This window comes from Nelumbo nucifera, chromosome 1 (genome assembly GCF_055504915.1).
Source record: "Nelumbo nucifera cultivar China Antique chromosome 1, China Antique-T2T, whole genome shotgun sequence".
Lineage (NCBI taxonomy): Eukaryota > Viridiplantae > Streptophyta > Magnoliopsida > Proteales > Nelumbonaceae > Nelumbo > Nelumbo nucifera.
The window spans coordinates 48,715,968-48,860,146 of NC_142649.1; the positions used below are offsets into that span (position 1 = coordinate 48,715,968).

The following is a 144,179-nucleotide window of genomic DNA, read 5'->3' on the forward strand; positions in this document are numbered from 1 at the left end:
CAACATATTGCTGAGTTCCTGGATGCTGACATCAGCTTATTCATATTGTAGTTCATTGTGAACGCATTGAAGGAAGAGGGCAAAGAATTTAGGATAGCATCCACTTGCGTGCCAAGATCTAGCCCGGATCCAAGAGCTTCAAGTTCGTTAATGTATCCCATCATCCAAAGACAATGGTCATGAACTTTCTGCCCTTTGGTCATCTGTGCAGTCATGAACAATTTCAGGACCTTCTGTCGAGTAGAACGGTTCTGCTCTTCATACAATGTTCTTAGACTGTCCAATATGTCCTTGGCTAGTTCGATCTGATCGAACTGCCTCTGTATTGAGTTGTCTAATGAGGCAATGACAAAACAACGGGCTAGGGAGTTCTTATCCTCCCAATCTTGGTAGTCCCTCCTACGGGCCACAGAAGCCCTATCACCCGGACGTTCCGGGGCAGGATTTTTTACCACCTTGTCTAACTTTTCGGAAGTTAGGACCAACATAAGATTTTTGTACCAGTCGGCATAGTTTGGGCCCTTAAGCTTGTTATCGTCTAGAAGCTTTGCAAATTGATCGTTTGCCATTTTCCGATAAAATAGCAAAACCATTAGTCCACAACCTTAGTTTGATTCATGTTACCTACATAGTTATGGCTTTTAATCTATCTTCCATTCCCATTTGTTCATCTCTGAGATTTCCCTCCTTTCTTAGTGACGGAGACGACGAAAATGTCTCTGGAAATGTGAGAAATCACATGGGGTGCGTGAAGCCAACTGTTTCAGCTGCATAACCCCACCACCTTTCTGTGACGGATCATATCCACTCATCAAATGAGTTTCCCTTTGGCCTCTGTCAGACAAGGTTCAGAGCCGTTTTCTGGTAAACCTTTCTGTCCAGTGAGTGCACACCCATCATATTCAGGTTACGCCAAGGTACCATGAGAGAGTTCCCATTTTCTGGTGAAGCCCCTCCCACATCGGTCTATGACGCCCCTATCATCTTATGAAACACTCTAATAGATCCAACAGCAAATAGATAGCCCGATTTTATGGTGCGTTTCCTCATTACTGAATGACCCATCATTGTGCTAATGACGGAAGGCATTTAGAGAGTCCATCATATGGATCTCCTTATCACATGCATTCATATTTGCTGGAGGGAACAAAATTACGCCCTAGTTCTAATTTAGGTCAAACCAGAGTGGCTCCCACTGACTTTCATAAAGTCAGATTTCTGGTGGGCCTTAATCGGCTAGGGGTTTCGTACGCATCCCTTTTCTGGGTTGTGGGGCCCACCAAGCAAAGAGGGGTCATCCAATGACCTTGAGGGACACCATGGCAATGATGTGCATTCAGCCATGGTGTGCGCAAGAGCCACTAACGAGTCTTCATGGGCCAAGTAGTACTTATGGCCCATGGTCGCAGCATATCAAACATCCAAACATCACATGTAAAGGAGGAATTGATCCAATCAATTAACTACTGTAAAGCCCATCGAATGGCCCATTTAAAATCTAAGTCATCAACAATTAATGTCTATTAGGTGTATGGGCTGAATCACAGCTAGCAGTTTGGCCCATACAGCTTATCTCCCAGTAATGGGTTTTTGTAGTTTTAACCCTTTAAAATTGGGCTTTACAGGTGGGCCAAATTAATCCCTGTAATTGAACATCAGATTTGGAATAGCAAGTGTGAGTAATATGGACTGAAAAACAGTCCCTTTCGTACCCCAGATTCGGTCCAAACAGTTTTGGTCCAATCTAGTCCGAAAAGGTCCAAAACTGATTTTCAATTCAAGAATTAATTCATGAAAGATCTGAAATTAATAATTTTGATTTCAAACAATCACAAATCAATCTATGGACTATTCACACCACCTGAAAAACAGAGGTTAATCACTAGGGTTGCAGTTTCACAAACTACAAATCACAGAAAGCGATTTCTCCATCTACAAATCTCCAGCGCCTCCTTCTTCTTCCTTCTTCTTTAATCAAGAAAAAATAAAAAACAGAAATCCCATTTCTATTAATAAAAAAAATATTTACAGACAGAATTAAATAAAATAAAGAAAAAAAAATGGTGCATAGACCATCTGCGCCAAATCTGCACTGCGATCTCCAGGTTTGAACAGTCCATTAAATCAAAATAAATAAAGAACAATTCTAAATAAATTTTGGATTTAACAAAAATTAATTTCAGATCAATCACCCTTAACAAGAAACAGTTTCTTGAAAAAAAGAAAACAATCTGCGCAAATTTTGAAAGAACAACTTCTATCCATCTGCGCAGGGTCAGATCTGATTTTCTTTTGGTTCAAGATTCGAACCTGGGGCTCTGATACCACTGAAAGAATGGTAGGATCCATCTAATGGACACCATAAAGGTTGCGGAATGGGTGGGCGAATTTCAAAAATTTTCCTACCTTCTCCCAACTGGGAATCATATTCCCTAAATTTAGAATACAATATTCAAGGATCCTACTTGAACCATAATCAAACCAGATCTGAACCAAAAGATAAAAGGGAGGAATATACCTGATCCGGAGAAACAGTATCTCCCAAAGTTGGTGTTCACGCCCAAAGAATGCACCAAGATCCGTACCTGCTGAAGATGACACAGCTGTGGATGGAACAGAACCAGCAGGGTGTGCCCTACACACTGGATCCTTCGCAAGAACCCTCTGGAAACACTAAACACTGAGTCTTTTCAGTCTTTCTTGCAAGACTGATGTCAAGAACTGATTTCTTGACATCCTTTTGCTGCAAAGATCGAATCTTGCAACAGTTAATGGCGGCGGCTGGAGAAGGACTCCTGGGATGAAGATGGCTGAAAAAAAAACTTCTCTTCTCTCTGGAGTCTGTATAACATCTGATCACAATTCGCAGGAAGCTTTCTTGCCTTTCCTCCCCTGGTTCGAAATCTGATATATTTCTCTCTTAGGGTTTCTCCTCCTTTCTTCTTGATTAAGAAAACCTCCTAATGAGGAGTTATCCCAATCCAAATCAGTATTTGGATTGGGGATTATCTTAATCCTATCTGCAGATAAAGTTAGCTTACTCTTGATCTTATCAGGAGGTTACCAGATTCAAGTCTAATTTGAATTTGGTCTCCAAGAGTGGATAAGGTTAAAGGCCCAATCCTTTTACTAACATTAATCTCAGATTCGCCCCATAGATGGGTGATCATATCAGCCCACCTCGAAATGGGCTTTTGGCCCATTAAGTGTTCAGTGTCTAATTACTTTCCAATCTGCTGCCCAGTTGGGATTCTTTGTATGGCATGGGACCCAAGCATTGATAGACACACCTGCCACATGGGTTCGGCCCAGCCTTTAATACAAGGCCTAGCCGAATTCACTGAAAAACTCAGTAAACCCCTGAGTCCATCATATGGACCCTATGGGCCCAACACTTACATTAAGTGGTCCCTGGGCCAAGCCATCTTATAAAAACCCAGGGACTGTGGGCAGGTGCAAAATTAGCCCATCAGGTATTATCCTAAATGGTCTTACACTTAACCTCTCAGCCCTTAATGATCAAGCACTGCCCGACAAGAGAGGACCTCTCCCTCAGCTGTAAGGAACAATGCTGCACTCTCCTCTCACATGGATCCCGGGAATTAAAACCATTTGCAAACATTTTGAAACCGTACATATACATATATATAAATATATTAATTTTGCAAAAACAAAATTCCAACGATTGAAATAAACTGCCGGCAGTTTGGTTTCCATCAGAGAGAGTGCATTCCCGATCATTACCCTTGTCCGACAAAGGGGCTGATCCTGTCACTATGATTACCCACTCAGATGAATTCTCAGACTGTCCCAACATACCCAGGTTTTGATCCCCGCTAAGGATCTCATTGATTGGCATATCAAAGACAGCCTGATCCGACACCTAGTGAAGTGTCATAATCGAGTCTAGGGGTCAGGTGTAACTTTCCAGTTTTGCCCATCTGTCTCCAAGGTCCAGGGCAATACTGGAAATCTGGTCCGGTTCAAGGATTCAAGTAATCCCATACTGCATGCGCCTCGGGTCTTACCCTGGTGGCTGAGACAGGCCATCCCAACACTTGGTGGCACACCAGTATCAGCCTTGGCAGGATAAATCTCCCCAGACTTATCTAATGGCTGTGAACATTTAAAACTAACATGAATCTCTATAAATGTCCAATTTTAGGGTTTTACACAGAATTAAACCAAACAACATGAATCAAACATGCACTTTATTTATTTCCACTAAATAACAAAAGTACATCAAATCAAATCCTTGGAATTCATACTAAGTGGTGGAGATGTGATGCATAGCAAGCTTATGGCAATAACACACCTTGTTTTGACCTAAGAAACAAGAAAGATAATTGAATCTGGCTGAATTGGTTTGTTAAAGCAATGGGTACTTGTTCAGTCCAAGAAGGTTCAGCCAGTGGAAGGCTTGTTTCCTTGACTATCGATTTAACCTAGGACCATGAGGAATGGTGATTTGCGATCACTCTTGGACGAGAAAAAGGGGAGAAAGAGATGAAAGGGGGAAGGTTACCAAGACTGGACTGAAGCATGCAATGGACCAGGCCTCGTATAGAGAAGAAGAAGAGAAATTCAATAGTTAGTTTCTCTTGTTTTGCTTGAGTTTTGCCTTGCCCGAGGACAGGCAAAGTTTAAGTGTGGGGGGATTTGATGAGACTAAAAAGAAACCTATTTTTATCTCCTAATTTTCATATTTTTACATTACTTTAGCACTTAAATGGACTAATTACTCTTGTATTTCGACTCAGGGCAATAAAGAAGGCAATTGGAAGAAAACAGGGCAAATCGGGTGATTTTTCACAGTTTCGGCGACAGTCAGTAATCTGCACATAACTCTCAATTTTAGACTCCGAATTAGACAATTCAAGAAGATTTAGAAAGATGAAAGAAAGGCCCACAACTTTTATGTTTTGGATTTTGGCAGATTCGGTCTGCATCGAGTATGAAACTGGGCCTGAAATCAGAGCAAGTTTGTAGCCAGACCCATTTCACAACTGAAGCCCAACTCGCAGAAGAACCTGGAAGTAGCCCAAGTTATCAGAGAAGCCCAACTTGGATGCAAGAGCCTAGAGTCCTAATTCGAATGTAACCTCCAAGGAGGGAGAGAGTCTTATTAGATCTGAATTTTAATTGTAATCCTATAAAGATAAGAAGGTTGGGGATTAGATAAGAGATAGGATAGGTTTAGTTCAAAGAAGATCAGGACTCCCTGAAGATAAGATGATCTCCTAGAAGGAGTTGAAAAACAGCCCTCTCCTTTGGCTATATAAAGAGGGGGCCAGACCAGCTCTAGCATCAGTCACCCCAAGATCCAAGAGATCACCAAGCAACTCAAGCTACCAAGAGAGCAGTTCAGTCATAGAGAAGAAACACATGGAGGGTTCGAAGATCATGAGCAGCTAAACTTCCCTTTTCTGGTTCAAGGGGGGAGGTCCGATTGAGTGATTGTGAGGTTCTGTATTTAATTTCAGTTCTTGTTTTCTAATTCAAGTATTCATTGATTCTGGTGCATATTTTCATTGGATGTTAATGTTAATTAGACTAACAAACTGAATTAATGTTGATTTTCCTATTGCTATCCATGATTTTGGTGATCCGTAATTGTCACGAATAGTGGTACAAGTAGCAATTAGGTTAATATCTTTTTGGGTCAATTGTTCGTGACAGCCTTTGACCAATGTATTGACATGGTTTAACCTAAAAGGAATCGATGGAACAAGATGCAATAATTGCAGCTATCTCAATTATTGTTGTTTTGGTTTAACTGTTTTCACAAATCTTAATGCCATTACTGGTTAATATGGAACACTATCGCACCCAGTTGAGTAGTGAAGTATTGATCGAATGTTGGGTTTGATCAGCTGTATTAGGAAAACACAAGGTTTATTCTGGCTATCCTAATAAATCTAAGGTTAAATGCTTGAATTGCAAGATTTCCTGGGATACCTATGATCGATGGCCAATTGGCAAAACCGAACCCCTGAACCAGAATTCGGTAAGGCTGATTTCTCTTGTTTGCTTGCTATTTCTTCTTTTAATTTCAGTATTTAATTTTCCCACTCAGTAATATTATCCATTCGGCTAAGAGACTACTGTTATCTCCCTGTGGGATTTAACCTAATACCACTTTTACTGCAAATATCTTATTGTGGTACTAGCATTAATTTTGAGGGCTTCGACAAACCCGTCAGTAATCTTTGGCCGAATTATTCTTGTTTCTTGGATTGCTTGAATTGCTTGAGAAAGGGTTTAGGTAATCAAATCAACTAATCAAGAAAATAGATTGAATGCATTTTAGAGATAACATGCATGATTCGTTTGGCATTCATTCAACAAGAATGGGTTTCCTACGAATTCTTTGTTCTTAATGCATCTATGGCAATTAAATTTCTGATAGAGATATAGGAATTGTTGCTCATAGATAGAGTGGGTTGTGCCCAAGAGAGGCTGCTCATACAATTAGGGTTTAGCCAACCCAAGACTAAATTCACTTTTATGTTTATTAAATTTCAAATTATTTAGTAAATTGTTATTGATTCGTAATTTATGTATGATATTATGCTAAGTTTATTATTGTTTAAAATTTTTAATCTTGTTATAATTTGTTATTATAAATTAAGTATAATATTATTGTAATTAAATTTTACAATTATTATGAATTTTTTATTAATTTGATCATTTTTAAATTAAAATTATTATAATTAATTATTAAATTTTCAATGACAACATGAAAAATATTACATGTAATTGTAATAAGTTTTCTAATTGTTAAATTTTATTACATTTATTATTTTACTTATTATATTATTTATTTTATTCTTATTAGTCTTTTAGATATATTTTACTCATCTTAATATTATTTGAGATAGAGAAGGAGAGATAGGGGGTTTGGAAAGAGGCATTAGAATTAGGTCGTTTATTGTGAGATAGGTTAGGAGATGTTTTAGGAGGAAGTTTTAGCTGGGGAGATATTTTAGGAGAATTTTCAGGAGAAGAGAGGATTTAGTTGATTGGGAATGTGTGTGTATGTGTGTATGTGTGTGTGTGTGAGAGAGAGAGAGAGAGAGATTTTAGGGATAAGTAAGGGGATTATTGCCCTATATATGTTGTTTCCTTGTTGACTACCATGCTATATATATATACGATTAGTTGTGTACATCAAGCTGCTCCTGACTGTTTTTGTAATGGTTTTTGAATAATTGTTGATCTGGATGGTCGTATTTTCCACCTAGAAAATCATCTGGGCAACTGCTTCCATTTCATTCCCGAATAAGAATTTTAACCAAAACCATTGACCTAGGCGGTTGAACCATTGACCCATTCAACCCGGATGGCTAAAGTAATTTTGGCTCCGGGTCTTTTTCAAAACATTTTTGTTTTGACCCATAACCTTCCGAATAGACCAATAAATGCAGGCAGAATTGATCGCAAAGTCTCCACCATAACCAGCAAGAGACTTCATCAACCAACCAGTTGGCACTCTGCAGCGGCTAAAACAAAAAAAAAAAAAAAGAAAAAAAAACAAAAGTCATAGCCTTTGATTTATTGTTGTGGCCTCACCAAGACGTCAGTTCAAGGTGGGGTCACATCTATATATCAAAGGCTTTGATATTGTTGTTTCAGCACAGCACTAGGACAGTGTGGTAGTAAATCTCGTTTGGTTTCTCCATTCAACAATGCTGCTTCCTTCAATCTTGGAACTATGCAAAGAATGAATAGAAAAATTTAGAGTTGGACTATGATACAAAAGGGACATGATATTTATCAAAATTCATCATGCCTCTACAACTGCATAGATTTTCCCATAAATTTAATATGAACTTAAATTAATTATAATATCAATTTTATATTAGCCCTTTTTGGTTTGACAGAGAATAAGAGATAGAAAGTTGAACAAATTTTGTATAATTCTTTAAGAACTTTCCCTCACTTTCTATTTCTCTTATTTTTCTTTCAAACTAAACACAACCTTAATGTCAACGACATGCAAATTATATGATTCTTGAGTGCTACGCTATGTGTTGTTTAGTTAATTTGATTGAGTTGAGTAATTACTTGACTACATATCGTAGATCCAGCATGCATTGGAAACATCTCTCATACTTGTCATTGGGACATGTCCACAATACACGGTTGGGATGTGCTGTGTAGCGTTTGTGGGGCACACAATGTGGAGTACAGATGTAAATTCCGGGATCAAACCCATGGAACCGCAGGCTATTCCTTATATGGCTAGTGGGTCTCATTTGCACCCTGCTCTATCTTCACACCTCTTGGTAATCACTAATCCGTCCTATGTAATACTAAGGGGGTGCACTCCAGGCACGGTGGACAGGTTTATGGTAAACCCAAGCCCAACCCAACCACTTAAAACATAGGACCTAGTCCGAGGTGAAGCCCAAACTTCCAAACCCTATTTAGGGTTTGAGATTTAAAGTAAAATATGAATCACCTTAATAAAAGATGCACAGTAACCTAATTACCTATACACCTTTACAGTAACATATAATTGATTTAGGCACCAGTTAGTGTGCTTACATAAGAATCGGTCCGGGCTAGGATTCTTCAAGGGTTAAACCCAAGCCAAACCTAAATATTGGAAAAGCCTGAATTTCTTGGCCCAAGCCCAGCCTGGGAACTGAAAATGCATGCCCATCCCCTGTAATATTTTAGTCTCGGGTTGGGCTATCCCAAGTTGCAGGCTTGCAGCCATAAAAAATTAATAAAAAAGATACAGAAGAGGATAGAAGGCCATCTTATTTAACTTCTATAGGTAAATCACCCAAGTTGCTCTAATTTGTTTGGTACCTACATCAGTAAACTGTTTCGTATGATATATGCCCATTTTCAGGGCCACCAAAACACTACATACAGAATTACAGAGGGCCCCAAGGATGTAAACGTCAAAAACTCTCCGAATATAACTATCCTTGAATTATTGAACTGAAACAGAAATAAAAAAAGAAAAAGAAAAACGAGTATCGATGGTTTTAGTTTAGACGCCCATACAGAAAATTGAACATACCAGTACTTTAAGTTTAAACCATGGTACAGATCTCATCCCCAGCAATAATATTTCCGGACAAAACAAACCCCTGTTCTTATATCTGACAGAACAAGATCTTATTGCCATCCGAAGCGGCGGCCTATAATCATGTACTAAGATGAGTCCTTTTTCTCTTCACATAAATATACGCACAATATATAACTAATACACAATGGGCAGAATACTAATGAAAATATGTACAGTGAAAATACAGGTTTAGAAATACAAAATATTTATATTTGCAACTCTTTCCAAACTAAGACTCAGTTTGGAAGGAGTACAAATACAAATATGTACAGTGCCAATACATACAAAATACAAGGTTTTGCACTCCACATATTTGCATTATACTCTTTCCAAACTGAGCTTTGAAGGGTGCCCACTTTAACCTCTTTGAATAACTTATCTAGAGCACTTCAAAACAGCTGAATCTTCAGCTCAGCCTTCCTGAACGGACCATTAGATGTGTTAGCTGTGAATGTTCAAAAGCTTAGACGTTTGAAATCTTGATGATGCATATCCAATAGTCCGTATCCTCAGTTTGAAGATATACACATTACAATTCACAAAGAACCACCTAATCAAAGGCTACAGCTCGTAAGTAGTCACCTAAAACACAATAAGTCCCTAGTTTAACCTTGAAGGTCAATCACCTAGCTTTGGAAAATTGTCGCTAGGTACCTTTGCAAACATTGAGCACAACCATGAACTATCTGATTGATATTTGAGCCAATCACATTTGGGGGCTCTTGCTTTCTATATACCTTTGATCAACTTGCAAGATACAAATTTCAACAAAAGAGAAAAGATAGGAATCAAAAATTTAGATGGGTTTTCACCAATATGCATGATTTTGTTTTTTCAAGACAAGAACAAGTTCCATGCCAGCATTTTTGTCATATTTTATATACTTAACTAGCAAACAACCCCTAGGTCCACTTAGATTTACAAAATAGAACAATGACAATGGCATGTGAATAAAAAATTGGATATGAAACAATTACAGAACAAAAATCTACCTGAATAAATTACTGGGAACCTAAACCCACGCTAGTAATCATCATCATCAAAATGGTCATCATTGTCACCACTATCTTGCTCGTATATCTGATATTCACCATCACTAATATCAGCATCTTGCCCCTTGCTTCTACCTGCTTCAGCTGATGGAAAACTGCCAAAGAGCTCTTGTAGGTAGTTCTTGGAAATGTTTTCTCCATTGGTATCTAATATAAATATAGGAAAAACAAATTCTTCTGACATGAATAAATCAAAGGGAAGTTTCAAGAACTTTGGTGGTATTTTAACCTAATCCCACATGACATAAGTCATCAAAATGAAAAGAACTGATCATGTTATGGAAGCCACTACTAAAAGGGCAGCGCAGTGCACAAGGCTCCAGCCAATGCAGGGTCTGGGGAGGGAGAGATGTACACAGCCTTGCCCCTGCACATACACAGCCATTGTGCCAAAGCCCGCCCTCTTATGGAAGCAACTACTGTAAAATATAAAATCAGATTCTAATGAACTCAAAGACAAAAACACAAAATGATGCTAAGTTTACCAAGTAAACTGGATCCTCTTACACCTGCAGGTCATTCTCAAAGATGTATTCCATTTTATCTGCTGCATGACTAAGTGAGCCTAATGGAGTCCAAACACCACCACTATAATCATGTTGATCAAAATTATTCCAAACACTTCCATGTCTCCAATTAATATTTATTAAACCCACTGAACTATTAAACTGTTTAAGCCTATTTTGCTTAACTTTTAAGCTTGAAAGATGTGAACACCAAGAAACATACAGGGAGGTAATGTTGGCAGAATCAATGATGGATGCCCCATAAGAAACCTAGGGTCCTCAGGTATTGCTGAGGCACACAAAGACCACAAGGTACAAGTTATCAGTCTACTCCGGGCCTATTGGTCATGGGTATGTTCAACTTATTCCTTAAAGATTGGACTGGTAGAAGAGACTTTGGGAGACCCCCCATAATAATGCAAAACTGCCCCAACAGTCCATGGCCATTGTGTTGTCAAATCTTGGAGGGCAAGCATCAGCTTCCAGTGGTGAATATAGTTTGGTCATGTGGATTCCATGATCAACTAATCTTCTGGCTGATGGTCTTGCGAATAGAGGGAGTTGAGAGATGGACTTACTGTGGCACTTACCTCCCTGGCAACCACATGATTGGTGTAATGATAAAGCTGATAAGTTTGAGAACCTAGGTTCAAGTATGAGAGCACCACTTTGTGAAAAAAAATGCCAAGGTTAGGTCCATATCGAGTCCACCACTCCACAAGCGCGCGCGCACACACACACACATCATTAGCATGTTTAGAAAGATACAACAAGATTGCAGAGAGAAATCACCATCCTCACCAGCCTACAAGAAAAGAGGATATAATTAAAATTAAATAAGAAAAAGGTCAATGCAGGGACCTAAAGTTGAAAATAATTACCATGTGAAGCAATTCATAATCCTCTAATTCCTCATCATCTTCTTCATCTTCAATTTCATCATCCTCATCTTCATCATCACCATCATCATCATCATCTGGTTCATCTTTGCCATCATTGCTTACAAGTTCTGAATGATTACATTTTGTAGGTGACACTCCTGGAAGATTAATGTGTAAAGTTTGATTTAGACACTAATAGTAACATAACTAGTTGCATTATGCACAAAAGACAGACTTGAAACCCAAACTGCAGTGCTAAAAAAGTTATAATACTTTTTTACAAAATGCAAAGTTAACCTGCATTTTGTTGATTCTCTTCCTTTTCTTCCTCACCAGATCTTGAGTCTTTTCTTAGGACTTGCATCCATTTGGATTTTTCAAAACGCTCAGACACAGATTTCAACAAGTCTTTTGCACCCAGTTTAGGATATACAGATAGGAACCTGGTTGCAACACGTAGTCTCAAGCTATCAAGCAAATGTGAAGAGAACCATCCTGTTGAAGACTACCAATATACAATATCAAATATGGAAATGATAACTGATTATCAATTTTTTTAATGAAAAACAGCACTTTAAATATCAGAAACATAGGAACTATAAGGTAAAACTCATTCCAAAGGGAATACAAGCACACCTACAAAATGGCAACAGAAAAGTCATGTAAAGGCCAAAAAATCCTTGTAATATCACCTGTAGTTCTGTAAGGAGAATGGGCCGAATGGGCCTTAGTATTCTTTATTTCTTTTAAGTAGTATTTAAAAGTTATGTTTCTTAGTTATGGGCCTTATGGACCTTTTATTTTCTTTAATTATTTCTTTAGTGCTGGCCGCCCCATTAAGGGCATCCAAGTAATTGTACTCAGATTTAGAATTATTAATAAAAGTGATGAAAGGAGGCTAGAGAGAGGTTCGAATTCCTTTCTTGAGTTGCTAAGATGACTTTGGTGAGAGTTCTTTTATCCTTAGCAGTGAGTTATGATTGGCCTCTGTATCAATTTGATGTTAAGAATGCATTCCTAAATGGTGATCTCACTGAAGAGGTATATATGTCCCTTCTTCCTGGTATATATGGCAAGGAAATGCAGGGTAAGGTGTTGAAGAAATCACTTTATGGCTTGAAACAACTTCCACGTGCTTGGTTTGATAGACTCCATCAAATCATACCCTCTTTGTTAAGAGAAAAGGCACACTGGTGACATTTCTTATAGTTTATGTAGATGATATTGTGGTTATTGGTAGTGATACAGAAGAAGTTAGTGCTCTCAATAAATTTCTCAGTTCTGAATTTGAAATTAAAGATTTAGGGGAGTTACAGTATTTTTTGGGCATTGAGGTTGCTAGGTCCAAGGAAGGTATCTTTATTTCTCAACAAAAGTATGTGCTAGACCTTCTTACTGAGATGGGAAAACTTGGTGCTAAACTTGCCTCTACCCCTATTGATGTGAATCATACTCTCAGCTAATGATGGAGAACTTTTAGCTAACAGGGGAGTGTTTCAAAGGTTACTGGGGAAACTTCTTTATCTATGTATGACTCGTCCAGACATTTCATATATTGTGAGTGTCATCATCCAATTCATGCATGCTCCGAGAGACACACATATGGCTGCTAGAAGAAAGGTGTTATGCTACCTTAAGGGAACCCCCAGGAAGGGTATATTATTTGCTAAACATGGACACATGAAGGTAGAAGCATATACAAATGTTGATTGGGCAGGAAATGTAGATGACAAAAGATCCACATCAGGATATTGTGCTATGGTAGCCAAAAATATTGTTTCCTAGAGAAGCAAAAAACAATCAATGGTTGCTAGATCTTCAGCTGAAGCAAAGTATAGAGCTATAGCCCATGGTGTTTCTGAGTTGTTATTGGCTTAGATCTCTCCTTAATGAGATGGGTATTTCATGTGACGAGCCATTAATGTTGTATTGTGATAACCAATCTGCTATTAACATTGCTCAAAATGCAGTTCAACATGATAGAGCTAAGCACATTGAGCTAAGCACATTAAGTAGTATTTAAAAGTTATATTTCTTAGTTATGGCCCTTATGGGCCTTCTTTTATTTTCTTTAATTATTTCTTTAGTGTAGGCTGCCCCATTAAGGGCATCCAAGTAATTGTGCTCAGACTTAGAATTATTAATAAAAGTGATGAAAGGAGGCTAGAGAGAGAACGAAACCCCACAAATCTGTACAAACTTGGCCTCTATAATGATAGAACGAAACCCCACAAATTAAGCCTGAAGTACATGTTTGAGTCCATAAAGAGATATCTTGAGGTGACAAACCATAGTTGGATCATCACAATATCCAAGAAGAGGCTTCATAAAAATTATTTCCTTTTAAGTGACCGTGAAGAAAAGCATTCTTTACATCCATTTGATGAATGTCCCACTATTTCCTTTAAGTGGACTATAGTCATCATTGCAACAAGTGCAAATGTCTCCTCATAATCAATCCCATACTCCTATTAGTCCTTGTAAAACCATCCAAGCCTTGTATCTATCAAAGCTACCATCTGACTTCAGCTTGATAGAATGAACCCATTTGCTAACTAATGATTGAGGCATCTGGCGATGTTAAAACAAGACCCTAAGTATCTGGAATATTTGAAGACAGCAAGACAACAAATTTCAGCATCCATAGCTTCTTTCCAATGTGGGACTACCATACCTTGCTGACGAGTCTTTGGAATATTTGAAGACAACAAGACAACAAAGAAGCAACTATGGTTGAAGAGAAACTATAGAGGTCAGGGGGTCTAGAGATACGAGAAGAACAATAAAGAGAGGATAATAAAAGAGCGAAAGAAGATGGTTATGGAGTAGTACTTAAAAGCAATGTTTTAAAAACTGACCCAAAGGCTATATGTATATATATATATATATGTGGGTGTGTGTACAAATACATATTTTATCAATAAAATATGTTAAATGTATTATTTTATATGTATAATTATGTTTTAGATATGTTAAATGTATTATTTTATATTTAATATATATTTTTTAATTCAGTTTTTAATTTTTTTATATATAAAAATATTAAAAATTGCAATTTGAGGCCAAAAAAGGTTTTCTTTTCGCAAAAATAGCGGGACAAGGCACCTACAGCACCTTGGGACGCATAAATCTTGAAAAGTTACCTAAAATAAAAAAAAAAGATCACCCAAATCGGACATCAGAGTGCAAATTTATGGCCTCCGAAAGTTTGCATGCATTGAGTCTACAACCTGCAACCGGTGACCAGGTCAAACGGGTAAACGGTTGAACTAGCCGGGTTGAATGGTTTTTTACCAAGCCAACAGTTTTGACTGACTAATAGGTTTTCACAGAACCAGACCCAAAATCCTAGTCGGGTGACGGTTCGAACAGTTAAACCAGTCGGGTCAACGATGGGTTGAAAACATTGCTTAAAAGTATCAATAGAAGGAAGAACAATAAGCTAGTGGAGAAGGGGGTAAAGGAGCAAGTTCTGAAGCAGCCATTTGCTTCCTTACATACTAGCAAATAGACTCCAAGAGGGTAGAGGTGGAGTTCATAGTACCTGTAGAATCAAATGAATGCAAAACAGAGACAAAGGAGTGTACAATTTAACAATGTGAACAAAGAAAAAGACATTCTCAAGAAAGACAACATTTCTAGAAATCCTAATCCACTAAGCTTGAGGGTCATTGTAGAGGAACTCCTTATGATCCACGCTATATCCAGAGAAAGCACACAAAGCTAATGAAGGAGTGAAATTCATGCTTTCACAAGGAGGAAGATGAATGAAGCAAGCACTGCCAAAATATGAAGGAAAGAGAAATTCGGAGACCGATGAAACAAACATTGAAAAGGAGAGATACCATGGAGAATGAAAGAGGGAAGGAAGATAATGAAGTATGCAACAGTTTTGGCCGCCTCTGCCCAAAAAGAAGTAGGTGAATGGGAATCTTGCAACAAAGTTCTTACAACAATCAATGTGTTCATTTTTCCATTCCGCCACCCCATTTTGTTGTGGAGTCCCATGACATGATCTTTGTGATTGAATTCCTATTCCTTCAAGTGGATCTAAAAGTCTCAGTCGAGGTATTCCTGCTGAATCTGAACGTGAAGTGCCAATAGTAGCATCAAATTGATTTTTAACAAGGGCCTAAAACGGTTTAAAGGTAGAGAAAACTTTTAAGTTTTGTATCTAAAAGTGTATTCAGGTATAACATGTAAAGTCATCAAAAAAAATAACTAAGTATTGGTATCCCAACTTTGAGGGTACAAGAGACAACCAAACATCACTGTGAATCAAATTAAAAGGAAAAGAAGAATTCACAGCGGTAGATGGAAAAGGTAAATGTGAACTTTACTCAAACCCCATGAAATGCAAGATTTATTAATATGAGCAAAAGAAGTAGTAGTAGAAGATAAACAACCAAAACGAGCAACAATAATTAAATTAGTAGTAAATTTCTGCAGACAAGGCACTTGTGCCAAAGATTCCATCCATTATTTCTGCAGACAAGTTCAGTACTAGTAGCAGAAAGTAAACATGAAGACGTAGGTCAAGTCTGAGATTGCCACAATCTATGTTATCATCCTCTACCAACTGACCAACAAGAATGGTTTTAGGGAGATGAAACTGTGAAGAGAAGGTAATACAAAGTCAATATATGCATGAACCAAGGACACCACACCTGAATGGGTTACTAATTACTATACCCTAGTAGGAGGAAACTTATTACATGAAGGAGCAATAAACAACTGGTTGTTTCTAGATCTAGTGTTGAGGACCTTGAGGCAGAGTACAGAATTAGGACATATAGTGAGACTAAACTAATCTAGGTCAAACGTGTTATTGCTGATTTGGGGATCATGGTTAACTAGCCTATGAGACTATATTGTGATAATAAGGCTGCCAACAAAACTATTCACAATCTTATTCAACATGATCAGACAAAAGACATAGAAGTTGATAATCATTTCATCAAGGAGAGTTGAAGTTTATGAGATTTATTTACCCTTAGGGAAATAATTGTAAAAATTGCCTATTAAAAAAAAAATCGTGGCATAAATTGGTAACAAACATGCATGGCATAAAGGACAACGATTGGGATGTTTGCTCATCTTAGGGCTACCCTGGCTTCTCCTTGAATGGCTTTCTATGACATTCTTCTGGTCTTTCTCAATCATATCATATATGATGTCTATTCTAGTAGTATTATTCTTTCTTTCAAGAGGGAGCTTTTATCAAAATTTGTTGCAACTTTTGGAATTGGTATATTTGAATTCTTATAAGCCTAATAGTCCCTTCTTATGGAAGAAGGGACTTAGTTTGCAAGCTTGATTTGGACTTTGGAGAAGGCTTATAAGCCTAATATTATGATACTATTCTCTTTTGTGAAGGAGATGATGTCAATTCAGTTAGGAATTTGAAATTCGTGGTTCAATTCTTTGAGAAAATGTCAAGTCTGAAAGTTACTTCTGATAAGAGTTGTGTGGTGGGGTTTAATATGGATGAGGAGGCATCAGAAAGTGCAGATATTTTGGAATGTATGGTTTCTCAATGGCCAGTGAATTATTTGGGGCTACCTTTAGGAGATAATATGAGAAATAGCAATTTTTTGGATCCCCATAGTCGACAGAGTCACCAAGAGATTAGCTTCATAGAAGAAAAATGATCTCTCTTTGGGTGGTAAGATTATGTTGATAAAGTCTACATTGGCCAATTTAGTAGATAAGAGTGTTGGTGGTTAAGGCATAGGAAATACTCAAAAGAGTGGACAAGGATCAGTTGTGGGCTAAGGTGATTCTAAGCATTCATGAGCTAGCAGATGATGGCTGGGACAAAAGAGTTTTGGTTAGGGACAAGGTGATTCTAAGCATTCATGATTCTAAGAAAGGATGCTACTAGCTCTTGTACCACTAAATATTTCCTATGAAGAAGTCTCACTTCCTTCTGTACTTTCTTTCTTCTCTACCAATGGCAGTGTCTCCATTCCAAAGAATGTTATAAAGGGATTATTAATTCTTGAGTTAACAAGGTAATGAAGAAATTAGTGATCTTCACAAAAATAATGCTTCAGATCTGGTTGATCTTCCTATAGGATAGGGCCTACTATGGTGCAAATGAATGTTCTTGGTGAAGCATAAGGAAAATGGGACAGTGGCCAAGGGTTATACACAGGTGTACGGATTGATTATAAAGTGAACTCTATTCAGGTTCTACTATCGTTGGTTACTAACTTAGACGGGAAGTTTCACCAATTAGATATCAAGAATGCTTTCTTGAATGGTAACTTGGAAGAGGAAGCCTATATGATTCAGCTTCTTGGGTTTTAGGTTGAGAGTAATGACCATAAGGTGTGCCAGCTGGTAAATTCCCTATATGGGTTGAAACAATCACATAGAACATGTTTCAACAGGTTTTGTATGGTTGTTCAGCAAATGCAGATGGGGTTCAAGTAGTGCTAGTCAAATCATACCCTATTTGAACAGACTGAGAATCATCAGTATGATGGCCAAACCAGCTAAGGTTTATGTCCGAATTTCAAAATAAAAATTCAATCCAAACTCAAGAACTGGATTCTTTGAATTTGGAGAATCGGATTCTCCTAGGATCGATCTAACATTGGGTCAAACCATATTCGAATTCCAAAATTAAACTGAGCATACCTGATGCAAAGTCCACAAATTACAACTCCAAGATTGGTGGTTCACACCCACAACTTAAACCCAAATCAACCTCCCAACTAAAGATGGCATAGTTGATGTCAGAGGTCGATCTTAAAATTAGTCTTTAGCCAAACTGCTCCTCCAAGAAGCTTGGATTTTCTCAGTCGTAAAACCACTTCACATCTGATGTGTTGCAGTAGGACCTCATTCTCAATGTAATTAGGACTTACCCAAATCTGATTTGGGTAAGTCTCTAATTACATTAGATAATATGGATATATCCATACAGTTTTCATGTGACTAGTCTAACTAGTTTAGTTAATGGGCTAAGGCCCATTTCCTTTTTAAGTGGTTCATTAAAATAACCATTGTAAACCTTATTGGGCTTGGCTTGGATAATGTATGGCATGAGACCCACAAAGGTCTTATATCAATCCACATGGGTTTAGCCCATGTCAAGACAAAGCGTGGGCCAAATTCACTAAACAAAGTCAGTTAGCCCCTGAGCCAATCGAATTGGACTCAATCTAGGGCCAACACTTAAGAATAAGTGACCCTTGGTTTCAGCCACCCTATGAAACTCAAGGGCAATGGATTGACATAAGATGAAGACCATCAGGTTTCAGCCCTATAATGGTCTTCTGCTCTCGATCTCTTAGCCATAAATGACCAAACACTACTCAAAGGGAAGGACCTCTTCCCCAACTGCTAAATGTAGTGTCACACCCTCTTCTTAGATTGATCCCAAGATTAAAACCTTTTGCAAACATTTTTCATAAAATAATATCATAAATATAAACCCTGATCTTCTCTTTGTCTAACAAAGGGGCTGATCACATCACAATGATCACCCACTCACTGATTGGCATATCAAAAGTAGTTCAGTCCAAGACCTAGTGCAGTATCATTATCAAGTCTAGGGTTAAGTGCAACTTTCCAATTTTGCTCATCTATCTCCAAGGTCCAGGGTATAACTAGAAATTGGTCCATATTCAATATTTCATACTGTTTTGACAACTCTGTTTAAGTAGTTCGAACCAGTAGAGAGTAAGGGAGAAAGAAGAAGAACTGTCAAATCTGATAGCATAAACCCTATCAGTCGACCTCTAATATGGATTAGCCTCTAATTAGTTGTACAAAGACTAAACTGCCCCTCACTTAAGTATGGGACAGGAAGTCTCTATTAAAACAGCCACATAAGCACATAACAGAAATAAAATGACTAATCTTGTTAGACAGTATATGCCCTTAGCTCCAATCAGAACGATGTACCTTATGACATTTAATGTAAATGAATAAAGTACATATTTGATTCATGTTATTGTGGTGTGCTTCTGTAAAATACCCTTAAACTCGACACATATGAGACTCGTGTTAGTTTAGAATCTTCACAGCCGTTTGATAGATCTGGGGAGATTTATCCTGCCAAGGCTGACACTGATATGCCGCCAAGTTGGTTGGGGTGGCTTGTCTCAGCTGCCAGGGTGAGACCTGAGGTACATGCAGTGTGGGTTTTCTTGAAACCCTGAACCGGACCAGAATTCCAGTATTGCCCTGGACCTTGGAGACTGGTGGCCCACCAGTAGTGGGCAAAACTGGAATGTTACACCTGACCCCTAGACTCGATTATGATACTGCACTAGGTGTCGGATTCAACTGTCTTTGATATGCCAATCAGTGAGATCCTTAGAGGGGGTCAAAACCTGGGTATGTTGGGACGGTCCAAGAATTCATCTGAGTGGGTGATCATAGTGACAGGATCAGCCCCTTTGTCGGACAAAGGTAATGATCAGGGATGCACTCTCTCTGATGGAAACCAAAGCTGTCGGCAGCCGATTTCAATCGTTGAAATTTGTCTTTTGCAAAATATATTTATATAGAGATATACATATATATATTACGGTTTCAAAATGTTTGCAAAATGTTTTAATTCCTAGGATCCATGTGAGTAGAGAGTGCAGCACTGTTCCTTGCAGCCGAGGGAAAGGTCCTTTCTTGTCGGGTAGTGTTTAATCATTATGGGCTGAGAGGTGAAGTGTAAGACCATTGAGGGTAATACCTAATGGGCTAATCTTGCATCTGCCCATAGTCCCTGGGTTTTTATAAGGTGGCTTGGCCCAGGGACCACTTAGTGTAAGTGTTGGGCCCATTAAGAGCCCATGGTGATGGGCTCAGGGGTTCACTGCCCATAACAGTGAATTCGGCCAGGCCTTGTAACAGAGGCTAGGCTAAACCCATGTGGCTGATGTGTAGATCAATGTTTGGGTCCCACACCATACAAGGAAACCCAACTAGGCAGCAGTTTGTAGTTTGGAAGGTTAGTGAGCACATGGACTTAAAGGGACTAAAGCCCAAATCGAACTGGTCTAATTTGATTAGTTAAAGAAGGGGGTGGATCTGGGATTTGGATCAGCATATAGGATAGGGAGGTATCCCTATCCACTCAAAGAGTCTAGATCCAAATACAGATTTGGATTTGGAAATTCCTAATAAGATTAGGAGGGCTGACCTAATCTACAGATAAAATAAGGGCTTATCCTTATCTCTTAAAGAGAAGTCTTGATCCAAATACAGATTTGGATTAGGAAACTCTTAATGAGATTAGGAGCTCTCTTTAAGGCTATAAAAGGAGGTGGAGGGCTAACCTCCATTCATCTGAACACAACTGATCTTAGATCACAGAAAGAGAGAAGACAGCTACAGTAAGACTACGCCATCTTCTGCTCTTGCGCCCTCCTCCTGCTGCCGCCATTGCCAGTTTGATCTCCACTATAGGAGCGATCAAGAAGTGTTCTTGATATCAGTTTTTGGAGAAAAACTGATCTGAAGTCGTGCTCACATTCCCTCTATCGAAATCTTGTTGAAGGATTCGGTTCTTGTGAAGAACCTGCTGATTCTGCTCCACCCTACGCTGTGTTATCTTCAGTGGGAGCAGTCTTTGGAGTTTTCCTTGGGTGTGAACACCTTCATTGGGAGATATTGTTTCTTCGAATCAGGTACCTCCCTCTCCTACCTTTTGGTTTCAGATCTGGTTCGGTTCTTGGTTCAAGATTGATCCTTGAAAACGTTCCTTTCAGGCAAAAAACGTTCCTTGAAAACGTTCCCATAAATAGTCAAAAGATACAGCATGGAGAACTCCACGAAAAAAAACGTTCCTTTCAGGCACAGAGTCACTCTCTCCAAGAAGATGTCTCCAAAGACTCTTGAGGAGATTGAGGGCATGAGAGATGTTCCCTATGCCTCAGCCGTAGGGAGCATCATGTATGCCATGTTGTGCACTCGCCCGGACATTGCTCAGGCGAGTGTGGTAAGCAGATTCCAGGCCAACCCAGGGTAGGAGCATTGGACTGCTGTGAAGAACATACTCAAATACCTTCGAAGGACAAAAGAGTTTTGTCTGGTATTCGATGGTAGTTCACTACAAGTTCTAGGGTATACTGATGCCAATTTCCAATCGGATCCAGATGATAGAAAGTCTACATTTGGGGATGTTTTCACGATAGGATCGTGTGCTATTTGCTGGAAAAGCAGCAAACAGGGGTCCACTACAGATTCCACAACCGAGGCAGAGTACATAGACTTAATGGGCCTAAAGCCCAATTCGAACTGGCTTAATAAGATTAATTAAATAAGGGTGGTTCTGGGATTTGGATCAACTAATAGGATAAGGGATTATCCCTATCAAATCAAAGAGTCCAGATCCAAATAAAGATTTGGATCACGAAACTCCTAATTTGATTAGGAAGGCTGATCTTTATCTACAGATAAGATAAGGGATTATCCTTATCTCTTAAAGAGAGTCCAGATCCAAATAAAAGATTTGGATTAGGAAATTCCCAATGGGATTAGAAGAACCTCTCTTTAAGGCTATAAATAGGAGAGCAGGCCTAACCTACAGATACAATAACAAAAGGAGAAACAATAGATAGTTTGCTGATTTAAGAGAAAAGACAATATATAGTTCAATTGCTTCTATCTTCTGCTCTTGTTCCTGCTCTTTCCGCCCTACCTAGTTTGATCTCCACTAGTAGGAGTGATCAAGAACGGTTCTTGATATTGCCTTTTGCTAGAAAAGGGAATCTGAAGTCATGCTCACCAGCCCTCCATCATATTCTTGTTGAAGAATTCGGTTCTTGTCGAAAAACCATCCTACTGATTCTACTTCACCTCGCACCGTGTCATCTTCGGTGGAAGCAGTCTTTGGTCTTCTCCTTGGGTGTGAACACCTTCATTGGGGGTTTACTATTACTCCGTATCAAGTATATCCCTCTACTCCCTTTTGGTTTCAGATATGGTAATGGTTTGGTTTCAAGATTGATCCTTCAAAATGTAGTTTTTTAAAATAAGGAATGTGATTCTCACATGGAAGAGAGAAATTTTTTAAATTTCACCCAACCTTCCTGCAAGGTCTAGCCATCCATATGATGGATCTCTCATCCCTTCACCACTAGCTTATGCGACCCGGCCGCGCGAATGCGCGCATCGGTCAGACCGGAAAACTGTCTCATGCACAGGTCCTCGGGCTTCATAAGCCTTCAGCCTAAAATAGCCTTCGACTTCATAGGTCTTCGGCCTAAAACAGCCTTCGACTTCACAGGTCTTCGGCCTAAACAGCCTTCGGCTCCACAGGTCTTCGGCCTAAACAGCCTTCGGCTCCACAGGTCTTCGGCCTAAACAGACATCAACCCCCTATGCTCTCAACCCAAATGACGGCACCAAAACATCAGCACTGAGCGCACCTGCCGAATCACTTGTCCGAAGCAGAAATGTCGTAAACCATTCGCAGCCTCGGCCCAACTCATAAAGACAAACCAGGTAGAGACACAAAAGAGGACGCCACCACAGGGTACACCTTAGCTGTCGGGCCCACTGGCGCTCACCATTATTACTCCCATCAGCCGAAGCCAAATTTTCCTCTTCAGCCTCGGGAGTGGGGGGCAAATGATGTGGGGTGACCCAACCCAGCCCATTTGAGGCTAGGAGGCCCAGCCCACGAGCGCTAGATCAGGGAACGAGATCCTCTACAACAGGTATTACCCTGCCCCCATCGTATGGAGCCAACCGCGATGCGCTCACATGACCCTGCCAAACCCACTGCAAGCCCTCGTACGGCTCCCATCTCAGGTGTTCATCTCCACCTACCTCCAAGCAGCTCAAGTATAAATAGGGGTACCCCCCTCCAGGTAAAGGGGGTTACAAAAACTCAAGACCTACAGCTATTGTCATAATAGCTATTGCAATAACTGCTATTGTGACTTTAGTCTAGAACTATCTACCAGGATCCTGTCCTGGTACTCACCCTTCATACCCTGTACTAACTTGACCATCGGAGACTCTACCTCGGGTTCTCACCCGGGGCCTCTGATGAGTTTCTTCCTTGCAACACTTCGGCCATCTACCCTCGACTTCTACCGTACTCGGATTCCACCCCACCTCAGCCTACACACCTTAGCCTCAGTAGCGACCTCTCCGAGTCCTCAAAGCCTTCGGCCAACCTTTAGAGTCTAGGGGCGGAATTTGTTAGACAGTTTTGTATGCCCTTAGCTCCAATCCGATTTGATGTACTTTTGATATTTAGTTTTAAATATCAAAACTGGACACTTAATGAGACACGCGTTAGTTTTTAATGTTCACAGCCATTGGATAAGTCTGGGGAGATTTATCCTACCAAGGCTGATACTGGTGTGCCGCCAAGTGTTGGGATGGCCTGTATCGGCCACCAGGGTAAGACCCAAGGCACATGCAGAATGGGATTACTCGAATCCTTGAACCGGACCAGATTTCCAGTATTGCCCTGGACCTTGGAGACAGATGGGCAAAACTGGAAAGTTACACCAGACCCCTAGACTCAATTATAATACTTCACTAGGTGTCGGATCGGGCTGTCTTTGATATGCCAATCAGTGAGATCCTTAGCAGGGGTCAAAACCTGGGCATGTTGGGGCAGTCTGAGAATTCATCTGAGTGGGTGATCATAGTGACAGGATCAGCCCCTTTGTCGGACAAAGGTAATGATCGGGAATGCACTCTCTATGATGGAAACCAAACTGCCGGCAGTTGATTTCAATCGTTGGAATTTTGTTTTTGCAAAATTTATATTATATTATATATATATATATATATATGTATATATATATACGGTTTCAAAATGTTTGCAAATGGTTTTAATTCCCGGGATCCATGTGAGTGGAGAGTGCAGCATTGTTCCTTGCAGCCGAGGGAGAGGTCCTCTCTTGTCGGGATGTGCTTGATCATTATGGGCTGAGAGGTTAAGTGTAAGACCATTTAGGATAGTACCTGATGAGCTAATCTTGCACCTGCCCACAGTCCCTGGGTTTTTATAAGATGGCTTGGCCCAGGGACCACTTAATGTAAGTGTTGGGCCCATAGGGTCCATGTGATGGGCTCAGGGGTTCACTGAGCTTTTCAATGAATTCGGCTGGGCCTTGTGATAAAGGCTGAGCCGAACCCATGTGGCTAGTGTGTAGATCAATGCTTGAGTCCCACGCCATACAAAGAAGCCCAACTGGGCAGCAGATTGGAAACTAGTTAAGCACTGAACACTTAATGGGCCAAAAGCCCATTTCGAGCTGGGCTGATATGATCACCCATCTATGGGGCGAATCTGGGATTAAAGTTGGCAAAAGGATTGGGCCTTTATCCTTATGCACTCTGGGAGACCAAATTCAAATCAGATTTGAATCTGGTAACCTCCTGATAATTTCAGGAGTAAGTTGACTTAATCTGCAGATAGGATTAAGATCATCCCCTATCCAAATACTGATTATGATTAGGGTAACTCCTAATTAGGAGGTTTCCTAATCAAGAAGAAAAGAGGAGAAACCCTAAGAGATCATAATCAGATTTCGAACCTAGGGTTGTGTGCAAGAAATCATCCTGCGAATTGAGATTGGATCTCATACACACTCCAGAAAGAAGAGAAGAAAATTCAACAATCTTCACTTCAGGAGTTCTCCTCCAGCCGCCGCCATTCTTTCTTTCAAGATTCGATCTTTGAAGTAGAAAGAAATCAAGAAATTGGTTCTTGACATCAATTTTACAGAAAATACTGAAAAGATTTGGTGCTCAGAATTTCCAGTGAATTCTTGCAAAGGATTCAGTGTGTGGGACACACTCTGCTGGTTCCGTTCCATTCATTGCTGTGTCATCTTCAGCAGGAGCAGTTCTTGGTGTCCTCTTTGGGCGTGAACACCAACTTTGGGAGATACTGCTTCTCTGGATCAGGTATAATTCCCTCATTGTTTTTTTGGTTCAGATCTGGTTCGATTATGGTTCAAGTAGGATCCTTGAATATTGTATTCTAAATTTAGGGAATACGATTCCCAGTTGGAAGAAGGTAGGAAAATTTTTGAAATTCGCCCACCCATTCTGCAACCTTTTTGGCGTCCATGCGATGGATCCTACCATTCTTTCACCAGGATCATCAAATATTTCCCATGTATCACTACTCAACTTAGCATTTGGCTCCATGAGAGTTTCAGCCGGTTTTGCACCTAATAGTCATGTTTCATCTAGCAGATCAAGAATATATTTTCTTTGGCACAAGTTTACACCTTGTTTTGATCTAGCAACTTCTATACCCAAGAAATACTTCAATGTCCCAAGGTCTTTTGTTTGAAAATGGTTTTGCAGAAAGACCTTTAGTTTATCAATCCCCAATTTGTCACTACCAGTTATGACAATATCATCCACATAGACCACTAGTAAAATCTTTCCGGCTTTTGAATCATAGCTGAACACCGAGTGGTCAACCTGACATTGTTTCATTCTAAAATTCTTCACCACTTCACTAAACTTCCCAAACCAAGCACAAGGCGATTGTTTCAGGCCATAAATTGCCTTTTTCAATCTGCACACCTTACCATCCTCCCCCTGAGCAACAAACCCAAGTGGTTGCTCCATATATACCTCCTCCATAAGGTCACCATGAAGGAAGGCATTTTTAATGTCATGTTGAAACAAGGGCCAATCATACATAACTACCAGGGAAATTAAGACATGGACAGAGCCAATCTTAGCCACTGGAGAGAAGGTCTCTATTGACAGTTGTTTGTGTACTCAGGTTTAGTACTACAAGGGTACTGTTGTAATTTCTCTCTTGTTTATATTGTATGACTGAGCTAGTATAAATAATAATTCTTTCACTCGCCCCCTGTATTCTGGAGGGCTTTCAGACCAGTCGACTCTCCTCTCCTCTCCTATCTTCTCTTGCTCTTGCTCAACATGGTATCAGAGCAAGTCGTCCAGGCCTGAAGGGTGGTGTCAAGCAAACTGTTGTTGCATCCAGTTCGACCCAGAAGTTATAGTGACCTTTCATCTCCCATAGCTGTCTCCATCGAACTCCTAATCTAGTGTAATCAGTTCGATCCAGAAGTTACAGAATCTTTTCATCTTCCAGCCCAGAAGTTGCACCTCTTGTCTGCTCGACTGTAGAGAGGCTATTGTTTGAGGTTCGTAGAGGGAGTTCTGGTTTACAGAGAGACTATCATCTGAAACTAAAAGAGGTATTGGTCATCTTCTGTTCGACTGCCTATTGTTTGAGGTTCGTTGAGGGAGTTCTGGTTTACAGGGAGACTATCATCTGAAACTAAAAGAGGTACTGGTCATCTTCTATTCGGCTGCCCTACTGATTGTCTGTTCAGCCGATTGATGAACTGTTGAGTGGCTGTATTCCTTAACAAAGTAACTGTACTCAACTCTTTTTTTTTCTTGGTATTATGGACTGTTGATTGTCTGTTCAGCCGATTGAATGTCTGTTCAATATTAATCTTATTGATTGACTGTTCGACTACCCTGTTGATCTCCTCGACTGGTTGGCTATCAGGCCTACTGATTTAGGTCATTCAGACCTAGTGATGTACTGCAACTGCAGTGTTTTTTGTTTTGATTACTAAAAAAATCGTAGGTCATACAGACTTGTTCTTGTACTGCAACAGCAGTGTTCAGACTTGTTCTCAGTGAAACCGTAGGTCAGAAGGACCTGTTTCAGTACTGCAACAGCAGTGTTCACTTTTTTTGTTTGTTCTCAGTGAAACTGTAGGTCAGAAGGACCTGTTCTTGTACTGCAACAACAGTGTTCTGTTTTTTGCTCTCAGTGAAACCAGAGGTCAGGACCTATTTCTGCAATAGCCTTGTACGGCTGTACACAGTTGGTTGCTGTTTCGTTTTTATTCTGATATCATGGGCAGTGAAGATTCAGCCACATCTGGAGTTTCCTCAATGCTGAATGGAATGGGTGGGGGTGACCTATCCTTTCCTATGGCTGTTGTCCCTCTTGATGGTTTAAATTACCTGGAGTGGTCAAGAGGGATCAAATTATACATCACTGCAAGGGGGAAGATAGGCTATATTAATGGGAGGATAAAAGAACCATCCTCTGGGAGTGCTGAATATGATAGATGGAATCAGGAGAACAGTATTGTTATGTCTTAGCTCTTGGTTTCCATGCAACCTCAAATAAGGAAGAATTTCATGTGGGCTGAAACTGCAAATGAAATCTGGGAACAAGCAAAGTCTACATATTCAGAATTGCGACACTATGCCAAAATTTATCAACTACAAGCAGCATCTTCTACTTGTAGACAGGGGGAGAGGTGTTTATCGGTTTATTACTCTGACTTAACATATGTCTGGAAGGAGTTGGATCACTACCAGAGTGTGGATTGGAAGTGTGATGAGGATGCTAAGAAGTACAAGCAGCTTGTCTCCCAGCAAAGGGTGTTTGCATTCTTACATGGTCTGAATCCTATGTATGAATCTATCAGGGTTCAGATTCTCAGCTCTAAGGATCTCCCATCTGTTTAGGAAGCCTATGCTCTTGTACAGTCTGAAGAAAGCAGGAGAAATTTGATGAACAGCCCTGGTGAGGATGCTGTTGTGTTGGTAGCAAAAGGGGGTGTCTCTACTGGTGTGGGATCTTCCTCCCGAAAAGGAGATCTCCAGAAAAAAACAGAAGATAAGGACAAATTGTGGTGCACTCATTGCCAGAAACCCCGACATACCAAAGATACCTGTTGGGATCTTCATGGGAAACCAAAATGGACTCAAGATTTGACTAAGAAGCAAGGTTCAGAGGTGAATAAGAAGTCCAGACAACAAGGTACAAAGAAACATCACATGGCCAACATGGCTACTCGGGAGAATCAGCCCCCCATTTCTACTGTGACTCAGACACATCTCACTGGACTGACCCGAGGGAGGACATTATGAATTCCTTCCGTGACCATTTAGAGCTCTATGGTAGAGCAATTCGTCAGATGGATGCTCCTCCCTCAACCTCATTTGCATCTACGTCAGGTAACCCTGCCACTGCTTTCCATGTTGCTTCTCACACCCCTGACTCTCCATGGATCATTGATTCTGGAGCGTCAAAACACATGACAGGTACGTCCTCTTACTTTCAAACCTATCACCCTCTTTCTGGAAGAGACAAGGTGAGACTAACCGATGGATCATACACTTCCATAGCTGGTCAAGGAACTCTCTCTCTTCCTCTTGGTCTTACCCTTTCTGATGTCCTTCATGTTCCAAAATTTCTCATTAATTTGTTCTCTGTTAGTAGTGTTACTAATTCCTTGAATTGCTCAGTGACTTTTTTCCCTTCTCATTGTGTGATTCAGGATCTGGCCTCGGGGAGGACGATTGGTAGGGGTCATTGGCTGATGGACTTTACATGCTGGAGAATAAGGCTGGTCTTCATGTTAGTCCTGTAAGAAAAAAGTCTATGAGTCAGTCCTGTAAGAAAAAAGTCTATTTATGGCATTGTCGTCTTGGTCATTTGTCTTTTGAGTCTTTGAAAGTTGTATTCCCATAACTGTTTAAGTTAATGTTTGTTTCTGATTTTTCTGTCAAACGTGTCAGTTAAGTTAACATTGTAGAACTCATTTTCTTCAAAGAAATGGTAAATCTGAATCTCCTTTTCACATTGTTCATTCTGATGTATGGGGCCCTGTTACCTTACCATCTGAGAGTGGCTACAAGTATTTCATTACCCTCATTGATGATTATTCTAGATATACTTGGGTTTACCCGATGCGAACCAAGGAAGAAGTACCAAAAATCATTCAAGATTTCCAACGGATGGTCTTCACTCAATTTCAAACTGAAATCCAAAATTTTCAATCAGACAATGCAAAAGAATTTTTTCATAGTGACCTCACGGAGTTTTTTGCTTCGCGTGGTTCCCTTCACCGTAGCTCTTGTGCCCACACGCCACAACAAAATGGTGTGGCCGAATAGAAGAACTGACATCTCCTTGAAGTGGCTCGAGGTTTACTACTTCATATGAATGTTCCCAAACGTTTTTGGCTTGAAGCTATTCTTTGTTCCACCTACCTTATAAACCGTATGCCCTCTCGTCGGTTAGAGTACAAAGCCCCAGATCAACTTCTCTTTCCTAAGGCTCCTCTTCTTTCTATTCCTCCGCGTGTCTTTGGTTGCCAGTGTTTTGTACAAAATCTGTCTCCCACCCGTGGGAAAATTGGATTCTCGTGCTATCTCTTGCATATTTCTTGATTACTCCTTCACTCGAAAGGGATACCATTGTTTTGACCCTGTTTCTCGGAAATTCTATGTCTCCATGGATGTTTCTTTCTTTGAAGATGAGCCTTTCTTTCCTGTTTCTCCTCAGGGGGAGTGTAGGCATGAGGAGAAACTGGTTCAGCTTCCTTCTCTTCTTGACCCTCCGCCTTTTCGTATTTTTTCTCGTCATCGCAAAGGCCAACCAAATTCAAGAGCTGTAGAGAATCCGGAAACTGTACCTCCAGTGCCACCAGACTCCTCGAGGGAGGATCATACTCACTCAGGTATTTTGGTTCCCAATGATGTCCTTGAATCTATTGAAAATGATTCCTCTACTGCTAATGATCTTGACCGTCCTATTGCTCACAGGAAGGGTGTTAGATTGTGCACCACTAAACATCCCATTTCCAATTTTGTCTCCTATGAGAACATTTCATCCTCATTCCATGCTTTCCTTACCTCTATTGACAATGTCCCTATCCCTAAGAATGTGGCAGAAGCTCTTTCAGTTCCTGAATGGACAAATGCCATGAAGGAAGAAATTAATGCCCTTCACAAAAATGGCACATGGGAACTTGTTGATCTTCCTAAGGGAAAGGTTCCAATTGGATGTAAATGGGTGTTCATAGTCAATCATAAGGCTGATGGAACAGTGGAAAGGTATAAAGCTCGCTTAGTGGCAAAGGGATTTACTCAAGTGTATGGAGTTGATTATGCAGAAACTTTTGCCCCCGTTGCCAAGATGAACTCCATTAGAGTCCTTTTCTCTATTGTGACTAATCTGGATTAGGTTTTACACCAGCTTGACATCAAGAATGCATTCTTGAATGGTGACCTTGAAGAGGAAGTGTACATGATAAAACCTCCTGGTTTTCTAGCTCAAGGCAATGAACAGAAAGTGTGCAAGTTGAAGAAGCCCTTATATGGGCTGAAACAATCACCAAGAGATTGGTTCAGCAGATTCCAAGTGGTAGTTCAGCAGAAAGGATACAGGCAATGTCAATCAGATCACACACTATTTGTGAAAAGAGGAGAAGGTAAAATTGCTGCTCTAATTGTATACGTGGATGACATAATTGTTACTGGTGACTGGGAGGATGAAATTCAGAGATTGAAGTTTTTTCTTGCCACTCAGTTTGAAGTGAAGGATCTAGGACCTGCCAGGTACTTCCTTGGAATTGAAGTCGCCCGATCAAAGAAGGGTATCTTCATTTCTCAAAGGAAATATGTCCTAGATTTACTTCAGGACACTGGGAAGATGGGGGTGAAGCCAGTTGACTCTCCCATTGACCCCAACCATAAATTAGGTGACAGCCGTGGTGAACTTCTCAAGGATGTAAAACAGTTTCAGAGGCTTGTAGGGAGATTGTTATACCTTTCTATGACTCGCCCAGACATTGCATATGCTGTTGGTGTCCTCAGTCAGTTCATGCATGCTCCTAGGTCCTCCCATCTTAAAGCAGCAGAGAGAATCCTCCGATATCTAAAGAAGTATCCAGGTACTGGCTTGTTATTTCAAAAGCATGGACATTTGAAAGTTGAAATTTATACAGATGCAGATTGGGCTGGATCCCAAAGTGACAGAAAGTCTACCAGTGGCTACTGCACCTTTATAGGAGGGAACCTTGTTACATGGAGTAAAAAGCAAAATGTGGTGGCTAGATCTAGTGCTGAAGCTGAATATCGTGCTATGGCCCATGGGGTTGCTGAAGGCATGTGGATAAATAATTTGTTGGGGGAGTTGGGTTTCCCAATGGCCAAACCTATAACTCTATTTTGTGATAACAAAGCAGCTATAAGCATTGCTGCCAATCCGGTGCTACATGATAGAACAAAGCACATCGAAGTTGACAAGCATTTTATCAGAGAGTTATCACAGGCGAAGTGTGTACCCCCTATGTCACTTCTGAGAACCAGCTTGCAGACATCTTTACAAAGGGTTTAAACCTTTCCAGACATCATGATCTTTGTGACAAGTTGGGCATGATTGATATCTATACTCCAACTTGAGAGGGAGTGTTGACAGTTGTTTGTGTACTCAGGTTTAGTACAACAAGGGTACTGTTGTAATTTCTCTTGTTTATATTGTATGACTGGGCCAGTATAAATAATAATTCTTTCACTCGCCCCCTGTATTCTGGAGGGCTTTCAGTCCACTCGACACTCCTCTCTTCTCTCTTCTCCTCTCCTCTCTTCTCTTGCTCTTGCTCAACAGTCTCCATATAGTCCACCCCATACAACTGTGAATAACCTTTAGCAGCAAGTCTGGCCTTCAGACACTCCACACTACCATCCGAAAAGTATTTAACAGTATACACCCATTTACAACCCACAACATGCTTATCAGAAGGAAGAGTAGTGAGCTCCCACGTTTGAGTGTGATGAAGGGCAGAGAGTTCCTCATCCATTGCCTGCCGCCACCCAGGTGAGCTAAGAGCCTCTTGGACATTCTTAGGTATAGAAATAGATGACAACAGTGAAACAAACTGGCAATGTGAAGCGAAAAGGCAAGAGACAAACAAAATTGGAAATGGGATGGAGGGTACAACTACGCTTACCTTTCCGTAAAGCAATGGGAAGATCAAGTCCTGAAAGTTCTGGGACAAGAGCAACAACAGGATCCGCAAACAAGGTAGAAGCTGGAGGAGGAGCCGGTGTCTGTCGATGAGTATACACGTACCGGATCGGTAGTCGTTCAGTAAGGATTTGCACTGGAGGAGGTGAAGGGTCAACTCCAACTGGAACAACCGAAATGGGATCACTGACTAGAAGAGGAAGAGGAAGCAAAGGTGGAGACATCGATGCTTCAGGTCCCGAGAAAAAGGGGACAGACTCAAAAAATGTGACATCAAGATAGACATAGCACTTCCGAGTAATGGGATTGTAACACTTGTACCCTTTTTGAGTCTGAGAGTAGCCAAGAAAGACACTTAATAGAGCGTGCATCCAGCTTGTCTATCCCAGGACTCAGATTGTGAACAAAGCACACACAGTTTTGAGACAAATCAAATATCTCCTTAAATTCTGTACATAAAGACAATCTTTCAGTATAATTGTTCCTTCTCTAAAAAGTTACTCCACGGTTCCTATGGCCGCAGCTGCAACAGTTGCAGTAGTTCCCAAGTAGAGCGTGACTTCTCCTTCACTCAGCCTTCTGCTTACCTTGAACCCCTGCAGTGATTTACACGCATGAGTTGAAGCCCCCGGAGTCAATACACCAGGATGCAAAAGCTACCAATAAATTGGTTTCTATAACACAAGTTTCGAAATTACCTTTCTTGGATTCCAGGTAGGCAGGTCAGTTCATTTTCCAGTGGCCGGTCTTCTTGCAGAAGTGACAGGCATCCGATGCTTTGTCTTTCTTTAGTTTCTTGCCCTTAGTGGCTTTCTTCTAAGGCTTCTTTGCCTTCCTCTTTCTCTTGCCTGTCTTGCTAGCTTCAACAAGCATAGCTACAAGCTCAACCTTTTTAATCAGTTCTTCAGCTCTTTGCATCATATTGCTGAGCTCTTGCAAACTGACATTCAGCTTGTTCATGTTATAGTTCATGATGAACGGATTAAAGGAAGGAGGCAAAGAATTAGGGATAGCATCTATCTGGGTCGCAAGGTCCAGCTCAGATCCAAGAGCCTCCAGTTCGTTGATGTATCCCATCATCCGAAGACAATGGTCGTGAACTTGTTGGCCCTTGGACATTTGTGCAGTCATGAACTGTTTCAAGACCTTTTGTCGAGTAAAACGATTCTGCTCTTCATACATCATCCCGAGACTGTCCAATATGTCCTTGGCAAGTTTGATCTGATCAAATTGCCTCTGTATTGGGTTGTCCAAAAAAGCAATGATGTAACACCGGGCAAGGGAGTTTTTCTCCTCCCATTCCTGATAGTCTCTCCTTCAGGCCTCAGTAGCCCTATCACCCGGACGCTCCGGGGCAGGATTCTTTGCCACTTTATCTAACTTTTCAGAAGTTAGGACCAGCATACGGTTCCTGTACCAATCGGCATAGTTTGAGCCCTTCAACTTGTTGTCATCAAGCAATTTTGCAAATGATCCGTTTGCCATTTTCTGATAAAAAAGCAAACATCAGTCCACAACCATATTTGATTCATGTTCATTTCATAGATATGGATTTTAATCTACGTTCGATTTCCATTTATTCATCTCTGAGATTTCCCTCCTTCCTTAGTGACGGAGACTACGGGTTGTCTCTGGAAATGTGGGAAATCACATAGGGTGCATGAAGCCAACTGTTTCAGCTGCATAACCCCACCACCTTTCTGTGAAGGATCATATCCACTCATCATATGAGTTTTCCCTTTGGCCTCTGTCAGACAAGGTTCAGAGCCGTTTTCAGGTAAACCTTTCTGTCCAGTGAGTGTTTACCTATCATATTCGTGAACGCCAAGGTACCGTGAGAGAGTTCCCATTTTCTGGTGAAGCCCCTCCCACATCGGTCTATGACGCCCTATCATCTTATGAAACACTTAGACAAACCCAACAGCAAATGGATAGCCCATTTTCTGATGCGTTTCCTCATTACTGAAGGACTCATCCTCATGCTAATGATGGAAGGCCTTTAGAGAGTTCATCATATGAATCTCCCTATCACATGCACTCATATTAGCTGGAGGGAACAGTTAATTACGCCCTAGTTCTAATTTTAGGTCAAATCAAAATGGCTCCCACTGACTTTCATAATGCCAGATTTCGGTGGGCCTAAATCGGCTAGGGTTCCGCACGTAACCTCTTGATGAGGTGTGGGGCCCACCACTGAGGGAGGTCATCCAATGAACAAAAGGGACACCATGGCAATGATGTGCATTCAACCATGGTGTGCGCAAGAGCCACTATCGATTGAGCATGGGCCAAGCACTTATGGCCCATGTACGTAGCACATCACACATCCATACATCACATGCAAGGATAAATTGATCCAATCAATTAATTATTTGTAAAGCCCATTTGAAGCCCATTTTGAATCCATAATATTAACCATTAATATTATCTAGGTATATGGGCTGAATGGTTCAGCCCATATACCTTTATGTGTTAAGTGGGCTTTTAGCAGTTTTAACTATTTAAAACTGGGCCTTTACAGGTTGGGCCGAATTAACCATTTAATTAAATATCAATCCTCAAGCCCATTTGTGGGAAAATTAGGGCTGACTTTCAGCCTTGATTAATCCCTAGATTTGGTCCAAACAATTTGAACCAATCTTGGGTCGAATGGGTCTAGGGTTTGATCTTTAATTAAATCTTTAATTCAAGAAAAATAATCTGAAATTAAATACTGATAAAAGAACGATCAAGAATCAGTCTATCAGGGTTGTTCGCACAATCCTTCCTGCAAAACAGAGGTTGGATCACTGGTTGCAGTTTCATAAACTGCAAATTGCAGATTGCAATTCTCCCATCTGCGAAATCTCCTTCTCTGCGCCGCCTTCTTCGATCCAAAATAAAATAAATAGAAATCCTAATTTCTATTAATAATTACATCAGATCGAATACCTATACATTCAGTCTAAAAAATAAAAAAAAAAAAATTATTTTATAAACCAAATGCAACAAAATAATCCATAATCGGCAAAAACGGAGGTTCCCTGCGCAAAACAAGATTTCGATCTCCTCTTGTACGAACAGCCCATAAATCAAGAAAATCATTAAAAATAGTTCTAAATAACAATCAGATTTATATAAAATTAATTTCAAATTATTCGTCCATAATTTTGGGAACAAATTTCCCAAAACCCATATCTGTGCAAATTGGGTAGAACGCCTTCTGCCCATTTGCGCAGGTTCAGATCTGAAACAAATTGGTTCAAGATTTGAACCATGGCTCTGATACCACTGAAGGGATGAGAGATCCATCGTATGGATGCCCAAATCTTGCGGAATAAAGGGGCGAATTTCAAAAATTTCTCTCCCTTTCAACTGGGAATCGCATTCCCTATTTAGAAAATCATATTTTCAAGGATCAATCTTGAACCATAAACTGAACCAGATCTGAACCAAAAGGAGTAGGAGAGGATTATACCTGATACGGAGAAATAATATCTCCCAACGAAGGTGTTCACGCCCAAGGAAGGATCCAAAGACTGCTCCCACTGAAGATGGCGCAGTGTAGGATGGAGCAGAATCAGCAGTGTTCTTCTCCAAGAACTCTGTCCTTCGCAAGAAACAGCGGGATGGCACGTGAGCACAGCTTCCTGTCAATTCTTTCTCAAAGAACTGACGTCAAGATCGAATCTTGACTTCTCCCACAACTAGAGATCGAACTGGATGTCTAGCGGCTGCAGGAAGGAGGCGGCAAGAAAGATCTTTGCAGGGATTGCAGAAATCTTTCCTCTGTAGCTCTGAAGAGGATCTGATTATGTGATTCTTCTAAAGACTGCCGCCCCCTCCTTCTTTTGTAACCCTAAAAGATCAGCTCCTAATCCAATTAGGAGCTGCTAATACAAATCATATTTGGATCAGACCTCTCTTTAGGTGATAAGGATAAACCCTTATCTTATCTGCAGATTAGATCAGCCTTCTCCTAATCTCATTAGGAGGTTTCTAGATCTGAATCATATTCAGATCTAGACTCTCTGAGTGGATAGGGTTAAGACCCTATCCTATCTGTTAATCCATCTCAGAATTCGCCCATATTTAACTTGTTAAATAAGTCCAGTTCGAAATGGGCTTTAGGCCCATTAAGCTTATGTGCTCACTTAACCTTCCTAACTACTGCCCAGTTGGGCTTCCTTGTATGGCGTGGGAGCCAAGCATTGATCTACACATCAGCCACATGGGTCCGGCCCAGCCTTTGTTACAAGGCCTGGCCGAATACACTGTTATGGACAATGCACCCCCTAGAACCCATCAAATGGGCTCTATGGGCCCAACACTTACCCTAAGTGGTCCCTGGGCCAAGCCACCTTGTAACACCCAGGGATTGTGGGCAGATGCAAGATTAGCCCATCAGGTATTATCCTCAATAGTCTTACACTTAACCTCTCAGCCCATAATGATCATACACTGCCCGACAAGAGAGGACCTCTCCCTCTGCAGCAAGGAACAGTGTGGCACTCTCTGCTTATATGGATTCCGGGAATTAAAACCTTCTTGCAAACATTTTAGAAACCATAATATATATACTTTTATATCTCATATAAAATATACTTTGCAAAACAAATCTCAACGAATGAAATCGGCTGCCGGCAGTCTTGGTTTCCATCAGTGAGAGTGCATCCCCGATCATTACCTTTGTCTGACAAAGGAGCTGATCCTGTTACTATGATCACCCACTCAGATGAATTCTCAGACTGTCCCAACATACCCAGGTTTTGACCCCCGCTAAGGATCTCACTGATTGGTACATCAAAGACAGTCCAATCCGGCACCTAGTGCAGTGTCATAATCGAGTCTAGGGGTCGGGTGTAACTTTCCAGTTTTGCCCATTAATCTCCAAGGTCCAGGGCAATACTGGAAATCTGGTCCAGTTCAAAAATTCAATTAATCCTACACTGTATGTGCCTAGGGTCTCACCCTGGCAGCTGAGACAGGCCACCCCAACCGACTTGGTGGCACCACAGTGTCAGCCTTAGGATAAGTCTCCCCAGACCGACCCACTGGCTGTGAACATTCTAAACTAACACGAGTCTCATTAAGTGTCCAGTTTAAGGGTATTACACAAAAACATACCAAGGGAACATGAATCAAATATGCACTTTTATTCATTTACAATAAACTCATAAAGTACATCATTCTGATTGAAGCTAAGGGCATACAAAACTGTCTAACACCGGTCATGTGATCAGAGGCTCCAAAGTCAATAATCCAAGGAGAGGGTTTGGATGCCAGACAAGCCATACCTGAGTGGGCAAGGGTGGTTGTAGTACGCTGTGAAGTAGCCTGGAGAAACCTCTCATACTCATCAGGCGATACACTCACCATCTCCTTCCCGAAAACAGATGTAGATGTGGAAGGTGTTAGATCTGCCTGTTGGTTATCACTGACATCAACCCCACCAGCTACTGCACGATTAGCCCATGTAGAAGGAGGGCCATGGAGATCAGCCTCCCCCTGAGTCACGACCACCACCACGGCCAAATACGGAACCACCACGACCTCCTTGGGAGACATCCTCCCCCTCTAGTACCACGTCAACCACCTCTAGCTATCACAAATGCTGATCTGTCAGACTGTGTGGGATTCTCTGTAGATCCCAAAGAAATCCTACGAAGCTGTGCAAAAACTTCCTCAAGTGTAAGAAGAGTAGAGCCTCCCAATATTTCGACCCTAACTGGTCCATATTCTGATTTCAACCCCACTAAGAACCTAGTGACATCTAGTTGTTCCCTCTGTTGCTGAACCTTATCATCTCCTGATAGAGATGATATACCCTTGTAGTATTTTCCTGCCCAGAATAAAGCTTCTTGGCATGTTCCCATATGTCCTTAACTGTATCTAAGAACATAAAGTTGGCACTTATTTTGGGTTCCGTACTATTCCATAACCATGTCATAATTTGGGCATCTTCCTGTTCCCAGTCATCAAACCCTAGAGAGTCGGCTGATGGTTTATCTTCCTTCACGTGTTTCACTTTCCTCTTTGCCTTGAGGAAAACTTCCACTGACTTGGCCCATGGCACATAATTCTCACCATTAAGTTTAATGGAGGTTATCTGCACACCCAAATAGTCGGAGGGGATCATCACACTCGGTTTCTAATCACTAGAACCATCTCCCGTTGCAGCCATTATGTCCCCCACTGCTATCTCTAATGCTGAACTCTCAGTCACTAACCAAATACTGCTGTCAAGGCAACACTACAGCACACTGATAACAATCTCACAACTAGTCACAACCAACAACTTGATGTAGACTAACATTAAGGTTAAGAACTGGATGTTTTGACCAGATTTGGCTACCATCCAAATTAGAACATTGATGAAAGCTACTAGGCTGAGGTATTCGGCCACTTCTTTCAGCACAAATTTTTTCTGTTCACACCACTACTAACAACCCAGAAATAGTAGTCACCATTACAACAACACAACACTCGAGCAACCACACACAAACCCTCTTGAAATTGTTCAGTAGAGGGTAAACACCACACGACCAGGGTTGTCATACATGCTGACAGCAGTATTCACAAACCCTCTTGAAATTGTTCAGTAGAGGGTAAACACCACACGACCAGGGTTGTCACACATGCTGACAGCAGTAATAGGCTGATATCCAAGGGTTGCCGCACCTTCCTAATACTTGTAATAGGGATTGGGGCAGTCCTAAAACAAAAAATAAATAACAGATGCCACAGCTATCAGATTGTGTACCTCAGATTCGCAGCCCAGAGAAGAAGAGAAAAAAAAGAGAGACAACTTGAAGTCATAGGATGGAAATCTTGAAGTCGTAGCCTTCTTCTCCCTCGTTTAAGGCTCTGATACCATGTTTTGATAGCTCTGTTTAAGTAGTTCGAACCGATAGAGAGTAAGGGAGAAAGAAGAAGAAGAACTGTCGAATCTGATAGCATAAACCCTATCAGTCGTCTCTAATATGGATTAGCCTCTACTTAGTTGTACAAAGACTAAACTGCCCCCCACTTAAGTATGGGACAGGAAGTCTCTATTAAAACTGCCACATAAGCACATAACTTAACAGAAAAAAAAGACTAATCTACCCTTATTCGGCTAGCTCTAACACATACAAACACCCATTGAATGTACTTAGTCTAACCCCAACAACTGAGACAAGTAGCTCCACCATTTCAACAGTACACCAATGTCAACCTTATCAGGATAAAACACCCCAATTTTTTACAATGGCTGAGAACTTTCTATGTTAGACAGTTTATGTATGCCCTTAGCTTCAATCTGATTTGATGTACTTTTGTTATTTAGTGGAAATAAATAAAGAGCATGTTTGATTCATGTTGTTTGGTTTAATTCTGTGTAAAACCCTAAAACTGGACATTTATAGAGATTCATGTTAGTTTTAAATGTTCACAGCCGTTGGATAAGTCTGGGGAGATTTATCCTGCCAAGGCTGATGCTGGTGTGCCACCAAGTGTTGGGATGGCCTGTCTCAGCCATCAGGGTAAGACCCGAAGCACATGCAGTATGGGATTACTTGAATCCTTGAACCGGACCAGATTTCCAGTCTTGCCCTAGACCTTGGAGATAGATGGGCAAAACTGGAAAGTTACACCTGACCCCTAGACTCGATTATGACACTTCACTAGGTGCTGGATTAGGCTGCCTTTGATATGCCAATCAGGGAGATCCTTAGCGGGGATCAAAACCTGGGTATGTTGGGGCAATTTGAGAATTCATCTGAGTGGGTGGTCATAGTGACAGAATCAGCCACTTTGTCGGACAAAGGGTAATGATCGGGAATGCACTCTCTCTGATGGAAACCAAACTGCCGGCAGTTGATTTCAATCGTTGGAATTTTGTTTTGCAAAATTAATATACTTATATTATATGTACGGTTTCAAAATGTTTGCAAATGGGTCTAATTCCCGGGATCCATGTGAGAGGAGAGTGCGGCACTGTTCCTTGCAGCCGAGGGAGAGGTCCTCTCTTGTCGGACAGTGCTTGATCATTAAGGGCTGAGAGGTTAAGTGTAAGACCATTTAGGATAATACCTGATGGGCTAATCTAGCACCTGCCCACAGTCCCTGGGTTTTTATAAGATGGCTTGGCCCAGGGACCACTTAATGTAAGTGTTGGGCCCATAGGGTCCATATGATGGACTCAAGGGGTTCATTGAGTTTTTCAGTGAATTCGGCTGGGCCTTGTATTAAAGGCTGGGCCGAACCCATGTGGCTGGTGTGTAGATCAATGCTTGGATCCCACGTCATACAAAGAATCCCAACTGGGCAGCAAATTGGAATGTGATTAGACACTGAACACTTAATGGGCCAAAAAGCCCATTTCGAGGTGGGTTGATATGATCACCCATCCATGGGGCGAATTTGAGATTGAAGTTAGTAAAAGGATTGGGCCTTTAGCCTTATCCACTCTTAGAGACCAAATTCAAGTTAGATTTGAATCTGGTAACCTCCTGATAAGATCAGGAGTAAGCTAACTCTATCTGCACAAAGGATTAAGATTATCCCCTATCCAAATACTGATTTGGATTGGGATAACTCCTGATTTAGGAGGTTTCTTAATCAAGAAGAAAGGAGGAGAAAAACAAGAGAATTCGAACCAAGGAAAATCGCAAGAAAGGTTCCTGCGAATAGAGATCAGATTTCATGCGTGTAACTCACTACAGGGGTTCAAAGTTAGCAGAAGGTTGAGTGAAGGTGAAGTGACATTGTTCTTGGGAACGACTGCAAGTGTTGCAGCTGCGGCAATAGGAACCGTAGAATTAGTTTTTAAAGAAGGAATACTTGTGCTTAAAGATTGTCTTTATGTACAGAACTTGAGAAGAAATTTAATTTCTGTTTCAAAACTGTGTGCTGATGGATATACTGTTTATTTTAGTAATATGATTACTGTTAAACGGAATAATAAATTCATCGCATGCGGGGAACTAGAGAACGGTCTCTATGTTCTACATCCTTCTCTGGAAACTAACTTAACCGAAACTACGTCGGTCAGAAATCCCAAGAAAAGGAATCGTGATACAGTAAGTCCCACGTGCCTCTGGCATTACCGACTTGGCCATATCAGTATTGACCGAATCACAAGGCTGGTAAAGGATGGTCCTTTGGATTTTCTAACTGTAGAAAATCTTCCCACTTGTGAACCTTGCCTTCAAGGTAAAATGTCTAAGCGGCCATTTGACGGTAAGCCTGAAAGATCTGAAGGCACACTTGACCTGATACATACTGATGTATGTGGTCCCCTGAGTGTTAGGACACGGAATCAACACGTGTACTTCATCACTTTCACAGATGATTTTTCACGATATGGTTACGTGTACCTAATGAGACATAAGTCTGAATCATTTGAAAAGTTCAAAGAGTTCAGACAGGAAGTCGAGAAACAGTTAGGGAGAGAAATTAAGGCCCTTCGATCAGATCGAGGTGGCGAGTATCTCTCTAACGAATTCAGGGACTACTTAAAAGCCAGTGGGATAGGGTCACAACTAGCTCCTCCTGCTACACCTCAACTCAACGGTGTTTCAGAGAGGAGGAATAGGACCTTGTTGGACATGGTCCGGTCGCTTCTCGTACACTCACAATTACCCACATCCTTTTGGGGATACGCATTAGAGACTGCTATCTACGTGCTGAATCGGGTTCCAACCAAATCACTTCCGAAAACTCCATATGAACTTTGGACCGGAAGGAAGCCAAGTGTGAGACACTTGAAGATTTGGGGTTGTCCTGCACACGTTAAAAGAACAAGTGCGGACAAGTTGGAATCTAAAACCAGCCGTTGCCTGTTTATAGGCTACCCAAAGGATTCGGTGGGTTATCTATTCTATGACCCAAGTGAGCAGAAAGTGTTCTGCAGTCGAAACGCCAGATTCTTAGAATCCGATTACATCCTGGACACTCATCGTCAGGAAATAGTTCTTGATGAGAAGAGCTCAGGAGCAGTGGGAGATGTCCCACAAAATCCAGGTAATGACCAACCTAGAAGAACCACCCGGGTATCCAGACCACCAGTCCGATATGGCTATGACCAGGACAGTTACCTGGTGGAAGCCTTGACTAGTGAAGAGGATCCCGTGACTTATGCGGAAGCTATGTTAGACATAGACTCCCAGAAGTGGGTGGAGGCCATGAGAGCTGAGATGGACTCAATGGAGACCAACGGAGTCTGGACTCTAGTGGATCCGCCCTCCGGGGTAAAAGCAATTAGTTGCAAATGGATCTACAAGAGGAAGTAGGGCCCCGATGGCAGGATTGAGACCTTTAAAGCACGATTGGTGGCGAAAGGGTATACTCAGAAATAAGGCATCGACTATGAGGAAACCTTTTCGCCCGTGGCCATGCTTAAATCCATTAGGATCCTGCTAGCTGTAGCAGCGTACCATGACTACGAGATTTGGCAAATGGATGTCAAAACAGCGTTCCTGAATGGAGATCTTAGTGAAGATATCTACATGCAGCAGCCGCAAGGCTTCATTGCTGCTGGTCAGGAACACATGGTATGTAAACTTAATAGATCCATATATGGACTTAAGCAGGCTTCTAGGAGTTGGAACACCCGTTTTGATTCTGCAGTCAAAACGTTTGACTTTGAGCAGAATCCGGATGAGCCCCTGTGTTTACAAGAAATCCAGTGGGGATAAGATCACCTTTTTGGTCTTGTACGTGGACGATATCCTACTCATTGGGAATGATGTAGGAATGTTGACTTCGGTCAAGGTATGGCTATCACAGCAGTTCTCCATGAAAGATCTTGGAGAAGCTTCATACATACTAGGTCTTCGACTCTATAGAGATAGATCGAAGCGGATAATTGGATTATCCCAGGCTGCTTATATTGACAAAATTGTCAAAAGATACAGCATGGAAAACTCCAAGAAAGGAAACGTTCCTTTCAGGCACGGAGTCACTCTCTCCAAGAAGATGTCTCCCAAGACTTCTGAGGAGATTGAGAGCATGAGAGACGTTCCCTATGCCTCAGCCGTAGGGAGCATCATGTATGCCATGCTGTGCACTCGCCCGGACATAGCTCAGGCGGTGAGGGTGGTAAGCAGATTCCAGGCAAACCCAAGGCAGGAGCATTGGACTGCTGTGAAGAACATACTCAAATACCTTCGAAGGACAAAAGAGTTTTGTCTAGTATTCGATGGTAGTTCACTGCAAGTTCTAGGGTATACTGATGCCGATTTCCAGTCGGATCAGGATGACAGAAAGTCTACATCTGGGTATGTTTTCACGATAGGATCGTGTGCTGTTTGCTGGAAAAGCAGCAAACAGGGGTCCACTGCAGACTCCACAACCGAGGCCGAGTACATTGCCGCAAGTGAAGCTGCCAAGGAAGCCGTGTGGATGAAGAAGTTCATACACGAATTGGGAGCGATTCCATCCAGCACATCACCCATCCCGTTGTTGGGTGACAACAATGGAGCGATCGCCGAGGCTAAAGAGCCTCGGGCTAACTCGAAGTCAAAGCACATCGAGAGAAAGTACCATGTACTACGGGAGATCGTTGGTAGAGGGGACGTCCTAATTCAGAAGGTAGCATCAGCGGATAATGTGGCAGACCCATTGACTAAGCCACTGACACAGAAGGTGTTTGAGAAACACGTGGAAAGTATGGGACTCCGGCTTGTACCAGATTGGACCTAAGTGCAAGTGGGAGCTGTTAGACAGTTTATGTATGCCCTTAGCTTCAATCTGATTTGATGTACTTTTGTTATTTAGTGGAAATAAATAAAGTGCATGTTTGATTCATGTTGTTTGGTTTAATTCTGTGTAAAACCCTAAAACTGGACATTTATAGAGATTCATGTTAGTTATAAATGTTCACAGCCGTTGGATAAGTCTGGGGAGATTTATCCTGCCAAGGCTGATGCTGGTGTGCCACCAAGTGTTGGGATGGCCTGTCTCAGCCATCAGGGTAAGACCCGAAGCACATGCAGTATGGGATTACTTGAACCGGACCAGATTTCCAGTCTTGCCCTGGACCTTGGAGATAGATGGGCAAAACTGGAAAGTTACACCTGACCCCTAGACTCAATTATGACACTTCACTAGGTGCTGGATCAGGCTGCCTTTGATATGCCAATCAGGGAGATCCTTAGCGGGGATCAAAACCTAGGTATGTTGGGGCAGTTTGAGAATTCATCTGAGTGGGTGGTCATAGTGACAGAATCAGCCACTTTGTCGGACAAAGGGTAATGATCGGGAATGCACTCTCTCTGATGGAAACCAAACTGCCGGCAGTTGATTTCAATCGTTGGAATTTTGTTTTGCAAAATTAATATACTTATATTATATGTACGGTTTCAAAATGTTTGCAAATGGTTTTAATTCCCGAGATCCATGTGAGAGGAGAGTGCGGCACTGTTCCTTGCAGCCGAGGGAGAGGTCCTCTCTTGTCGAACAGTGCTTGATCATTAAGGGCTGAGAGGTTAAGTGTAAGACCATTTAGGATAATACCTGATGGGCTAATCTTGCACCTGCCCACAGTCCCTGGGTTTTTATAAGATGGCTTGGCCCAGGGACCACTTAATGTAAGTGTTGGGCCCATAGGGTCCATATGATGGACTCAAGGGGTTCATTGAGTTTTTCAGTGAATTCGGCTGGGCCTTGTATTAAAGGCTGGGCCGAACCCATGTGGCTGGTGTGTAGATCAATGCTTGGGTCCCACGCCATACAAAGAAGCCCAACTGGGCAGCAGATTGGAATGTGATTAGACACTGAACACTTAATGGGCCAAAAAGCCCATTTCGAGGTGGGCTGATATGATCACCCATCCATGGGGCGAATTTGAGATTGAAGTTAGTAAAAGGATTGGGCCTTTAGCCTTATCCACTCTTAGAGACCAAATTCAAGTTAGATTTGAATCTGGTAACCTCCTGATAAGATCAGGAGTAAGCTAACTCTATCTGCACAAAGGATTAAGATTATCCCCTATCCAAATACTGATTTGGATTGGGATAACTCCTGATTTAGGAGGTTTCTTAATCAAGAAGAAAGGAGGAGAAAAACAAGAGAATTCGAACCAAGGAAAATCCCAAGAAAGGTTCCTGCGAATAGAGATCAGATTTCATACTCTCCAGAAAAGGAGAAAAAGCAGTTCAGCTTTTTCGGTTTTGGTTCTCTCCTCCTGCCGCCGCCATCTGCCATTGCAAGATTGGATCTTTGCAGAAAAGAAAGTCAAGAAATCTGTTCTTGACATCAGTCTTGCAAGAAAGACTGAAAAGGTTACAGTGTTTAGTTCTTCCAGAGGATTCTTGTAAAGGATCCAGTGTGTAGGACGCACCCTGCTGGTTCTGTTCCATCCACAGCTGTGTCATCTTCAGCAGGAACAGATCTTGGAGCATTCTTTGGGCGTGAACACCAACTTTGGGAGATACTGCTTCTCCGGATCAGGTATATTCCTCCCATTTACCTTTTGGTACAGATCTGGTTTGATTATGGTTCAAGTAGGATCCTTGAATATTGTATTCTAAATTTAGGGAATATGATTCCTAGTGGGAGAAGGTAGGAAATTTTTTTGAAATTCGCCCACCCATTCCGCAACCTTTATGGCGTCCATTAGATGGATCCTACCATTCTTTCATTCTAAACTAGCACAAGTCTCATTAATGTCTAATTTAAGGGGTAATTCAAAGAAACACACCAATCAAAACACAAAACAATAATGAATTGATTTTGATGAAGCACAATCTGGCCGATCTTAGCTGTCAATGATCTTGCCTCTGAACTGAGTAACAGGGACCTGAAACAGAAGGAGAAGAGAAGCTCCAAGGAGAACCCGGCGTAAAGGCTCTGAAGCTCAAGTTAGAATACTTCAAAGGCAAGATAAACCAGATAGCGCAAAGTTAGCATACCTCGTTCCTGGTGGGTAGGAGCCTTTTATAACCACCTCGCGCACTCACTTCCAGGCTTCCGTCAGATCGGGCATGATTACTTCTGAACTCCTGCCAATTCGGATGTCATTTCCTCTGGCTGAACAGAACCGCCACTGTTCCTTTTGTCGGAGCCGTCCCTGCGGCTGGTGATGACGGTTGCAGGTGGCGGTGGCAGGAAGCCATTTGAAGGGCGGCTGTCAGGCGTCAGATCCCAAATCAGTCAGGTGCATCGCCCTTGGATACGGACGTCCTTGGTGTCGGGTACGTTTGGTCAGCCTGGTGTTTCGGAAGCGAAGTGTTGGAGTGGCGAGCGAGGTGTCTCGAGTTCGGTTTGGAGCGTCCCGAGCTGCCTTGGGCCAGCTCGGGTCAGCTTTGTGAAGCTTGGGGCCCAGTACAGTTCGTGCTCCTTGCAGGGAACTCGGGTTCTCCGTAGGGAGCTCCGAGTTCTTAATAGGGAGCTCGGACTCTTGGTAGGGAGCTCGGGCTCTTAACAGGGAGCTCGGACTCCCAGTAGGGAGCTCGGGCTCTTGGCGGGGGGCTCGGACTCTTGGTAGGGAGCTCGGGCTCTTGGCGGGGAGCTCGGGCTCTTAACAGGGAGCTCGGACTCCCAGTAGGGAGCTCGGGCTCTTGGCGGGGGGCTCGGGCTCTTAACAGGGAGCTCGGACTCCCAGTAGGGAGCTCGGGCTCGGCAGGGAGCTCGGGTTCTTCAGCGAGCTCGGACTCCTAGTGGGGAGCTCGGGCTCTTAACAGGGAGCTCGGACTCCCAGTAGGGAGCTCGAACTCTTGGTAGGGAGCTCGGGCTCCTGGCGGGGAGCTCGGGCCCTTGGTGGGGAGCTCGGGCTCCTAGTATGGCGGTCTGGAGTTCGGGCTCAGTAGCGAGTTTGGATTTTGCTTTTGGTGCTTGCTTCAGGCGCTCTACTGTCCCGAGTTGCTTGTTTCTGCCACGTGTTGGGTAACTGCGAGGTCGGGCCAAATTTCCCTTCATCAGATTTAATTAATACATAAAACTCAGTATACATCAATCTGATTGGAGCTAAGGGCATATATTGTCTAATAGATGATATCATTATCACTAGGGACTAGGACTGATAAAAAGATTGAAAGACCTAGCCACACAGATTGAAATGAATGATTTAACTCCATTTGCTATTCCCTTGGAATTGAGGTTGCCCATTCATAAAAAGGCATCTTTCTTCTTAGAGGAAATATGCACTAGATCCTTTCAAGGATATAAGTAAGTTGGGAGCAAAGCCAACTAATACATTTATTGGTGTTAAGCATAAGCTAATTGGGTTGGATTTATTGATGATAGAAGTCCACTAGTAGAAACCACACCTTTATGAGAGCTAATCTAGTTACATGAAATAGCAAGAAACAAAGTGTAGTGGCCAAATCAAATCCTGAAGCAGGAACATAGGGCCCCAGCACATGGAGTTGCAAAAGTGTTATGGATACAGAACCTGTTAAGAGAGTTGCATTTGCAATAAACAGTCCCCATGTCACTTACTAGTAACAATAAAGCAGCCATCAACATAGCTGCCAACCCAATCCTCCATGACCAAACCAAGCACATTGAAGTTAATAAGTACTTCATCAGAGAAAAACTTGAGAAAAAGTGTTTACTCTATATGTTAATTCCAATGAGCAACTTGCTGATGTACTCACAAAGAGCATAAACTGTAAACAACAAAATGAGTTATGTAACAACTAATAAGTTGGGTGTGATTGACATTTATGACCCAACTTGAGGGGCTGTGTGGTTATTCTGTTATTTACATTTTATTATTCTGTTGCCCTAATATAAATAAGAACAGGCATTGCCCGCCTCAATTTCTAGAACCTCCAAACAGTCTCTTCTCTTCCCTCCTCTTCTCTTCTATCTTGTTTCTTTCTACTTCTACTTGGATAATAAGTTGTAATGTGAAATCATAAGGGGAAGATAAGAGACTATGCCCTTCAAGTATGAAAACATTGTCTATATTGCTTGCCATCTATACTTGATAAACTTCATTGTTACTTATCAAAAAAAAGGTACTTACTGTACAAGTAGTCTGTTCAATTGGCTTTCTGATCTCTTCTTGGATGTAATCATCAACAAGATCAAAAACTTGAAAGGACGTTTGATTCTTAGATGGAAAAACTTGAAATGCACATATCTCCTTCCATCTATCTTTCAGCCTATGAAAAATAATAAGTTAGGAAGAAATAACCTGAACAAGTTCAGATATTTTGCTAAACTAAACTTAAAAGTAGTAACATAATCATGAAAAATTACTTAGAAGTTTATTTTCAGTGAGAAGTAACACACAAACAGAAACCCTGTAGAGGTTACATATGAATTGAAATGCCTAATATATTTGACCATCTTAGATCACAAACAATTCATGAGGAAAAAATGAAATGTCCTTTCTCAAACAAATAGTTCTGGCCCATAAGTTTACTTGCCCATGAACCTTCCAATGGTGGGTTTGTGGTATCAAGATAAAGTCATACAACCTGAAAGCTAAAGAACCCAAATATGCAATCCATATGACATAACCGAGAGAAACTTCCTACTCACTTCAAACTATCAAGTCACACCTGATATGGCAAGACTGAGAGCATTGGTTGATCTTCATAATCAAGAGAAAAAGATTTTCACACTAATTGCAAGAAGTCTAACCCCTCAAATTTGGTGACAAGGCTATCGAGTCCCCTCCTCACCCCTAATCCAATTAACTACCATCTGCCAGTCTCCCTCCAACCCCTGTATGTCTAGTGAAAACATCAGCCTCAATGGTTCAGGTGTGGAAGCAAGGAAACAAACCATGGAAGAAGAAATCAAGTTTCCTCATATTCCTTTTTTATCAGTAAATTTCTTCATATTCTTCAAGTGATAAAAATTTCATAATTTTTAGGTTATTTTATTTAATTTATTTTCTAGTTTATTAAATCGGGTTAGCTTTTTTTTTGTTTCTTTCTTGATCAGTAGCAAAGAAGAATTCATTCAATAAATAAATAGCAAGTACAACAAGAGTTGTGAATTACAAACAGAAATTAGTGTGAGCATATGGTCCCTACCATCTCACCCCTTCCCAATAATGCAAACAGAAAATTAATGTTGGCTGACTTTTGTACCAATTAATTTCAACCAGCATGTCAGTTGAATACCATTTAAATTTTGACTTTATTTCTAAAGTTCCATGCTGCACTCTCATCCTTTGCTGGACAACAGATCACCAATTTGGAATCACCTTCAACAACCAGCCTTTCCACTCCCATTTCTTTAGCTTTCTGCACCCCATAAACTGCTGTCATTACTTCTTCCCTAACCGAACCTCCTTCACCAAGTGCAGCTGAATATAATAACCATATGGTTTCATTTTAGTAGTGAGAATGGGCCTTTGTTTCTTTATTTTTCTTTAAGTTATGTTTACGACTTGTGTCAGTAGGTAGTGGGCCATAGTTTTGGGCCTGTTTTTCTTTATTGTTTTTTATTGCTGTCTTTAGTGATGGATGCCCTACTAAGGGCACTCATGCAATTGTCTTCAATTTTTTACAATAAAAGAATAAAAGAGATCATTGGGGATTGAAGAGAGGTTTAGAACTCTCTCTTCTTTTTCTTCCCTTTCTTCCATCTTCTTCCTATTAGGGGGGCTTGTGAAGACTCTATTAGGGGCAGTGACCACTGTGAAGTTGGATGGAATCAATTATTTAGCCTGGTCTTAATCAATTAAAATAAATGTGTATAGTAGAGGGAAATGGGGATACATTACTAGGAGCAAGAAGAAACTGAAGGAGGATGACCCTACCTATGAAAGGTGTATGCAGGAAAACTACACAGTAGTGGGTTGGTTAGTGAACTCTATGCAGCCACATATTAATCAGCACTACTTGTGGATGGAAACTGCAAAGGAATTGTTGGATAGCATCATAGAGACCTATTCCCAAAAGCTAAATGTTACCTGGGCCTACAAATTGAAGAATGATGTGAATAATCTAAGACAAGGGGAGAAGCCCTTAGCCGTCTACTTCTCCATTGGAAATCTCTGTGGCAGGAGATTGATTGATGGAAACTTTGGTTTGGGGTTGTACAAAGGATGCAAAAACACATAGGAAGTTGGTGGAGAGAAACCGGGTCTTTGAATTCCTCACCGAGCTCAACCCAGAGTATGATATTGAGGCAGAATGTTTTGGCAAAGGATGAGGTGACTTTGTCTCAAGCTTATTCTAGGATGAGTAGTGAGGAGAGTATAAGACAGGTTCAATCTATAGAGCCACAGGTTGATCATTATTCTAATGTCAGGATAAAGCCGAAGGCCAACAATGGGAAGAAAGACGTTATCTATGAGTACTACAAGAAACCTAAACATACTAAAGGCACCTATTGGAACTTGCACCTAGAGCTTATACCTACCAAACTCAAGAAGAAAAATAGTGGAAAAAGGATTGAGAATGTAAGTTCAAATATGGTTGATGGTGTGACTAAGATTGCTAATTCTTGTGCTTCTCCTCATATGGAACAGACCATCAATGCTCCTAAAAGCTTCCCTAACTTCAAAGCTAAAGAGGTAGACATCCTCAATCGAGCTATGGCTCGACTAAAATGGTCCTCTGTTGCTTCCTCATCTTTTGCCAAGACATGTATTGTGTCTGTCGTGAGTGCTATACAGTCTTGTTCCTCCAACTCATGGGTTATTGACTCAAGAGATTCTGAGCACGTGACTAATGACCCTTCCTTTCTTTCATAACACCATCTTGCTTCTACCCAAGATAAAGGGAAAGTAGCTGAAGGCAACTTTTTAGGCCCATGTAATTGAGATAGCTTCACATGGATTTGTGAAAACCACTATAGCCGGCCCATCATGAAGTCACATGAACAAGAAAAGAAAGGGATTGCTACCCCTTTCTTAGACTTTGTCCCCACATTATTAGGTCGATGTAATTTTGTTTTGTTATCACATTCTAGTTAATATGGCAGTTAAGAGAACAGAATGAAAAAATAGGATTCATTCAGCCAACCACATATAGTTGGGAGTTGGGACTTTGGAAAAGGCTTGGATGAAAATGATGAAGTCTAGTTCCATATTAAGTCAAAATTATACTGCTGCTTCCACCAGTTCTTGTTTTTCACTTTCTTTTTTTTTTTTTTGATCAATAATTGTTTTTCACTTTCTCTTTTCTATTTTTTGCTATTATCCTCTCATTTCCAATAAAAACACAGTGTCAAAATGATCAACCGCCAAAATGCATTTCCATCATAACAAACAGATGCATACAAATGAACTAAAACAACACATAATAAAAACAAAAACTCACTCATTGGTTGTGTCAATATTGCCAAAACTTCTTAGCGGTGGTGGCACTCGAAAATCAATTGTTTGATATCTATAAAACAGAAAACCTCAAGATTACACTAATACAATTACAAAGCTTAAATCAATAACATGTGAAATAAAAAGAAAAATGTCATTTTAGAACAATCATACTATCAGGCACAAAATAGAATATGATGTAGCTTTGCTTTTACCTGCAACTATCAAGGGACAAGTAGAATAATATTTACTTCACTTGTTAGACATTCAACTACTTTTCTTGTCTCCTCATAGTGAATAATAAAAAAGAAAAAAAATATTAAATATCAAACAAACACAAATATAGAGAAAAATATTTTACCGTAGATCCTTTTACGATTTCTTAACATTTTTTAGCTTAAAATCTTGTAGGCCTAAGTTTTTCCTTATTACATTGATGAAAGAGTTTTGTACTTGTCAAAAAAAAATGATGAAAGAGTTTTTTCATCCTAATGTACAATTGTTTTAGAGTTTTTTTACAAGCATGGGTCACAATAATGGCAAGATTTAGTGAAATTTCCCCAAAACCTCCCCATTTTTCCAGGTTGCAATACTAAATTTTTCCAAGAATCATTTTTTCTAATATAACTGATATTTTATCCATATGTCAGTGATATTTCAGATTTCATTAATAAACTATACATTTAAGGTTTAAAACTTTAGAATATTAATAGAAATTTTTCAATATTTCATTAAATCATCTAAATTTTAAAAAAAAATTCTCAAATGAACAAATGAGTATTCAATGATTGGATGATTGGTTTACTATATTGATATGATTCTCACTTAGTAAGTCACTATAAATCAAAAGAAAAAGAAAACAGGCAAACAAAAAGAGGAATCCCAATCTAATCAAAATGTATGGTAACGAAAAAAAAAAGAAAAAAAAAATCTAAATGACAAGTAAATGACATACATAATGAAAAGATGAATAGACAAAAATAGAGACATAGAGAAGAATACCTTTTCTTGGTATTTGGTGGCACACCTAAATCCCCCATAGGGGCCATTTGAATAGCACATCACCACACAAATATCCCCCCCCCAAAGTCGGTGGTAGTAGGAATCAAATCCACGCCTCTGCTGGGACAAACCAGCTAATGTACCAACTGAGCGACCCCTCAGTTGGCTAGAAGAATACCTATTTAAGTCTCTTAATCTTCTCTTGTTGTTCTATATGGTTGTTTGCTATGGTTTCTAAGCCTAAAATTTCAATGATACTTCTAACAATTCCTTAATGTTTATTAACGACTAACTCCATTTTTTTAGAAAATTTCCTGAACTTTTTATATTTTACAAATGTTTTAGCAAAATAAGCAAAATATCCCCGAAATTTCCCCAGCCATGCATGGGGAATTGTCTCCATTGATATCAAAATTTCAAACCGTCCTTACAAGCATTCCTCCCTAAAACTATCTGTTTACATTTAGGGGAGCTCATTCTTAAACAAGCCCGAAAGCCCGACATGGGAAATTTGTGGTCTAGGCCTGAGAATGAGAGTAGTACCAGAAATTGTAAATGAATAAAGTACATAATTGATTCATGTAATTGTGGTGTGTTTCTGTGTAATACCCTTAAATTGGACACTTAATGAGACTCGTGTTAATTTAGAATCTTCACAGCCATTGGATAGATCTGGGGGGATTTATCCTGCCAATGCTGACACTGATGTATCACCAAGTTGGTGGGGTGGCTTGTCTCAGCTACCAGGGTGAGACCTGAGGTACATGCAGTGTGAGTTTTCTTGAAACCCTGAACCGGACCAAAATTCTAGTATTGCCCTGGACCTTGGAGATATATGGGCAAAACTGGAATGTTACACCTAACCCCTAGACTCGATTATGGTACTGCACTAGTGAAAGAATGGTAGGATCCATCTAATGGACGCCATAAAGGTTGCGGAATGGGTGGGCGAATTTCAAAAAAATTTCCTACCTTCTCCCACTAGGAATCATATTCCCTAAATTTAGAATACAATATTCAAGGATCCTACTTGAACCATAATCAAACCAGATCTGTACCAAAAGGTAAATGGGAGGAATATACCTGATCCGGAGAAGCAGTATCTCCCAAAGTTGGTGTTCACGCCCAAAGAATGCTCTAAGATCTGTTCCTGCTGAAGATGACACAGCTGTGGATGGAACAGAACCAGCAGGGTGCGTCCTACACACTGGATCCTTCACAAGAATCCTCTAGAAGAACTAAAAACTGTAACCTTTTCAGTCTTTCTTGCAAGACTGATGTCAAGAACAGATTTCTTGACTTTCTTTTCTGCAAAGATCCAATCTTGCAATGGCAGATGGCAGCGGCAGGAGGAGAGAACCAAAACCGAAAAAGCTGAACTGCTTTTTCTCCTTTTCTGGAGAGCATGAAATCTGATCTCTATTCGCAAGAACCTTTCTTGCGATTTTCCTTGGTTCGAATTCTCTTTTTGTTTTTTTCTCCTCCTTTCTTCTTGATTAAAAAACCTCCTAAATCAGGAGTTATCCCAATCCAAATCAGTATTTGGATAGGGGATAATCTTAATCCTTTGTGCAGATAGAGTTAGCTTACTCCTGATCTTATCAGGAGGTTACCAGATTCAAATCTAACTTGAATTTGGTCTCTAAGAGTGGATAAAGCTAAAGGCCCAATCCTTTTACTAACTTCAATCTCAAATTCGCCCCATGGATCATATCAGCCCACCTCGAAATGGGCTTTTTGGCCCATTAAGTGTTCAGTGTCTAATTACATTCCAATCTGCTGCCCAGTTGGGCTTCTTTGTATGGCGTGGGACCCAAGCATTGATCTACACACCAGCCACATGGGTTCGGCCCAGCCTTTAATACAAGGCCCAGCCGAATTCACTGAAAAACTCAATGAACCCCTTGAGTCCATCATATGGACCCTATGGGCCCAACACTTACATTAAGTGGTCCCTGGGCCAAGCCATCTTATAAAAACCCAGGGACTGTGGGCAGGTGCAAGATTAGCCCATCAGGTATTATCCTAAATGGTCTTACACTTAACCTCTCAGCCCTTAATGATCAAGCACTGTCCGACAAGAGAGGACCTCTCCCTCGGCTGCAAGGAACAGTGCCGCACTCTCCTCTCACATGGATCCCGGGAATTAAAACCATTTGCAAACATTTTGAAACCGTACATATAATATAAGTATATTAATTTTGCAAAACAAAATTCCAACGATTGAAATCAACTGCCGGCAGTTTGGTTTCCATCAGAGAGAGTGCATTCCCGATCATTACCCTTTGTCCGACAAAGTGGCTGATTCTGTCACTATGACCACCCACTCAGATGAATTCTCAAACTGCCCCAACATACCCAGGTTTTGATCCCCGCTAAGGATCTCCCTGATTGGCATATCAAAGGCAGCCTGATCCAGCACCTAGTGAAGTGTCATAATCGAGTCTAGGGGTCAGGTGTAACTTTCCAGTTTTGCCCATCTATCTCCAAGGTCCAGGGCAAGACTGAAAATCTGGTCTGGTTCAAGGATTCAAGTAATCCCATACTGCATGTGCTTCGGGTCTTACCCTGATGGCTGAGACAGGCCATCCCAACACTTGGTGGCACACCAGCATCAGCCTTGGCAGGATAAATCTCCCCAGACTTATCTAACGGTTGTGAACATTTAAAACTAACATGAATCTCTATAAATGTCCAGTTTTAGGGTTTTACACAGAATTAAACCAAGCAACATGAATCAAACATGCACTTTATTTATTTCCACTAAATAACAAAAGTACATCAAATCAGATTGAAGCTAAGGGCATACATAAACTGTCTAACAACTAGGTGTCGGATCGGGCTGTCTTTGATATGCCAATCAGTGAGATACTTAAAGGGGGTCAAAACCTAGGTATGTTGGGACAATTTGAGAATTCATCTGAGTGGGTGATCATAGTGACGAGATCAGCCCCTTTGTCGGACAAAGTGAATGATCGGGGATGCACTCTCTTATGGAAACCTAAACTACCGGCAGTTGATTTCAACCGTTGAAATTTGTTTTGCAAAATATATTTTATACATATATATTATGGTTTCAAAATGTTTGCAAAAGGTTTTAATTCCTAGGATCCATGTGAGTAGAGAGTGCAGCACTATTCCTTGTAGCCGAGGGAGAGGTCCTCTCTTGTCAGGCAGTGTTTGATCAGTATGGGCTGAGAGGTTAAGTGTAAGACCATTGAGGGTAATATCTGATGAGCTAATCTTGCATCTGCCCACAGTCCTTGGGTTTTCATAAGGTGGCTGAACCCAATGACCATTTAGTGTAAATGTTGGGCCCGTTAAGAGCCCATGGTGGACTCAGGGGTTCACTGTCTCCTACAGTGAATTCGGCTAGGCCTTGTAACAAAGGCTGGGCTGAACCCATGTGGCTGATGTGTAGATCAATGTTTGGGTCCCACGCCATACAAGGAGAACCAACTAGGCAACAGGTTAAGAGGTTAAGTGAGCACATAAACTTAATAGGCCTAAAGCCCAAATCGAACTGGGTTAATTAGATTAATTAAATAGGGACAGATCTGGGTTTGGATCAGTAGATAAGGATAAGAGGATAAGTCTTATCCACTTAAAGAGTCCAGATTCAAATAAAGATTTGGATCAGGAAACTCCAAATTTGATTAGGATTAAGATGACCTTAAACTGCAAATAAGATAAGGGATTAACCTAATCACCTAAAGAGTCCAGATCCAAATAAAGATTTGGATCAGGAAACTCCTAATCAGATTAGGAGGTTGTCTCTTTAAGGTTATAAATAAGAGAGCAGGGCGGACATGCAATAGACACCAGACAGACACAAAAAAGTGCAGAGTTCTTCCCTGTTCTTGCCGCCCCTACCCAGTTCGATCTCCACTTATGGGAGTGATCAAGAATTGTTCTTGATATTGCTTCTTGGAAGAAGAAGCAATCTGAAGTCGTGCTCACCAGCCCTCTACTCCATTCTTGCTGAAGAATTCGGTTCTTGCTGAAGATTCTGAAAGAATGGTAGGATCTATCTAATGAACGCCACAAAGGTTACGGAATGGGTGGGCGAATTTCAAAAATTTTCCTACCTTCTCCCAACTGGGAATCGTATTCCCTAAATTTAGAATACAATATTCAAGGATCCTACTTGAACCATAATCGAACCAGATCTGAACCAAAAAGAAACAGGGAGGATTATACCTGATCCGGAGAAACAGTATCTCCCAAAGTTGGTGTTCACGCCCAAAGAAGACACCAAGATCCGCTCCTGCTGAAGATGACACAGTTGTGGGTGGAACGGAACCAGCAGGGTGCATCCCACACACTGGATCTTTCGCAAGAATCCTCTGGAAACTCTGAACACTGAATCTTTTTCAGTCTTTTCTGCAAGACTGATGTCAAGAACTGATTTCTTGACTTCTTTCTTCTTCAAAGATTGAATCTTGTCTGAAAAAGAGTGGCGGCGGCTGGAGGAGAACTCCTGGGACGAAGATGGCTGAATAGCTTCTCTTCTCTCTGGAGTCTGTATGAGATCTAATCTCTGTTCGCAGGATGATTTCTTGCTATTTCCAAAAACCCCTGTTCGAAATCTGATATCTTTTTCTTGGGGTTTCTCCTCTTTTCTTCTTGATTAAGAAACCTCCTAATTAGGAGTTCTCCCAATCCAAATCAGTATTTGGATAGGGGATGATCTTAATACTATCTGCAGATTAAGTTAGCAGACTCTTGTTCTTATCAAGAGGTTACCTGATTCAAATCTGATTTGAATTTGGTCTCCCAGAGTGGATAAGGTTAAAAGGCCCTATCCTTTTGCTAACATTAATCTTAGATCCGCCCCATGGATGGGTGATCATATCAGCCCAGCTCGAAATGGGTTTTTGGCCCATTAAGTGCTCAGTGCTTAACTAGTTTCCAATCTGCTGCCCAGTTGGGCTTCTTTGTATGGCATGGGACCCAAGCATTGATCTACACACCAGCCACATGGGTTCGGCCCAGCCTTTATTACAAGGCCCAGCCGAATTCACTGAAAAACTCAGTGAACCCGTGAGCCCATCACATGGACCCTATAGGCCCAACACTTACATTAAGTGGTCCCTGGGCCAAGCCATCTTATAAAAACCCAAGGACTGTGGGCAGGTGCAAGATTAGCCTATCAGGTATTATCCTAAATGGCCTTACAATTAACCTCTCAGCCCTTAATGATCAAGCACTGCCCGACAAGAGAGGACCTCTCCCTCAGCTGCAAGGAACAGTGCCGCACTCTCTTTTCACATGGATCCCGGGAATTAAAACCATTTGCAAACATTTCGAAACCGTACATATACATATATATATATATATATATTAATTTTGCAAAACAAAATTCCAACGATTGAAATCAACTGCCGGCAGTTTGGTTTCCATCAGAGAGAATGCCTTTCCCGATCATTACCTTTGTCCGACAAAGGGGCTGATTCTGTCATTATGATCACCCACTCAAATGAATTCTCAAACTGTCCCAACATACCCTGGTTTTGATCCCCATCTAAGGATCTCACTGATTGGCATATCAAAGGCAGCCCGATCCGACACCTAGTGAAGTGTCATAATCGAGTCTAGGGGTCAAGTGTAACTTTCCAGTTTTGCCCATCTATCTCCAAGGTCCAAGGCAATACTGGAAATCTGGTCCGCTTCAAGGATTCAAGTAATCCCATACTGCATGTGCCTTGGGTCTTACCCTGGTGGCCGAGACAGGCCATCCCAACACTTGGTGGCGCACCAGTATCAGCCTTGGCAGGATAAATCTCCCCAGACTTATCCATTGGCTGTGAACATTTAAAACTAACACGAGTCTCTATAAGTGTCCAATTTTAGGGTCTTAAACAGAATTATACCAAACATCATGAATCAAACATGCACTTTATTTATTTTCACTAAATAACAAAAGTACATCAACTCGGATTGAAGCTAAGGGCATTCAAAACTGTCTAACAGATTTGTCCTGCTGATCCTGCTTCACCTCACACTATCATCTTCAGTGGAAGCAGTTTTTGGTTTTCTCTTTGGGCGTGAACACCTTCATTGGGAGTTACTGCTACTCCGTATCAAGTATATCCATCTCCTCCCTTTTGGTTTCAGATCTGGTCCGGTTTGGTTCAAGATTGATCCTTGAAAATGCAATTTTCTAAAATAGCAAATGCGATTCCCATATGGGAGAGAGAAATTTTTGAAATTTCGCCCAACCTTCCTACAGGGTTCGGCCATCCATATGATGGATCTCTCATCCCTTCAAAGTATTATGGATTTAGTATTCTAGTATAAAGTTCTTATAAAGTTTTTTTTTTCTAATAAAGTGTTCTAGCAATCTATTTTTTTTAATTTAGTTTTGATTATGAGGTTCACTTGCTTGACAACTCTTCTTAGGTCTAGTATTTTTTTTCAAAGTTAATGTAATGAGAAGAAAATTCGTTTTGTACTGTTATGTTTGAACAAATTGTGCGTTTCTGCTGATTTCTGAATTACAAATCTTGTGATAAGATTTTCATATTTTTTGTTTTAATTCTGGTTCTAATGATTATGATGCTTTTCTTCATATTTTAATTATAAATTATTTCTATATTGTGATGTATGTGGCTAGCAAAAAAATGTGATTACAGCATTAGTTCTATTGTTGTCGATGATGTAGATTTGGATGTCAGTACAACTAGTGGTGGCAAATGGATGGGTTGGGTTGGGTGAGGGTTGAATACCAACCCACCCATGTTGGCCCGCTAACCCTGACCCACGCATATGACCACCTAACCTAATGCAAAGATTAAGAAATTACAAATATTTTAGCCAAAAAAATACAAATATTAAGAAAATTAAGAAAAACAAAAATTGCAGAAAAATAATAAAAGCACAAAAATTGACATAAATTTGCTGAAAAAATACAAAAATTGTAGAAAAAACACAATTCGATAAAAATTTCAAAAAAAAACATAGAAAATAATAGAATTTAAAAAAATCATATTTCAACCAAGAAAATAGAAATTGAATAAAATAAATAAATTGATAAAAATTCAAAATAATTATATATTTCAAATTTTCAACTCAAATTGTTTTTTAGAAAAAAAAATATCTTTGTAGAAAGTAAAAAAAAAAAAAATTGATGAGAAAATAGCAATTGTGCGGACGAGCTTCGACATCTGTGTTACAGAACTTGTTCTACTTCAACTCAGCTTCCATCAACAATGGCACTTGAATTTATTATTTCCATTGTTTGCATTGATGTTACAACCAGCAAAGCCCCAAACCCCATCTTTCCCATTCTCAAAGACCAAAACCTGATTTGATTCGTCAAAGATTTGAGATTTGAAAGAAATGGAGGAAATAGGCTTTTGTATGGATGTGGAGGCAGAGAACCTGATCTGATCTACCACCCTCTCCCTTCTATTCAAAACTCAATTTGAAGACTATAGATCATCAATCACTCTTGTAAATCAAATAATTTTTTTATTTCATATCAATCAATTTCCATTTGAATCAAAGCTCAGCTACTAGCCCAAAATCCTTGTACCAAACCCTAAGGCCCACTTTAGAGAGAGAGAGAGAGAGAGAGAAAGAGAAAGAGAAAGACAGAGAATGTTGTAGTTGTATAGAGAAGAGAGAAAACATCCTTTGTTGCATGTTGATGAAATGAAACTTACCTCAAGCATTGAATGACACAGCTCACCCTGAGGTTAACTGAAATTTCGAATCCTGAGTAACGTCTCTAATATTTCAAAACCTAAGAAGCTCACCCTCACAACCCAATGGGTACCCTCGACCCAACCCACCCTGACCCTTTCCCCTTGACCCTAATGGGTCACTTGACCCACATTGACCCCTTGTTCAAATGGGTGGGTATGGGTGGATTATCAAGTTGGTGGGTTGGGTGGGTCATGTGAGTTGGGGTCAAGATTGCCAGTCCTAAGTACAACTGTACAAGTAATACTGAATCAGAAAAAAGTAGATCAAATGTTTAGGATGCTTTTGAAAAAATTCACACAACTTTTGATTCTAAGCAAGTGGCTATATGTAAGGCTTATAAAGTAGTTATGTCAACTGACTATATGTGTGGGACAAGTCATGCATCAAAATCTGAATGTATGTAACAAACATCAAAATCATAACACAATAGATGATGCATTTAAATGAAGCAAAAGCTTATGAATCAAAGAGATTATCAAATTCTATGTATTAGTTCCAAATGTGCAACAAATAGTGATTGATAATATTTTCTTGAAGATTGCGTTACCATTTAGTTTTCTTGAATCCCCATACTTTAAATTAACCACAAAAACTGCAAATTTGGAATTTAAAGTGCCATCTAAGCATACTATCAAGCGGGATATTATGAATCATTACAGAGTAGAAAACTTACATGATTTTTTTCTTTTTTTTGGTATTACATAATACATACTACACAGTACAGGGGAATCAGAGCTGGGAAAAAGAAGATTGCAAGTAAGGCCCACTAGTATGGCTGTCAACTAGTCAAGTCTGGGTCGGGACAGGGTGCCCCAATCCTGAACCAATTTGTTCTAAGATGAAGGAGCTAAAGGAGCTGTCCCTATTGAGTAGTAATTTCACTTGGTCCAACTTGCAATCGAACCCAATTTGTTCTAAGCTTGATAGATTCTTATTCATAGTGGATTGAGAAGCACATTAGGAGTGTTGGTTTCGAAGGCTTTACCTAAGATAACATCCGTTATTGGCCTATCTCCATATCCAAGGAATAAGGATGAATTAAGAGAAAACGGTTCAGTCCCTTCTCAATTTGAGAATATGTGGCTTTGTCACCCAGGGTTCAGAGAAAAGGTTAAGGTATGGTGGACAAAGAGTAACCCTAGCGAGCATTGGGAGGGTATGAGATTCCATCATAAGCTCAAAGAGTTTAAAGCAAAAATCAAGGTATAGAATGTACAGAATTTTGGGAAACTATAAGAAAAAAAGCAAGAGGTAATTGATAATATTGAGCTTCTGGAGAGTATAGAAAATGAAGGAATCTTTGGAAAAAGAGAGAAGTAGGAGAAAGGGAGACTAAGAAAGGAACTAGAGGAAATCCTAATCCAAAGAACAAATAAGTTAGAGATAGAAGTCTAGGCAAACTTGGATAAAAGAGGGGGATAGAAACACAAAATTATTGCATGCTTTAGCAATAGAGGAAGAAAAAACCTTATCTTTAAAATAGAAGTTGAAGGTGAAACTATTGATCGACAAAGTGGAATTGCAAGAGCCTTTGTGAACCATTTCAAGTTGATTTTTAGAAAACCTCTAATTGGAAAGCTTTGTGTGGAAGAATTGGAGTGGCCAAGGGTATTAGGAGAGAAAAGAGTTGGCTAGAAAGAAGGTTTTATTTAGAGGAAATAAAGGAAGCAATTTTTGCAAAGGATAGATCTAAAGCACCAGGTCCAAATGAGTTTACTATGACCTTCTACCAGGGTTATTGGGACATTTTGGTGGAGGATATCCAAAAGGTGTTTAATGAATTTTTTTAGCAAAGGGGTAATTGAAGGGATGAGAGATCCATCCCATGGACGCCCAAAGATTGCGGAATAAGGGGCGAATTTCAAAAATTTTTCTCTCCCTTCAACTGGGAATCACATTCCCTATTTAGAAAATCATATTTTCAAGGATCATTCTTGAACCTTAAACTGAATCAGATCTGAACCAAAAGACGTAGGAGGGAAGATATACCTGATACAGAGAATCAATATCTCCCAATGGAGGTGTTCACGCCCAAGGAATGATCCAAAATCTGCTCCCACTGAAGATAGCACAGTGAAGGATGGAGCAGAATCAGCAACGTTCTTCAAAAGAACTTTACCCTTCACAAGAATCAACTGGATGGCTTGTGGGTACAGCTCCAAGCAATCTTTTCCCAAAAGATTGAGATTAAGATCAAATCTTGATTTCTCCCTAGAACTGGAGATCGAACTGAAGGGAATGGCAATGACAGGAAGGAGGCGGCAGGAGGGAATTCGCAGTATGCAGAAAATCTCTCTTTCTCTCTTTCTTTGCTCTAAAGATAAAATATGTTGTGAATCATATATCAAAAGGCTGCCGCCCCCTTCTTCTTTTATAATCTTAAAGGGATCAGCTCCTAATCAGATTAGGAGTTGCTAATCCAAATCATATTTGGGTTAGAAGTCCCTTTAAATGATAACGGATAATCCTTATCTTATCTGCAGATCAGATCAGCCATCTCCTAATCTAATTAGGAGGTTTCCAGATCTAAATCTCATTTAGATCTTGGACTCTCTAAGTGGATAGGGTCTAAGCCCAATCCTATTAGCTGATCCACTCCAGAATTCGCCCCCTTTAATTGACTGACTAAATCAGCCCAGTTCGAAATGGGCTTAAGGCCCATTTAAGGTTATGTACTCAAAAAGCCTTCCAAACTGTTGTCCAGTTGGGCTTCCTTGTATGGCGTGGGACCCAAACATTGATCTACACATCAGCCACATGGGTTCAGCCCAGCCTTTGTTACAAGGCCTGGCCGAATACACTGCTAAAGACAGTGCACCCCCTGAAACCCATCAAATGGGCTCTATGGGCCCAACACTTACCCTAAGTGGTCCCTGGGCCAAGCCACCTTGTAACACCCAGGGACTGTGGGCAGATGCAAGATTAGCCCATCAGGTATTATCCTCAATGGTCTTACACTTAACCTCTCAGCCCATAATGATCATACACTACCCGACAAGAGAGGACCTCTCCCTCGGCTATAAGGAACAGTGTTGCACTCTCTGCTTATATGGATCCCGGGAATTAAAACCTTCTTGCAAATATTTTAGAAACCATAATATATATACTTTTGTATCTCATAAAATATATTTTGCAAAACAAATCTCAACGGTTGAAATCGACTGCCGGCAGTCTTGGTTTCCATCAGTGAGAGTGCATCCCCGATCATTACCTTTGTCTGACAAAGGGGCTGATCCTTTCACTATGATCACCCACTCAGATGAATTCTCGGATTGTCCCAACATACCCAGGTTTTGACCCTTGCTAAGAATCTCACTGATTGGTATATCAAAGACAGCCCAATCCGACACCTAGTGCAGTATCATTATCGAGTCTAGGGATCAGATGTAACTTTCCAGTTTTGCCCATCAATCTCCAAGGTCCAGGGCAATACTGGAAATCTGGTCCAGTTCATAGATTCAATTAATCCTACATTGTATGTGCCTAGGGTCTCACCCTGGCAGCTGAGACAGGCCACCCCAACCGACTTGGTGGCACCACAGTGTCAGCCTTGTCAGGATAGGTCTCCCCAGACCGACCCACTGGCTGTGAACATTCTAAACTAACACGAGTCTCATTAAGTGTCCAGTTTAAGGGTATTACACAGAAACATACCAAGGGAACATGAATCAAATATGCATCTTTATTCATTTACAATAAATTCATAAAGTACATCATTCTGATTGAAGCTAAGGGCATACAAAACTGTCTAACAGTAATAAATCCGTGATTAAATTCTACCTTCATTGCTTTGATTCCGAAAAAATCTGGGGCAATTCAATTGAAGGATTTTAGGCCCATCAGTCTAATCCATAGCCTATGCAAAATTATTGCTAAGGTGCTGTCAAGAAGAATTAAATGAGTGATTTCTTCCATCATATCCTTAAATCAAGGTGCCTTTGTCATGGATAGGCGGATTGTCGACCAAATCCTTATTTCTAATTAGAGTGTGGAAGAGATAAAAAAGATCTAGAAAGAAAGGTTTCATTTGTAAGCTCAACCTAGAGAAAGCATATGACTTTGTGGAGTGGGAATTCTTGTTGGAAGTGATGAGGAACTTTGGCTTTAGAGATAGGTTGTGCAAGTGGGCTAAAGGCTGCATAAGTACTTGTCATTACTCAATTATGGCAAATGATACAATAGTGGACCACTTTCAATCCATTAGGAGAATTAGACAAGGGGCCTCCCTCTCTCCCCTTCTTATTCACCCTAGTAGCTGAAGTACTAGGTATCCTTGTCCAGAGGGCATATTCGAGGGGTTTAGTGAGAGCTTGGAGATTGGGAAGAGAAAGAGTGCCTACCACTCACTTGCAGTTTGCTAATGATACCATCTTAATTTGTGAAGGAGGTGAACTAAACTGGGTAAGGAATCTGAAGCCAGTGGTTCATGTTTTTGAGATGTCAAATTTGAAAGTTAACTTTTTTGGGTTGTGAGGTTTGCCAGTGGCCAGTGAATTTTTGGAAGTTGTTAGTGGATAGGTTGTCAAAAAGGCTAGCCTCCTAGAAAAGGAATTGTCTCTCTCTTGGTGGAAGAATAACTTTGACCAAATCACCTTTGGCCAATCTGTTGGGCTACTTCCTACTGGTCTTTAAGATGCCTATGAGGAGTTGTGGAAGGTTAGAGAAGTTAATTAGTGATTCCTTGTGGGAGCCTAGAGAAGAAAAAATGATCAAGAGGTTAGATGGGAAGTGGTAAGCAGAGAAGCAAGGATTCAGAGGGTTTAGGAATTGGGAACATTCAGAAGAGAAAGATGGACTTGTTAGGGAATTGGTTGTGGAGATTTCTGATGGATCATGATAAATTGAGGACAAAGGTGATAAAGAGAATATATGGGCTGGCGGTTGATGGCTAGGACACCAGAGTTTCGGCCTGAGCAACTAGTGCAGCACCTTGGAAAGCTATTCATGCCATCCTTCCTTATTTTCTACTTGTCAAGTATAACTTGTACTCCAGGAATTGAGTAAGGTTCTACGAACATGTGTGGGTGGGGGAAGTACTACTTAAAGATCAATTCCCATATTTATTCTCCCTTTCTAGGTCTAGGTACAAAATAAGCCTGCCTCCACCTTTGTTTCCTCCTTTGGTCCAGGGCTTGAGCTTAATTGGGATTTAGGGTTTAGACAAGGTTTTAGAGAATCAGAGTTGGATATGGTGTTTTCTTTGGTTTAGTTACTTCCAAAGGTCTTCTTGGATCCTTCTAAGGTGGACTCTCGGATTCGAACCTTCTCCTCTTCTAGCTCTTTCACTTGTGTCTCCTTTATGAATGCCCTAACAACCTTCTCCTACTCCTATCAATCCCTTTCCTACTAAAGAAGCGTTGGTGAGACTAGTTCCACCTACGGTTGGAGCACTTTGTTGGGAAACAACTCTAGAAAGCATTAATACTTGTAATCAAATTCAAAGAAAGAAGCTTTTTTTGTGCTTGTCCCCTAATTAGTGTACCCATTGTAGAGCCAGTAGTTAATCTTGCTTTCACCTACTTGAAGGGATGAGAGATCCATCATATGGATGGCTGAACCCTGTAGGTAGGTTGAGCAAAATTTCAAAAATTTCTCTCTCCCATCTGGGAATCAAATTCCCTGTTTTAAAAAATCTGCATTTTCAAGGATCAATCTTGAACCAAGAACCGGACCAGATCTGAAACCAAAAGGTAGAAGAGGGAGATACCTGATACGAAGAAATAGTATCCTCTAATGAAGGTGTTCACGCCCAAAGAAATCTCCAAAGACTACTCCCACTGAATCAACAGTGTTCTTCCCAAGAACCGAACCCTTCAACAAGAATTCGATGGAGGCTGTGAGCACGACTTCAGATCAGCCTTTCTCCAAAGACTGATATCAAGAACTATTCTTGTTCGCTCCTACAAGAATGGAGACCGAACTGGCAATTGGCGGCAACTGGAGGAGAACGCAGGGAGAAGATGGCACTGTCACACTGTTGTTGTCTTCTCTCTATATGATGAAAGATATGATGTTATGAGATGAGAAGAACTGAATGGTTCGCCCCCTCCTCCTTTTATAGACTTAAAGAGATCAGCTCCTAATCCCATTAGGAGTTTCCTGATTCAAATCCTTATTTGAATCTAGACTGTTTTTAAGTGATAAGGATAGATCCTTATCTTATCTGCAGATTAGATCAGCCCTCCTAAACTCATTAGGAGGTTTCCAGATCCAAATTTAGATATGGACTCTCTGAGTGGATAGGGATAGCTCCATATCCTATCTGCTGATCCAATCCCAGATCCGACCCTCTCTTTAACTAATCAAATTAGACCAGTTCGAAATGGGCTTCAGGCCCAATAAGTCTATGTGCTCACTAACCCTCCAAACTGTTGCCCAGTTGGGCTTCTTTGTATGGCATGGGACCCGAACATTGATCTACACATCAGCCACATGGGTTCAGCTTAGTCTCTGTTACAAGGCCTGGCCGAATTCACTGTTATGGGCAGTGAACCCCTGAACCTATCACCATGGGCTCTTAACGGGCCTAACACTTATACTAAGTGGTCCCTGGGCCAAGCCACCTTATAAAAACCCAGGGACTGGGCAGATGCAAGATTAGCCCATCAGGTATTACCCTCAATGGTCTTACACTTAACCTCTCAGCCCATAATGATCAAACACTACCCAACAAGAGAAAACCTCTCCCTCGGCTGCAAGGAACAGTGTTGCACTCTCTACTCACATGGATCCCAGGAATTAAAACCTTTTGCAAACATTTTAAAACCATATAATATATATATATATATGTATGTATATCCGTATATAAATATATTTTGCAAAACAAATTTCAACGATTGAAATCGGTTGCCGGCAGTCTTGGTTTCCATCAGAGAGAGTGCATCCCCGATCATTACCTTTGTCCGACAAAGGGGCTGATCCTGTCACTATGATCACCCACTCAGATGAATTCTCAGACTGTCCCAACATACCCAGGTTTTGACCCCCTCTAAGGATCTCACTGATTGGTATATCAAAGACAGCCCAATCTGACACCTAGTGCAGTATCATAATCGAGTCTAGGGGTCAGGTGTAACATTCCAGTTTTGCCCATCAATCTCCAAGGTCCAGGGCAATACTGGAATTATGGTCCGGTTCAGGGTTTCAAGAAAACCCACACTGCATGTACCTCAGGTCTCACCCTGGCAGCTGAGACAAGCCACCCCAACCAACTTGGCGGCACATCAGTGTTAGCCTTGGCAGGATAAATCTCCCCAGATCTATCCAACGGCTGTGAAGATTCTAAACTAACACGAGTCTCATATGTGTTCAGTTTAAGGGTATTACACAGAAACATACCATAATAACATGAATCAAATATGTACTTTATTCATTTACAATAAATGTCATAAAGTACATCATTCTGATTGGAGCTAAGGGCATACACTCTCTAACACTACTAATATCCTGCTCCTTTGTTTCTCCTATTTGGGAGTCGTTTCCCTCTTTATTTGGTTGCAGGTGGATTCCCCCTTCAAGTCTTCAAAGCCTCTTTGTCTATTCTATTGGTAGTTGGACTAAGAAGAGGGAAAGATTCTTGTGGAGGTGCACCAAGGCAATGGTTTGTTGGAAACTTTGGGAGGAAAAGAACCAAAGAATATTTGCTAAAAAAGAGAAAAGCAGAGAGAAAATTGTAGAGGTGATCACTGAGGGTGGCCCAGTGGGTAAAGACAATGAAGATATTTGATGACATTTCCTTAGAGACCATTGTGAATAATTGGCAAGAAATAGCATCCTCAACTCCAAGCAGAATCATCATTCAACCTTCACGGTATCCCTATCGGCAGGCTTTATCAAGCTCAAATTTGATGGGAGCAGTCAAGGTAAACAAGGGCCAACAAGGGTTGGTGGTGTTTTCAAGCCAGAGCAAGGTTTACTAATAGCTCTTTTTTAAGGCCTAACTGGATTTTGAGACTTATTGAGATCTGAAATTTTGGCTTTGTTAGGCGAGGGTGAAAAGGACTAAGGAACTATGGGTTTGTTTGCTTTCTAGGAATAGGGACCTGGGATTGGAATTGGAATGGACCATTCCAATTCCTACTGTTTGTTTGGCAGGAATGGGATTCCAATTCCCATTCTTAGGGAATGGGATTCCCCCATATGGGGAACGTCCATTCCAAACCCCCTAATAAAATGATAATAACAAAGTACTAATAAAATAATAATATTCATAAAATATTAATAAAGTAACAATAAAATAATAGATAGACAAATACAAAATTGAAAATTTTCAGTTGATTCCCATTCAAACTCCCAATGAACCAAACAACAACAACAACCAGAATTCGATTCTGATTCCTGATTGAACTAAACAGGTGTTAGGAAAAGGTGATTCCAATTCTGATTCCAGGGGATTTTGATTCCGATTCCGGTCCTGCCCGAAAATCAAATGCACCCTAAATATTAATAGGTTGATCATTGAAGGAGATACACAAGTGGTAATTGGCTGGCTAGGGAAGGAAAATGATGGGTTATGGACATATTTCCATGAATGAAGACAATTCAAGTGGTTAACTCAAGGAATTGAAGTGCATCTGTGACGCACTGGCCAAACAAGGGGTGGAAAGAAGTCATATGTTTTGGGCTACATTGTAATTTTCTCTTCGGGGAAGAGTTAAGAGAGTTTACCTCCCCCCACCATTGTATTTAAATATTTTCTCTACTTCTTTAATGAAAGTTTTCTGTTATTGATCAAAAAAAAGAAAAAAAGCAGACCCAGAACCATCCTAACTAATATAAGAGAGTTTTCTTTAATGAAAGTTTTTTATAATTTTATGTTATTTTTATGTATGTATGTGTTAATCAAGCCAAGCTCACGAGCTTTTGAGCTAAACCTTTTAATGGTTGAGCTCAAGCTCGAATAACTAATCGAGCTTACTGATAACTTTGTATTTTGATGACTTAAGGGCATCATTTCAGGGGTATTTTAGACCTTAGACTAGCTAATATGTACCCTTTTTTTTCGGTTGAATTCAATATTGTGACCTTTGAGAGTCCCTGTGCAAAGTCTAAGGTAAAAACTGGGAGAATTACAGAGTTTCCTACAGATTTTGGGAAGCTAGTGCGAATTCTAGCTGAGAGAGGGGGTGTTTCTGTGAAAAACTGAACACAGGAGGGTACCTCCTATCTGCTAAACCCAGAAAGGCACCCCTCCTATTGTATTAGCATACTCCCCTCTCCTTAGCAAACCCTAGGGCGCCTCCCCACTCATTCTTTTTACCTCTAACAAACCCTAGCCGCCCCTAACTGCTAAATCTTCACCTTCCACTCCTCCCTAACATCTAATCTCAACCATCCAAATCTTAGCAGCCCTTCATACCTTTAGATCTCTCCCTAGACAGCATCCTAGCTTTACACTTCACTCCTTAAACCTCAACCAATCACCTTAGGGTGCCACATCATACCAACCAATCACTAGGCGCCCAAATCTGCTCCCTCCATTCTGGGCACCCAAATTTCAGCCCTACATAGTATTAGGCGCCCTCTCCTTCTCTTCTCAGCCTTAGGATCACCTTAGAACAATCCTAACCCTCCATTCTCAACCATAAGGCGCCCATATTTCTGCAAAAACCCAGCTGCCACCCCTCTCTTTCTCTCTAATCCCAAACCTATCCTTCCTTCTCTATAAAAATGGCCCAATGGGTCCTAAGAAGGGGTTGGATTCTACCCCCAGGTAAGACAGAAGGTTGTTCTTGAGAAGTTCAAGGGTAGAGGAAGAGGAGAACGCCCAGGCAAGAGGAAGGGTTCTGCTTGCATTTCGCCTAGCAACTACTGCCACCTCTGGATCTGGATCCCAACCAGTTTCCCATAGTTTTAGATTTACTTTTTACGCGTGTTTTTATTTTTCGATCTTTAATTTCTTGTTTTTATTTTATTTCTGCAATTTATTTTTACCAAATTTAATTTGTGTCTTCCTTTCTGCAGATCTGAAATTCGGCCAGATAAGACGGAAGGCCCAGCTCGAGGAGTTCGAGTGTCAAATGATAGTTTTTTTTATTTCTGTTATTTATTTATTTTTCTGCAATTTTTACTTTCAGCATTGTTAGAATTTTGTTTTAATGGATTCCAGTTCAATTAATTAAATTTTGTGTTTCTGCAATTTCAAATCTTGTTATTTTGTCCGGATTGAAGTACGTAACAATTTTTCCCTCGCTTCCCTATGGATACGACCCCTTTCTCACCACTAACTGCATTATGTAGTTATTTTGAGAATCGGAAAATTTATAAATATTGAAACTGGTGTTCCGAAGTGGTTAACGACACACTTCCGAACACACCACTTACCCCAAGGTCCGAACTCGACTCAAGCTCAATTAAAATCGAACTCGAATCGAGCCTAAACGAATTCAAGCCCGAACTGTATGATTAGAGCTTGATTCGATTGCAGCCCTACTTCTAGGTAAGTGTTTGGAAAGGAATTATGAGGTTTAATCAGGAGGTCAAGGGCTAGGTCATATTCAAAGTTGGGGATGAGTAGTCGATCAAGACTACAATAAGTCTTGAATCAAAAAGAAAAAAAAAGGTTTTGATGGAGAAAAGAAGAAGAAAGGAGAAAAAGGAGAAGAGAAGTACACAAGGGTTTTAGAAAGGAGAGAGAGGGGATGAATTAATGAAACTGCCGCCCCACTCTTAATATTTATAAGTTTACTAACTGTAGAAAAAGGCAGAATTGCCCTTAATGCTTACATGGCAAATAAACTAATATAATAAACTGAAATAACAAGTTGTCTGAAATAACTACCAACTACCAGTGACAACTAACAAAGAGTACATGTTGTGCTGTCATATGAACACAGTGGGGACCACAGCCATGGGGCCCACATCAGTATTCTCTACACTCCCCCTCAAGTTGGGAATAGATGTTTGTCATTCCCAACTTGCATAGGTCTACCTCTAACTTCTTCCTTGGAACAGCCTTGGTGAGAAGATCTGCAAGCTGCATGCTGGAGGTGATATACGGAAGACACACTTCTTGAGATGAAACCCTTTCTCTGACAAAATGTCGATCAACTTCGATGTGCTTAGTTCTGTCATGTTGTACCGGATTGTGAGCTATATTAATAGCAACCTGATTATCGCAATACAGCATCAAGGGCTTCTCATAATCAATTCCCAACTCTTCAAGTAATGACCTCAGCCATAGGATTTCAGCCACTCCATTAGCCATCGATCTATATTCAACTTCAGCACTAGAGCGAGAAACAACACTTTGTTTCTTACTCCTCCAAGAGACAAGGTTACCTCCTACAAAGGCACAATATCCAGAGGTAGACCTCCTGTCATCAGCACTCCCAGCCCAATCAGCATTTGTATAGACCTCTATCTTCATGTGATCATTATTCTTGAATAATATACCTCTACCTGGACATCTCTTCAAGTATGCTAATATTCTCTCAACTGCAAGGAGGTGGGTAGTTCTAGGAGAATGCATGTACTGACTGATAACATTGACTGCATAACTGATGTCTGGTCGGGTGAGACAGATATATAGGAGTTTTCCAACCAACCGTTGGAACATAGCTTTGTCTTCAAGAGGCTCTCCACCCTCTGCACTGATCTTGTAATTCTGTTCAATAGGTGTATCTGCAGGCTTGACACCCAACTTTCCAGTTTCTGCTAACAGATCTAGAACATACTTCCTTTGGGAAATAAAGATCCCATGTTTAGATCTAGCAACCTCAATACCCAAGAAGTATCGTAGTGCACCCAGATCTTTCACCTCAAACTCTTGATGAAGAAGTTGTTTGGGGGACTCAATTTCACTATTATTCCCTGTCACCATAATATCATCCACATATACAGCAAGTAAGGTTAAAGAAGAATCCACTCTTTTAATGAACAATGTATGGTCTAACTGGGCCTGTACATAGCTGAATTTTCCAAGGGCTTGTCTGAATTTATCAAACCAAGCTCTGGGGGACTGCTTTAGTCCGTACAGGGCTTTATTCAGCCGGCAAACCTTCTTACCTGTCTTGGAATCATAGAATCTAGGGGGTAAATTGCATGTAGACTTCCTCCTGTAAGTCTCCATTTAAAAAGGCATTTTTGACATCCATCTGGAACAAAGGCCAAGAATAACTCGCTGCAAGGGCTAACAATACTCGAATAGTGGTCATCTTTGCCACTGGGCTAAAAGTCTCCAAGTAGTCTATACCATATGTCTGAGTAAATCCTTTTGCAACTAACCGAGCTTTATACCTTTCAATGGAACCATCAGCATTATGTTTCACAGTAAATACCCATCTACATCCAACCGGCTTCTTTCCATTGGATTGGTCAACTAGCTCCCAAGTATTATTCCTCAGAAGGCATCCATTTCAACCTTCATTGCATCTTTCCACTCAGGAACTGACAAGGCTTCCTGCACTGTTCTGGGGAAAGGAATATCAGCAATGGAAGTGAGAAAGGACCTGTAAGAGGGAGACAGGCGATCATAGGACAGAAACTAGGAAATGTAGTGAGTCGTGGATGTGGTGCAACGCCGTTTCCCTTTACGGACTGCAATAGGGAGGTCAACATCATCCGAAGGAAGTGATGATGAAGTAGCAATAGTGGAAGGTATCTCAGTAGGACCTGGATCTGATAAGGGGACTGTAGTACCTGGATTTGGATTCGTAGATGGAACTGGGACTGGCCTGGACTGCTGATGACCGAAATCAACCTGCCTCCACCGCCTGTGATAGACTTTTAACTCCTAACACCTCTAACAACCCTCCCCATTATAGCCCTCATCACTCAATGGAATAGGTAAAGGAACTTTAGATGAGGTAACCCCACTCTCACTACTCTCCCCCTGAGGAAAAAACCCCCTCATTCTTACTACTCTCCCCCTGAGGAGAAACCCTAGGGTAATAGGGTACCTCCTCAAAGAAAGTAAAATCCACCGAAACAAATCTCCTCCCGGAAGTAGGTTCATAGCAGCAACAACCCTTTTGAATTTGTGTATAACCGAGAAAAATGCATTTGGAGGCCTTGGGGTCAAATTTGGAACAATGAGATCCAAGAATCTGAACAAAGCAGGTGCAACCAAAGGTTTTAAGGGGAACAGTAAATAATTCTTCATCTGGGTATAGAAGGGTAAACGGAGGCTTCATGTCAAGAACCCGTGAAGGAACCCGATTAATGAGATACACTGTTGTGAGAATAGCATCGCCCCAGAAACGGATAGGCATATTGGAGGTAAACATAATGCTTCTAGCCACCTCCAAAATGTGCCTATTCTTCCTCTCGGCAACCCCATTCTGCTGTGGTGTATAAGGACAAGTGCTCTAGTGAATAATCCCATGATCAAGTAGATAAGAGGCCAGTGGCTTGGTAAAGTATTCTTTCGCATTATCAGATCTGAGGATTTTGATTTTGACCCTGAACTGGGTTAAAATAATCTGATGAAAGGTTTGGGTCGGAGCAGGAACCTCATCTTGGGAACGCATGAGGTAAACCCAAGAAAAACGGGTATAGTCATCAACAAACAACAAGAAATATTTGTACCCCCCCCCCCCATAGAAGGGATGTGATACGGGCCCCAAACATCGGTTTGCACAACATCAAGAGAATTACTTCTTTTATTACTCAAGGAATAAGATGTTCGACAATGCTTTGCAAGCTCACAACTCTCACATCTCAAATTTGACATCTGAACAGACTCAAACAAATTAGGAAACAGACTCTTCAAAGACCGAAATGATAAATCACCTAACCGATTATGCCAAAGCATAACCGGACTAACAGACTAAGAAACAAAAGACTTCTTATCTTCATGATCTTTCCAATGAGAACTCTCTCCAAGCAGATAGATCCCATTTGTCTCACGGCCAGTCCCAATCACCTTCCTCGTCTCCAAGTCCTGAAAAACACATCGGTCAAGGAAGAAGGTTACTAAACAGTTCTGATGTTTTGTAATACTACTAACTGAAAGCATATTAGTATCAAGCTTAGGGACATGCAAAACTGAGGATAAAGAAATGGTATTAGACAACTTGGTGTCTCCCTTGCCAGAAATGGGAACAAGGGAACCATCAGCAATGGACACTTTATCTCTACCAGAAGATAAATGATAGGTAGTGAACAGTGATGGCAAGCTAGTCATATGGTCAGATGCACCTGAGTCTATTACCCAACAATGTTCAGTGTTACCTGAAACTGAAGCATGGTAAGCTGAGGCCCGAGTACCTGAATGAGTAAAGGCTGATGTGGCAAGAGCTGATGATGACTGAGATGACTGAGCTGAATTACCAACCTCCTTTTCGAACTGTATTAGGGCAGCCCGAACAGCAGCTAAGGTGTCTAGGGGCGTGCCCTTTGTGCCCAATGAGGATGCAGAATCAATGTTAACTGCCATATGAGCATTACCCCTTTTGTTCCTTAGTTTTGCTGGGACTAGATGAGGGTGCAGCTTCCAACATGTGTCTTTAATATGCTTGGGTTTCTTGCAATGTTCACACACTAGATCCCGCTTATCTTCCTTCTTCATATCCCTTTCTGTATCACCCCCAGACTTAGGTTTAACTACTGCCAAGGCTGGTGGGAAGGGTTGACGCTGCACCATAACCTTTCTCCTAGTGTCTTCACTATGCACCAAGGAGTAGGTTTGGGATAAAGTCACACTATCCCTTGTTAGTATCTGTTGTCTCACAATATCATAATCAGAATTCAGACCAGCTAGGAGTTCAAACACCCTATTAGTCTCAACTTGCTTTCTACGAGTTTGTGCATCTTTCTGACTTTCCCACTCAAGTGTTTCCAGATGATCAATTTCATGCCACAGAGATTTCAAGGTAGAGAAGTAAACGGAGACCGGTTTCTCTCCTTGCTTGAGGTTATTAACCTCACACTTCAATTCATAGGCTCTAGCAACATTAAGGGGTTGGGAGTAGGTTTCTTCCATGACATCCCAGATCTCCTTGGATGTTTTTGCCCACAAATAGTTTTGGCTGATATGTGGCTGCATAGAGTTGCATAGCCATGTCATAACTAAGTAGTTCTCCTGAACCCACTTGGTATACATTTGGTCCTCCTTGGATGGTTCTTTCACATCTCCCAATAGGTAGCTAAGTTTTCATCTTCCCCCAATAGCCATCATGGCTGATTGGGCCCATTCTAAGTAGTTGGATCCATCAAACCTCACAGTTGTAATCTGAAATGCAGTCTCAGACATATTACCAGAATTGCTAGTCCCAAAAACACCTTCCCCCTGATTCTTGAACTCCATTCTTGGTTAAGAATCAGTAATCAAAAACTGTTAGAGCTACTGTAATAAGAAAAACAGCACTTAAACAACTGATCACAATCAGCCTAGGTCTTCCACAAACAAAGGAAACAGAATTCTGTGTGAACTCAGTTCGGATCTGATCTGAAACCAATCGACAGTTCTGAATTTGAGGGTGAACCTAGTTCAGATCTGATCTGAAACCAATCGACAGTTCAGAATGTAAGCTGTTCCAATTCTCGATGAAGGTTCTCACCCCAAAAACAGAATTTGGAGCCGAAACAAGCCTAGAACTCACTTAAAAAACAGTCTGGAATGCTGAAACTGATTTAGGGTTTGATCATAGGGTTAAGGAAACATTGTGAGAACAGAAACAGTGCACAGCCGCACCTTCCAAATAGGTTCACAGTCAAATCTGGTCGTAGGGTTAAAGAAAAAACCCTAAAAAAATCAGAGAATTCTGATTGCCTCTGAAAAATAAAGGAGAGCTCAGCCGCTCCTCCTAGATAAGTCTAACAAACCCTTGACTAATGACGATCTCAAGGAAAGATAAAAACTTACCCAGAAACTTCTGATCACCACCTTCAATCTTGGCCTAAACCCTAATATCGATCCTTTGAACCTTCTCTGATTCTTCCTGATTACCAAAACACTCTCCAAGCCTCTACAAACCTTCAGACGGTTGCTAAACCCTTCTGGTAACCTCCAAGAATCAGCCAACGAACAGTTCTTTCTAAGCTTCCAGCCCTAGGCAGTTCTCATGTGGTTGGCTGGACTAGACACACATGAGAAACCCTAGATTGGCTCTGATACCAAGTAGTCGATCAAGACTACAATAAGTCTTGAATCAAAAAGAAAAAAGGTTTTGATGGAGAAAAGAAGAAGAAAGAAGGAGAAAAAGGAGAAGAGAAGTACACAAGGGTTTTAGAAAGGAGAGAGAGGGGCTGAATTAATTAATCTGCTGTCCCACTCTTAACATTTATAAGTTTACTAACTGTAGAAAAAGGCAGAATTGCCCTTAATGCTTACATGCAAATAAACTAATATAATAAGCTGAAATAACAAGCTGTCTGAAATAACTACCAACTACCAGTGACATAACTAACAAAGAGTACATGCTGTGCTGTCATACGAACACAGTGGGGACCACAGCCGTGGGGCCCACATCAGTGTTCTCTACAGGATGAATCTAGTGTTAGGTTTTGGGAAGATGAATGGACTGAAGTAGGAAAACTGTGTGAGGTTTGCCCAAGGTTATACAGGTTGACTGAACAACAAGTTACAATTGATTAGTGTTACAAGAGGAGAGGGGAGAAGTTGATCTGGAATCCAAAATACAGAAGACCTTTATTGGACCAAGAAGTGGAAGAGTGTATATGCTGCTGGAAAAACTAGAAGGAATAAACATTTCAGTGGCCACAGGAGATGGTTTGTGGTGGAAAGAGAGCAAAGATGGAAAATCCTCAGTAAAGTCATTATACAAGACATTAGTAAGAGATAACCAAGAGTTGGGTCAGATAAAAGGAGTATGGAGTAACCCGGTAAGCCTTTGCTTGGTTGGTAGCCCATGACAACATTCTCACTACGGATCACTTGAAGGCTAAAGGTTTTAATTTGGCAAGCTGCTGCTATTTATGTCAAATGGAAGAGGAGACAGTTCTTCATTTGTTCTTTTCCTGTATTCTGGCAAACTTTATTTGGAATTTCTACTCTCTAGATGGACAAAACTCAAATGAAGCAAGAAAGTCAGGATTCTGGAGATGTATCGTGTTTGCAGTCTACTGGTCACTTTGGAATGAGAGAAATAGAAGAGTATTTGAGGACAGGTGAGCATTAATCATCTGGTAGCAAACAGTGGGTAAACTTGCATCAGATTGGGTTCTTCATCTTCCAGATTTCGATCAAGTGAACAGAACTGATCTGTTAGAGAACTTCTAGAGTACACTAGATTTGCAACCTTGTAACAACGAGTTATTTATAGTTTGAGATTGTCTGGAATTTGGATTGTTATGTCAGCTTGACAGCCAACTGTCTTGCATTGTACCTCTTTTTTCAGTTTTAATGAAATTCTCTTTTATCCTTCAAAAAAATAAAAACAAAAGATTGCACAAGAAGACCTTAGATATGCATAAGGTAATAGGATTCTCAAAGTAGAACTCTTACATCCGAGACTCAGAATCCTTCCGAGGGTCATATCCTTTTCTAATCCAAAATAGGCGAAATGGACCTGTTGCAAAGTAGTATGCAATCCTAAAAAGAAGCCTACAACAATCAAGTAGGATAATCACATCAGTGCAAGCGTCAAGCATTATACATTTAATACATTATCCATAAAATAAAAATACACTAAAGAAACACAAAATTTGAATGAAAAAAATAAATAAATCTTCTGGGAATAAAAACCTTTTAAGCTGGTGAGCACCAAAATGTAGACCTTCCTCTAGCAAGCGTTGATTTAGTGTATGTTTGTGCCATATAGGACGTTCATCAAAAAGTTTGGCTAAAACTGTCTGCCACTCCCAATGAGCTGAGCCTTGAGGTATGTGTTCCTCCCAGTTGACTTTCCTAGGAATCTGTATGGGCCTTAAGAAAAATAAAGAGAAGTGGAGCAGAGAGAGAAAAAGAGGGAGGGGGAGTACTAAAGGGCATATCAATCAATAAAGTCAAACAACAACTAGTTGTTCTAAAAGTTAGCATCAATGATCTGACTCCAACTCACCACTCTAGATATGCCTACACTATTTTCTGCATCCTGTCAAGTTCAATTACAATGGTAAATTGCTACTTTAATGATAGTTTTAAAATTCAAACAACTCAGACTAAATGTGTGTACTGGACATAGGGTTTTGTTCTGAGAGGATGTTTGGATTGATAACTCTACCCTCAAGGACCTTTTTAAGTCCCCTGTATTCCCTCTCTTTTTAAAAATAAACCTATTCAGAGTTTTGTTTCTTTTTCCCAGCCTTCTGGTTTCAGCTGGAATTTGGGTTTTAGAAGAGATTTGGGGGATCATGTGCTTGACCAGGCAGATTTGCTCCTTAAAACTCTTGATGCTGTTTGATTGGACCCATCTAAGTCGAATACTCGCATTTGGACCCCGTACCCACTGGGATTGTTTTCTTGTGCTTCCTTCTCTACCTTTTATGCTTGGTCCCTAACACTCAAACTTTTCCTAGTAAGGATATTTGGTCCAAACCCATACCTCCTAAGGTGGGAGCTCTTTGTCGGAAAGTGTCTCTTGGAAAATTAAACATGCTGCACAACTTACAAAAAAGAAGACTTTGTCCCAGTATCTCCTCTAACTGGTGTATCCTCTACAAAGCCAATGGAGAAAGGTGCTACCATTTACTAATCTCCTGCCCTTTTGTTATAGTTCTTTGGGAGAAGCTTTTTGGTCTTTCTGGTTGCAGGTGTTAGTGTCATGCAGATAAGTAGTCTTTTTGACCATACTACAGGTGGCCAAAGAAAAGAGGTACAGTCTTGTGGAGGTGCGCAAGGCCTGCTTTGGTTTGGACTGTTTGGGAGGAAAGAAATGCCAGAACTTTCAATGATAAGGAGAAGGATGAGGTTAGTGCATGGGATTGTATAATCAGTAGGGCCATAAATTGGGCTAAATCCTTGTATCATTTTTCACCTCTGTTTTAAGGGATAAACTGGTGGTGGAGTGGAGGCATCCTGAAGGTGTCATCAAACTAAACTTTGGTGGTAGTAGTCTAGGCAATCTAGGGACATATGATATTGGGGAAGTTTTCAAAATGCTAAGGGTGATTGTTGCCTTATTCTCTAGCCCTATTGGAGTGGGGGACTCAGTTAACGGGGAAGTCCGAGTAGTGCTACAAGGAGCAGAGATTGCTAAAGAAATGAACATTGAACACTTGTTAATTGACGGTCACTTGAAAATGATAATTGGGTGACTTAAAGAACCAGAGACAGTGACTTGGTCCTATAGGGGGCTTTGAGAAGGTTCAAATGGATAACCACAAACATAACAGTCAGCCTTCAATGGGACAGGAGACTGGCAAATGGAATGGCAGATTATCTAGCTAAACAAGGGGTGAGGAATCAACTAAGAAATAAATGTCTACATCCTTATGTTTACAAATAGAAAACAAGGAAGCATAGCCCTTACAACTGAGACCAAAACATTTGATTTCTATTTACCCCTTGTCTTGCAAGTGAATCACCCAAACTATTTGCAGACTTCTGAACCCATAAAATCTTTAGTTACAGCCATGCAGCTCTTTTCACACCAATTTGAATTTATTGATCTCATGCCTGTAGCTCCATGGCACTTTCCTCTCATCCTTCAACCAATTTATTTCATTCTTTGAGTCTCCTTCAATTATTAATTTCTTTACGTTCATTTCCACTGCTTTCTCTATTTGAAACCTTGCAGCCAATATTTCTGCTTTTGTTGATTCACCTAACCCAATTGGTCCTGAAAACATTGCAATGATATTAGCTTTTTGCCTTTTTCATCTCTAAATGCTCATCCTATTCCAGAGGGGCCAAGATTCCCAAAGCAGCTACCATCGGAGTTCATCTTTATGAGGTCCCTCTACGATGAAGTCCACAATTTCACCACCTTTTCCTTTTTAGATGAGGAGAATACTACTACTGATTCCTCATGGTATCATCAAAGGAGCAGGATGAATACATGTCTAAAGTCATCAGCCAGTAAGCCACAATCACTGAGATATATTCTATGATTGCCTCTTTAGTTCTATCCTAATCACAAACAATCTAGCATTCCTTTCGTTCCAAATAGTCCATACCAATACTTCCCTTGTACATCTCCACATAACTCTTCCTTTTCTTTTTGCCCATCTAAAGGTTGTTGTACTAAATAAATTAGCTACACTTAGGAAGATTCCACCTGCACCCAAAAAGAGAAAATCCTTCCAAAATGCAAAGAACAAATGGACAAGAGATCAGTAAATGATAACATGACTCACCATTTGATCTACACAGCACACACCAATTAGGGGACAAATACCAATTAGGTCTCCTTTGTAGGAGGTCAGAGGTGTTGATACTTGCATGAAAGGCTTCCCAACAGAAAATCCCAATCTTAGGGGGAATAAAAAGGTTTTCACCGCACTTCATAGGAAAGGACTGCAATGGAGGATCAAGAAGGGTTAAGGTTTTGAAGAAAGAGGCACAAGAGAACCCACCAGATGGATGAGGAATCCAATTCTAGAATCCCATTTCCTTGCATTAAGGTAAACTCCTTCTAGAGTATTTAAAAGATTATGTGAAGAAATCTGATGTATTGTATTACTATAGTCCCTTCTGTACATAGTCTTGTTCTTTTCGTATTCTTTGTATTTCTATTTCAGACCCTCTAAGGGCTCTTTTGTATTTTCCTTTTTTTATCATTTAGTCCTCCAAGGACTCTTCTATAATTCTTAATATTATTTAATATATATGGCTCTTTGGGGTGGGGGTCGAGTAAACTGTTTAGACACCCCTGAAACTCTTTCTCTCCTCTCCTTCAAACTGGTTTAGTGACATGGTACCAGAGCAGGTCATGTCTACCAGCTGCTGATTCGATTTCTTTCTTGGATGATTAAAAGGTTATCTGAGAAGTATTAGAAGTATTTGATTACCATTGGCCTCTGTTTGGAGATTATCTGAAGGCTGTTTCAATCAGCCAAAGCTGATAGATCTTTTCTGAAAAGGACACCCAGCAGGTCAGCTTTTTCTTGTTTTCTTTAATTCGGCTGATTCAATCAGTATAAGACTCTATATTTGATGTCGCCCAGGCCTCCTTTAACTGGTTAATCATTTGTTTTGAAGACTGGTTCGGTCTTGATAGGGTTTTGATCCCACCTTGTAGCCAACAGTCCTGAAACATTCCTTTTTAGGCCTGACATCAATATAAACCTATTGTTATGAGATTTCTGCAGTATAATACCTTTTTTCTGTGAAGTTTTACTTCAGCAGTTCATTTGGACTTCATCTGATTTTAGTTGGGTGATTTATCACCAGTTTCTCTTCCCTCTAGCTTCGATTTCAGTACTGCGAATTCTTTTTTGAACTGTGGTTGTAATCTGGAATGGCTGAGAAGGCTGATATTATTCCTGTAAAGTTTGATGGAACTAACTACACCATGTGGAAGTTCCATTTCGATTTCTTTGTTGAGAGAAAAAGGTCTGGAGGGATATTTGAATAGAAAGGTCACTATGCCGGATAAAATAGATGCAAAGGCCTATTCACAGTGGAAACTTGATAATGGGAAAATAGTCTCTTGGATACTCAGTTCGATAATATCTCATATTGCAGTACCCATGAAGAGAATGTGTACTGCCTGTGAGATGTATGCCTACTTTGAGAAAGTATATTATCAAATCCAATATGTCAAGACAATATCAGATTGAGGCTAAGATTTTTGCTTATTGTCAAGGAGATAGGAAGATTCAAGAATATAATGCTGGTTTCCTTGATTTGTGGGTAGAATATGAACTTGTCCACATAGAACCCTCAGATTCAGCAAAAAATGTCAAGTATCTCCAAAAACATTTTGAGAAGAGGAAGGTGAATCATTTTCTTATGAGATGGAGACCTGAATATGAAATAATCAGGTCTGACACATTGAGTAGAGGAACTCTTCCAGATTTAGATTCAGTGATGGGTGACCTTTTGAGAGAAGAGATAGACTTCTTACTACTACAAGTATTGATGGGAAATCAATGAATTCTGGAGTTGACACTGCATTTGTTGTTCACAAGGTTTAAAATGTCAATGTTGATGGAAATGTCGCTTACCAAAATATAGGACATATGTCGGAAATGTCAAGGGGAAATATTGAAAAATTAGAGACATTGTGGAAATATTATGAAATATGTGGAAATATGCAATGATATTTTGTAAAATGATGAAAAAAAGCATTAATACATATTTCTAGACTATTATCTTATTCCCAACCATTATATAAAGCTAAGAAACTAAGATCAATAACAAATTAGTAAATGACAATTTACTCATTTATTATGCATTTTGATGTTTTTACGAGGTTATCCGATATTTTCTTTTCTTGATTTTAATTCTGATTTATTATAAATTCTAATATATTTATTTCACACTAGTAAATAGAAATACATTTATTCTGATTTTTTAAATATTAAAGCTATAATACATTATGTTTTATTATAAATTTAATAAACTGATTCTCCTTTTTTGTAGCATTAAGATTATGATAAATTCTGATTTATTATAAAACTTAATGAATTTATTATGATTTTTAATACTAAATTTATAATAAATTATGATTTAGTATAAAATTTAATGATCATTTTCTGATTTAAATAAATATTTTAAAAATACTAACTAGTTAATATTTTATTACTTGAAAAATATTTTATGTTTTATATTATAAAGTAATTAATTTATTCTTTTGTTTTTATTTTTGTTAATTCTTTTTTATAAATATTTTATAAAAATACTAACTAGTTAGCATTTTCTGATTTTTATTTTTGTTTTCTAATGAATATTGTAATTTTATCTCAAATATTAATTTTCTTATTATTTATTCATTTTAGTGGCTTTTGTAGTGAGGGTCTACATCATTGTTGTAGACCTTCATGTACTGCAATAAGAGTGAAATAAAGATTCTATTTATAAGTTTTCATTAATGAGGTCTATAATATTACAATAGACCCTCTTGCATTGTAACATGTTTATATAAAGGTGTTTTAAAGATTCCATTTTAGGGCTTGCTATTGTGATGGTCTATAGGCTTCCATACACCATCATGGACTATAGCAAGTCTTTAAAGTTTAAATAAACTTAAGTTAAGGCTGAGGTTTCAATTTCATTTGAATGAACTTCAGCTTCCTCAAATGTCGAAGAGACACAGAATGTGTTTGCAACCAGTGAGCAGCAAACCAGCACTCAATGAAGCCCTTCAAGAAAAAAATAGAAGATGACAAAGAGCATTCTCCTTCTTGACCTTGAGTTCACACCTTCCGCTGCCCTCTCTCTCTCTCTCTCTCTCTCTCTCTCTCTCTCTCTCCTTTTTTCCTAGGTTTTTCATGGTTATTCACCGTGAGAGAAAGATGAGAGAAATTTCTTCAAAGTTTCATAAGCTGAACGTCCTGCTTCCAAGAAAAGGATATTTCAGCGCATGACCACTCTTGTGCTTGGTTAGATCCTGAAGTTGTACTCCAGCTCCAGGTACACAAGCTAAAACGTAAAACCCTCTTCTTTTTTTTATCAAAAAACCCTCTTCTTTTTCCCCTTTAACGTCTCTTTTTGTTTGATAGAGATGTTTGTAGTTCAAATATATGCTGAGTTGTCAACATATACTTGGAAATATTTCGATATATTATATATTTTTTTGTTTTTTGGAACGATATTGTCAACATTAACCGAAATGGTTGAAATATCAACCGACATATTGTATTTTTTTTAATTCATGCAAAATTTATGTCGCTGGGTCTCGACACCGACATATGCCGGGCGACATTTCCAACATTTCGTGACATTTTAAACCATGGTTGTTCAAGAGAGTAAGAAATCTGTTGCTAAAGACTTTTCAAAGACTCAATGCTACAAATGTAAAGGATTTGGACACATTGTCTCTCATTGCAAGAAGAGGAATGTTTGCACCTATTGTAAACAGCATGAACACATAATTCCAGACTGTCCGGTTAGGCCATCTAAGGGTACTCACAAAAGAACCAGCCACGTGCATATCCAAAGGCAAACCATTGACATCTCTTCTACCATAGGTGATTCTTCTGCGAAGGGTGAACTGTCTACACCCATAGATGAGGAAAAAATTCAACAACTGGTATCCTCTACCATATCCTCTACTTTTTCTGCTACCGGCCTATGATCTAGTGAGTTTTCCAGTTATTGTTCTTCTCAGTCCCATATTTGGAACATTGACTCAGGAGCAACTAATCATATGATTGGTGCCAACCTCGAACCCCAAATAACACTTCTAGGACCAACCATAGGCATATCATAAAGGCCAATGGTGAAAAACTGGAACTACTAATCTAATTTTTGTTGGCCAACTTGTTGATGAAGGTCATACACTTCATTTTCTCATGATGGTTGTTTGATCCAGGACCGGTACACTGGGAAGGTGAAAGGGAAGGGGTGCACGTTGGGCCATCTTTTTGCATTGGAATTTGAGAATCCTCAAGCATCAGCATTTTCTGCTTACTTTAGTTCATCTTCTTCTAGTTCTCTTGTTGGACAAAGAAATAATATTTGGGATTTGTGGCATAAACGATTGGGACACCCTCATTCTGAAAATTAAAGTTTTTATTTTATTTCAGTTCTATTAAAGACAATGTTCCCTCTTTGCATACTTTTGATACTTCATGTGTTTCCTATTGTTTAAGTAAGAGTCACACTTTACCCTTTTATCACACATCTGAGCATGCCACCTCACCATTTGAGATCATACATAGTGATGTTTGGACTTCATCTGTAGTTTCTCGGCTTGGATACAAGTACTTTGTTTTGTTTATTGATGACTACACCAGGTACACATGGATTTATTTTCTTCGACATAAATCAGAGGTCTATCCTACATTTCGGCTTTTCCATACCGTGGTATGAGTCCGATTTCAATTCCATGTGCGTATTCTCCGCTCAGATTTAGGGGGAGAATACACCTATGGAGAATTTCTATCTTATCTGAAGAATTATGGTATACAAGTTCAACAGAGTTGCTCGGATACACCTCAACAAAATGGAGTGGTTGAGCATAAGAATGGACATGTGCTCAATGTTTGTGGCATTCAAGAATCTCATGCCCCTTCTTCATTTTGGGTAGAGGCCACTAGTACGATTGTTTTCTTAATTAATTATGTTCCTTCCTATGTCCTCGCTAATATGTCCCCCTTCCAAAAACTATTAGGTCGTCCTCCAGATTCGTCTACTCTGATACTCTCCATGTTTTTGGGTGTCTTTGCTTTGTTCATCTTCCATCCCATGAGCGTTCCAAGTTAACTACACAATCCGTCATGTGTGCCTTTGCGGGCTATAGTCCAGACCACAAAATATTTCTTTTCTATGATCCTTCTGCTTGTCAAATTCGTGTTTCTCAAAATGTTGCTAGGTTATCCATAACATCCATCTCCGTATTGTAGAATTTTGATTCAAAAGGTGTCTCACCTCCAGCTGGTGTAAAGGATTTTCTTGTCTTCTCTTGCAAAGGGCTACGTGCTCCAGATCATATGCCTATGACCTCACCTCTAACCGTTGTAGATCATCACTCTTCTGATCCTTTTGTAAATGGTGTTCCTTCAAATTTTATTTCCATTCCAATTGTACCTCTTCATCGTTCTTCTCGTAATTCTAGACCTCCTAATTGCTATGGTTTTCCATCAAACAATAGCTTCTTGTCTAATGTGTTATCTACCACAAATATTCCCTGTTCATATAAGCAAGCGATTACCAATTCTCATTGGAGAGAAGCTATGGATGCATAAATTCATACCTTACATGAGAATGACAAACTTGGGGTCTAGTGGTCCCCTCTTCAAATGCTTCTGTCATTGGGAGTCGTTGGGTCTACACTGTTAAATTGAAGTCCGATGGTTCACTAGACCGGTACAAGGCTCACCTTGTTGCTTAGGGTTATACCCAGAAATATGGCAGTGACTATGAAGAAACATTCGCTCCAATTGCCAAGATTACTATTGTCCATGTTCTCTTGGCTCTTTCTGTTGTGCATTCATGATAGTAGAAATAGTTAGTAGCCACGAGTGTGGGGTTCCATACCCACACTAAGGCTCTAGTGTGTGTGGTTCCATACCCACACTTAGGCTCTAGTATGTGTGGTTCCACACCCCTTTTCTCCTCTCTTCTCCTCTCTTCTCTTCTCTCCCTCTTCCCTTCTTCTCTTCGAAACCTAGAACCTTTCTTCCTTTTTTTCTTTACGACAGAAATCCACTAGCTTTCTTCAAGTTGGTATCAGAGCTATTGGTGAGAAAATCTAGGGTTCTCATGCAAGCCTGATTTGGTCGGCTACATGAAAATCCATTAGATCAAGATCTCTACAGCAGCCACCTAGTTCTTGGAGGTTACTGGAGTACTGAAGACTGCCCAAGAAAGTGAAAAAATTCTTGGAGAATGATCCGGTGACCAGGAAGAATCAGAGATCAGTTTCAATCAAGATAGGGTTTTAAACCAAAGAGGACAATCAGAATTCTGAGAAAGAGTTCAGATTCGATCAAAGTTAAGGTTTCAAACCAAAGAAGTCGATCAGAGTTCTTTTTACTGAGAAAGGTACAACCTTTAAGGTAACTCGATAGAAGTTATCAAGATTTCTTTTATAATCAGCTTTCTTTTCTGAAAAAGGTGCAACATTTAAGGTAATTCGATCTTAGATAACTTTCTTTTAGCAGCAGCATAATAAATCTGAGATCACCTTGCTGTTTTTTAAAAAATCAAGATCTGTTCTCTGCTGAAATCAGTTTCTAGACTGTTATTCTCTGGTGTTTTGATTAAAGTTACATTTTGGTTCTTATTCTTTGCTGAAATCAGTTTCTGGACTGTTATCCTCTGGTGTTTTTTTATTAAAGTTACAGTTTTGAGAAGGAACTGTCGACTAAAATTAAGTTCTAGTTCTTATTATTTGCTGAGATCAGTTTATGGATTATTGTTCTCTATTATCTTGGTATTTTAGTAGAAAACTAGTTTTCTTCTTGGAGTATTGTGATCTACTCAGTATGGAAAGGGTTGGAAGTGAGGTGAAAACTCAAGGGGAAGGTTTTGGGACTGGTAACATGATTGAAAATTCGTTCCAGATTACCACTGTTAGGTTTGATGGAACAAATAACTTGGAATGGGCCCAATCGGCAATGATGGCCATTGGGGATAGAGGGAAATTAGGGTATGTGACCGGAGACACAAAGGAACCAGCCAAAGAGGATATATCTTATCCAAGATGGGTTCAAGAGAACTACTTGGTAATGACCTGGCTATGCAACTCTATACAGCCCCACATCAACCGAAATTACCTGTGGGAAAAAACAGCCAAGGAAATTTGGGACAGCATGAAGGAGACTTATTCTCAACCTCTTAATGTGGGTAGAGCTTATGAACTAAAGTGTGAAGTAAACAACCCCAAACAAGCGAAGAAGCCAGTCTCAATGTACTTTGCTACTCTAAAATCCCTTTGGCATGAAATTGATCACTTGGAAACTATTGAATGGGAAAGCCAGAGGGATGCAGCAACATATAGAAAGCTGATTGAAACAAATAGTCTTTGAATTCTTAGCCGATCTAAACTCAGATCTTGATATTACAAGACAGCAACTTCTCACTAGGGAGACTGTGACCCTATCTTAGGCCTACCCATTAGTCTACAGTGAAGAGAATAGGAGGAAGGTGATGCTATCTTTTCAGCCCACAGAAGCAGCCTTATCAGCAACAAAATTAAAGGTTGGAGGGGAAAAGGAAAGGGGAGTTAAGAAGGAAGACAAAAAGGATGTATTTTGTGATCATTGCAAGATGCCCAAACACACTAGGGACACCTGTTTGAAGTTACATCCTCACCTAATGCCAGCTAGACTTAGAAACAAGAAGGGGAGTGCCAATGTAGCAACTACTACTGACAATGCATCTTCCTCCAGCACAAGGACCACATCTTTGGATGCCCTAGCAGCTGTTCGGGCTGCACTGACACAGCTAGAAAATGAAGCTGGTATTTCTGGATCTACATCTCAGTCTTCAGCTACCACACCTGCTCATCCTACTTCAGCCCTTGCTCATATAGGTACAAGAGCTACCGCATGTCAAGCTTCTGTCCTAGGTAACACTAGACCTTTATGGGTAAAAGATTCAGGTGTTTCAGACCATATGGCCAGCTTATCTACTTTGTTTAACACCTATTGTTTATCCTCTGGGAGAGACAAAATTTCTATTGTTGATGGCTCCCTTGTGCCAATTTTTGGCAAGGGAGACATCAGATTGTCTGATGCCATCACCCTATCCTCAATTTTGCATGTTCCCAAGCTTAGTGCTAACTTGCTTTCAATTAGTAGTATCACTAAGAATTAAAATTGTTCAGTAACATTTTTCCCTGATCGATGTGTTTTTCAGGATCTGGAAACACAGAAGGTTATTAGGATTAGTCGTGAGATGAATGGAGTCTACCTACTTGAACATTCACAGGGAAAGCAGAGTGAAGTGGGGAAATTGTTTCTCTCAGTCTTGGAGTAAGTTTATGCTTTGGCATAACTACTTAGGTCATTTATCTTTTGGGTCTTTGAAGAGTCTTTTTCCAAACTTATTTGAGTTAGTAGAAGTGTCAAGTTTGAAATGTGAAAGTTGTGAGCTTTCAAAAAAAAAAAAAAAAAACAGTAGATTATCTTATCCTTTGAATAATAAAAGAAGCAACCTTCCTTTTGAAATTGTGCATACCGATGTTTGGGGGCCATATCATACTCCCATGGGGAGGGGGGGGGTATAGATATTTCTTGTTATTTGTTGATGATTATACCCGTTTCTCATGGGTTTACCTTATGCACTCTCGAGATGAGGTCTCTTCTCTGACCCAGACTTTTCATCAGATGACTCTAACCCAATTTGAAACCAAGATCAAGACTCTTAGATCTGACAATGCCAAGGATACTTTGCAAAACCCTTGGCATCCTATCTCCTTGATCATGGGGTCATTCATCAGAGCACCTGTCCTCATACACCTCAGCAAAACGGGGTTGTTAAGAGAAAAATAGACATATCTTAGAGGTAGCCAGAAGCATCATGCTCAACTCTAATGTTCCCATACGCTTTTGAGGGGATGCAATCCGTACAGCCATGTACCTTATTAACATTTTAAACATGCAAACTCCATTCAGTCTTCTATATCCAAATAAGGACATATTCACTATTCCCCTCACAACTTTTGGGTGTACTTCTTTTGTTCAAATCCTTGGACCTCATCGCTCCAAGTTTGATCCCCAAGCTACTAAGTGTATTTTCCTTGGGTATACACAAAATCAAAAGGGATATTGTTGTTATGAGTCTGTTTCAGGGAAACGTTTTGTGTCCATGAATGTTACTTTTTTTGAGGATATGCCCTACTACTATAGGGCTTCTCCTCAGGGGGAGAGTAGTGAAGAAGGGATTTCAGTTTCAGCCCCAAAAGTTCCTTTACCTGTCCCAGTTACCAAGGGGGAGAGTTGTAAAGAGGGTGAGGATTGTCAAAAATGCAGAGAGTTAAGAGTGTATCACAGAAAGTGGTGGAGGCAAGTTGATTCTTTTGTTCAACAGCAATCCAGGTCAATTCCAACATCTTCTACAACCCCAGATCCAGACACTACTACTGCTCCCACAGTTGATCCCACTATTACAGATGCACAACCCTCACCATCAGATGACCTTGATCTTCCAATTGCAATTTGTAAAGGGAAGCACCGTTGCACCTCATCCACTACCCATTGCATCTCCAAGTTCCTTTCCTATGATTGTCTCTCAAAATCCTATAGATCTTACCTGGCATCTATTGCTACTATTCCTATACCCAGAAAAGCACAAGAAGCCCTTTTGATACCTGAATGGAAGGAAGCAATGCAAGTAGAGATGGATGCTCTTGTTAAGAACAACACATGGGGACTAATTAACCAGTCTGAAGGAAAGAAACCTGTTGGATGAAAATGGGTGTTTACTGTGAAATATAATGACGATGCTACTGTAAAGAGGTATAAAGCCAGATTGGTTGCAAAGGGACTCACACAAACTTATGGCATAGACTATATGGAAACCTTTGCACCTGTTGCAAAGATGAACACTATCAGAGTCCTACTATCCATTGTTGCGAACTTCTCATGGCCACTATTTCAGCTAGATGTTAAGAATGTTTTCCTCAACGGAGACTTGCAAGAGGAGGTATACATGGAGTTACCACCTGGTTTTTATAGTACAAAAGCAAGAAAGAAAGTTTGCCTTTTGAAAAAGGCCTTGTATGAGCTGAAACAATCTCTGAGAGCTTGGTTTGATAGGTTTAGATTGCCTTTGGACAAATTCGGCTACATACAGGCTCAGTCAGATCACACTCTCTTCTTTAAAAAGATAGGTCTTTCCCCAACTCTACTTGCGGTCTATGTAGATGGCATTGTGATAATAGGGAGTGATATTAGTGAAATTGAAACTCTTAAACAGCATCTTCACAAGGAATTTGAAGTGAAAGACTTAGGGGAATTGCACTATTTCCTAGGAATTGAGGTAGCCCGATCTAAGCATGGCATTTTTATCTCTCAAAGGAAGTATGTTTTGAACTTATTAGAAGAAACTGGAAAGTTAGGAGTGAAACCTGCTAACACACCTATTGAGCTTAACCACAAAATAAGTGTAGAAAATGGAGAACTTCTTGAGGACAGGGCTATGTACCAAAGGCTGGTTGGGAAACTTCTTTATCTCTGCCTAACTCGGCCAAATATTTCTTATGTTGTTAGTATTGTTAGCTAATACACGCATTCTCCTAGGACCACCCACCTCCTTGCAGTAGAAAAAATTCTTGCCTACTTAAAGAGATGTCCAGGGAGAGGTATACTCTTCAGGAATAGTGATCACATGAAAATAGAAGTGCATACAGATGCAGATTGGGCTGGATGTGTTGATGATAAGAGGTCCACCTCTGGATATTGTGCATTTGTAGGAGCAAATCTTGTTTCCTAGAGAAGCAAAAAACAGAATATTGTTGCTCGCTCCAGTGCAGAAGCAGAACACAGATCCATGGCCAATGGTGTTGCAGAAGTGTTATGGCTGAGATCCTTGCTTAATGAGTTGGAAATTGATTATGAGAAGCCTCTGATGTTGTATTGCGATAATCAAGCTGCAATTAATATTGCCCACAACCCAATACAGCATGATAGGACTAAGCATATCGAGGTTGACAAACATTTTATCCGAGAGCGAGTTGCACATCAAGAAGTGTGCCTTCCTTACATTGCCTCAGACATGCAGTTAGTTGATCTCTTCACCAAAGCAGACACAAAAATCAAATTAGAGACAGATTTACACAAGTTGGGCATGACAAATATCTACTCCCAACTTGAGGGGGAGTGTAGAAATAGTTAGTAGCCACGAGTGTGGGGTTCCATTCCCACACTTAGCCTCTAGTGTGTGTGGTTCCATACCCACACCTAGTTATTTTAATTATTTTTTAAGTTGGGTCGGCTAGCCTTATCCATGTTATGTTTTGTTTTGTTAGGACTAGAATTTATCTTTGTTTTATTAGGACTAGAATTTATCTTTTATCTCCTATTCTTGTAAGGAACCAAAACTATATAATGAAGTTTATGGGGCGTCAGAATTCATCAACCGAACCCCTTTTCTCCTCTCTTCTCCTCTCTTCCTCTTCCCTTCTTCTCTTCAAAACCTAGATCTTTTCTCCCCTTTCTTCTTTAAGACAGAAATCCACTAGCTTTCTTCAAGTATGAGCTACTTATCAGCAAGATGTGAAGAATGCCTTTCTTCATGGTGAACTAAAGGAGATAGTGTACATGAAACCTCCACCTGGTACAATTGTGATCCCTCCCTGTCTATCGGTTGAAGTCCCTATATGGCCTTAAACAGACTCCCCGGGCATGGTTTGAGAAATTTCGGGATGTTGTTGGTGCAAGATATAAACAGAGTACTTCAAATCACTCTCTTTATCCATCAAAGATCTCAAGGAATCACAATTCTTCTGTTGTATGTCGATGATATGTTATTGACAGGAAATGATGAGGATGAAATTCAGGAACTCAAATCTCTTCTTCACAATTCCTTTCATATGAAAGACTTGGGTCCCCTTTTTTCTTGGGATTAAAGGTTCAACATAGTAATCAAGGCTACTTTATTTGTCAACAGAAATATGCTCCTGATCTTATTAAACTTGCCGGTGTTACAAACTCCAAACAGGTTGATACACCTCCAAAGCTTAACGTTAAGTTGTCTAAGACAGAAGGTAACTTGCTTCCTGATGCTACTCAAAATCGGCAACTTGTTGGTTCTCTCATTTATCTCACCATAACCTGTCTAGGCATCTCTGGTGCGGTTCAAGTTGTGAGCCAATTTGTTTCAACTCCTCGCCAACCCCACATGACTGTTGTACATCAGATTATTCGTTATGTTTGTGGTACTTTATCTCCGGGACTATTCTTTTCTTCCTCTTCTCCTATTCAGTTGAGGGCCTATGCTGACGCAGATTGAGCAGGTTGCCTTGAAACCAAACGGTCTACCTCAGGGTGGTGTGTCTTTATGGGAGACTCCCTCATTTCTTGGAAATGCAAGAAACAACAAATAGTTTACAGAGGCTGAATATAGGGCTATGTCTTCTGTCTACAATGAGATCGTTTGGCTCCAATCTCTCTTTGCTGATCTTGGTGTCCATCTTCCCATTCCTATTCCTCTCTATGCTGATAACACTAGTGACGTAAAGATTGCATCCAATCCAGTGTTCCATGAGAGGACTAAACATATTGAAGTGGACTGTCACTTCATTAGAGATTTGTTTCTTGCTAGCTCCATCTCTCTTCCTCATGTAGCTTCAGACTTGCAGATTGCTGATATATTTACGAAGCCCATGACAAGATCTAGACATCTGTTTCTTGTAGGCAAACTGATGCTTATGTTCCAGCATCAGGGGAGTATGAAGAAACCTGATGTGTTGTATTACTATAGTTCCCATTGTACATAGTCTTGTTCTTTTCATATTCTCTGTATTTATATTTCAGCCCCTCTAAGGACTCTTTTGTATTTTCCTTTTTTTATCTTTTAGTCCTCCAAGTACTCTGTAATTATTCTTAATATTATTTAATATATATGGCTCTTTGGGATGGGGGTCGAGTAAACTGTTTAGACACCCCTGAAACTCTCTCTCCTCTCTTCCAAACTGGTTTAGTGACAGATTAGCCACCAACTGAAACTCAGACACTCTAAATTTTCTCCTAAACCCCAAATTCCAATCAAAACCTTTCAAAGAATCTGAAGAAACAATGAATTCAGAAACAGAATTTCCTTTGAAGTTTCACATAGAGAAAAGAAAAGGGTACATATCTTTCAAAGGCATCATCTCCTCAACCCAAAGATCTCCCCAAATTTTGAGTTTTTTGACCTTGTCCCTAAAAGGGACATCATTCCTGATTTAATTAGAGAAAACACACCAACTATTGCCTTCCAAGAAAGGACAACGTAGCCACAAAGTACTAGTTTATAAACCTACCAACTTAAACCAAGAAAAAGAACTATAACAACACTATAACTACTAAAGATAGAAGGCTCTAGGAAGAGGAGAGGGAAGAACAAAGGGAACAGAAATCTAGAGAAAAGCCTTAGGCATAAAATGGAAGCATAGATCACATCACCTCAGCAAGATGTTCACATTTGACACCATAGATTAAATTTCTCATGTTAGAGGTCACAAGGACCTTCAGCCTTATCTCTAAACCAACCATGATCACTTGCAAATCCCTTTCAACCTCAATGTGACCTACACGTAAAGTTTTGTTGAGCCTAGTCCTTGAACAGTGTTTTTTTATCTCTTCCCTATAGTGCTACACAAACCAACAGAACTGAGAAAAAGAAAGTAGGATCTTTCTTAATTCAATCCCAAAGGTACCTTCAAACCATGAGGATCTTGGACTCCCTAAAAAACAGCCATCAAAATTCAGCATCACTACTCCTTTGGGATGAATCTGTCTATTGTTACATGAACTCACAATGTGACCACCAAAGAATCATGTTGTCTAAACGCACCTATAATATAATAATTCATTAATTCACTTTTGGGCATAAGATGCTTGATTGATGTAGGAATATCATGTGCCTTAGAAAAACATAATTTTGTCACTTTAAATCCTAGAGCTCAAATAAAAGCAACTGAATTATAAATTCTTTATAAACATAGATGACAAGTACAAGTAGCATTAGAAAAACAACGAGGATATCTTCAATGTTGAAATCAATGGCGATGCATGGTTCAATATCCATCTGCAACGAAAGAGAACAACAAGCATCTTAGTTATAACATAGTGATCCCCACCATTATGAGATTACAACATAAGCTGAAAAGAAATGTTAATGTTAAATATTTAAATTTATAGAGCAAACAATCATTAGATAGAAACATTTGGAAGAAAGGGATAGTAAAGTAGAGAAGCATCAAAGGTGTAGAAAGATTCTGATTGCAAGATAACTCTTAGCTCACTTGCCAAAATTCTCTCTCAATTTTCAACCACCTAAAAAGAATGCTGGTCTGAGTCTTGGTACCAATGATCCAGAGGAGATTAAGTATCAAGCAATGGAGCACCCTAGACTGAAGGGCAAACGTGACTGTCATCTATGTCAGAAAGGTCAGACAGACATTGGAGTTGTTGGATGCATGTTTGATTGATAGATTCATTGGTACAGAGTACAGACCAAGAATCCCAGATGAAGAACAGGTTCAGGAATGGGCTGTAAAGGTGTGCTTAAGAAGGTGGTACCCATCAGCTGGAACAGTCAAGGAAGTTTTTGGGAGGTAATTCTTTGGATTAATTTAATTGGAATTCCTTGCAGTGCATGGTGTCTTCAAACCTTCATCACCATTGGAAATACTTTTGGAAGGTTCAGGAGGATTGATCATAAGAATAGGTTATGGGAGAAAACCTATGAGGAAAGAATCCTAATAGAAACTAAAAATAAAGAAGTAATTCTCACATCAATGCAGTTAATTTTAGCAGGAGAATACTTCAATATTGATCTAGTTGTAGAAGGGAAGGATCAAACGTGTTGCAAGGTAGTGTTTGACTTGTGTTTAACAGATGTGAGTTTGCAGGAACATCAGAGAAGACAAACAGTTGGAAAACCCAGTTTGAAGAGGAGAGTTTTACAAAAGGCAAAAAAGTAATTAGCAATAGGGACGAACAAGTTTCATAAAAAGAATAGCAACAAACAAATTATTTCCAATGAACAAAGATGTTGCATAGGAAATTAGAGGAGATGAATGGTTGAGACCACACTAAAAAGGTATCTAGTACCAAGACTCGTGCATCCGATAAATGAAATAAAAAGGGCAGTTGGAGGGCCCAAAGAAGAACTGGGCCAAGATATGGGCCTCAGGCTCATAGATATAACGTTAGAAATATAAGAAGTAGAAGGCATTTGTAGGGTCACGCTACTGAAGTAAGGTGGAAGATCTAACAACCTAATAAATCCAGTAATACATATTGAAGGGACAAGGAGAAATAACCATGGGTTATAACCAAATAGAACAAAGATAATAAGCAAAGAAGAGTTGATATGGGAGAAGCTAACAAAGAAGTCCAGGCTGAAGATGATGCAGGCAATGCAGTGGCAAAACAGTAGACTGAGATCAGAAAGGAGATTGAAGAATGTGTTGTCTCAGGTTGTGGAAGGAAATCACATTCAAGATATCGCTGAGGTGAAGGGTACAGAAGAATATGTTGAAGGTCCAAAGAGTACAGCTGTTAATTTTAATGAAGATGTACAAGTTGATGCAGAGAAGGTAGGCAGCTCGCATAATATAGATAAGGAGGTACTTAAAGGTTCTCTCTCAGTGAAACATAGGATGTCAAGGGCAACGAGTGGTGAAAGAGAAGATGAAGGCTTAAAATATAGTCTAAAAGATCAAGATATCCAAGAAAAGGCATCTGAAGCAAGAAAGGCTGCTCCCTCTGGTTCTGGTAGAAGAGTTTAAAGAAGAAAATTCTACCGCACGAGACCAATAGAGGACAGTAATTCTGGGAAAGCTACTCTTGAAACTACAATAATTGGTCAAGATGGTGTAGTAGAGGCGCCTATAAATGAGGCAAGTAAAGTCAGAAGCGAAGTGGACTTAAAGGAGATCGTTAGGAGGAAAGTACAGATTAGGAAGAAGTTGGATATATTTCATTTGGGGTGGTTAAGAAGCAGCTAAGAGAATTTTTGAAAGCCTAGAGCAGAGTCTCAAGGCACCAAGGTGAACCTAGGCAATAGGGGAGCACCTTGTTGCCTAGTCACCTAGGCGAAATGTTTTTAAAATAAAAAAGTATAAATCCTAGGGTAGTTCCCTTAGGCTTCATAGTAATAAGCAGTGATGTTTAACTAATAATTACCATAATCCTCATGAAATAAGTATAAAGCCCATATCAAAAGATAGAAAATCAACATAATTATGAGAAGAAAAATAAGAAAGAAAAACATGCAAACCATAAGGGATGAGCCCTTGTTTTGGTCCTAGCAAGAAGTCCTATTGGTTGCTCTTGTGTCTCAATTGGATAAAATCTTCAAATTATTGCTTACTTATCAATTCAAGTTTTAAAGTCCTAAAGTGTTCAAGACCATGTCACCGGCTTGTGTGTTGATCGAACCCAAACAAATAAGAAAATAATTAAAAGAAACTAGTATAAGAATAAAGGGGCACCCAATGCACGAGGCTCCCGCCAATGTGGGGTGTGGGGAGGGACAAATGTATGCAGCCTTATCCCTGCACATACAGAGAGGCTGTTTCCAAGATTTGAACCCCGGTCACCGAGATCACAATGGAGTAACCCAACCATTGCACCAAGGCCCACCCTCAAAGTAGTATAAGAATAATAATATTAATACTATAAATCCATAATATGAATAATTTAGTCTAACAATACCTATTGTATTTTTTTTTTCAAAAAGAAAAGGGAAAATTTATTAATCAAAAGATGGGGGAAGACATAGTTATCCATTGTAATACTATTAATAAAATAAAATAAAAATATAAAAATATTATGTGGTGTCTTACATATAAATATGTTGGTGTCTGGGTGTGGCAACCCTCCAAGAACACCTTATCACCTAGACATCACCTACGCACCCATCTAGGCATCACCTTGACAACTATGGCCTAGAGGAAAAAAGAAAGAAGAAAATTAAGAGAAGTGGAGAGGAATAGGGAGGTGGTGGGAGATTTTGATGATTAAAGAATCAAAATTGTAAAAAATAAAAAGAAAAAAAAAATAGATATGATATGAAGGAACAAAAGCTGGGGACCTAATATTGGTGAGTTGAAGATGATAGAAGAAAAAGGTTTATCAGGTGGAAATAATTACTAGATGGGACCCAAAAGTTTTCACCAAAATAGAGGTTTTTAAAAGATTATTTTAATCAATTAAATTTCAGAGCAAAGAAGATGGAGAAAATTTGTTGCTAACCAATGTGCATGGTCCTAATGAAGAGACTGAGAGTATACTTTGGATGGAACTAGAAGAAATTGGGGAGCAACTTCAATATTGTTAGAAGAGTACATGAAATAAAAGGGGAGAGAGATCACAGACTATCTTCAGGGATAAGGCTATTTGAAAACTTTATTTCATCAATGAGTTTGATTGATCCCCCAATGAATGACACAAGGTACACTTGGTCTAATGGACAAGAACTACCTACTATGCTTAGGGTGGATAGATTTCTATTTTCATCATCATAGGAGGAACTACATGTAGATTTGGTTCAAGATGCCTTGGTTAACCCTCTTTCCGACCATAAACCAATTTTATTAAGAGAATTTTTGGTGGAGAAGAGATTGGTGCTTTTTACAATTGAAAACATGTGGTTGAAGCATCCTGAATTTCTTCAATTAGTAGAAAATTGGTGGGAAGAATTAAGCATGAGAAGTGGTAGAACAAGAACACTTGTTGAAGTTACAAGATCTAAGAGGCAAGATTAGGAACTGGAACAAGAACTCATTTGGTAACATTGAAGTTAGTGGAAAGGAAATTCTAAGTAAAATGGTGCAGTTGAAGAGGATGGAGGAGTTGGGGCAACCAAGTAGAGTGGCCAAAGTAGAAAAAGAAGGATTTAAGGCAGGGATGACTGAGTTAATTCACAAGAAGAAGTGTGTCGGAGGGGCAAATCTAGGGATTTGTGGAACAAGGCAGAAGACATAAGTACAGCATATTTCCACTATTATGCTAAAGCTAGGATAAAAACAGAATAGCATTTCAAGACTGAAGGTGGAGAGGGAGTGGTTGGTTAATCAAGAGGAAATTGTTCAAGCTACAGACATACAATCAAAAAAAAAAAAGAAAAGAAAAGAAAAGATCCCATATGTTGAAGATAAAGAACAGTAGACTGGTAGAAGGTTATTAGTTTCACAATTTCCCATCAAGTCCTCTATTGGCTCTTATTCTCATGTTCCTACTCCCCCTCCTCCTCCTACTCATCCTCCCGCATTTTCTTCCCATCTTATTATCCAAAGGTGGTACCAGAGATAAAGACTCAGGGACATGCAAGTTGTTTCTACACCTTCAGATGAACCTCTTGCACCTCCCATCACTACTAATGTAACAAGTCAGCCCTCTTCTACCACTTTTGATACCTTCCCTAACCTTGATCTCCCTATTGCTCTTCGCAAAGGCAAACAGAAATGTACAGCTCAATGCATTTCCAAACACCTATCCTATAGCCTTCTTTCCCCTTCCTACTATTCCTTCCTTGCCTCTGTTTCCACACATGTGACTCCTAGATCTGTCCTAGAAGCCTTGTCCAAACCAAAACAAAGGGATGCTATGGTGACTAAATTAGATGCTTTGCATAAGAACAATACCTGGGCAATTGTGGATTTGCCTAAGGGAAAGAAACCAGTTAGCTGTAAGTGGATGTTCACTATCAAGTATCATTCAGATGGTACTATTAAAAGATTTAAGGCCCGTTTAGTTGCTAAAGGATACACTCAGATGTATGGTGTTGACTACCTAGAAACTTTTGCCCCAATGGCCAAAATGACTTCAGTTCAAGTTTTGATATCTTTAGCTACTAATTTTCATTGGTCACTTCATCAATTCAATGTAAAAAATGTTTTCTTGAATGGGGACCTACATGAAAAGGTTTATATGTCTTTACCTCTAGGGGTGTATGGGAAGGAGATGCAAGGGAAGGTCCATAAACTAAAGAAGTCCCTTTATGGCCTTAAGCAATCTCCTAAAGCCTGGTTTAACAGATTTCGGGCTGCTCTTGTTACTTTTGGGTGCACAGACTCAGTCGGATCATACCCTGTTTGTTAAGAGGAGAGATTCCTTAGTGACCCTTCTGATTGTCTATGTTAATGATATTGTGGTTACTAGTAATGATACTCAGAAAGTTGTTCGTCTCAAAAGTTTTCTTAACATTGAGTTTGAAATTAAAGACTTGGGAGAAGTCAGATATTTCTTGGGAATTGAAGTTGCCAGATCTAAGGATGGTATTTTCATTTCTCAACGGAAGTATGTTCTTGATCTTCTTGCTGAGACTAGCAAACTAGGTGCCCAACCAGCTTCTACTCCTATAGACCTCAATCATAACCTGTCAACTACTGATGGTGAACTGTTGACTGGTAAGGGAGTGTTCCAAAGACTGGTTGGAAAGTTATTATACCTTTGCATGACTCGACCAGATATTTCCTATGCAGTTAGTGTAATTAGCCAGTTCATGCATTCTCCTAGAGATACACATTTAGAAGCTGCTAAGAGGGTTCTATGCTATCTAAAAGGGACTCCAGGGAAAGGTATCTTGTTTGCTAAGCATAGACACATGAAGCTGGAAGCATAGACTGATGTTGCCTGGGCTGGATGTATTGATGATAGGAGGTCCTCTTCAAGTTACTGTGCTATGGTAGCAAGGGACATTGTATCATGGAGTAAGAAGCAATTTTTAGTGGCTAGATCCTCAGCTGAAGCAAAGTACAGGGCAATGGCACATGGAGTTTTAGAACTTTTGTGGTTAAGTTCACTTTTAGAAGAACTGGGTATAGACTATGAGAAGCCAATGAGAGAGTTGCTTCAAGAGAAGTCTGACTATCATTTATTGCTTATGAAGAACAGTTGGCTGATGTTTTGGCAAAAGGTGTTCCTAAAGGAAGGTTTGTTCACTATATAAGCAAGTTGGGCATGATTGATATCTATGTTCAGCTTGAGGGGGGTGTATAGAGACTGGGCTGAATGGGTCCTAGCCCATTAGTGTCTTATTGACTAATTCTTTCTTGCTATTTGTTCTTAATGGACCTTTTCTTAATGGGCCTTTAATTCTTGTTTATGTTTTCTAAGTATGCCGATGAGGTGGACGCCCACTTAAGGGCAGACCTGTAAATTATGCAACTTAAGTAAGATTAATAAAAGATTAGAGTGGGAAAAGAGGAGATTACCGAACTCCTTCAACTTTCTCCATTCTTCCTTCTTCTTCTTCTTGTCTTCTTCTACTTCTCTACTTCTTTTGCTACAATCTAAATTATTCTACTATTTTTTATTGGTCTAAATCACATCTCTCCCCATTCCTTTCCTCCATAGACTTGAATGATTCCTTCGCAAACTCCTTCCTTCCCAAGAAGAATAGACCCAAAGTTCTGCTGACTTCCACTTCCTTATTCAGTCCTCCCCTGAATCCTCTTTCACCCCCCCCCCCCCACCCCTTTCTCTGTTTTCTTATGAGGGAAAAGTTCTACATCTTTTCCTTTTGTAAGTTCTAACCTCACCCCCACTCTTACTTCCTACACCCTCTCTTCCCCCTCCCTCATTCCCTGCTCCTTTCTCCCCTTCTTTCTCCTCCACTAAACCATTATCCCCTTCTCCTCCTCTGTCCCTTCCCAGCTCTTCCTTGTCTCTTGTTTCCTTTGCCCCTACAAACCCAATCACCTCATCTCCTTGACAGCTTTCCCCCTCTTCTTCAACTCTAACTTCATCTCTTTCCTGCACAGTCCTAATCACCTCTCCACTATTCTCTTCTTCCATCGCCACTTTTTGCTCTAGAAAGTGTAGTGATGCGACAAATTGAGGAAATTAAGATGCAAAATGTCAAAGTATTAATAGAACTATAAGATACTAACATTCAAGATGTATTGGTCTATGCTAATAGTAAGACTAATTTGAAGCTTCTAACTCTAAGCCAGCTGAAAACATGAAGGATGAATCGGATATTCCAGTTGGCATTTCAGATCCAAGGTTTGTGCTGGGGAACACATTGAAGAATTATCAAAAGACAGGCAGACCCTTCAGTCAAGATGGTTATGGAAGGCAATTGTTCAAATAGACACACTTTTTTCTTTTCTTGATAGATCAAATAGACACACTTATCAACACTAATAGTTCAAACAGATACTACATGAAAATCCTTTCTTGGTTATGTACAAGAAGTCTATCCTACAACCCATGTTTTTTGAAGCCACTTAAGAAATTTTCATAACTAGGGTTTGTTCTACCATAGGACCTAACCAAACTTTCATCTTCAATTTCTTTAAAACCCAAGGACAAGTTTTTTTAACTAGGGGAGAATGATGCAAGAACCAATGAGTCACACATAGGTTTTCTTATTTCATATTTATTTATGGATTGTAGAGTTATTGCTGTTTTTAAGAGCCCAAAATTTACTCTAGGTGTTGGGGAAGAGAGGTATTGATGTTACTTTCAGTAGCCATCTTCTGATTGTTTGAGTCATTAGTAGTTTATCTAGTTAGATTAGAAGTTCTGCATTCCTAATTACATTAGGAATTGGTGTTCCTAATTAGATAAGTAGTCATACTAGCATGCCAGAGTCATTTTAGTAGGTTAGAGTCATGGTCCTAAGTCAAGTAGGATTTTTCTTATTTCTAGTTTTAAGTTATCTAAAACTTCTCTTATTTGAGTCCTAATTTAACTGGGATTCATCCAATTTCTAGCATTGCTTAGTTTGTTCCAGAGTAGGAAAACAAGCAAAAGTTGCTGGCCAACCTTCTCCACTTTGCCTATAAATATATTTTGACATCAAATAATAAATTTTGAGCTTTCTACTTCTAACACTTAAGTGATCTAATTTTCTCAATGGTGCTGATTCCTTCAAGAAGCTCTTTGGTGCTGACTCCAAATAGTTCTTCTAGCTGTTAGTTCCTGGACAAGTTCAGGTGCTAATTCGGTAATTCCTAGGTTATTTTTATCTTCTTTCTCTTTTTTCAGGTCCATACCACATCAACTATGATGAATAGAAAAACAGTCTAACTTCGTTAATCTGCAAGTATAGCTCAAAGAACTTCTTTTCCTGTTTTATTTTGCTCTCTGCAAACTTAGTCTGAAAAGAAAATGAACCAGTATACAAGGACCTTAGCATAATTCATAAGGGTACACAAAAAGTGATTCATGGAAAGAGACTAAAACTACAACTTTTAATCATCAGAAACATATACCTCCCAACGATTTTGTACAACTGCCTCCTGTTTCTTTTTCGAGCTCAACAGTCCTGATGGTCTTAAACTGAAAGGTACAGCACAACAAACAAAATATATGAAAATCAGAAATGAATAAAGAAGAGTCTAAGTATTTCATGGAGCAATATATAATTTGGCTCACATATTTCAGTACTTTAACATCCAAGTACTTCAAAACCAAACAATTAATATGAAGGTCAAAGGATAGACCAACATTCTGCATGACTTGTAACTCTAGTTTAACAGTGTAGCTTAACTGATTTAGATTTCAAATGAATAAACAATTGAAATTTTAACAGAAAAATGAAAAGACATTAAAGGGAAAGAATAAAATCAGGATAAGTTCAGATCAGTCTTTCATTTGTTGAAAATTTAAAAGAAGCATAAAAAGACTTGCATCTTGAGATGTATCTGAATTGTGAACTATAACTGAAATCATCAGAAGTGAGGTTCAAGATTAAAATAATTAACAGATGATAAAAAGAGTATCCATAACATGTAATTATGAAAAGCTAAAGCATCTTACACTAATTTCTCTGGAATGTTCTTGGGCGAGAAAATTGGAGGTACCAGCATCATCAAATCCTCTAGATCAATGTCTATAAGACCACCCTTCTCTGTAAGATGGTATAAGAAAGAAGACAAAATAGAAGTTATTAATAAAACATCAAGTAAAATTAGTCTATGTTCCGAATTTTAAACCAAATACAGTATAAACTTCACCAAAGCGTGGTTCCACTTCTACCCAGCGTCTCTTCCTTCTGGCTACATCACCATGAACAGCAAGAACATGTTGGTAGTCTACCATTCCTTCAATAAGAAACCAGAACAACTCAGTTCTAGAAAACACAAAGGAGAAGGGAAAAAACAACATTTCTAGAAAGAAAGAGGTACAATAAGTACAAATATTTCCGCCCTAACCATTAAATTGATAAGCTTCAGAAACCCGAGCAACAATATCCACATATAGATTTATCAACATTTTTTTATGCATCTGGACTTCTTTATCTTTATTAGAAGATGTCGATTCAATTTCAGGTAGATTCCTTTCTTCCACTTCTTTGGATTCACTATCACATGGAACTGGGACTGAACTAGTTGCATCTTTTGACAAACATTTAGACATGATACTGGAAGCTACAGCATTTTGGTCAGCAGAAAATTTCTTTTTTGATATTTTAAGAAGAAAACCACTACAGCGGTGAAGCTCCCCAAATGCAGGGTGTGAGTATGGGTCTTCAGGGCGGAAACGAAGTTCCAAGCAGTTTGATTGTGAACTGCGCACCTGCAATAGTGACAGGCACAGATTAGGAGAAAAAAAAAACTGAAGACTTCATATTTCTTTTCTTTCCAATAATAAAGAACCATTTTCCTCTATTTGTATCAGTAACTTGCCCTTTAACCATTTAAAAACAATGAACAAGTTAAGCACATCTACAATTAAAACAAAACCAGCATGAATTCTAATCTCTAAGTAGCACAAGACTTAAGCAACTTAGTAAAATTCTTCTGTTTCACAATTTATTTGCTATACCAACTTCCCAATTTTTGGCAGCAATTTGGTGATCATAATAAACAATAATAGCATAAACAGCAAAGACTTCACATAAAACTTCGGGGATAGTTCAAGGAGGAAATAAAGGTAACTGCAACTTTAAAATTGCGATACAAAAAAAAAAAAAAAAAACCATGTATGCAAAATGCTGAATGGTCAAAAACACTTTAGACCATCGGATAGAAAAAAAAAATGCTTCAGAATAGACTTAGGATTGGCTACAAGCAGATTTCTCAGTCAAATTACTTGCTAAAATATAAACCATGAACGATAATACCCTAATGGGGCTTCTAAGCTGCGGGGTAGCTCATGTTCTAAGAAAAACGTGAGCAGTGAATTCCATCATCGAATCAGATCAAGGAAAAACCCCAAAAAATAAAGACTCAAAAGATAAATTTTCTTATTATGAGTTAATACTTTGGTGATTGCTTCGGGTCCGCCAAGAGTCTCAACGGCACGGGAGGTAGACGAAGGGTAGCCTGGATAATGCACGGCAAAAACCTTGGCTTCTGGCAGAGTCCCTGAAATAGTCCCATCTTTTATGGCTCCCATGTTCGCTCTTCTTCTCGCTGCTGCTGCTATAAGGTCGAAGACTGTTTTATTGGAGCCTAAATATACTGCACTTAGTACGCTGATTTCGAGGCTGTTCAACAAATAAGAACAGCCCACATCTGTTCATCACTTGTAAACGAGCTAATTCTGTATTCTACCTTAACAATTGTCAATTGTTCTGACGCTTTTGCTTTTAAAACTATAAATCTCCATATGAGTTCTTCGAATTAGCTCATTTTTTCATCTGCGTCTTCTTTTGAACCCGCCAAAATTCATTTGATTCAGTCCTCACGGGAGTCAACCTGTATCACACTCTCACGGCTGTTGTGCCTCTATATGTATCTATGATTCTTTTTTTGCAGTCCGGTGAAATAGTGGAAGATACTCGGCCTTGATCATTGTTCTGGTATCAACCGCTTAGGTGTTCTCCTTGCCATTCCTCTGCTTTCTTTTCGCTCAATCTCTACTAACAACCCATGCAGATGCAGCATAAACTTACGATTCATAGCTACTGATACTGTCTTATCTATCCTTGCAATCTGGTCCAGAATCAGCTGGATAGGCTCGCTTGAATGGTCGATAACACACTTTCTCCCTCTCTACTCCCCCGCATTCCCGCAACGTTCCTGTAATAAGGGATGCCTTTCTTTACGATGTACTCTTTCTGAAGTTCAAAAACCCTGTTTATAAGGGGAGGTTCTAGTCTAAGTTGAAAAGATAGGGGAGGTTTTAGTATTTAAAAAAAATGTCAAGGGAGGTTTTAAGTCTTTTACCTAAGGGTGTCAATGGACTGATTTTGTAAAAAATGTCAATTTGAAGGATTGGATGGACGAACAAGACATATTAGATTGGATTGGACCTGGTCGTAAGTAACAAATTTATATTGGATTGAGTTGGACTAAGGAAATATCTGATCCATTGATATAAGATAAAATACTGATACCAATCTAAATCAAAATGAATTTGAACAGATTAGATGGTCCAAACATTGAATTAGACCGGTTTAAATTGGTCTAAAACATTCATTGGATTGGATTAGACCTGGTCCATTTATAATGGACTCACATTGGACTGGATCGGATTGGACCAAATCCAGTCCAATTGACACCCCTACTTTTACCCATATAAATATATATTATAATTTATAATGACTTGAACCTCCTTGGACCTTTATGATAAATACTAGAACCTTTTCTCTCTTTTCAAAATGTAACAAGGCCTCCCCTATCGGCTGACGTCATCAAACAAAGACCTCCTTTATGTTACCAATTGCATATACGTTCTTACTAAAAAATTGCATGTGACCTCACATATGGCTATTTTTTTTTCAGAAACCCAATAATACACTATGATAGTCATTTACAATTTTAAAAGACAAAGGAGAGATATTCAATTCCTAACAAAGACAAGGGAAGAAGAGAGTAGGAAGACATAGTGTCAACAATGTCAAAGACTACAAGTGGGAAGCATCAAAAAACTTGTAGAATTAGATCATACATTTGGGAAGAAGGTTGTAGAAGAGGAAATCGGTGGTGACATGGGAACCAAGAACTAAAGGTTTAGAATGTCAAAAGCCTTAGCAATGATGACTTAATTCCCATTGACAACTACAAGATTGGCTTCATTGGAGCTGGAAAAATGGCAGAAAGAATCGCTAGAGGAGTGACTAGAGCAGGTATCTTGTCCTACTTCAAGGACTTGAACTGCTTGCAAGGATGTTGATTACAACAAAGGTTTCACCACTTTTGGCATCATAGTTTTCAATCACAAATGGGAGGTAGCTAAAGACAATGATGTGGTGATTTTCTCTACATACCTCAAATTGTTAAAATCTGGCTTTAGAGTTAAAGCCACTGCTTCCAAAGAAGAAAATTTTTGTATCTATTCTACAGGAATAAAATTAATTGATTTTCAAGATTGGTTGGCCACATGCTCACAACCCAATTACAAGGGTGATGCCAAACATTCCCGTTGTAGTTGGTTAAGTAGCAATAATAATGTGCTTGTGAGTAGCTACTAAAAAAATAAGATGGTGAACTCATAGTTAGTTTGTTTGGAGCAATTGGAAACACATGGAGAGCTAATGAGAAATTATTTGATGTAGTTACTGGTTTGAGTGGTACTGGTCCTTGCAATAAATATTTGGTTGTTAGAGAAGTAGCTGTGGGTTTACCACGAGATCTTGCATTGGACCTAGCTTCTCAAACAGTTCTGAGAGAAGCATATATGACCAATAACATAGGGAAGCATCCAAGTCAATTGATTGATGATGTTGCATCACCTGGAGGAACTGCAATTAATGGGATGCATGAGTTAGAAAAGAGTGTTTTTTGTGGTGTCCTAATGAATGTTGTTGTTGCTTCTACCAACGTAGCCGAGAAATATCTTAGAGTTAGGTGGTGTTGGATAATGCTTTTCAATGATCTGGTGTCTGAAAAATTTGCTTTTTTAGAGCTAGACTCATTTGGTGTTGCGTATGAAGATTGGTCTGAAATGTGTTTTCAAATCTGAAACCAGAAGCTTGTGGCCTGGCTCTTAACACACTCAAAACACATTTCAGAAGGTTGAAAATACCCCCAATAATTTTGAAATGATGCAATTTGCCCCTGTTTAACTCCAAACCTAAAAACCTAAGCTCATTTGTGTTTCCTCTCTTGAACGAGAAAGATGATCGCGTCTATAAATTGCTCTAGGTATGTTCACGACCTCAACTCTTTATTTTCTTTCCATTTTGCTTCTTCATTGTTACACATCTAATCTCTCACGTTGCTTCTTACTGCATTCTTCATTTTTTAGGGGATAAAGTAGCATCTTTATGCCAGACGCCTAGCCAATAGTGAACAAGCGGCAAAGGTATGCGTTTCTTCTTCTTCTTCTTCAAATGATACTTCAATATATATATATATATATATATATATATATATATATATAGAGAGAGAGAGAGAGAGAGAGAGAGAGAGAGAGAGAGAGAGAGATTTTTCTCTTCCCGTACCTTATATCATAGGAAACCCAGTTCAGATTTTTGAGATAGACAGAGAAAAACACTGATCACCTTGTCATCATAAACTGAATTGGGAGAGACAAAGGTAGTCATATTTTGATTTGTTTACAGTTGTTTGATTTGTTTAAGATATACAAAGCTGCATTTTGATTTGTTTATCATAGTTGTTTGATGTGTTTGAGATAGACAAAGCTGCATTTTGGTTTTATAGTTGCTATTTATTGGGAAATTTTTTCTTCTTAATAAATGCTGGACCTCTTCGTCTCCTTGTTATTTACTTCATCAAACTTGTTTTAGGTTGGATTTTTGCAAGTTTTCCCAATTCCCAAGCAATGCACTAGGTACTTGGAGAAGAAGTTGAGCTTTCTTTTTAAGTCTTAACAATATAGGTTCTATTGAAATTTGCACTAATGCAAATGTATGAGAGTGCAAATGGATTTGGGGAAAATTCTTGCTTATTTTTGTTTAAGGTGTTATTTGATTTTAGTTGTCTTTTCCTTTTTGTATCTGAAAAAAAGATGGGTTAATGGACCATGATATCAAATTTGGAAATACAAATATTTTTAAACCATAAATTCAAGAACAATTTTTTTATATTAGTTTAAAACGTTTTCTTTTTTGTGTCTCTTCGAACAGGTGCACTACTCTGAAGAGTGTTGGCCGACCTATTCTACACACACCATTTTTTTAGACATTCTTGTTTTTTTTGAGAAATCTAAGCATCAATCTTTTGTGGTTCGTGGAGGTTTGGTAAGTGAGTGCACACCTACCAGTGGCCTGTGGGCTGTTTTATCTTGACGACCAGTTTGCGATCACCCGGCTGCACCATAGGGGCAAATACGGTTTTAAGGAGAGTGACCAAGTGGCACGACTCAACCCTCCATCTTCTTGCAATTCTCAGTTTTGAGTTCCTGCAACAACTTCACACCACTACAACTTTGGTTTGGAAAGTGATTACCGATAAGTTCATTTTGCTCTCTTTACTACTTATTACAACACTGTATGAGTTTAATGGTCACCTCATCGTCAATGATGTGAACATCAACTTCAATATCTTTGGATTTCCTCTAGAGCCATGAGCTCTTCAGTGTGCTCCCTATCAGTGAGTGTACCATGTTGCTTCATCGATGAGCCCTCCATATCTCCTACTGCTTCATCATCAGTCTTGAGCTTCTTTCTCCCTCCTCTCCCCCCATCTCTTCTTTTCGACTAATATCTTGAGTTCATCAACTATTCTTAGTATCTCCTTGATGTAGTCAATTGCATCTCCCACTATGGAGGCCCTATCAGCCTTGGATACAGGAGACAAATTAATTGAACAAACAAAGATCCAAATTAAAGAAATCATGAATAAAAAAACCTCAAGTTGAGTAGTCACTACCTTTGTAGGATTCGGAAATAGAAGCCTCAAAGCCTTAAATTTCTCATTCAATTGTTCTCTCCTTTGTTTCTTAGAAAGGATCTAACACAATTTTAGGAGATGATCTCGAAAGCTACTGCTGTACTTATCTTGTAGTCGTTGGGTCATCTGCAATACAAATGCAGTTAAATCAATTAATTGCATTTGTGTTTTGTAGCTTGATGTTAATATTTTAGGTTCAAGTCTTGTAATATGTATTTTGTAGCTTGATGGTTGTCATATCCATTTATCTTATTCCTTATTTTTTTAACCAAATGAAAAACATATCAGATGCTAGCCAAATGGTGGTGAAGCTAGCTATTTCAAGTTATTTACTGCTTTGAGTTTTTTTCTTAGTGATAAATCTAATTGTTTGACAGTTTACAAAGAGGTGTTTGACAAATGAAAATGATTGGTTTTGTGCAATGATGTTTATAGGGACTTAGGAATGGCTTCGGGGGATAATTATGATAAAGCCTATTGGAAGGACCCAACATTACATAAGCTATTGTTGGACCTATGTATTGATGAAGTGACTACCCATGGAAGGCAAGAGGGATCATTGATGAAAGAATTTTAGACACGGATTCAAAACAAGTCAAACGAAAAGAACTAAAAGAATTTTTCATAAAAGCAACTAAAGAATGGGTTCGATTATTTGAAGAGAAAATATCAACTATGGGTGACACTTATCAATAGGATGGGAAATGGATACAACCCAACCACTGGTACAGTGGACTGGACAAACAGTGGAAGTATTTCTTAAAGGTGTTGATAGGTAATATATTTGTGTGTAGGATCTAATAGGATGGTTTGTTTGTTTATATGGTAACATGCCTACCCAAATGTAAAAGTATTTAGGCATGCATGGTTGTAGTTTTCTGATGAGTGTAGAGCATTGTTTGATGGGGCATGTTTAACTAGAGAAATTGGCTAGACTCCGTTGGCAAATAGGTCGAGACCATTGGCCTCTACCGGTGTAACAACTGGTTCACCATTTACTAAATTTAAGGGTGAGACACTAGAGGGTGGTCCCATTGATCTTGATGACATGCCTGTCACACCTCCTACAAGACCCTAAACTCAAACACAACAAACATTTGAAGAGTTTACAAGTCCAAGTGAATGACCCTCTAAGAGGCAAAAGAGGGGCACTAGTGAGATTGATATTAAGATGGAGAACCTTCTTGACATTCTGATTGTTGAGGATGGAGGACCAACTATAGAAGAATGTATGCAGAAACTCCATGAAATTGGTTGGACAACCATAACTCTTATATACTTTGAATCTTCAATTATCTTTGTGGTTAGGAAGGAGTGGATCCGTTGGTGTGGAAATTGTGACACACTTGATGGGGAGGTGATGAAAAGGTGGATATCACTATATGCTAAGAGGATGAGCCCCTCATAGGAGTTGTCTGTCGGTTTCAATCGTATTTGGACATGATGTTTTGGTTGAACAAATGGATGAAACTCGTTTTTTTAACTAGTTTGGAATGATAATGTTTGTTTCTAGGACTTGATACACTTGGACATATGGAATATGCTTTTTTGGTTTTTTTTTATATTTTGTAAATGTTATATATGATATTATTTTGTGACACTTAATGACTTGATATAGGTGATATTTGATATTTCTCTTTTGACATGCTTGAAGATTTGCTTTTAGATTAATCTCAATGTAGAATGTAAACCACCAGGTACCCAACAAATATGTTGACACTTAGGATGAATAGGTTGGGTATGATTAGGGTTGTCAATTGGATTGGACTTGGTGCAATCCGGTTCAATCCAATATTGGTCCATTTACAAATGAATTGGACCAAATCCAATCCAAATCCATACAAACCAAGTCCAATCCTGTCCAAATAAAATGAAAATGGACCATATTGAGTCCAATCCAATCCAAATTGAATCAAACACCAAAATAACATGAGAAATCCAAAAATTATATGAAAATGCTACAATACTTGCTACATTCCAATCCCGTCCAATTAAAATGCAAATAGAGACTAGATTGGGTCCAAACCAATCCAAAGTGAATGAATAAAATTACTTCAACAAAAGTTCTTTCATAAAAGTACATTCGTAAAAATTCTTTCAAAAATGTACTTTGATAAAAGTACTTTTGTAAAAATGCTTTCACAAAAGTACTTCTACAAAGTGTTTTTATAAAAGTACTTTCGTAAATGTGCTTAATGGTCCAAATCAAAATCATTTTGGATGGATTAGATTAACCAATATGACATATTGAATTAGACTAGTCCAAAGTATTTATTGGATTGGATTGGACTTGGTTGATTGGTAATGGATTTAAGTGGGCTGAATTGGATTGAACCAATATCCGGTCCATTGATAGAAGAAAAGAATATAGGTGTCAATGGACCAAGTTTGGGTTGGAAATGATCTAAATTAAAATCAATTTGAACAGATTAGACAATTCAAGCATTGAATTGGACAAATCCAAAATGGTCCAAAATGACTCATATTTGACCGGATTGGGTTAGACCAAATTTGATCCAATTGACACTACTAACGAATAATAGAAAATACAAAAAATAAGAGAGAGATCTAAAAAGGAAAGTAGATAAAAACTAGAACATTCAAATTGGACCGGATTTGGTCCGATCTGATCCAGTCTAACATAGGTCCGGCCATTCGCAAATGAACTAGACCCAATCAAATCCAAATCCATACAAACCAAGTCCAAACTGGTCCAAAAGAAATGCAAATGGACCGAATTGGGTCCAATCCAGTCCAAATTGAATGAAATTTCAAAAATTACATGAAAACCCCAAAAATTATAAAAATCTACAAAAATATATAACAAATTCACAAAATATAAAAATGCAAAAATATGGCTGCAAAAGATACAAATAGTTTATCCAAACAAAAATACAAATATTAAGAAAACTATTGAAAAATACAAGTATTAATAAAAACACCAAAATTGCAAAAAAAAATAATGGAAAACACAAAAAATGATATAAGTTTGGAGGAAAAAAGGAAAATGAAAAAGTTAAGAAAATGTTGTTTTAAAAAGTAGCAATTGAAAGAAGTACCTAAATTGAAAAAAATAAAATGATTCCATTTCAACAAAAAACTTGTGGAAGAATAAAAAATGACAAAATTCAATAAAAGTAATTTTCAAATAAGAAAAAAATGTATAAAAACATAGAAAAACAGAAAAAAAACATAAATTATAGAAAATGGAAAACACAAATTAAAAATTGCAAAAAATTATAGAAGTTGCAAAAAAATTACAAAAAAGCAAAAAATAACAGAAATTATAAGAAATTTCATAAAAATAATAGAAATTATAAAAGACAACAAAAAATATAGGAAAAAACAAAAATTGCAAATAAAAATACACAAAATTGTATAAATTTCAAAAAAAAAAAAACAAATGGTGCTCTACAATGGTGGAAACACCAAAGAAATGATCGAGAAATGGTGCCTTGTGAGAAGGTTTGGATGAACATAGATTTGGGTTTGCACCAAATCTTGAACCTCCGTTGCTGGTTGTCGTTGCAACTACGAAAAAAAACAAACAAAATATCATTTGTGTTCTATAATGGCTAAAAGACTAGAGAGGCAACACAAACCTAATATTAGTCATTGGTTGTCGTTGCAATGGTAAAAAAAAAACTCTTTGGCCTTGTTTTGCAATGTCGGAAAGATAGATCTACTTTGTTTCCATTAGAGGTGAAGAAAAAAACAATGTAGGCAACAATGGAGCTATTAGAACCATTGTTTGTCAATCGTCAGCCTCCGCTGCATCTCCCCTATCTCTTTCCAGAAGAAAAGCTTTGCCCCAGCTAAAACAAATAGTGAGGAAGCACTATTGGATGTGGGAAAAAGTGATTATGTAGTAGAGCTTGTAGAGAGAGTGGTTGGACGCTCTAGGGAGATAGAAATACAGATAGAGAGATTTGGAGTGATACCATTTGAGCGTGGATACATCCCTAACCTTCGAAATGAATGATTTTGAACTGGACCTGGATTCATCGATTTTTGTCGAATTTCGATCCGTTAGTTGTATCAATCCATTACATTCGGACCAGTCCAACCCGACATAGTTCCTTGGACCGTCCAATCCGTCCAAGTCAAATTCAGTTTGGATGGGGTCTAATCCAAAACCGGTCCATTGACACTCCTAGGTATGATTATGGTCCTATATTGGTATATAAAAAAAAACTTTACAAAGATGTATTCCAAGGATGTCAAATTATGAATCTACACTACCTGATTGTATTTATATAGAAGAGCTATTAAATGGAAATGACAAACTATCAAGGTGATGAGGATGCTAGTTGAAGCATATGTATGGATATGTGGCCATTTTTGTAATCACGAATGGTTACATGATAGCCGATACATATTAGTGGAGGAGAAGATAACTATGTTTCTTTTGTGTTTAAGTCATAATAAAAGGTTCTCTATTATGAAAAGACGGTTCCCGCACTCCACTCAAATAGTGCATAGATACTTCCATCAAGTGTTAGCTGTTATGATGGAATTTGCACAAGAAATGATCCACCCAACTACATTTAACCCAAACCCAAACATCCCAGGGCACCACAAACAACTCTAACAAGTATTCAAGGTAAATAATTGACAATTTCACAGGGGTTTCATAATTTTGATTAGGATAGGGGTTGAGTTCAAAACAAATTTTATTTATTTGCTTTCATTTGTTGTTGAAGGGTGCTATTGGTGCTTTAGATGGAACACTTGTTCATGTTGTGGTACCACTGGAGAAACAACTAGCATATCAAGGAAGAGGAGGGAAAGAATGTTTCAAAAATGTGCTAACTGTTTGTGATTTTAACATGGTGTTTACATATGTTTATGCCGATTAGGAAAGAACGACACATGACACTAGGGTTTTACATGAGGTTGCACACAATCTTAACAACTTTTCGTTTCCAGTAGCTTGTGAGAATGGTGTTCTATGGGTGTTCATTCTTTTTGGTAATTTCATTTTTTTTAATAGATAAATTTGATTGACACAGACAAGTACTACCTATGCGATGTTGCATACGCTAATACAAGATACTTTATGGCATCAAAATGTACGATATTGGGCAGTAGACTTTCAGCGTGTGCATGCTAGAACTAAAACAAAACAATTTAACCAAGCACATGCAAAGCTTAAAATGTAATTGGGAGATCATTTAGTAAATTGAAAGCTCAGTTTCCAATTCTTAAATGGATGACACCTTTCAATTTCCATGTCTAATGGGACATAGTCGTTGCATGCTTTGCTACTCGCAGCTATCTAAGAAGGGAATCAATAGTTGATACCCTTTTTAATGACTACGTTGAACTTAATATGCAAGTGATTAATGAAAATGTAGATGAATTAGAAACAAAAGAGCATGGCGATGGAGAAGAAATTGCACAAGAATTATTAGATAGGAACATGCATTGAATTAGTGATAGAGTTGCTTCTTTGTTTGTAGTGTACTATTATGGTTATGTACGTGAACACACTTTTTTTTTATGTAGGGAAAAATGGTTGTTAGGGGTTCTCCAATCATGTGCGCATGCGGGGCTGGCTTATGGCGGAACTTTACAAGGTTGGGACAAATGAAAATCGGGGAAAAGTTTTCTTATGTTGCCCACTGTGGGAAAAGCATACACACTTTTTATTGGGAGGATGAATTGATTACCAACCTAGTGATAGAGCTCAAGGAGTTCAATCAACCCACTTCATGGACATTAGAAACCTCAAATATCGCAACTTCTCAAGGAAGAGATAGCACTTGGATGTCGCGTGCATCTCTTATATGTAATGTCATCCAGTTTGTTATTATTGTCATTTTATTCTTTTTGTTTATTATTGTTGTGGTTGTTGTATAGGGTAGTTATGAGACATGAACATATGGCAATCACTTTAATATGTGTAAACTTATGGACAAGCATATGATATTCCTTGGAGAATTCAAACTTATGAATTTATCCTTAAAAAATATTAGGGCATCTTTCAATATAATTCAAAATGCCAAATTTACCCTTCTAGTCTTTCCTAGACCCATCGCTTTTAAAGAGTAAAGTTACTTTATTCTTTTCAATCTAACTCGGAGAAATTTTAATTAAAAGCAAAAAATTCTTTTGGGGGTATTTTAATAAATTTTCATATGAATTGATAGATATAAGGGTAAAATGGGTACTTTTGAGAAATTAAGGCATTTGTCCAATGTTTTCCATCTAAGACAATAACAAAAGGGAGGTAACTATAGTTTTTTTCTATACCATAATTGAGGTTTTTGTGAAAACGAAACCTTTAGGGAGGTTTTTATATTTTACCCAAATAAAAAATGGGTAATACCATACTGCCACACATTACTTTGGGTGTAATGACAATTAGCATTCAAACTTTTATTTATCATAAATACCCATTCTGAACTTTCACGTTCAATCACTTTGCCCCCACCCTTAGCATTATGTTAGTTAACTTTATTGTCCAAAACATTTCAAAAACCTCAAGTTACCCTTATAATCTTTGGGATTTTTGTACTGCAATCCCCCTTAGAAATCTGATTTGCAAGCCCCTCCTAGTCTACTAGTAAGCCCCCCTATAAACCGCATCCTTCTCGTGGATTTGGCATCAATCCATAATTAGGATTTAGTCCACCCATAGAGTGGAGCTCTAGATTTCTAGGGGTGGACTGAACTGTAAAAACCCCTTTATCTTTTCATGAGAACATTTTAAAGAAAATTGATAAAATACAATAAAAATGAAAATAAAAGAAAAATAATAAATTATAGAAGGGTAAATTTCTTAAACTACCCTTACGGTTTAGCTAATTGACTGAGTGTACCTTTACTATTTGATAATTGATTGACACTACCCTTACTATTTCTGACAATTGACTAACTTTACCCTTACTTCTGTTAACATCCTTTAATATTCCATCAAAACTCCTACACACTTGACATATAATTTTTTTAAAACCCAATTTTACCCTTATTGTCTTGAGAAGCAAAACAAAGCAAATCAGTCCTTAGCCAATAGTGGTGATTGCCCACTCCACCTCTAGCCCCTTCATTCGAGTTGCATTGACGACGACAAAACAACGGTGTATCATGAAGAAGTGGCAGACTCTAAATCATCCAAATATTCCCCAGAATAATCTTCACATGCTTGCAAGATTCTTCAGAGGAGATTTTATTGGTCTTCGATGGTTGTTTGGATTGGCAATCACTCTGGCAAGGGCAGTTCTTTCCCGTCAGAACATAGTATCCGATTGGAGAATCCATTCAAGGCCGTGAAGTCAGTGTAGTTTTTGATAACCATAGAACCGATGTTCAATACACCATGGAATCTACCGGAGGAGGGGTGACAAAGCCGTGGAATCTGCTAGAGGAGGGGCGGTGAATTTGGAGAGCGGAGGAGGGAACGCTGGAGGAGAGGTATTTGCAATGAGAAAACAGATGGTACCGATGAGAGAATCTTTCAGGTAGCCGACAACGTAACTTTGCATGCGCCGGAGGTTAGTAGTGGGCTAATAGACCCAAAAGGTCTTTGCGTGTTCCTAAGAAGAATCCCAAGTTCCTGGATTGACTTGGTGGTGGGTGTTGAATCCAACAAAAGATAAATGTCCTGCTCAAATTAAATATTTGTATATAGTGATGAGCAAGGTCGTCTCCACAGGGATTGGGTGGATTTATTTTCAAGTAAATGAAGTAGGGGGGTTGTAAAGATAAGGAAAATAAGATGAAATAAAAGAAAACAATAGAAAGCAAGGATCAAATCGATGGGAGATAGCTTCTGGTTGAAGGGGCATGTTCAGTTTTGACTCTTATCATTGATCATCGATGCAAGGATAAATTCATATGTTTATGAATAAATTGGTTATAGCCATTAACAAGCTCTAACAACCAACCTCTACTCGTATTATTCGGAAACCAAAGCAAGTTCTTTGATTGCTTCTCTTATTAATAGACAGTCCTAAACAATCTCTTAGGATTTAATCTATTAATAGCATTAAGAGGGGAGAGACCCAATTCTGGTCTACGATCTCACAAGATCGGACCGTTTAAACCAGATCATATATCTTCCTAACATAAATAAAAAATTTTTATATAATCAATTATGTTAGTTGCCACCATGATTAAACATACCAATCATATACGAAATTGGAGGTTCAATCGGCCATAGATTATTCTTGTTGAATGAGTAAGGGCGTCTTCTTGCTTAATCAATATAAATAATCTTCACAGGAAATCGTAGAAAACATATGAATACCCATAAACAATGAACTGAAATAAAAATCAATTAGATCTCACAATGTTTATAGAATCAAAGCTTCCCTAACCTTTCAACTAGAAAATAAAACCTTACACACACTTCATGATGAAATCGTAGCTTCCAGATGAGAGGGGGCGAACTCTGCTTCTTCCTCCTTGGTTGCTGATTGCTCTCTTCGAAGGTTGAAGCTCTCTTGGAGGATTTGATGATGCCTTGGGTGCTAGTCCGCCCCCTTTATATAGACTTAGGAGGGAGCTGTCTCCTGCTCCTCTTAGGAGTTCTTTCTCCATTGGGAGTTCAGTTCTCTAATAGATAATGCCTAGATTAGATCTAATCTTCTCCTATCTCTTAACTAGTAATTTTAATCCCTCTTATCTTTCTAGAAATACAGCAAAAAATTAAATCTGATAGGACTCTTTGATGATTCAGCCGAATTCTTATTCTTGCATGCTAAATTCGTATTGGGCTTTCTCAACGATTTGGGCTGCTACAAGGCTTCTCTGTGAACTGGGCTTCTCTGCAAGTTTGCTTAGACTTCGAGTCCAATTTTGAAAGTTGTGGAGTTTTTTGTTATCTTTACACTGCATCTTGAATCATCTCAATCGGAGTCCGGATGGGAGAGTTATGCCCAAATTACCACGCGGCGCCGAAACTGTGCAAAATTACCCGATTACCCTTTTTTTCACCTAACGGCTCCTTTCGTGCCCTAAATCAAAATACAAGAATAGTGAGTCCAATTAGGCACTAAACAAGTATAAAAGACTGAATATTAAGGGATAAAAATATGATAATTTTCATTCTCATCACTTGGACAGCATCAGTTAGCTAGTATTCAGGTATAAGTTGTTACGTGGGCTAGTATTTATGTTTTGAATTTGTTTTGAGTCAGTATTTTCCATGACTTTGTTTCCTAGAGTCAAGGTCAGTTAGCTAGAATTCAGGAATAAGTTGTTACGTGGGCTAGTATTTATGTAATCACTTTAGTCTGGAATAGAGCAAGCTGAATTATTTTTTCAAGTGGTCTATCTTTCACCAAAAGAAAGTCTTTTATTATTGATTTGAATTGAATCTGATTGGGACCTATCATTGGTATCAAAGCCACAATGGAAACCAACAAAGAGCGAATTGAAATATTAGAGCAAGGGTTGGGAGGCTTACAGGATGAAGTGTAGCGGCTTGGGCTTGGAATGGGCGATCGAATGCAGCGGATTGGGGAGTCTTTGAGGGCTCTTTCTGACACGGTTCTCTCCTCAAAGGCATCTACAACTTCGCAATTAGTGGAGCGGGGTCAATCGCATTGGCACCAACAGGATGAAACAGACAACTACTATCTGAACATTCTCCCTCTTCGAACCAAAATTGAGTTTCCACGATTTTCAGGGGATGATCCAACAGAGTGGTTCAATCGTGTAGCTCAGTTCTTTGAATTTCAGAGAACTCCTAAAGAGCAGAAGGTGGGCTTAGCGACTTTTCACTTGGAAGGTGAAGCGAACCAGTGGTGGCAATGGCTGAATTGGACATACAAAGAGGAAAATTGGATGGTGACTTGGACCATGTTTTCTAAAGAGCTTTGGGCTCGATTCGGACCGACAGATGGAGAAGATTTTGATGAGGCTCTCTCTCGTGTAAGGCAAACTGGGTCCCTTCGGGACTATCAACGGGAATTTGAGAAATTGGGCAATCGGGTACAGGGCTGGTCTCAAAAAGCCCTAGTTGGCACTTTCATGGGAGGTTTGAAATCAGAAATAGCTGATGGAATTCGCATGTTCAAACCCAAGACTTTAAAGGAGGCAATCGGGTTGGCACGGATGAAGGACGAGCAACTCGCACGGCAGCGGAGGTTTGCCCGACCGATTCCCCAATACCTTTCTCCTGCAAATGCCCCTCAAGTGCCGCAGACCTCGCCGGTGACCCCTAAACGTTTGAGCTGGGAAGAAATGCAAAAGAGACGAGTTCAAGGTCTCTGCTTTGGTTGCAATGTGAGGTTCACTCCTTGCCATAAATGCCAAGGCCCGCAACTGCTTCTTCTTGAATGCCACACCGACAATCAATCTCATGGTGACAGCTGTGGGAGTGACAGATCTCAGTTAGAAGGAATCGGGGAAGAGGAGCCAGAAATATCAATGTATGCAATAACCGAGTGGACCTCACCACGAACTATGCAGATCACAGCTACAATTGGGACGCAAGAGGTAATGGTATTAATTGGTAGTGGCTCCACGCAAAATTTTTTAAGTGATAGGATAGTTGATTCTTTAAGGCTTCCAGTAGTCCTAACCAAGGCATTCACGGTCCATGTAGCTAATGGAGAGCGACTCCTCTGTCAAGGGCGATTTGATAAGGTACCAGTAGTCTTACAAGGAATTCCATTTTCTTTTACATTTTATTCACTACAATTGGCTGGGTTGGATATGGTTTTAGGAGTTCAATGGTTGGAAATGTTGGGGTTTGTAGTTTGTAACTGGAAGCAATTGACAATGGATTTCAAATGGGAAAATCAAGCACACAGGCTACAAGGAATTCAAAAGGGGCTTCAAGCTACTTCCTTAAAGATCACTACAGAGGAACACCACCAAGGTCAGATGGTTTTTGCAATTTATGCTCAAGCAATAGAAGCGTTTCAGTGGGACGACGTTCCAACATATATGCTGCAACTATTGAGAGCATGTGAGGACATCTTCCGCAAGCCCACCAAGCTGCCACCACTAAGGGAAATCAAGCATCACATTCCTTTAAAGAAGGGACACAACCCATCAATGTTCGTCCATACTGGTATGCTTATTTTCAAAAAGCAAAGATTGAGAAGCAAGTGCAAGCAATGTTGGACGGGAATCATTTGACCAAGTACCAGCCCATTCTCATCTCCTGTTCTGCTGGTGAAGAAAAAAGATGGGTCCTGGAGGTTTTGCACAGATTACAGGGCACTCAACGCAGCCACTGTCAAGGATCGGTTTCCAATTCCATCAGTGCACGACATGCTGGATGAATTACATGGAGCGGCTTACTTCACTAAATTGGACCTTCGAGCGTGTTATCACCAGGTAAGAGTCCATGCCCCTGATATTCCGAAGACTACTTTTAGAACTCATAATGGGCATTTTGAGTATCTAGTTATGCCTTTCGGCTTATATAATGCTCCTTCAACCTTTCAAGCTATTATGAATTCTATATTTCGTCCATCTCTGCAAATTCATATTAGTTTTCTTTGATGATATATGGGTTTATAGTCCTTCCTGGGACTTACATTTGAGTCATGTACGCACCACATTAGACATATTGAAACATCATAACTTTTTTGTCAAAGCAAGCAAATGTAACTTTGGCAAGCAGGAGCTGGAGTATTTGGGCCACGTGGTGACACCTCATGGAGTAAAGGTTGATAACAAAAAAATCGAGGCCATGATAGCATGGCCACAACCAACTAATATTACAGAGTTGTGAGGATTCTTAGGTTTGATAGGTTATTACAGGAAGTTTGTTCGAAATTTGATGAGACTGAAAATAACCCTATTTTTGTCCTCTAATTTTCATCTTTTTACATTAATTGAGCACTTAAATGGACTCATTACTCTTGTATTTCGATTTAGGGCAATAAAGAAGGCAATTGGAAGAAAACAGGGCAAATCGGGTGATTTTCAAAGTTTCGGCGACAGTCAGTAATCTGGGCCTCACTCTCAATTCCGGACTCCGAATTGCACAATTCAAGAAGAATTAGAAAGATGAAAGGAAGGCCCACAACTTTTATGTTTTGGGTTTTGACAGATTTGGCCCGAATCGAGTACGAAAACAAGCCCGAAGTCGGAGAAAGTTCGCAGCCAGGCCCATTTCACAACTTAAGCCCAACTCGCAGAAGTACCTTGAAGCAACCCAAGTTTTAAAGCAGCCCAAGTCGAATTCAAAAGTCAAGAGTCCAAATCTCGAATGTAATCTCCAAGGAGAGAGTCTTATCAGATCTAAAGTCTTGAATGTAATCCTAGAGAGATAAGAAGATTGAGATTAGATCATTAGATAAGAGATAGGATAGGATTAGTTCAAAGAAGATCAAGACTCCCTAAAGATAAGATGATCTCCTAGAAGGAGTTGGAAAACAGCCCTCTCCTTTGGCTATATAAAGAGGGGGGCGAACCAGCTCTAGCATCACTCAATCATCCAGCAATCAAGCATCAAGCAACTCAAGAAGATCAGTTCGGCCATGGAGAAGCAAAGCATGGAGATTGCGCAGATCATGAGCAGCTAAGCTTCTTTTTTCTGGTTCAAGGGGGGAGGTTCGATTATGTCGTTGTGAGGTTCTGTAGTTAATTTATTTTCTTGCTTTTTAATTCAAGTATTCATTGGTTCTTGTGCACATTTTTATTGGATGTTAATTATAATTAGTCTGACAAACTGAATTAATGTTGATTTTCCTACTGCTATCCATGATTTTGGTGATCCGTAATTGTCACGAATAGTGGTACAAGTAGCAATTAGGTTAATATCTTTTTGGGTCAATTGTTCGTGACAGCCTTTGACCAATGTATTGACATGGTTTAACCTAAAAGGAATCGATGGAACAAGATTCAATAATTGCAGCTATTTCAATTATTGTTGTTTTGGTTTAACTGTTTTCACAAAGCTTAATGCTATCATTAATTAATATGGAGCGCTATCGTACCCAGTTGATTAAAGATAAGTGTTGATCAAATGCTGGGTTTGGTCAACTGATTTAGGAAAACACAAGGTTTATTATGGCTATCCTAATAAATCTAATGTTAAATGCTTGAATTGCAAGACTGGTGAATTTTACCTAGGATCGATGGTCAATTGATTCAACCCGAACCCTTGAACCAGAATTTGGTAAGACTGATTTCTTTTTGATTGTTAAGTTTGCTATTGCTTTCTTGTTCTTTTAATTTTAGTTATTTTATTTTCCCACTTAGTTAAATTATCCATTCGGCTAAGAGATTACTGATTTGCTCCCCGTGGGATTCGACCTAGTACCACTTTTACTGCAAATATTTTATTGTGGGACTAGTATTAATTTTGAGGGCTTCGACAAACCCGTCAAAATTATGGGTTGATAGCTCGTTCTCTCACAAAAATCTTCTCAAAAAGGGTTGTTTTAAGTGGAATGAAGAGGTAGAGGAGGCATTCACAAGGCTCAAACAAGCTATGACAACCACGCCTATCCTTGCCATGCCAAATTTCTCTAAGCCATTCATTATTGAAACCGACGCTTCAGGAGATGGAATCGGGGCCGTCTTAACTCAACAAGGAAGGCCGATAGCATTCATAAGTAGAGCATTGGGTGTTTCCAAACGGCCGTGGTCTATTTATGCTAAAGAAATGTTAGCTATAGTGGAGGCAGTTCGAACTTGGAGACCATACATCCAAGGCCGGAAGTTCTTTATTCAAACGGATCAAAGAAGCCTCAAATACTTTCTAGATCAACGTGTGGCCACTTCCGAGCAGCAAAAATGGGTTGCCAAACTTCTTGGGTACGATTATGAGATTCTTTACCGGTCTGGACGTGGAAACTCAGCAGCTGATGCTTTATCTCGACGAGCTAACAGTCCTCTTCTGAATCCATTAGTTGTTTCACAGGTGTCTCTATGGGATGATATACGGAAGGCAGCAAAAGATGATGCGTATTTGCAGAAATTATTCCAACAGGCAGCAAGCGATCCTACGAGGAATTACTCAGCGAAAAATGGATTATGCTTCTACAAAAACAGAGTGGTCGTTCCTACTGCACTACGCGAACAACTTCTATAGGAATTCCATGATAGCAAGATGGCTGGGCATTCGGGAGTGTTAAGAACTTACAAGCGGTTGGCTCAACAGTTTTACTGGCCTTCTATGTACAAATCTGTCCAGGATTATATTGCTCCATGTAACACCTGTCAGAAAATTAAATCTGATACACTAGCGCCCGCTGGGTTGCTCCAACTACTTCCAATTCCTTGTCAGGTATGGGATGATATTTCTTTAGATTTTATTGAAGGATTTCCGTCTTCATGTGGGAAAGATAGTATAATGGTAGTTGTGGATAGACTAAGTAAATATGCCCATTTTATTGCTTTGTCTCATCCTTTTTCTGCGAAGATTATTGCTGAAAAATTTGTGGAGAATGTTATAAAACTTCATGGAATGCCAAAGTCTATAATCAGTGATCAGGATCCTATTTTTGTTAGTAAATTTTGGCACGAATTTTTCACCATGTCAGGTACTAAATTGAAGTTGAGTTCAGCCTATCACCCACAGACTGATGGCCAAACGGAGGTGGTAAACCGCTGTATCGAACAATACTTGCACTGTTATGTCCATCAATGGCCTCGAAAATGGTATAGCTATCTGTCATGGGCTGAGTATTGGTACAACATCACATTCCATTGCTCTACAGGAATGACTCTATTTCAAGATTTATATGGTCGACTTCCTCCTTCAATTCCGCTGTGCACAGAAGGTTTGTCACGTGTCAATGAATTAGATCAGAATCTTCTTCATCGGGACGAAGTGCTCCAACAATTAAAGAAGAATCTAGAAGCGGCAGCCACAAGAATGAAGCTTATTGTTGATCGTAAGAGGAGAGATGTGGAATTTGAGGTTGGTGACTTAGTGCTACTAAAATTACATCCCTACCACCAACAAACCGTGTTTAAACGTGCACATCACAAGCTTGCCAGTCGGTTCTATGGCCCTTTTAAGATTGAACAAAAACTGGGCAAAGTGGCTTATAAACTGTCTTTGCCTTCGGAAGCCAAAATACACCATGTTTTTCATGTTTCACTCTTAAAGAAATTTGTTGGGACTCCCTCACCTGCTACTGTTGAGTTGCCACCACTTTCAGATGAAGGCTTTATTCAGATTAAACCAGAGAAGATTTTAGAGATACACTGGATAAAGCAGGGCTCTAAGTTCTTAGAAGAATGTTTAGTTAAGTGGAAATGGTTGCCCATTGAAGATGCTACTTGGGAAAATGCGGTACTTCTCAAGACTCAATTTCCTTCGTTGAACCATGAGGACAAGGTTCCTCCTGGTGGGGGAAGTATTAATAGACCCAGAAGGTCTTTGCGTGTTCCTAAGAAGAATCCCAAGTTCCTGGATTGACTTGGACAACATCAGTTAGCTAGTATTCAGGAATAAGTTGTTACGTGGGCTAGTATTTATGTTTTGAATTTGTTTTGAGTCAGTATTTTCCATGACTTTGTTTCCTAGAGTCAAGGTCAGTTAGCTAGAATTCAGGAATAAGTTGTTACGTGGGCTAGTATTTATGTAATCACTTTAGTCTGGAATAGAGCAAGCTGAATTATTTTTTCAAGTGGTCTATCTTTCACCAAAAGAAAGTCTTTTATTACTGGTTTGCATTGAATCTGATTGGGACCTATCATGGGCGGCTTGAGACCTTGAGCGGAGATCAAGTTAATCTCCAGGAGATGAGTTTCCAATTCCAGGTGGGGTTTTTGTAGCTGACTATGTCACTCCAGGTGGGGTTTTTGTAGCCGACATGGTCGACATGGGTGCGGAGTTGATCCAGGCGACAACGTAAGTCTGCATGTGCCAGGGGTTAGTAGTGGGGGGCTTGAGGCCTTGAGCGGAGATCAAGTTAATCTCCAGGAGATGAGTTTCCGATTCCATGGCGTGCTGGTTTCGACAGGAAAGAGAAGAAGAAGAAGAAGGATAGTAGAAAGAAGAGAGACAGCCCATCGCTATTACTAGAAGTCACAATAGTGACGATCTGGTCTTAGACTTAAATAGGGGAGGTGAGATTGATGGGGAGGAAGAAGAAGAGCGGGAAGAAGAGAGAGAGGAAGAGGGAAAAGAGAAAAAATTGGAAAGGGGTGCTACTGCTTTGCGTCCTCTGTATTGAGTGGCAGTTGCAGTGACCGCCAATGACAGAGAAGGTAAAGATTCTGGTAGCTGAGTTTGAGTTTTTGTCTTTTAAGGCAATTCTCCGAAGAGATGGTGCTGGATACGATAGTGATGAACTCGGACAAACAGATAAGGATGGATTGTTCATTGGTAAATTCAAGTTTTTGTCTTAAGTTAGAGTTAAAGGGTAAAAGGGACATTTGAGTCATTCTATCTATATTTAAGGACACTATTAAGAACTAGTCAATTGTTAGAAACAGTAAAGGTAGGGTTAGTCAATTTTAAAACAGTAAAGATACACTTAGTCAATTAGCTAAACCATAAAGGTAGTTTAAAAAATTTACACATTATAGAAAATATATGACAAATATAAAAAATTAAAGGAAAAGAGCATAAATTATAAAAAATAAAAAATTACAAAAAATATAACAAAGAACTGAGATTAAGCATTTTAGTAATTTTATGTTTACCGTCAATTCCTTTACAAGGTACAGGAATCTAAAAAATTGAGGGTGGATCTTTAATCGTGAATGAAAGTTTGGGGGAGCTAAGTGTCATTACTCCCTAAGCACCGGGTGGATGTCTATAATTTACCCCCAAAAATAATAAATAAAAGATCTGAAAAGAGTGGTTTATCTATCTTCCCTTCGATAGAGGCGTGTCCGTCCCAATGCAATACCTTTCCTAAAATAACTTGCAGAAGAGTATAACAGAGAACCACCCAGCAACAAAATGGCCAAAGCAAAACCCAAATCATTCTCCCTGAATATGCTCTGCTTGGCACTGCTTTATCTAGAAACCCATCTCTTCTTTTGCAGTGGATTTGACACTTCAGGATCTAATTCATTGAGAGTCGGTGAAATAGAGGCAATGGTGAGTAGGCCTTGCACGGGGAAGATCAACGAATGCCTCTGGGCAACGAAGATGGAGGCGGAGATGGACTCGGAGACTAATCGGAGAATGTTGATGATGCAGAAGTATATCAGCTACGAGTCGCTGAAGCAAGACATTGTTCCCTGCTCAAGACCCGGCTCTTCGTACTACAACTGTCCACCGATGGGACGGGCCAATCCTTACAATAGAGGGTGCGAAGTGATAACAGGCTGTGCTAGAGACATCAGGGACATCAGATCTTAACAATTGTGGTCCATGAAGGAAATGGGGATGGTGAGATCTTCTTGCATTTTAGTTTTATATACATTTATTTAGAGACCCACATCAGCATTTCCATATTCCTCTGTCCAGATATATGTGTATCAGTGTATCTTTTAGCTTGTTTTCGACGGAGATTTGGAGTTTCTTTTTAATGGCTGTTAGAATCAGTTAAAGCCATTTTAAAGCACATAAACAGTGCCATTATCGGTTGTGTGTATAATAGGTTATGTATTACATATTAATTTGACTTAATTGAAGGAGAAAAGAGATGTTGCTTGTTGCTGAGCATTGAGGATGACTGCAATTTTCAATGCACTACATATCAGACAATCACTTAGATATGGCATATCCAAGCAGTCAAAATCTCACTCGAAATAAGTTACCAAAAAATATGGATGTTATCTCAGATCTGGTTCTTAGAATAGTTTAATATTTTTCTGGTTTTATTGGTGGCTGATCTTCTCTTTGGTGTCCTCTACGCATTGAAGAGTTTAGATTGGGGGTGTGTTAACCCACGATAGATTTGGAGTTTGTACTCTTAGCGGATTGGTTGTAGGCATGGGCTCTCTTAAATTCTAGAAACTCTCAGAAAATGTCTGGTTTATTTCCACCCTTAGTTGCCGTTGTTGCTTCTTTCTCTTAGGTTATGTTTGGTTTGAAGGAAAAGGTAAGGAAAATAAGAGAAAGGTAGGGAAACCTTTACAAGGTTTGTATGGGTTTCCCTACCTTTCCCTACTTTTTCCTTCATACCAAACACAGTTTTAGATTTTATGGGTTAAGTAGATAATTAACTACCTTGACTTCAAGGAGGGCCATGGTGAGCAGCATTCTATAATGGGTCAAAATAGGGTTAAAAAATTACAACCCCTTTGGGCTTACCAGAACCTAGACTGAATATGACTGTTGTTAGTCTCATACAGACAAATACATACATGCACATGTAAATATAGAAATACAGAGAGGTTTTCCTAGTAGGTCAGTCGCGTTCTTTTATAGATGGCCTACCTTGGTTTTCCAGCCAATAAAGAATGTCCATCAACTAAAGTATCCTCAACATTTGAAATGTCGTCACCTTCTTGGTCCATGTCATCCATATACCCCTTGTTCAGCCCTGCCTCTTGTATTTACAGAACCTGTAGAATTTGTGGTCTGTATGGCTATCATCACCCTATGTCTCAGTACTGCAATTTTAAATGTTAAAAGCATAACAAGGGCGTAGTTTGATGGTGGAAAACCTGTGATTTTGCACTGTCTTCCATATACACCTTGTTCATCCCTGCCTCTTGTATTTACAGAACCTGTAGAATTTGTTGTCTGTATGGTTATCATCACCCTATGTCTCAGTATTGCAATGTTAAATGCTAAAAACATAACAAGGGTGTAGCTTGGTTGTGGAAAACCTGTGATATTGCACTGTTTTTCTAGTCAAGGATAAAGTAAACCCAGAGTTAATGGTTTTTGTTGTCATTATTTATGCTTTTGCTTTAGATAGGATAGATCCAAGCAATGCAGCTTTCTTTAACTTCTTATGCATATATACCATCCAAAATTATTGATGAAAATATTTTATCTTGAATTACAGTGAATGATTTTTGCTTGTAAATAATGGTTTCTGTAAAGGATCTATGGCCTTGAGGTCTAAGAAAAGAAATAAAAGAAAGATGAAAAGACATTATCTTGAAGTAAAATTTGTAATTTTGAAAAGGACTGCAAAATCTGAAGACAAATGACCTGGTTAGAAGACCTAAGGGGATGAAGAAACCAAACATCCAAAAAATGGATAAGCCCTTCTAGGAAACCTAGATGAAAATGTCTAAACTGTTCTAAAGTATGATAATTGTGTCCTGTGGCCAGAGATGAGGTGATCTTCTTTTAATAGAATGAAGGACAGGATTTGCAGATCATTTTGGTTTGTAAGACAGGTCCAAAGATAGACTTCATTAACTTGTTCCAACTACTGCTATCAGCCTAACACTGCTGCTGCTGCTGCTGCTACTTCTACCACCTTGATGAGAATTTGGGAAGAAAAGAAAGAGCTCTAATTGGACATTTCTTTTGAACCAACAGATTTGCTTCCCCTTCCCTAGCCCATGTAGAACCTTCAACTTTGACTAGCTTCCCCCTTTCTTTCTACTGAGGAAAGCCCTAGCACAAACCCTGAGATTTTCTTTTGTCTAGCTTCCGTTTAAACCTTTTCGTCGTGCAATGTTGTTGTTGACTTATTGGACATTCACGTTAGGCACATGGTAATTGCCACTTAATCAGGTTTAATTAGGTTTATAACATTGGATGTCTCCTTCATCCAATTACCTTTTGAACACCTTTGATATATAAAGTTATGAGAAACATTCAAGCTGAATCAGTGGTTTATAGTAGCTTCCCCCTAATTGGTTTAATTATGCTTCTTCTCTAGATAATTCCACCAATTTTTGTCTGTGGAATGATGGTTTTACCAACCAAACTGCCCACTAGATATAGGACCTTCTTGATTAGTCACGTCTTCATTTCCTCAATCCTATCATTCTTATACCTGATTTATATAGGAAGTCAGAACTTTTTCCCAGTGATACATGCCATCCAGAGTCTCAGTTTTTACGGAGAAAGAAACCAACAGAAGGGCTTGTTTTGGGCAAACTGCAAGGATTGTGACTGAAATTTGTCCAAAACGGGGGGTACTTGTGCCTATGGGACCTTTTGCACCCAATCTTGCTGCCCATGAAAGATTTCTGAACCAGTAAAATTTTTGCAGCAAATCAGATAAGCCAACTAAAAACCCCCGTCTACACACTTCTGAAAAAAATGTCTACACCCAATCTAAAGTGATCATGTGTACACTACTACAGTCTACACCAACCCTATATCCATCTCATATATGCATGCATCTGTGTGTATTGTTTGTATGTACGTATTACAATATTCAGGTAACAAGTTTTAAGATTTATTTTGTATGCCAAAAATTGGTCGTAAACTTAATTTCTTCTTTATTCAACTCTTCTTTTGTGCTGAGTAAATTTCTAGTTTTTAACCCCCCTCCAATAACCCCAACCATCCTTTTATTCCCAAGCCTTTAATTACATAAAAGGAAATTATATATTCATGCAACTACCATTCTCTAAATAGTTATTTTCTATAATTAAGAAGTGTCCTATAAAGCATAAAGTGGGCGGTAGCCAGTAGCTCATATACATAGACTCTACACGGTTGCTGAGGTAGAACCATTATAGCAGATACATATTTTGTTTCCTCTGTATATTAAATGAAGCATGGAAAATGATCCATTCTTAATGTCTACAACGATCATATTCTAGCTCCTAGGTGTTGAAAATACTTTAGAATGGACACGAGAAATCCAACTGAAATTTAATCTTTCTATCACCATTGGAAATTGACAACTTTTTCTTTCAATAGTTTCATGGTTTCTGTTCCTTCCATGTTCCCCAAGAGGCAAAGACATGGAAGAGAGTGTGAGATTCCACAAGGTATGATTACTTAGGTCATAGTCCCTTGCTAGCAATGATGATGTCAAGGCAAGGTTGGTATTGTCTATGGGAATAATCCAATTCCTCTTAAATAATGCTATAAAATGGAACGAGACCTCAAATAGATGGGAAGCAATCTCTTTTCAACCCACACCTATGTTCTTAATTTCTCACCCCAATGTGATCAATTGGATGATAGAATTTTGCCATGCACCTCTGACCATTATCCATAGGGAAAGGAATACCAAATCAGCACCTATTCAGATTTTCTCTCCATACTCGGCATACCCTTTCTTCTAGGATCTGGATTTTGGTGCTTACTGAATTGGTCCTCGCACCCTCCTCACAACACTTCAACTGTTCATGGTACACGTTCCCATCAATAAAAACATTTAGGAGGCATTCTTTTTTTGGATTTTGAGAGGGGAAAGTTGGTCAATGGGATTTTGGTTTCCATTGACCAAGAACCCCATGTTCTTTTTTCAACTTTATGTGGGGACCAAGGAAAGTTTATTTTCCTTGGAAAGTAATACCTATCTCCTAGATGGGTAAATAACATTCTCACATAGGGGGGAGTTGCCAACACTTGAATGGGACAAAAATGCCCCTTTTAATAATAAATTTCTATGGCTAAAATGGTCATTGCTTTATTTACTTGGGAAATAAAAGAACATGGGTAAATGCACTTACCTGGGTAAGTGTTTCCCAAGATAAACTTACCGAAAAGTGAACAGGACCTTATATTATGTTTGGTTTGAAGAAAAAGGTAGGGAAAGGAAGGGAAATGTTGGGAAACCTATACAAGGTTTTAAAGGTTTCCCTACCTTTCCCATCATTTCCCTACTTTTTCTTCAAACTGAACACAACCTTAGGGCCCCTTCCTTGGGGGGGGGGGGATTTTGAGAGGGGGCGGGATGTCAATGAAATTTTGGTTCCCATTTAATAAGATACTTGTGTTCTTTTTTTAGATTTATGTGGGGTTCATGGAAAATTTATTTTCCCTGGATATACCCATATCCTAACGGATAATAAAAAAAAATGAATAAATGCACTTACCCATGTTTCTGAAAAGCAAACAAAGCCTTAAATACAAAGATATTCCCAATGGAGGAAGGGGGTTTTATGGAGGCACACAATCAGTTTGGATTATTTGCTAAAAACAAAATCAGTTTGGACTATTTCGTAAATCTCAATCAATAAGGTGTAATCATTAGATATGTTGACAAGACTTTGCTTCCCAATCAATTCATAAGTAATAACCTCCTTTTATCTTTACCTTTGAGAAGAGTGCAAATATAATTCCCCATCAATTCATAAGTCATAACCTTGAAAAGAGTGCAAATACAAATTTACTCTTTATATTTTAGAAAGACCATATACAAAACTTTGCATTGAATACATGTATATTTTGGCTTATTCTAAATTGAGTCAGGGTCACAAATATCTAAATACAATGAGTTATGTGCTTGCACCAGTTTTAAATGTTAGGGTTTTTTATAGTTAAGTTCACCCCTAAGGTGGAGTTAGGATTTTTATGGTAGATTGAATCTGCCCGTGGATTGATGTCAAATTTATGGGCGGATGCAGTTTATAGGGAGTTACTAAATAGATTAAGAGGGGCTGCAATTCAGATTTTATTCAGTGGATTACAGCCCACTGAATCCTGACAGATTTTATTCAGATTTTTACATATCCAGATCATTTACTTCTGACCTTGCTTACACTCTAAAGCTTCAACCTTCAACATTCAAGAGCATGAAAGCAGGATTTGGGCAAATTACCAACGTGTCATGCTGCTAAAACAAATTGATAGAATCAGTTTTCAGGGTCGCCAAAATACAAAATACAAGGATCTAGAGGGTCTTATGGGAGTCCAAATCTTTGTTTCAACTGTGACGAGCGGTCTGTGCCCGGACACAGGTGCAAGACCCAGAAACTGTACCGGCTCGTTGCTAACCCAGCGGATACCGACGAAGAAGGCGGAGAATCGGGGCAGGAGCTGGAAATGTCCTTGCACGCGATCAATGGGATGGAGAGCCCCCAAACCATGCGGGTTCAAAGCACGATTGGCATCGACCCTGTCACTACTTTGATCGATAGCATGTCCTCCTACAACTACCTGGACCCGTGTGTCGCCCAGAAAGCCAAAGTGCCGGTGACGGCGGACACCAACTTCTCGGTGATGGTGGCCAGTGGGGAAAGGCTAGTTGGGTCGGGGCGCTGTGAGAAAGTTGTTGTTCGGACCCAGGGACCCTACTCCGAGCAGATTTTTACTTACTCTGCGTCGATGCGGTCTTGGGAGGTCAATGACTACATACTTTAGGTGATGTTACCTGGAATTCTCCAAACTAACTCTTAGTTTTCAGAATGAGCGCGGAGTGAGCATCTTGCATGGGTTGAGGAAGGAGAGTTTCGGCGTTGCTCCAACTTCCAAGCCACCCTTCCCAATTTTCAAGGCTTGGCTTGGAGTATTATTTTTTATTGAAAAACGGTTTCAAACAAACAAGTATTTCTTGGAGCACAGTTTTTTCTGATGTGGTGCTGATATGTCGCCATTTTTTGGAGCAACGACGGAAGGGATGAGAGATCCATCATATGGATGGTTGAACCTTGCAGGAAGGTAGGGGGTGAAATTTCAAAAATTTCTCTCTCCCATGTGGGAATTACATTCCCTGTTTTAGAAAAACTGTATTTTTCAAGGATCAATCTTGAATCAAGAACCGAACCGGATCTGAATAAGATCAGTAGGAGAGGGATATACCTGATACGAAGATGTGGCATCTCCCAACGAAGGTGTTGTTTACGCCCAAAGAAAAACTCCAAAAACTGCTCCCACTGAAGATGTCACAGTGGATGGTGGAGCAGAATCAGCAGGGTCCATCCAACGAACCGAATTATTTAGCAAGAATCTGATGGAGGCAGTGAGCACGACTTCTGATCAGCCTTTCTCCAAAGACTGATATCAAGACTCTTCTTGATCGCTCCTATAATGGAGATCGAACTGGCAATATGGCGGCAATTGGAGGAGAACGCAAGAGCAGAAGATGGCGTAGTTGTCTTCTCTCTTGGTGATCTGAGATTTGATCTCTTGATTCGTGGATGTTTCTTGGTTGGACTGAGTGGTTCGCCCCCTCCTTTTATAGCCTTAAAGAGAGCTCTTAATCTCATTAGGAGTTTTCTAATCCAAATTTGCATTTGGATAAGGAGTTCTCTTTAAGAGATAAGGATAAGTCCTTATCTTATCTGCAGATTAGATCAACTCTCTCCTAATCTTATTAGGAGGTTTACAGATTCAAATCCTTATTTGATTTAGACTCTTTGAGTGGATAGGGATAAGACCCTATCCTATCTGCTGATTTAATCCCAGATCCGCTCCCTTATTTAACTAATCAAATTATGCCAGTTCGAAATGGGCTTTAGACCCAATAAGTCTAAGTGCTCAGAATGCTTTCAAACTGCTGCCCAGTTGGGCTTCTTTGTATGGCGTGAGACCTAAATATTAATCTACACATCAGCCACATGGGTTCGACCCAGCCTCTGTTACAAGGCCTGGCCAAATTCACTGAAAAGACAGTGAACCCCCTGAAGCCCATCACATGGACTCCTAATGGGCCCAACACTTACACTAAGTGGTCCTTGGGCCAAGCCACCTTATAAAAACCCAGGGACTGTGGGCAGATGCAAGATTAGCTCATCAGGTATAACCCTCAATGGCCTTACACTTATCATCTCAGCCCATAATGATCAAACACTGCCCGACAAGAGATGACCTCTCCCTCGGCTGCAAGGAACAGTGCCGCACTCTCTACTCATATGGATCCCGGGACTTAAAACCTTTTGCAAACATTTTGAAACCATAATATATATATGTATATCTTTATATAAATATATTTTTCAAAACAAATTTCAACGATTGAAATCGGTTGCCGGCAGTCTTGGTTTCCATCGGAGAGGGTGCATCCCCAATCATTACCTTTGTCCGACAAAGGGGCTGATCCTATCACTATGATCACCCACTCAGATGAATTATTGGACTGTCCCAATGTACCCAGGTTTTGACCCATTCTAAAGTTCTCACTGATTGGCATATCAAAGACAGCCTAATCCGACACCTAGTGTAGTATCATAATCGAGTCTAGGGGTCAGGTGTAACATTCTAGTTTTGCCCACTTATCACCAAGGTCCAAGGCAACATTGGAATTCTGGTCCGGTTCAAGGTTTCAAGTTAAACCTACACTACATGTACCTCGGGTCTCACCCTGGCGGCTGAGACAGGCCACCCCAACCAAGTTGGCGGCACATCAGTGTCAGTCTTATCAGGGTAGATCTCCCCAGATCGACCCACTGGCTATTAACATTCTAAACTAACACGAGTCTCATTATGTGTCCAGTTTAAGGGTATTACACAAAAATACACCACAATAACATGAATCAACTATGCACTTTTTTCATTTACAATAAATGTTATAAGTACATCAATCTAATTGGAGCTAAGGGCATACACTGTCTAATAGATCCCATTTGCACTTAGGTCAAATCTGGTATAAGCCGGAGTCCCATGCTTTCCACGTGTTTCTCAAACACTTTCTGTGTGAGTGGCTTAGTCAATGGGTTTGCTACATTCTCCGCTGATGATACTTTCTGAATTAGGACATCCCCTCTACCAACAATCTCCCGCAGTACGTGGTACTTCCTCTCGAAGTGCTTTGACTTCGAATGGGCTCGTGGCTATTTAGCCTGGGCTATAACTCCATTGTTGTCACACAACAACGGGATGAGTGATGTGCTGGATGGAACTACTCCCAATTCATGAATGAACTTTTTCATCCACACGGCTTCTTTGTCTGCTTCACTTGCGGCAATGTATTCGGCTTCGGTTGTGGAGTCTGCCGTGGACCCCTGTTTGCTGCTTTTCCAGCAAACAATACACGATCCTATCGTGAAAACATATTCAAATGTAGACTTTCTATCATCTGGATCCGATTGGAAATCGGCATCAGTATACCCCTGGATCTGTAGTGAGCTATCATCAAATACTAGACAAAACTCTTTTGTCTTTCAAAGGTACTTAAGTATATTTTTCACAGCGGTCCAGTGCTCCTGCCATGGGTTGGCCTGGAATCTACTTACCACACTTACTGCCTGAGCAATGTTAGGACGAGTGCACAGTATGGCATACATGATGCTCCCTACGACTGAGGCATAGGGAACGTTCTTTATGCCCTCAATCTCCTCAGAAGTCTTGGGAGACATGTTCTTGGAGAGAGTGACTCCGTGGCTGAAAGAAACATTTCCTTTCCCAATGAGTAGAATGTCGTCTACATACAAAACTAGAAACGTAACCTTGTCCCCATTAGACTTCCTCTAAATACAGGGCTCATTCGGGTTCTGCTCAAAGTCAAACTTTTTGGCAGTAGAGTCAAACCTGATGTTCCAACTCCTAGAAGCTTGCTTAAGTCCATATTTGGATCTATTCAATTTACATACCATGTATTCCTGACCCGCAGCTATAAAACCTTGCAATTGCTGCATATAGATATCTTCAATAAGATTTCCATTTAGAAACGCAGTTTTGGCATCCATTTGCCAAATCTCATAGTCATGGTATGCTGCTACAGTTAGCAGGATCCTATTGGATTTAAGCATGGCCACGGGCGAAATTGTTTCCTCATAATCGATGTCCTCTTTCTGAGTATACTCTTTCGCCACCAAACGGGCTTTGTATGCCTCAACCGTACCATCGGGGCCCTTCGTCCTCTTATAGATCCATTTGCAACCAATTGCTTTTACCCTAGGGGGCGGATCTACTAGAGTCTAAACTCCATTGGTCTCCATTGAGTCCATCTTAGCTCTCATGGCATCTACCAATTTCAAGGAATTTATGTCCAACATAGCTTCTGCATAAGTCACAGGATCCTCCTCACTAGTCAAGGCTTCCACCAGGTAACTATCCTGATCATAGCCAACACGGACTGGTGGCTTGGATACCCGGGTAGATCTTCTAGGTTGGTCACTACCTGGAACTTGTGGGACATCTCCCATTACTCATGTGCTCTCCTCATCAAGAACTATTTCCTAACGATGGGTGTCCAGGATGTAATCATTTTCCAAGAACTATGCATTTCGACCGCAGAACACCTTCTGGTCACTTGGGTCATAGAATAGGTAACCCATTGAGCCTTTTGGGTAGTTTATCAATAGGCAACGACTGGTTTTGGATTCCAACTTGCCCGCACTCGTTCTTTTAACGTGCGCTGGACAACCCCAAATCTTCAAGTGTCTGACACTTGGTTTCTTTTCGGTCCAAAGTTCGTATGGAGTATTCGGAACCGATTTGGTTGGAACCCGATTCAGCACATATATCGCAGTCTCTAATGCGTATCCCCAAAAGGATGTGGGTAACTCTGAGTGCATGAGGACCATATCCAATAAGGTCATGTTCCTCATCTCTGAAACACCGTTAAGTTGTGGTGTAGCAGGGGGAGTTAATTGTGATACTATCCCGTTGACCTTCTAGTAGTCCCTGAATTCGTCAGAGAGATATTCGCCACCTCGATCTGATCGAAGGGCCTTAATTTTTCTCCCTGACTGTTTCTCGACCTCTTGTCTTAACTCCTTGAACTTTTCAAAGGATTCCGACTTGTGTCGCATTAGGTACACGTAACCGTATCGAAAATAATCATCGGTGAATGTAATGAAATACACATACTGGTTATGAGTCCCAACACTCAGGGGACCACATACATCACTATGTATAAGGTCAAGCGTGCCTGTACATCTTTCAGGGTTACCGTTAAATGGCCATTTCATCATCTTACCCTAAAGGCAAGTCTCACAAGTGGGAAGATCTTCTACAATTGGAAAATCCAAAGGACCATCCTTTACCAACCTTGTGATACGATTAATACTGATATGGCCAAGTCGGTAATGCCACAGGCACGTGGAATTAACTGTATCACGGGTTTTTTTCTTGGGGATATCAGTTGACGTAGTTTCGGCTATGTTAGTTTCTAGAGAAGGATGTAGAACATAGAAACCGTTCTCCAGTTCCCCGTATGCGATGAATCTGTTGTTTCTTTTAATAGTAATCGTATTATTAAAGAAGACAGAATATCCATCCGTACACAGTTTTGAGATAGAAATCAAATTTCTTCTTAAATTTTGTACAAAAAGACACTTTTTGAGTATATAATTGTTCATTCTCTAAAATTAATTCTTCGGTTCCTATGGCTGCAGCTGCAACATTTGCAGAAGTCCCCAAGTAAAGTGTCACCTCTCCTTTACTCAGCCTTCTGCTTACCTTGAACCTCTGTAATGAGTTACACGCATGAGTTGAAGCCCTGGAGTCAACACACCAGGACGCAGAAGCTACCGACAAATTGGTTTCTATGACACAAGATTCGAAATTACCTTTCTTAGATTCTAGGTATTGAGGACAATTCCTCTTCCAGTGGCCTGTCTGTTTGCAAAAGTGACAGGCATCCGATGCCTTGTCTTTCCTCTGCTTCTTGGGTTTGGTGGCCTTTTTCTAGGGCTTTCTCTTTGCCATTCTCTTCTTGCCCTTCTTGCCAGATTCAACAAGCATGGCTAGGGGCTCATACTTCTTGATCAGTTCTTCGGCCCTCTGCAACATATTGCTGAGTTCCTGAACGTTGACATTCAACTTATTCATATTATAGTTCATAATGAATGGATTGAAGGACGGAGGCAAAGAGTTGAGAATGGCGTCTATGCGAGTACGATAGAAGCCGAGGGTAGATGGCCGATGTGTTGGAAGGCAGAAACTCGTCAGAGGCCCCAGGTGAGAACCCGAGGCAGAGTCTCCGACGGTCAAGTTAGTATAGGGTATGAAGGGATAGTACTAGGACAGGATCCTGGTAGATAGTTCTAGACTAAAATCAAAATAGCAGTTATTGCAATAGCTATTATGACAATAGCTGTAGATCTTGAGTTTTTGTAACTCCCTTTACCTAGAGGGGGGTACCCCTATTTATACTTGAGCTGCTTGGAGGTAAGTGGAGATGAACGCCTGAGATGGGAGCTGTACGAGGGTCTGTGATAGCTATGAAAATAACCCTAACAAGTGCACTAGTTATTAAGTAGTATAAAAATATCGTTCCCACGAGGATTTAATAAAATAAGTATTAGAACTACAACCTTCCCTAATTATTTGGACAATCAAATTTTAGATTTGAGAATAAGAACTAATAAAAAAGCAGAAAAAGGAAAACAAGAGCAGAAGTAACAATGTCGAAGTATGTAACGATTGGTTGAATTCGCTAGGGCTTTCGGTCCACCTAACAATTCCAATGAATATTAATGGATGAGATTATCCAAGATAATTTGTCATTCCCATAAGCTAAAGTCTTTCCAATTTTATTTAATATTCTCTCTCGAGATATATACTAAAACTACTTCTATCAGGTAACCCCGAAGTATCTCTCGACTAGAGTTCTCAAGATAGAAGAGCATTAAGTTCAAGGAAAAACTATTATATTCAGATGAATCATGTGCATATACCCCTATATACCATTCAATTCACTCCACGAATTATGTGGTCAGCTATGCGAATTCCTCTCTCGATTCATTCACATACGCCTGATTAATTAAGAGATTGTCACTCCTAATAGCATTAAGCAAGATAATTCATAGACTATATGGAAATCACGATCTTGAATAAATTAGAATAAAAATATATTCATTGATATGATTAGGCTTTCCACAACCCTAACTATAGATAAATTATGGTTTCACCCTTGGAGTTGAACTATATGGAAATCTCGATTCATTCACATGAGTTCTTGAACTCATGGTTTCACCCTTGGAGTTGAGATCTCCTCTTCTCCTTGCCGCCACCTCCTTCTTGCAGACTTCTTGCTTGATAGCTGGATTGTTCCTCTACTTCTTGATGCCTCTCTAGTCCGCCCCTACTCCTTTATATAGCTTAAGGGGAGGGGGTGGTCTCCTACTCTTTCTTGAAGTTAATCTCTCAAAAATAGAAAGTCATAGTCTAATCCTAATCTTATCTCTTCATTTAATGAACTCAATCTCTTTATCTTTATGGGATTACATCATAAATTTAGATCTGATAAGACTTGTCAGTTTCTTGTTTTGGATTCGTAGGATGCTGCCAGGCTTTTCTGCAAGTTGGGCTCAAGTTGGGGATTGGGCCTTCCTGCGAATTTGCCTTTCTTTGCTCCTGATGCCTATTTCATGCCCTGAACCGAAATACAAGAAATATAAGTCCAATTAAGTACTAATTAAGTATGCAAGACAGAATATTTGGGGATAAAAATGTGATAAATTCTACTCTCATCAGCCTGTAGCGGGTTTGGTAGGGTCATGTGAGCGCACCGCGGTTGGCTCCGTACGATGGGGGCAGGGTAACCCCTATTGTAGTGGATCTCATTCCCTGATCTGGTGCTTGTGGGCTGGGCCACTAGCCTCAAATGGGTTGGGTTGGGTCACCCCATATCACTTTCCTCCCACTCCCGAGGCCGAAGAGGAAAATTTGGCTTCGGCTGATGGGAGTAATAATGGTGGGCGCCAGTGGGCCCGACAATCGAGGTGTACCCTGTGGTGGCATCCTCTTTCGTGCCTTTGCCTGGTTCGTCTTTATGAGTTCGTGGCATGCTGTCATAGGCACCCAAAAATAAAACCTATACTCTAAAAAATAAATGTAGTAGTGCGAGTAAGGATCGTTCCCACCGAGAGTATCTACCCTAGTTTGTTTGCTGCGTGAACAAGGATGAAGGGGGGGGGGGGTTTGTATGTAACGAAAATCAGAATTAAAAAGAAAGAAAACCAAATGAGAAGCAATGCAAATCAAAGAACTGAAATTAATCAAAAGAACGAGTCTTGGTCTAAGTCAACATCCACCATTAGAATTTCACTACTGCTCATCGATGCAAAGATATATCAATTCAGACTTTGAATATTCATCGTAGGAATTATTTTCCTATATCTCCCTAATCACAGTTAATAAAAAAACAAGCGATTCTCTTAACCCTTACTACTAAACAATCCCTGAACAGGCGTTAAAGATTTAATCCAACAGTAGTCTTAAGCATTAGAGATCGATGAAGCTAAACAACAAAAGCACAAGCGGTTGCATTTAATTCAATCGAGTGTTATTCCTAAGATCTAACAATTTATGACGCAGCAAATCATTAAACCCTATTTGCTTTGCAGATTAGAGGGATCAAACAATTACGGATCTGATATCTAACCTAGCAGTACATTGCAACGAATAATAAACTAGTAGGCCTCCTACCAATCAGACGAAACAATCATAAACATGAACATAGAAGAACATTCAATATTCAAAGCATAAATCAAATAATAAAAATCAAATTAGATCTCACAGTTTTGTTGATTCTGAGGTTCTATTTCCTTCGACCAAGTATCAGAATTTAGCTACGCATGGTCATGGTGAAAACTCAAGAAAGAATTGGAGAGGAAGAAGAGAGGTGGCGCTGCCTAGGTCTGATTGTTTTCTTTCTTGTTTTTCCTCTTCTTTTCTTTTCTCTCTACTTCTCCCAAGAGAAGTCTACAAAATCTCCTAAAATTTCTCCAGATAACAGTCTCCAAGTCTGACTTATCAAGAAAAAATTCAAAAATAAGATAAAACAAAGTCCTCATGCAAGTGGGAGAGTGGTGATTTCACATATGAAAACTTGCAGGCTAAGGAACGTTTTCAGCACGTCAACAATGCGGTTGCAGCTAATTCGGGCCCGATTTCGACATCGATGAAGTCAGTATCTATCAAAACTCAAAACATGAAAGTTGTAGAACTTTTCCTTATCGTTTGATTGCATATTGAATCATCTCAATCGGAGTTCGGATGAGGGAGTAATGCCCAAATTACGACGCGGTGCCGAAACTGTCCAGAATTACTCGATTAACTTTGTTTTTCACTTAACACCTCCATTTTTGCCCTAAATCAAAATATAAGAATAATGAGTCCATTTAAGGGAATGATGTCTTTCTCCTTTTCTTGCTTTGACGATGTAGGGGCTGCCTTTGCTGGAATCTCAACCTCTTTACCACTTGTCAAAACGATTACACTTACATTTTCTCTTGTATTCACTATTGTTTGAGAGGGTAATTTCCCCGAATTCTGCACCTCTAACCGATTAATTGTTGTTGCCATCTAGCCCATCTGATTGTCCAAACGTTGGATACTGGCCCTCGTTTCCTGCTGAAATTGCAAAGTATTAGTGGCAAGAGATTTAACAATATCCTCTAAAGACATACCAGAATTAGAAGTTTGGGCTGACTGTTGTTTAGGGGGGTGCGGCTGATATTGCTGGAAACTCAGGCAGTTTTGTGGATTCCCATAGTTGAGATTGGGATGATCACTCCATCACGGATTATATGTGCTCGAATAGGGATCATACTTCCTTTGCGGTTGCCTCGGAAAACCACTTGCCGCATTCACTTGCTCAATGGGCTCCTCTTGACGAGTTGGGCACATATCGGTTGGATGCCCTACTACCGAACAAATCCCACAAGCCTTCACCATTTGCATATTACCTGCAGCCATTTGACGAACAAGAGAAGTTAGACTCGCAATTTGTTGTTCAAGGGAAGAGAGATTTACCTCATTAACATGCTTTGATGGAGGGTCAAGCCTAGAGCCGAATTGTTGAGAATTGGCCGCCATATTTGCAATCAAGTTTCTTGCGGCCTCGGAAGTTTTGTCCACTAAAGCTCCTCCACTAGCAGCATCAATCATGCTCCTATCAGTTGGTTGAAGACCCTCATAGAAATATTGGATGAGTAGCTACTCACTAATTTGATGATGGGGGCAGTTTGCACATAATTTTTTAAAACGTTCCCAGTATTCATGTAGGGACTCCCTGTTGTACTGCCTTACACCATAAATTTCTTTTCTAATGTTGGCCGCCCTTGAAGCTAGGAAATATTTCTCTAAACATAGCTTCTTCATCTTGTTCCATGTGGTAATACTCCCGGAGGGTAGATAATAGAGCCAATCCTTAGCCGAATCCTTAAAAAAAAACGGAAAGGCTCTTAATTTAATTTGTTCTTCAGTCACCCCCGTGGGTTTCATACTCGTGCATACCACATGAAGCTCCTTCAAATGCTTGTGAGGATCCTCACCTGCAAGACCATGAAAAGTGGGCAAGAGATGTATCAGTCCAGATTTTAATTCAAAAGTAGCATCAACATCTAAAGTAGGAAATGTTATGCATAAGTGTTGTTGATTCAAATCAGGGGCGGCAAGCTCTTTCAAAGTTCGATTTCCATCCATGATTTCCTCCACTCTCAAATCAGAACCACTAACAGATAGGGAATCAAGAGCTAGATCGTTCTCTTTAGAAATATTCCTAGATTCCCTCCTTAACCTATGCAAAGTTCCCTCTATTTCTGGATCGTACGGCAAATCACCTTGCTTAGAAAATCGAGTTACAGGCACAAATCAAGGAAACCCTAATAAACCATGAACGACATATCAAGAAAAATCTAAAGTGATGAAAATAAATAAATAAATAAAACAGAAAAAGTTCTATGCTAAAACACAAACAATCGAAGTGATCTTTATTTTTTTTTCAAAAGATTCAAGAACGAAACAATGATCATAGTACAAAAACCGATTAGAAAAGCTCATCGGTAACGGCGCCAAAATTTGGCGTGCTATCATAGGCATCAAAAAATAAAACCTATACTCCTAAAAATAAATGCAGTAGTGCGAGTAAGGATTGTTCCCACAGAGAGTATCTACCCTAGTTTGTGTGTTGCGTGAACAATGATGGAGGGGGGGTTTGTATGTAACAAAAGCCAGAATTAAAAAGAAAGAAAACCAAACGAAAAGCAATGCAAATCAAGGTACTGAAATTAATCAAAAGAACGAGTCTTGGTTTAAGTCAATATCCACCATCAGAATTTCACTACTACTCATCAATGCAAAGATATATCAATTCAGACTTTGAATATTCATCATAGGAATTAATGAAGGGATGAGAGATCCATCATATGGATGGACGAACCCTGCAGGTAGGTTGGGCGAAATTTCAAAAATTTCTTTCTCTCCCATGTGGGAATCACATTCCCTACTTTAGAAAACTGCATTTTCAAGGATCAATCTTGAACCCTAAACCAAACCAGATCTGAAACCAAAAGGTAGGAGAGGGATATAGCTGATATGGAGTAACAATAACTCCCAACGAAGGTGTTCACGCCTAAGGAAAATGCCAAAAACTGCTCCCACTGAAGATGACACAGCGTAGGGTGGAGCAGAATCAGTAGGTGGTTCTTCAGCAAGAACCAAACTCTTCAGCAATAATTCGATGGAGGGTGAGTGAACATGAATTCAGATAAGTTTTTCACCAAAAATTGATGTCAAGAACATTTCTTGATCGCTCTTACAGGTGGAGATCGAACTGGCTATGCCGACAGCAATAGAAGAAGGCAAGAGCAGAAAATGGCGTCAGTCTAATTGGAGTTGTCTTCTCTCTTGAATCTGTAATCTGATTGGGGTAATTGGATTTCACCCTTCTCCTCTATTTATAGCCTTAAAGAGAGGTTCTCCTAATCCCATTACGAGTTTCGTAATCCAAATCTTGTATTTGGATCTGGACTCTCTTTAAGAGATAAGGATAATCCATTATCTTATCTATAGATAAAGATCATCTCTCCTAATATAATTAGGAGTTTCCTGATCTAAATCTTTATTTGGATCTGTACTCTCTGAGTGGATAGGGACAATCCCTTATCCTATATGCTGATTTAAATCCTAGAACTGCCCCTCTTTAATTAATCATATTAAACCAGTTCAAATTGGGCTTTAGGCCCATTAAGTCCATGTGCTCACATATCCTCCAAACTGCTACCCAGTTGAGTATTCTTGTATGGAGTGAGACCCAAACATTGATCTACACATCAGCCACACGGGTTCAGCCCAACGTCTGTTACAAGGCCTGGCCGAATTCATTGTAGGAGACAGTGAACCCCTGAGTCCATCACCATGGGCTCTTAATGGGCCCAACATTTACACTAAATGGTCATTGGGTCAAGCCGCCTTATAAAAACCCAAGGACTATGGACAAATGCACGATTAGCTCATTAGGTATTACCCTCAATGGTCTTACACTTAACCTCTCAACCCATATGGTGTGTTCCCTCGGCTGCAAGGAGCAATGTTGCACTCTCTACTCACATGGATCCCGGGAATTAAAACCTTTTGCAAACATTTTGAAACCATATATATATATATATATATATATATATATATATATATATATATATCTATATATAAATATATTTTGCAAAACAAATTTCAACGATTGAAATCGGCTGTCGGCAACTTTGGTTCCATCAGAGAGAGTGCATCCCTGATCATTCACTTTGTTCGACAAAGGGGTTGATCCTGTC

At 39.7% G+C, this 144,179-nt stretch overlaps 2 protein-coding genes, 1 non-coding gene and 1 pseudogene across 4 annotated transcripts; 3 read left to right on the forward strand and 1 right to left on the reverse strand.

Moving 5' to 3' along the window:
• Window positions 1-9,869: 9,869 nt before the first annotated feature.
• LOC104590570 (uncharacterized) lies at window positions 9,870-105,311 on the reverse strand. Of its 2 annotated transcripts, none has more exons than XM_088896660.1 (14): window positions 104,512-105,311; window positions 103,461-103,824; window positions 103,263-103,349; window positions 103,066-103,156; window positions 102,519-102,585; window positions 94,329-94,372; window positions 77,834-78,004; window positions 77,594-77,692; window positions 51,479-51,547; window positions 48,220-48,358; window positions 11,858-12,029; window positions 11,525-11,682; window positions 11,412-11,448; window positions 9,870-10,284 (listed from the first exon to the last, which is right to left on the reverse strand). In XM_088896660.1, the coding sequence occupies exons 1-14, from the start codon at window positions 104,644-104,646 to the stop codon at window positions 10,109-10,111; spliced, it is 1,809 nt and encodes a 602-aa protein (XP_088752786.1). In that variant the 5' UTR covers window positions 104,647-105,311; the 3' UTR covers window positions 9,870-10,108. The 2 variants fall into 2 exon arrangements, with proteins under 2 accessions (XP_088752786.1, XP_088752785.1); XM_088896659.1 differs by having other exon boundaries at window positions 11,822-12,029; window positions 104,512-105,310.
• Window positions 105,219-107,157, forward strand: LOC148803230 (pyrroline-5-carboxylate reductase pseudogene; annotated as a pseudogene).
• An 11,345-nt stretch (window positions 107,158-118,502) lies between these two features.
• LOC109114217 (uncharacterized) lies at window positions 118,503-123,054 on the forward strand. The gene is made up of 3 exons (XM_019196537.1): window positions 118,503-120,075; window positions 120,217-120,344; window positions 122,407-123,054. The coding sequence occupies exons 1-3, from the start codon at window positions 118,503-118,505 to the stop codon at window positions 123,052-123,054; spliced, it is 2,349 nt and encodes a 782-aa protein (XP_019052082.1).
• Window positions 123,055-141,580: 18,526 nt separating this feature from the next.
• On the forward strand, window positions 141,581-141,687 carry LOC148803231 (small nucleolar RNA R71). Its single transcript, XR_016081685.1, has one exon. It is a non-coding gene; the product is annotated as a small nucleolar RNA R71 (small nucleolar RNA).
• Window positions 141,688-144,179: the final 2,492 nt, after the last annotated feature.

Bases quoted from the DNA above. Each gene is read 5' to 3' on its own strand.
- LOC104590570 (XM_088896659.1), bottom strand. From the start codon at position 104,646: ATGGGAGCCATAAAAGATGGGACTATTTCAGGGACTCTGCCAGAAGCC. The intron at 94,373-102,518 runs GTATATGTTTCT...CTTTCGTTGCAG, and splicing joins TTGTACAAAATCGTTGGGAG to ATGGATATTGAACCATGCAT. The intron at 10,285-11,411 runs GTATCTTTCTAA...TATTTATATTAG, and splicing joins TTTCTCTCTGCAATCTTGTT to ATACCAATGGAGAAAACATT.
- LOC109114217 (XM_019196537.1), top strand. From the start codon at position 118,503: ATGCAGCGGATTGGGGAGTCTTTGAGGGCTCTTTCTGACACGGTTCTC. The intron at 120,076-120,216 runs GTATGCTTATTT...GGTTTTGCACAG, and splicing joins ATCAATGTTCGTCCATACTG to ATTACAGGGCACTCAACGCA. The intron at 120,345-122,406 runs GTAAGAGTCCAT...GGTTGTTTTAAG, and splicing joins TTCGAGCGTGTTATCACCAG to TGGAATGAAGAGGTAGAGGA.